We start from the raw sequence: 101,119 nt of genomic DNA on the forward strand, positions 1-101,119 counted from the left end.
CATTGTGTATACTGTCACTTCAAGCCAGGAAGTACCCGAAAGATCATTCTAAATGATAATAACTTTAATGGTGAACACTGATAGGCCACGTGCCAGGCACTCACACACATTGACTCATCAGAGCATCACAACACCCTATGATTATTCCTTCCATTTTACAGATAAGAAAACTGAGGCCTAGAGAAGTGAAGTACCTTACCCCAGGGCTAAGTGGGAAGTGGCTCAAAAGCAAGCCGGTGTTCTAATCCAAGGTGATGAGAAGATCTGCCCCAGATATGTTTGTTTTTGATCTTGTGAGTTAGAAATCTTGTGGGCTCCCAGGCCGGGCGTGGTGGCTCACGCCTGTAATCCCAGCACTTTGAGAGGCCGAGGCAGGTGGATCACGAGGTCAGGAGATCAAGATCATACTGGCTAACACAGTGAAACCTTGTCTCTACTAAAAATACAAAAAAATTAGCCGAGTGTGGTGGCACGTGCCTGTAGTCCCAGCTACTCAGGAGGCTGAGGAAGGAAAATCGCTTGAACCTGGGAGGCAGAGGTTGCAGTGAGCCAAGATCATGCTACTGCACTCCAGCCTGGGCAACAGAGGGAGACTCCATCTCAAAAAAAAAAACAATCTTGCAGGCTCCCCGGACCTCCTGGCCTCTCCACAGAACCAGAACTCCACCCCTTGCGGCCCAGAAACCCAATTGGTTCCCCTAGAAAATAGGTAGACATCCGACTCATGTTAAAAAAAGTTTTATTTAGGAAGCTCCAGGGGCTGGGGTTCGGGCATGGGGTGGGAAAGGAGAGGTGCAGTGTGGATGCCGCCCTCTCTTCCCGCCTAGTGCATTAATACTGGATGGGAGCATCTGACAGAAGTGAGATCAGGCAGGGGTCAGTGTCTGCACCCCACAGCGCATGTTGGCTGGAACAGCAAAGTCTGAAAAGAAGAAATCAAGGTTAAAACTAAGGGGCCTAGGCAGAGCTCCAGGCCCCACTGGAGACCCAGAAATCCTAGGAACCTTTCCTCTTCGGGGAACTAGAGTTTTGGTCCTGAGCCCACTCCTTCCCTCAGACCCAGGAGTCCAGTCCCCCAGCCCCTCCTCCCTCAGACCCAGGAGCCCAGTCCCCCAGCCCCTCCTCCCTCAGACCCAGGAGCCCAGGCCCCCAGCCCCTCCTCCCTCAGACCCTGGAGCCCAGGCCCCCAGCCCCTCCTCCCTCAGACCCAGGAGCCCAGGCCCCCAGCCCCTCCTCCCTCAGACCCAGGAGCCCAGGCCCCCAGCCCCTCCTCCCTCAGACCCAGGAGCCCAGGCCCCCAGCCCCTCCTCCCTCAGACCCAGGAGCCCAGGCCCCCAGCCCCTCCTCCCTCAGACCCAGGAGCCCAGGCCCCCAGCCCCTCCTCCCTCAGACCCTGGAGCCCAGGCCCCCAGCCCCTCCTCCCTCAGACCCAGGAGCCCAGGCCCCCAGCCCCTCCTCCCTCAGACCCTGGAGCCCAGGCCCCCAGCCCCTCCTCCCTCAGACCCAGGAGCCCAGGCCCCCAGCCCCTCCTCCCTCAGACCCTGGAGTCCAGGCCCCCAGCCCCTCCTCCCTCAGATCCGGGAGTCCAGGCTCCCAGTCCCTCCTCTCTCATACCCAGGAGCCCAGGTCCCCAGCTGCTCACCTATCTGCTGAGGTTTAGGCAAGTTCAGGTTGTCCATGATTTTGACAAACTCCTCACAGCTGCGGGTGAGCCGAGGGTTCAGAGTCCTCTCCTCTTCCACGGTGGACACTGTGAACCCTAGTGGCCAAGGGAGGGGAAGGAAAGTCAAGGAGTCCAATGCCTCAGGCCTCTCAGAACTACATTCCCTAGGAGGCTTTGGGTGCCTCTCTGGCAGGGGTTCTTCCCAGAATATTCCTAAAATAGCTTTCCCTCCTCCATGGGAACTATGGCAAATGTAGTTTTCCCCAGTTCTCTAAGCTCCGCAAGTAAAGCCCAGGAAAACCCATGCCCTGCAGAATTCCAGGCATCTGGCAGTCACATAGTTTCTACATCCACACACAGCAGGCTCAAGCACTTTTATCTTTTTTTTTTTTTTTTGAGACAGGGTCTTGCTATATCACCTAGGCTGGAATATAGTGGTATGATCATAGCTCACTGCAGCCTCAACCTCCTGGGCTCAAGCAATCCTCCTACCACAGCCTCTCAAGTAGCTGGCAGCATGCCACCCTGCCTGGCTAATTTTTTGTATTTTGTAGAGGCAGAGTTTTGCCATGTTACTCAGGTTGGTCTCGAACTCACTCCTGGGCTCAAACGAGCCTCCTGCCTCAGCCTCCCAAAGTGCTAGGATTACAGGTGTAAGCCCCCTTGCCCAGCCTCAAACACTTAATTTTTTTTGCCCAGAGAAATTTCTGAGACTGGTAGTCTTCATGCCCTACAAGGATTACAGAGATTTACACTCCCCTTTCAAAGTTATTATTATTATTATTATTATTTTGAGACAGAGCCTCACTCTGTCTCCCAGGCTGGAGTGCAGTGGTGTGATCTTGGCTCACTGCAACCTCCACCTCCCAGGTTCAAGCAATTCTCCTGCCTCAACCTCCCGAACAGCTGGGATTACAGGCATGGGTCTGTAATCCCAGCTCCTCCAGGAAGCCCTCACCATGGTAATCATGAGCAGGGTAGATCAGACAGTCGCCTGGAAGTGTGAAGATCTTTTCATGGACCGAGTGGTACAAGGTCTTGGCACAGCCTGGGGAAGGAAAGATCAGAGGTCAGTGGATCAACAGGATTCTGTCTAACCCCTTCCTTCAAGAAAAGGGTGAGAGGATAAAATCACTATAGCTAAAGCATCTCCTTCATGTCCTGCCAATATCCCTTTGTCTAAGTAGAGAACAGGGAAAGGCATTCTAGGCAGATGGAACAGCATGTACAAAGAATTGAGGAATGGTGAGAAATTCAGCATGGCTGTAAATAGGGTTGGAATGACACCGTGAAGCACCAAAGAGTGTCATTTGTGACCTTGGCTGTCACCCAGGGGATGTCAAGTAAAGGTTCTGAACAAGGAAGGTGGACTAGAAGGTAAGAAACTGAAGACAAAGCCAGGTGCAGTGGCTCATGCCTGTAATCCTAGCACTTTGGGAGGCTGAGGCAGGTGGACTACCTGAGGTCAGGAGTTCAAGACCAGCCTGGCCAACATGGTGAAACCCTGTCTCTACTAAAAATACAAAAATTAGCCAGGTGTGGTGGCGCATGCCTGTAATCCCAGCTATTCAGGAGGCTGAAGCAGGAGAATTGCTTGAACCTGGGAGGTGGAGGTTGCAGTGAGTCAAGATCACACCACTGCACTCCAGCCTGGGAGACAGAGTGAGGCTCTGTCTAAAAAAAAACAACAACAAAATGAAAAAAAGAAAGAAACTGAAGACATGAGGCCCAGGAGGAGAGTGTGATGCCATGGTCCCCACAAGCAGCTCTGAGTCCTAAGTAGGGGGCAAACCTCTCTTCCACCTTGCATTTCAGCCTAAATCCTTCAGCTTCCTGACTGTACTTCGAATGGATAAACGGAAGATTGGGAGCCTTGAAGAGAAAAAGACAGAGACTGAGACGCAGAGATAAGGAGAGAGGGAAGAGGGAGGAAGACGCCTGGGGATGTGGCTTCCCATGACCATCTCATCATGGCTTCTGTCTTTCCCTCTCATCCAGCCTCACTTCTCCCTGCAAGGCAGCTAAATTCCAGGCCTAGTGTTAACCCCACATTGTCACACATGCTCAAAGGATGGCCCAACCCTGAGATTCTGAAACTACACTCCCTTTCCACAGGGAAGCTCCTAAATCTAACTGCCCCTAGCAGCTAGACTCTAAATGGATCATTGCTCCCTGGCAAATAAACCGCTGGCTCTAACAACTTCTTTTTTTCTCTCTCGCTTTTTTTTTTTTTTTTTTTTTGCGACAGAGTCTCGCTCTGTCACCCAGGCTGGAGTGCAGTGGCACAATCTCGGCTCACTGCAACCTCCGCCTCCTGGGTTCAAGCAAATCTCTGCCTCAGCCTCCTGAGTAGCTGGGATTATAGGCACCCACCACCACAGCCAGCTAATTTTTGTATTTTTAGAGACGGGGTTTCTTGAACTCCTGACCTCATGATCCACCTGCCTTGGCCTCCCAAAGTGCTGGGATTACAGGCGTGAGCCACCACACCCAGCCCTTCTTTTTTCTTTTCTTTTTTTTTTTTTTTAAGCTATATTTGTTTCTTAGAGAGGGAGTCTCACTATGTTGCCCAAGCTAGGCTCAAATAGGTAACTAATACACCCCTGAATCTAACTGTCCCCCAATAGCTAAGCCCCTGAATCTAACTCTTCCCATACTCTAGCATGGGGGTCCTCAACCCTGGGTACTGGTCCGTGGTCTGTTAGGAAATGGGCTGTGCAGAAGGTGGTGAGCGACAGGTGACTGAGCAAAACTTCATCTGTATTTACAGCTGCTCCCCATCACTCCCATTACCACCTGAGCTCTGCCTCCTGTCAGATCCACGGCAACATTAGATTCTCATAGGAGCACAAACCCTATTGTGAACTGCACGTGGGAGGGATCTAGGTTATGTTCTCCTTATGAGAATCTAATGCCTGATGATCTGTCACTATCTTCCATCTCTCCCACATGGGACCATCTAGTGTAGGAAAACAAGTTCAGGGCTCCCACTGATTCTACATGATGGTTAGTTACATAATTATTTCATTATCTATTGCAATGTAATAGTAATAAAGTGCACAATAAATGTAACGCATTTGAATCCCCAAAACTATGCCCCGCCATGGTCCATGGAAAAATTAACTTCCACAAAACCAGTCCTTGGTACCAAAAAGGTTGGGGACCACTGCTCTAGCAGGGAAACTCCTTGAATTTAATACTGAAGCCTCCTAAAAGTCTAATGTCCATCCATTCATTCTTGTAACAGATACTTCAACACTTGACACACATGTAACTATATGAAGATCTTGGGCTGGATAAAGGAGCTGGTCACCTTGCTGGAAGTCTGTCCGCCCACACCCACGGATCAACAGGGCATCTCCAGTGAAGGCCATGCTGTGGTCATTCAGGACGAAGGTGACACAGCCTGGGGTGTGGCCAGGGCTGGCCCTGGTCTCCAAGGCCTGGCAGGGGTGGCAGAGTACAGAGAGAGTCACCAAGAATCCTTCAAGATGAAACGGGTCCCCAAAGCCCCACCCTACTCCAAGGTCTTATCTAGATGCATATTTTGGTAAAAATTTAGATTCCCAGGCTCTAATCTTATATTATCAGAGTAAACTCCAAGTGGATTAAATATTTCAATGTGTGAAAAATAAAACCACAAAGCTGTGACACACAACAACAAAAATACAATAACCTCTGGTTGGGAAGGTGATACGGTTTGGCTGTGTCCCCACCCAAATCTCATCTTGAATTATAGGTCCCATAATCCCCATATGTCATGGGAGGTAATTTAATAAAGGGGGCAGGTTTCTCCCATGCTGTCTCGTGATGGTGAATAAGTCTCATGAAATCTGACGGTTTTATAAAGGGCGGTTCCCCTGCACATGCTCTCTTGCCTGCTGCCATGTAAGACATGCCTTTGCTCTCTGCTCCTCCTTCGCCTTCTACCCTGATTGTGAGGCCTCCCCAGCCATGTGGAACTGTGAGTCCATTAAACCTCTTTTTCTTTATAAATGACCCAGTCTCAGGGATGTCTTTATTAGCAGCATGAGAACAGACTAATACAGTAAATTGGTACTAGTAGAGTGAAGTGCTGCTATAAGGAGACGTGAAAATGTGACTTTGGAACTGGGTAACATGCAAAGGTTTGAACAGTTTGGAAGGCTCAGAAGATAAAAGAATGTGGGAAAGTTTGGAACTTCCTAGAGACTTGTTGAATGGCTTTGACCAACATGCTGAGAGTGATATGGACAATGAAGTCCAGGCTGAAATGGTCTTAGATGGAGATGAGGAACTTTTTGGGAACTGGGATAAAGGTCACTTTTGTTATGTGTTAGCAAAGAGACTGGCAGCATTCTGCCCCTGCCCTTGAGATCTGTGGAACTCTGAACTTGAGATAGATGATTTAGGGTACCTAGTAGAAGAAATTTCTCAGCAGGAAAGCATTCAAGAGGTGACCTGAGTGCTGTTAAAAGCATTCATTTCAGTTTTATGTATTCACAAAGATATGGTTTGGAATTGGAGCCTATGTTTAAAAGGGAAACAGAGCATAAATGTTTGGAAAATTTGCAGCCTGACAATGTGATAGAAAAGAAAAACCCATTTTCTGAGGAAAAATTCAAGCCTGCTGCAGAAATTTGCGTAAGTCACTAGGAGCCAAATGTTAATCACCAAGACAATGGGAAAAATGTCTCCAGGGCACGTCAGAGGTTTTCACAGCAGCCTCTCCCACCACAGGCCCAGAGAACTAGGAGAAAAAATGGTTACATGGGCTGGGCCCATGGCCTTGCTGTTTTGTGCAATCTCAGCACTTGGTGCCCTGCATCCCAGCTGGGGCTAAAAGGGGCCAAGTACAGCTCAGGCCATTGCTTCAGAGGGTGCAAGCCCCAAGTCTTGGTGGCTTACACATGGTGCTGGGCCTGCTGGTGAGCAGAAGTCAAGAACAGAGGTTTGGGAACCTCCACCTAGATTTGAGAGGCTGTATGGAAATGCCTGGTCGTCCATGCAGAGGTGTAGCCTTCATAGGGAACCTCTGCTAGGGCAGTGCAAAAGGGAAATGTGGAGTGGGAGCCACCAGAGTCCCCACTGGGGCACTGCCCCTAACGGAGCTGTGAGAAGAGGGCCATCGCCCTCCAGACCCCAGAATGGTCGATCCACCGACAGCTTGCACTATATGCCTGGAAAAGTCACAGATACTCCACATCAGCCCGTGAAAGCAGCCAGGAGGGGGGCTGTACCCTGCAAAGCCAGAGGGGCAGAGCTGCCCAAGACCATGGGAACCCACCTCTTATATCAGCGTGACCTGGATGTAAGACACGGAGTCAAAGAAGATCTTTTTGGAGCTTTAAGATTTGACTGCCCCACTGGATTTAGGACTTGCATGGAGCCTGTAGCCCCTTCATTTTGGCCAATTTCTTCCATTTGGAATGGATGTGTTTACCCAATCTCTGTACCCCATTATATCTAGGAAGTAACTAAACTTGCTTTTGATTTTACAGGCCCATAGGTGGGAGGGACTTGCCTTGTCTCAGATGAGACTTTATTTTGTTGGGTTTTTTTTTTTCAGAGACAGAATCTTGTTGTGTTACCCAGGCTGGGGTGGGGTGGTGCGATCTTGGCTCACTGCAACCTCTGCCTCCCAGATTCAATCAAGTCTTGTGCCTCAGTCTCCTGAGTAGTTGAGACTACAGGCGTGTGCCCCCATGCCTGGCTAAGTTTTGTATTTTTAGTATAGACAGGGTTTTACTATTTTGGCCAGGCTGGTCTTGAACTCGTGACCTCAGGTGATCTGCCTGCCTTGGCCTCCCAAAGTGCTGGGATAACAGGTGAGCCACCATGCCCAGCCTCAGATAAGACTTTGGACTGTGGACTTTTGAGTTAATGCTGAAATGAGTTGAGACTTTGGGGGACTGTTGGGAAGGTATGATTGGTTTTGAAATGTGAGGACATGAGATTTGGGTGGGGACCAAAGTGGACTATGTTTTGGCTGTGTCCCCACCCAAATCTCATCTTGAATTGTAGCTCCCATAATCTCCACGGGTTGTGGGAGGGACCTGGTGGGAGGTAATTAAATCATGGGGGTGGGTTTTTCTCGTGATAGTGAATAAGTCTCACATGATCTGATGATCTTACAAAGGGCAGTTCCCCTGCACACGATCTCTTGCCTGCCGCCATGTAAGCAGTACCTTTGCTCCTTCTTTGCCTTCCACCATGATTGGGAGGCCTCCCAAGCCATGTGGAACTGTGAGCCCATTAAACCCCTTTTTCTTTATAAATGACCCAGTCTTAGGTATGTTTTTGTTTTTGTTTTTGCTTTTTTTGAGACAGAGTCTTGCTCTGTCACCCAGGCTGCAGTGCAGTGGCACAATCTTGGCTCACTGAAACCTCCACCTCCCAGGTTCAAGCGATTCTCCTGCCTCAGCCTCCTGAGTCACTGGGATTTCAGATGTGCACCACCACACCTGGCTAATTTTTGTGTTTTTAGTAGAGATGGAGTTTCACCACGTTGGTCAGGCTAGTCTCAAACTCCTGACTGCGTGATCCGCCCGCCTTGGCCTCCCAAAGTGCTGGGATTACAGGCGTGAGCCACTGCGCCCAGCCTTCAGGTATGTCTTTATTAGCAGCGTGAGAACAGACTAATACAGAAGGGATATTCAAATGCGACATCTAAAGTGATAAATCATTAAGGAAAAGATCAGTCAGAAGTTTCTGAATGGCAGCAACACCATAAACAAAATCTAAAGAGAACCAATATGCAGGGAAAATATATTTGTAACATATACATACCACACAGTGGTCAATAGACTTAATATACAAACAGATCTTACAAATCAATTTTAAAAAGTTAAGCACACTAATATAAAAATGAAATACTCAACAGTCATTAAAAGCAATACTGTTGAAATAAAATTCAGTAATATTTTACACTTTTAAAAATACAAAATAGGCAGTAGTGGCTGGGCACAATGGCTCACACCTGTAATCCCAGCACTTTGGGAGGCCAAGGCGGGCAGATTACCTGAGGTCAGGAGTTCAAGACCACCCCGGGCAATGTGGTGAAACCCCATCTCTACTAAAAATACAAAAATTAGCCAGGCGTGGTGGCGCATGCTTGTAATCCCAGCTACTTGTGAGGCTGAGGCAGGAGAATTGCTTGAATCCGGGAGGCGGAGGAGCCAAGATTGCACCATTGTACTCCAGCCTGGATGACAAGAGTGAAACTCCACCTTAAAAAAAAAAAAGGGCCGGGCGCAGTGGCTCACGCCTGTAATCCCAGCACTTTGGGAGGCCGAGACAGACAGATCACGAGGTCAAGAGATCGAGACCATCCTGGCCAACACGGTGAAACCCCGTCTCTACTAAAAATACAAAACAAATTAGCCGGGCATAGTGGTGGGCACCTGTAGTCCCAGCTATTCGGGAGGCTGAGGCAGGAGAATGGCATGAACTCAGGAGGTGGAGCTTGCAGTGAGCGGAGATCGCGCCACTGCACTCCAGCCTGGGTGACTGAGCAAGAGTCTGTCTCAAAAAAAAGAAAAAAAGATAGTGAAAAAAGTGGCCCTTAGAGTGAGAAATGATATTTACAAACATAAACACTAGTCCTTCCTTATCTGCAGGGGATACCTTCAAGACCCCAGTGGAAAACTGAAACCTGAGATAGTGCAAACCCTATAAATACTATGTTTTGTTTTGTTTGAGACACAGTCTGGCTCTGTCGCCCAGGCTGGAGTGCAATGGCATGATCTCGGCTCACTGCAACCTCCCTCTCCCAGGTTCAAGCGATTCTCCTACCTCAGCCCCTCAAGTAGCTGGGATTACAGGCACCCACCACCATGCCCAGATAATTTTTGTATTTTTTTAGTAGAGATGGGGTTTCACCATGTTGGTCAGGCTCGTCTTGAGCTCCTGACCTGAGGTGATTCACCCACCTCAGGCTCCCCAAATGCTTAGATTACAGGCATGAGCCAGCGTGACTGGCCAATACTATGGTTTTCTTTATCTGATAACCAAGAAGGCTACTAAGTGATTAGTGGGCAGGTAACATACTCCTATACAGCATGGATACACTGGACATAGGGATAATTCATGTCCTGAGTGGGATGGTGTGAGATTTTATCATGCTACTCAGAATGATGTACAATTTAAAACTTACTAATTGTTTATCTCTGGAATTTTCCATTGAATATCTTCAGGCTATGGTTGACCACAGATAACTGAAACCACAGAAAGTGAAACCACAGGTAAAGGAGCTGTACTGGATCCAACAAAGTTCTTGGATCCAGAATATATAAAGATCATCTACAAATCAATAAGAAGGACTCCCTAATAGAAAAATTAGCAAAGACTTGAAAAAAACACTGCAAAAGAGGGTGCCCAGATGGAACAAACACATTAAAAGGTGCCCAACTTCATCTGTCATCAAAGAAATAAAAGTAAAACCACAATAGGACGCCACTACACAACATTAGAATGGCTGGAATGAAAGATTGATTTGAAGCAACTGAAACTGTCATACACCATGGTGGAAGAGTACACAGAAAACTACTGGGCAGTTTCTACTAAAGCTAAATCTACACATACCCTGTGGCTCAAACCTTGGTATACATGTGGTCTTTGACTTAAGATGGTCTGACTTAAGATTTTTTTAAATTTTTTTTTTGTAAACAGAGTCTCACTCTGTCACCCAGGCTGGAGTGCAGTGGTGTGATCTCGGCTCACTGCAACCTCCGCCTCCCGGGTTCAAGCAATTCTCCTGCCTCAGCCTCCCGAGTAGCTGGGATTACAGGCGCCCACCACCATGCCTGGCTAATTTTTGTCTTTTTAGTAGAGATGGAGTTTCACCACGTTGGCCAGGCTGGTCTCAAATTCCTGACCTCAAATGATCTGCCCGCCTTGGTCTCCCAAAGTGCTGGGATTACAGGTGTGAGTCAGCCACCAGGCCTGGTTTTTTGGTTTTTTTTTTCCAGACAGAGTCTCTCTCTGTCGCCCAGGCTGTGTAGCGCATCGCATGATCTCGGCTCACTGCAACCTCGGACTCCTGGGTTGAAGTGATTCTTGTGCCTCAGCCTTCTGCGTAGCTGGGATTACAGGCACACACCACTGGGCCTAGCTAATTTTTGCCCACACTGGCCTCCCAAAGTGTTGGGATTACAGGTGTGATGCACTCGATGACTTACAATTTTTTGACTTTACAATAGTGTGAAAGTGATACATTTTATTTCTTTTTTTCAGTAGAGACGGGCTCTCACTATGTTGACCAGCCTGGTCTTGAACTCCTGGCCTCAAGCAGTCCTCCCATCTCAGCCTCCCAGTGTGCTGGGATTACAGGCGTGAGCCACTGCACCCAGCCAAAAGTGATATGCTTTCAATAGAAATCATATTCCATGCACCCATACAGTCATTCGGTTTTTCACTTTCAATACAGTATTCAATGCATTACATGAGATATTCAACACTCTTGTATAAAATAGGCTTTGTGTTAGATGAGTTTGCCCAACTGTAGGCTAATGTAAATATTCTGAGCACTTTAAGGTAGACTAGACTAACCTATGATGTTTAGTAGGTTAAATGTATTAAATGTGGCCAGGCGCGGTGGCTCACGCCTGTAATCCCAGCACTTTGGGAGGCTGAGGCAGGCGGATCACAAGGTCAGGAGTTCGAGACCAGTCTGGCCAACATAGTGAAACCCCATCTCTACTAAAAATACAAAAAATTAGCCAGGTGTGGTGGTGTGCACCTGTAATCCCAGCTACTCAGGAGGCTGAGGCAGGAGAATCGTGTGAACCCGGGAGGCAGAAGTTGCAGTGAGCCAAGATCATGCCACTTTACTCCAGCCTGGGCAACACAGTGAGACTCCATCTCAGGGGAAAAAAAAAAAAATATATATATATATATATTTTTATATATAGTTATATATTTTGTATATATATTATACGTATATTTTATTTTTATATTTATATATATATAAAAAATGCTTTTTTTTTGAGACAAGGCCTCACACTGTACCCAGGCTGGAGTACAGTGGCACAATCATGGCTCACTGAAGCCTGGAACTCCCAGGCTCAAGCAATCCTCCCACACCAGCCTTTCCAGTAGCTGGGACTATAGGCACACCACCATGCCTGGCTAATTTGTTTTTAATTTTTTGCAGAGACAGGGTCTTGCAATGTTGCCCAGGCTGGTCTCAAATTCCTGGGCTCAAACTATCCTCCCACCGCAACCTCCCAAAGTCCTGGGATTATAGGTGTGAACCACTGTGTCCAGCCTATTATTATTAACTAAAACAAAAATATCTACAACCTACTTCAGTTCATAGGAAAGAAAAGTTTTAGTAGGATAAGTTAAATGACACACCATGAGAAAACAGTTGAACACATCCAGAATGTGGAATATTTTAGAAGACAGCATGTCAGGAAGCTTCAAAAGTTAACACCCTGGAGGCCGAGCACAGTGACTGATGCCTGTAATCCCAGCACTTTGGGAAGCCGAAGCAGGCGGATCACTTGAGGTCAGGAATTTGAGACCAGCCTGGTGAACACGGTGAAACCCCATCGATACTAAAAGTACAAAAATTAACCAGGAGTGGTGGTGCATGTCTGTAATCCCAGCTACTCGGGAGGCTGAGGCAGGAGAATTGCTTGAACCCATGAAGCGGAAGCTGCAGTGAGCCAAGATCGCGCCACTGCACTCCAGCCTGGGTGACAGAGTAAGACTCTGTCTCAAAAAAAAAAAAAAAAAAAATTAGCCAGGTGTACTGGCACACGCCTACAGTCCCAGCTACTGGGGAGGCTGAGGTGGTAGAATCGCTTGAACTTGGGAGGCAAAGGTTACAGTGAGCAGAGATCATGCCACTGCACTCCAGCCTGAGTGACAGAGCAAGACTCCACCTCAAAAAAAAAAAAAAAAAAAAAGTAATATCCTGGAGCAAAAGGATATGAAACTGTTCTAGATCCAAAATTTTTTTTTTTTTTGAGACGGAGTCTTGCTCTGTCACCCAGGCTGGAGTGCAGTGGCCAGATCTCAGCTCACTGCAAGCTCCTCCTCTCGGGTTCACGCCATTCTCCTGCCTCAGCCTCCCGAGTAGCTGGGACTACAGGCACCCGCCACTTCGCCCGGCTAGTTTTTTGTATTTTTTAGTAGAGACGGCGTTTCACCGTGTTAGCCAGGATGGTCTCGATCTCCTGACCTCATGATCCGCCCGTCTCGGCCTCCCAAAGTGCTGGGATTACAGGCTTGAGCCACCGCGCCCGGCCCCAAAAATATTTTTAATAAATAAAAAGTAATAAATAAATATAAATAAATAAAAAATAAAAAGAAAACAAAACAAAAAGCAAAGAAGGAAAAAGAAAACACACACATGAGGCTAAATAGACATAAATGGCCAAACACTAAGCTCAATTGCATCCTGGTTCCTAAAAACAGCTGTAGGCTGGGCACCGCGGCTCACACCTATAATCACGGCACTTTGAATCACCAAAAGGGGAGGATCGTTTGAGCCCAAGAGATTGAGACCAGCCTGGGCAACATGGTGAGATCCTATCTCTACCAAAAAAAGAAAGAAAGAACAAAAAAAGCTGTAAAAATTATTCCTAGGGTAATTGGAGACATCTGAACACAGGTTGAATATTTAATGATGATATAAAGTTACTGCATATTTTGTTAGATGTGACAAACGTTTTGTAAAAGAGTAAGTCTCAAAGTATAGCCTAGGGAACCCTGACAGTCTGCAGATCAAAACTATTTATGGACTTTTCGCCCATTTTCACTCTCATTCCCCAAAAACATTCACGGGGCAGGGGTAGGGGAGTGGTTGTAAAAGTTTCGTGACCTGTACTGACATAATTCCTCTGATGGCTGATGAAATCTGTGCTTGTGTATTTTTTTTTCTTTTGAGACAGAGTCTCGCTCTGTTGCCCAGGCTGGAGTGCAGTGGCGCGATCTCGGCTCACTGCAACCTCCACCTCCTGGGTGTTCAAGTGATTCTCATGCCTCAGCCTCTTGAGTAGCTGGGATTACAGGAGCGTGCCACCATGCCCGGTTAATTTTTGTATTTTTAGTAGAGACGGGGTTTCACCACGTTGGCCAGGCTAATCTCAAACTCCTGACCTCCGCACACCTCGGCTTCCCAAAGTGCTAGGATTACAGGCGTGAGCCACCGCGCCCGGCATGTGCTTGTGTGTTGTTATATTTTGTACTATTATTTCAATGTAGATTTTAAAAAATTCAAAATAAGAAATTGTGGGTGGGGAACACATAACATCTTGACCTAAAGCACCCTTAATTGTCCCTGAAACTTGTCGAGTGATTTCCCCAACAGCCCAGCCTGCCTAACCCCAAATTCTTTCAACGAATTCATTCTTCCCTTCCGTGATGCATCATGTCCGTGACACACCCCCGAGCTTTTCTTTCATCTGTTCCCTGCAGCAGCTAAACCTGAAACTACACTCATCAAAGAAACACAACCCAGAAGGGATCCTGTAAAGCATTCAGCCTGCTGGCCTTGGAGTTCCCACGGCCTACACTGCCCCCTGGTGGCAAGTAAGCACTCAGCTTCTTTTCCATTTGGTTCCCAAGTTCTTTCCCTCCATTATTCAAAACTATAGTAAACCCCTCTTATCTGCCTGGGATAGATTTCAAGACCGGGAGTGGATGCCTAAAACCGCAGATAGTACAGAACCCTACTCACTATGCTTTTTCCTATACATACGCACCTATGATAGAGTTTAATTTATAAATTAGGCACACTAATAAATCAATAATAACTAAAAATAAAACAGAACAATTACAGCAAGGCATGATGGTGCATGTCTGTAGGCCCAGCTACTTGGGAGGCTGAGGCAGGAGGATCATCTTAGCCAGGGTTCAAAATACCAGACTGGACAACATAGCCAGACCCCATCCAAAAAAAAAATAGGTCGGGCACAGAAGCTCAAACCTGTAATCCTAGCACTTTGGGAGGTCAATGCAGGTGGATCACTTGAGGTCAGGAGTTCGAGACCAGCCTGGCCAACATGGTGAAACCCCATCTCCACTAAAAATATTTTAAAAATCAATTAAGCGGGCATGGTGGCGCTCACCTGTAAACCCAGCTACTGCTACTTGGGAGGCTGAGACAAGAGAATCACTTGAACCCAGGAGGCGGAGGTTGCAGTAAACCAAGATTGTGCCACTGTACGCCAACCTAGGAAACAGAATGAGACTCCATCTCAAAAGAAAAAAAGATGGAGTGATGGATGGAGAGGTATACTGTAAAAAAAAAATTTAAGCCTGGTGCAGTGGCTCACTCTAATCCCAGCACTTTGGGAGGCCAAGGAGGGAGGATTGCCTGAGCCCAGGAGGTCGAGGCCAGCCTGGGCAATGTGGCAAAACTCGTCTTTACAAAAAACACAAAAACTAGCCAGGAGTGGTGGTGCACACCTGTTGTTCCAGCTATTTGGAAGGCTGAGGCAGGAGGACTGCTTGAGCCAGGAGGCTGAGGCTGCAGTGAGCTGTGATTGCAACACTGCGCTCCAGCCTGGATAACAAAGTGAGACCCTGTCTCAAAAAAAAAAAAAAAAAAAAAAAAATTCAGCTTTTCTCTATGCTTTAAATTTTTCATAATAAAATGTTGGAAGAAAAATTACTTGTTTCACAATTTTAAAAGGAGGAAGTATTGAAACCCACACTTGAGTCACATAAGAATCAATGGTGGAGCTTTTAAAACATGCCAATTCCTTGTGCCCACCCAGAACAATTAAATCAGACTCTGATTCTAAGGGACCTGGGGGATCAGTGTTTTCAGCAGTACTTCTCTAAGCCAGCGTATTTAACAGGCAAGCCTAACTTTCTGATTTGGCCGCCCTGTGGCAGCTAAGATGTTCACTTCTCATTGTTTATTAAAAAAAAAAACTCAGGCCAGGCGCGGTGGCTCACACCTGTAATTTCAGCACTTTGGGAGGCTGAGGCAGGCAGATCACTTGAGGCCAGCAGCTCTGGCAGTATGGTGAAACCCCGTCTCTAATAAAAACACAAAATTTAGCCAGACATGGTGGCACACGCCTATAATACCAGCTACTGGAGAGGCTGAGGCGGAAGGATCACCTGAACCTGGAAGGTGGAGGTTGCAGTGAGCCGAGATTGCGCCACTGCACTCCAGCCTGGGCGAAAGAGTGAGGCTCTGTCTCAGAAAAGAAAAAAAAAAAAAGAATTGTTCCTGTTTCGGTGATCCACTGCCATGTAGCGTCATCATGTATTAAACAGTCCCTTGCTGTGTGCTTTGTCCCCTGCCCTACACCCCTGCTATCTTTTGTGCACAGGAGCAAGTGTGTCTCTGGGCTTCACACCTAGAAGGGAAATCTCTGGGTTGGAGACCCTGAGGGCAGTCAGCTAATCCTTGAAACAGTCTCAAGAGGAGGGTGCTGTGATAAACCCTGTGTTTTAGCGCAGGGAACTGAGGCTCCCAGAGGGAGGCAGAGGTTGCAGTGAGCCAAGATTGTGCCCCTGCACTCCAGCCTGGGTGACAGAGTGATACTCTGTCTCAAAAAAAAAAAAAAGAAAGAAAACTCATTCTACAATAAAACCACTTAAATTTGTCCCACCTTTTGTGTAAGATGAACAACTAGTTCAAGAAACTGGGATTTTCTATGAAAGTTAAACATTTGTCGACTCAGTGACCCAGCAAGTCACTTGGGGACAATGTTCCCCAAGATATTTGCGGAAGAATCTTCATAGCAGCATTATTCATGGTAGCCAAAAACTGAATAATCAGAGGGAAAACGGGATGTGGTGGCTCATGCCTGTAATTCACTTTGTACTTTGGGAGGCTGAGGCAGGAGGACTGCTTGAGCCTAGGAGCCACCACAACTCGCTCATTTTGTAGGGCAAAAATTATGGCCAGTGGATGAAATTTGGCCTGCCATCTGTTTTTGTAAGTCCTTTGTAGGTTTTTGTAAGTAAGCTAAGAATCATTTTAACTTTTTTTTCACATTGAAAACTATCAAAGTAACATGTAACAACTAGATGAGGCTGGGCACAGTGGGGCTCACACCTGTAATCCCAACACTTTGGGAGGCCAAGGCAGGAAGGTTGCTTGAGGCCAGGAGTTCGAGACCAACCTGAGCAACACAGCAAGACTCAGAGACCATCCTGACTAACACAGTGAAACCCCGTCTCTACTAAAAATACAAAACATGAGCCGGGCGCGGTGGCGGGCGCCTGTAGTCCCAGCTACACGGGAGGCTGAGGCAGGAGAATGGCGTGAACCCAGGAGGCAGAGCTTGCAGTGAGTGGAGATAGTGCCACTGCACTCCAGCCTGGGTGACAGAGCAAGACTCCATCTCAAAAAAAAAAAAAGGAAAAAAAAAAATTTTTTTTAAAGTAGCTGGGCCGCCCAGCGCAGGGGCTCATGCCTGTAATCCCAGCACTTTGGGAGGCCGAGGCAGGCAGATCACGAGATCAGGAGATTGAGACCATCCTGGCTAACACGGTGAAACCCCGTCTCTACCAAAAATACAAAAAATTAGCCGGGTGTGGTGGCGGGCGCCTGTAGTCCCAGCTACTTGGGAGGCTGAGGCAGGAGAATGGTGTGAACCTGGGAGGTGGAGCTTGCAGTCAGCCGAGATCGCAGGACTGCACTCCAGCCTGGGCAACAGAGTGAGATTTCGTCTCAAAAAAAAAAAAAAATTAGCTGGGCATGGTGGCACATGCCCATAGTCCCAACTATTCAGGAGGCTACAGTGGGAGGATCACCTGAGCCCAGGAGTTGGAGGCTGCAATGAGCTATGCTCATGCCAGTGCATACCAGCTTGGGCAACAGAGCAAGAGCTTGTCTCAAAAAAAATTTAAAAAAAAAAAAAAACTATATGAAATCCAAATTTTATTTTTTATTTTTATTTTTTTATTTTGAGATGGAGTTTCGCTCTTGTCACTCATGCTAGAGTGCAATGGCACCATCTGGGCTCACTGCAACCTCCACGGCCCAGCCGAGGTTCAAACGATTCCCCTGCTTCAGCCTCCCGAGTAGCTGGGACTACAGGGACACCCCACCATGCCCGGCTTATTTTGCATTTTTAGTACAGACCAGGTTTCACCATGTTGGTCAGGCTGATCTCAGGTGATCCACCCGCCTCGGCCTGTCAAAGTGCTGGGATTACAGGCGTGAGCCTGGCCTGAAATCCAAATTTAAAGGCCACAAATAAAGTCTTATTGGAACACAGCCATGCCTATTCATTTATGCAGTGTCTATGGCTGCTTTCACACCACAATAAGAGCTGAGTAGCTGTCACAGAGACCCTGCTACCTGTAAAAACTGAAAATATTTACTATCTGGGCCTTCACAGAAAAAGGTAGCCAACCGCTACTACATAGCAATAAGTAGGAAAGAACTCCAAGTATAAACAACATCACGTGTGAAAAAAAGCCAGACACAAAAGAATAAACTGTGTAAGTCCTGTTTATAAGGTCAGAACAAGCAAAATTGGCCTGTGGTTAAATGCATCAGAACAATGGTGCCTTGGCAGGGTGGTCATTGGCCAGAAAGTGAGGCAAGGAAGCCTTCTGGGGTGATAGGCAAGTTCTGTATCGGGATCTGGGTAAATACTCATGCACATGTATAATATGTGGACTCACTTCATTCAATGGATGTTAACAACTAGTGTTTTTGTTTGTTTGTTTGTTTTTTGAGATGGAGTCTCACCTTGTCACCCAGACTGGAGTGCAGTGGTGCGATCTTGGCTCACTGCAAACTCTGCCTCCCGGATTCAAGTGATTCTCCTGCCTCAGCCTCCTGAGTAGCTGGGATTACAGGTGCCCCACCACTATACTGCCTAATTTTTCTATTTTTAGTAGAGACAGGGTTTTGCCATGTTGGCGAGGCTGGTCTCGAACTCCTGACCTCAAGTGATCCACCTGCCTCAGCCTCTCGAAGTGCTGGGATTACAGGCATGAGACATGGTGCCTGGCCTTAATTTTTTTTTTTTTTTTTTTTTTTTTTTTGAGATAGGGTCTTGCTCTGTCACCCAGGCTGGAGTGCAGTAGCGTGATCACATCTCACTGCAACCTCCACCTTCTGGGTTCAAGCAATCTTCCCACCTCAGCCTCCTGAGTGGCTCAGACTCCAGGTATGTGCCACCATGCCCTGCTAACTTTTGTATTGTTTTGTAGAGACAGGGTCTCACCATGTTGCCTAGGCTGGTCTTAAACTCCTGGGCTCAAGCAATCCATCCGCCTTGGCCTCCCAAAGTGCTGAAATTACAGGCGTGAGCCACCACACCCAGGCTAACAATTCATTTTTTAAAAGTAGAAGGAAAAATAAAGGAGAGAAAAATGGATCCCCATCTCCAAAATCTCAGACAAGCCAGGCATGGTGGTTCATGAATCGCTTGCGCTCAGGAGGCAGAGGCTGCAGTGAACTGAGAGCTTACCACTGCACTCCAGCCTGGGTGACAGAGCAAGACTCTGTCTCAAAAAAATAAATAAAAATGTGGCCGGGCGCAGTGGCTCATGCCTGTAATCCCAACACTTTGGGAGGCCAAGGCAGGTGGATCACCTGAGGTAGGGAGTTGGAGACCAGCCTGACCAACATGGAGAAAGCCCGTCTCTACTAAAAATACAAAATTAGCCAGGCATGGTGGTGCATGCCTGTAATCCCAGCTACTCGGGAGGCTGAGGCGGGAGAATCACTTGAACCCAGGAGGCTGAGGTTGCGGTAAACTGAGATAGCACCATTGCACTCCAGCCTGGGCAACAAGAGCAAAACTCCATCTCAAATAAATAAATAAAACAAAAAAAATTAGCTGGGCTTAGTGGCTCATGCCTGTAATCCCAGCTACTTGGGAGGCTGAAACAAGAATCACTTGAACCCGGGAGGTGAAGGTTGCAGTAAACCAAGATCGCACCACTGCACTCTAGCTTGGGCAACAAAGTGAGACCCTGTCTCAAATTAAAAAAAAAAAATTTGCCTAAGGCTGAGGAGGGGAAAGGGAAGGTTAGGGGTGATGGCTAAGGGGTGTGGGGTCTTTTTGGAGTAATGGAAACATTTTCCAATTAATGGTAGTAACGGATGAACAAGTCTGAATATACTAAAAGTCGCTGAATTGTATACTTGAAATAGATAAATCGTATGTTATGTGGGTTATATCAATAAAGCTATTAAGCCTGGGCAACATAGTGAGATCCCAGCTCAACAAAAAATTTAAAAATTAGCCAGGTATGGTGGCAGGTGCCTGTAGTCCCAGCTACTTGGGAGACTGAGGCAGGAGGATCACTGGAGCTCAGACGGTCAAGGCTGCAGTAAGCTATGATCCCACCATTGCACTCCAGCCTGGGTGACAGAGCAAGACCCTTTCTCAAAAACAAACGAACGAACAACAACAAAAAAAGGGTGGGTGCAGTAGCTCATGCCTGTAATCCCAGCACTTCAGGAGGCCAAAGTAGGAGGATCACTTGAGCCCAGTAGTTCAAGACCAGCCTGGGCAACACAGCAAAACCCTGTCTCTACAAGAACATACATAAATTAGTCAGGTGTGGTGGTGCATGCTTGTGGTCCCAGCTGCCAGTGAGGCTAAGGTGGGAGGATCACCTGAGCCTGGGAGGTCGAGGCTGACTGCACTCCAGCCTGGGTGACAGAGACCCAGTCTCAAATTAAAAAAAAAAAAGAAAGAAAGAAAGAAAAAAAAACCTGAAGCTAAATCTACCATAGCTAAACCTTTCAACATTCATTCCAAGAAATGTTTGTTAGCACCTGACTATTATGTACAATGCACATACATGTACAATGCATTTTTGCCTACTTCCAGAAAAAGGCCTGAAATAAAGCTTCTGTAACCATTGTAGCTAAACTCTCTTCCCACGCACAGCCCTCATTTCCTCTAAACACTCTGACTCAAATGAACTGTCCTTATTTAGCAAAACTCTCTAACCTGGAGGCTGTCTTCTGTCAGCTGACATTCTGTCCCCAAAGTCAGTAAAACTTTATTACACATCTTTAGCAATTGATCAGAAAAATGCCCTGCCAGCTGTTTCCCTCCCGCTGAGGGAAACTTCCCTGACCCTCCCGCCGACGCCCCGGTTGCAATTCTGGCCGGAAACCCGCTGGTGCCTGGGGCAAAGAGAGTGAGGAAGGCAGGAACCTTCAGACCTTTCCAGTGTGAGGCAACTAACTGCAGGGCTGAGACTAGGGTGAGGCTGTTGGTGCAAGATTTAAGGGGGCGCTCACTCGCAGGTGCGGACCCTGCACTTACAGGACCCTGAGAGTTAGTGCCTCCTTAAATGTTGCACTTCAGGGTCCTCACAGTCCTAATCCTAGACCTAGGCTCTAGGTTCTAAGCAACCAGATGCTCCTTCCTCAAACGGTTTCCGCAAGACAGGACTGGGTCTCTTTCCTTCTCAGCCCTGCCCTCAGAATTCCAGACCCTAATCAACTTTTATGAAGATGCGTGCCAGGCCAAAGAGCTGTCCCTAAGCTTTAGGAAGGAAACTCCTTAAATGCTGTTGACTTAGGAGTTCCGCCAGTGCTCCACCTGCCCAGAGCCTCTTGCCCCAGTGCCCCCACCTGGGTTTATGGTGCCCCCTCCCAGAAACATGAGCTCAGGGGTCAGAAACCCAGGTCCTGAGGTCCCTCCTCCCCAAGGACTCAGGATCCCAGACCCCCAGTACCCTCTTCCCTTCAGTTTAAGGAGTTCAGGCCACCACCCTCTTGGGGACCCAGCACCCAACTCACGAAGCGCCCGAAGCGGATGGAGTCTCCATCCTCAATGTGCAAGTCAGCCTGGGCCCCACTAAGGCGGGAGATGACAGACTGGCAGCCAGGGAGAAGGGAACGGAGCAGCCCCGAGCCTGTAATGTGGTCCGCGTGGCAGTGGGTATTCACTGGGAGAGAGAGGAGGGACAGGTCCAGGAGGGTACAGAGAGAACCTGGGAGTCCCAGCCCAGATCCTTCTCCCTCAGACTCAGGAGTTCAGGCCCCTGGCTTCCCATTCCACTGACGCTGCAGCCCAGCCCCGCTGGAACCCAAGAGTTTGCTCCCCGAACTGACCAGCATACAGCAGCCGCAGCCCCAGCTCCTTGATCAGTTGGGCATCCCGAGGTGCTGTTTCCAGGACCGGGTCGATCAGAACGGCCTCCCGGGATTCTCTGTCACCCAGTAGGTACGTGTAGGTGCAGCTCACGGGCTCGAACATCTGGGAATGGGGAACCCAGGTGAGAGCGCAGAACCGGACTTCCACCCACCAAGTAGTGCTGACTGACTCTATCCTTTTCCTAAGATCCAGAAGCAGAAACCCCAGCCCCCTCTTTCCCCTGGAGTCGGGAGTCCGGGGCCCCACTACCTTCCTCTATCAGAACAAAACAGTTCCAACTTTCTAACATCCCAAAATCAGGGTCCCCGGCACGTTCGTTCATAGAGGACCCAGGGGTTCAGACCCAAGCCCAGAGGCCCCCAGACCACTCACCTTTAAAGGACCCAAGAGTCCAGCCCTAAACCTCCACCCCGCTTTCCGCAAGATGCAGGCGTGGGTCCCCCGGATCTCTCCCTATTAAGAGACCCCGGAGTTCCGTCCTTGCTGCCGCCTAGCGCCCAGTAGTCCCCTCCTAGGTCCAGCCACCCGCACCTGCCGCAGGAGGATGGGGGCTCCAGACCCGCCATGCTGGCTCAGCTGCCGCCGGGCGACCCTCAATACAGAACCCGCCATCGCGCCCACCGCGGGATCAGCAATGAGCGGAGGCCGAGCGCCTGCGGGAGCCGGGCGCTCCCTCACTGACCCGGGAAGGGCGGGGCGGGGGCGGAGCACGCCTTAAAGGGGCCACAGACGCCTGGGGGCAGAGGCCGGGGGGGGGCCGCGCGGGGCTGGAGCGAGGGCGAGACCGAGGAAGCCAAAGTGCAACGCCGGAAAGCTCTGACACCTAAAGAAAACAGAGAACAGGAGACGCTGAAAGTGCGAGGGACAGACGCTCAGAGACACACAGACATACTCATGTAGGAACAGAAGTAGAAACCCAAGGAGAGGCCCTAGTACACTCATAGCCTCGGGGCCGTTTTTTTTCTTTTCCTTTTTCTTTTTTTTTTTTATTTTGAAACAGAGTCTCGCTCTGTCACGCAGACTTGAGTGCAGTGACTCGATCTCGGCTTATTACAGCCTTAAACTCCCAGGTTCAAGCGATCCTCCAACCTCAGCCTCCTGAGTAGCTGCGACTATGGCACGTTGCCACCACACCCGGCATATATATATATATATACACACACACACACAGACACACACACACATATAGATATACATATACACATATGTATATATATGTGTTTGTGAATATATATATAATTATTTGTTTTTTGCAGAGATGGAGGTCTCACTATGTTGCCCAGGCTGATCTCGAACTCCTGAGCTCAAGCGTTCCTCCCATCTTGTCCTCCCAAAGCGCTGGGATTACCGACCTGAACCACCGCGTCCCGTGGGGCTGTTTTCTAGCGGGTGGTAGGATAGTCATGGTTAGAAAAATATGTTCGGTTCCGGGAGGCAGAGGTTGCAGTGAGCAGAGATGACGGCACTGCACTTTGGAATCACAGCAGTAGTGAGACTAGGAATTCCCACTCTCATCTGGAGGATCTATGTCGCTTTGAGATATCAGAGCAGCCTTAATTTCCAGCCTAGGGGCAGAGCTTTTTTTATTTTTAATTTTTAAATATTTTTGTAGAAACAAGGGTCTTGCTATGTTGCCCAGGCTGGTTTCCAGCTCCTGGCCTCCCAGGTCCTCCCACCTGGGCCTCCCAAAATGCTGGGATTACAGGTATGAACCACTGCGTTATCCTGTCCCGTACAGAGATTCTGAAGAGGGGTTTCCCGCAACAACATTTATCTTAATTTTGGAGTTTCCAGGGCATGGTCCCTGGAGCTATTTTCAGAGCAGCCTCTGTGTTAATACCTTTACACAGAGAAGGCCTGCTTTTCCTTGAGCCTATCAAATTGCTTCATTAAAATTTTATGTGGCTGGCTGGGCACGGTGGCTCACACCTGTAATCCCAGCACTTTGGGAGGCTGAGGCGGGTGGATCACGAGGTCACGAGTTCGAGACTAGCCTGACCAACATGATGAAACCCCGTCTCTACTAAAAATACAAAAATTAGCCGGGCGTGGTGGTGTGCACCTGTAATCCCAGCTACTCAGGAGGCTGAGGCAGGAGAATTGCTTGAACCCAGGAGGTGGAGGCTGCAGTGAGCCGAGATCATGCCACTGCATTCCAGCCTGGTCAACAGAGACAGACTCCATCTCAAAAAAAAAAAAAAAAAAATTATGTGGCTGAGCACATGGAGAGGCACTTTGAGCACTTTGGGAGGCCAAGGAGGGTGGATCACTTGAGGTCAAGAGTTTGAGACAGCCTGGCCAACATGGTGAAACCCCATCTCTACTCAAAAAAAAAAAAAAAAAAGTACAAAAAATTAACTAGGAGTGGTGGGGCACGCCTGTAGATCCAAATACTTGGGAAGCTGAGGCATGAGAATCACTTGAACCCAAGAGGCAGAGGTTGCAGTGATCCAAGATTGCGCCTCTGTAACATAGCAAAACCCTGTCTGGGCAACAGAGCAAGAGTGTCTGAAAAAAAAAATAAATAAATAAGGAAAAGAAGACATCCAGAACCCAGATAGTCTTGAAGCAGGTAGAGAAAAGCTCAGAGCAAATAAGGAAAGAGACCACTACTACTCCTGCTGCCCTCCTCCCCTCACCTTGCCTGGTTCACAAGACAGGAGGAAAGAGAGAAAGAAACAAAAGTAAGATAAATAGCCAGACAACCTTGGCACCACCACCCGGCCCTAGGAGTTAAACAAAGTAATAATAATAACATCAACCCCTGGCCTAAACTACTTGTGTTATCTGTAAATTCCAGACACTGTATTAAAAAAAGCATTGTAAAACTTTGTTCTGTTAGCTGATGCACGTAGGCCCCAGTCACGTTTCCCGCGCTTGCTCAATTTATCACGACCCTTTCACGTGGACCCCTTAAAGCTGTAAGCTTTTTTTTTTTTTTTTGAGACGGAGTCTCGCTCTGTCGCCCAGGCTGGAGTGCAGTGGCGCGATCTCGGCTCACTGCAAGCTCCGCCTCCCGGGTTCACGCCATTCTCCTGCCTCAGGCTCCCGAGTAGCTGGGACTACAGGCGCCCACAACCGCGCCCGGCTAATTTTTTGTATTTTTAGTAAAGACGGGGTTTCACCGTGGTCTCGATTTCCTGACCTTGTGATCCGCCCGCCTCGGCCTCCCAAAGTGCTGGGATTACAGGCGTGAGCCACCGCGCCCGGCCGCTGTAAGCCTTTTAAAAGGTCAAATATTTCTTTTTCAGGGAGCTCGGCTCTTAAGACGCGAGTCTGCCGACGCTCCCGGCCGAATAAAAAACCTCTTCCGGCCGGGCGCGGTGGCTCAAGCCTGTAATCCCAGCACTTTGGGAGGCCGAGGCGGGTGGATCACGAGGTCAGGAGATCGAGACTATCCTGGCTAACACGGTGAAACCCCGTCTCTACTAAAAATACAAAAAACTAGCCGGGCGTGGTGGCGGGCGCCTGTAGTCTCAGCTACTCGGGAGGCTGAGGCGGGAGAATGGCATGAACCCGGGAGGCGGAGCTTGCAGTGAGCCGAGATCACGCCACTGCACTCCAGCCTGGGAGACACAGCGAGACTCTCTCTCAAAAAAAAAAAAAAAAAAACAAAAAAACAAACAAACAAAAAAACCTCTTCCTTCTTTAATCCAGTGTCTGAGGAGTTTGTTTGCGGCTCATCCTGCTACACTAAGAGAATGTTTCTCATTTATTCCAGGCATGAGGTCTCATGCATGTCTGGCTCAAGCTAGACAAAGCTGAGGACCCAGAGGTGACTCAGTCTGGCTGGTTGGGGAGAGAGGTAGGGACAGCAGGTCTGAGACACAGGGAGGTGTAGGGATTTGGGGAGCTCAGGGGAGGGAGGAGCCAGGGAAAGGAACTCCTTACTGAGAAGGTCCCCTAAATAAGACCTTCTCACCCCTGGCACCCTTTCCTGTTGTTTTTGCAGAATTTCTAGACCATTTATCTGTCCTTTGAAGACACACCCTAGATGGGGTTTATAGGCTCAGCTGTGAGATGTTCTAAGAATTAGACTTGGCTTCACCCTTCTCAGCTGTAGGACCTTGGGCACAAAACTTACCTTCTTCTGGGTTCCAATTTTCTTATCTGCAAAATGAGGTTGAAAACAGTTCAACAGCCTGCCATAGTACAGGTGCTCAATGGGAACTGCCCATCATTATTTTGTCACTATCCTTGACTTCCTACCTTTGCCACCTCCACCCACTTCCAGGCCCTGCTGAGTTAACCTGGTTTTCTTTTGTTTGTTTTTGAGATGGAGTCTTGCTCTGTTGCCCAGGCCAGAGTGCGGTGGTGCAATCTCAGCTCACTGCAACCTCTGCCTCCTGGGTTCGAGAGACTCTCCTGCCCCAGCCTCCCAAGTAGCTGGGATTACAGGTGCACGCCACCACACCCAGCTAATTTTTGTATTTTTAGTAGAGATGGGGTTTCGCCATGTTGGCCAGGCTGGTCTGGAACTCCTGACCCCAAGTAATCCACCCACCTCAGCCTACCAAAGTGCTGGGATTACAGAGGTGAGCCACCGTGCCCAGCCAGATTTAACCTATCTTAACCTGGCCACTTTTCCATCAGCACACCCTCTGCCCCATTCAATGGGCAGCAAAGCATAAACGCAAATTGCCCGGACTGCAGGGCCAGGCTGAGGGATTCAAATCCCGGCTCTGCTACTTCCTGGCTGGGATGACCTTCCCCTCCAAACCTCATTTTCCTCCTCTGTACAAGGATGATAGTAGCGTCTCCTCTTAAAACATTGCTATGGGGATTAAATAAGTTAACCACATAAGGACAGCTTCCAGTGTATAATAAGTGCTAGCAATTAATACTGTAATTAATATATAACAATACCCTCACTGGTCTTCTGGCTTCTACTCTGCCTCCTTAAAATCATGGTTCTTGAAAATAGCTGTGGCCCTAGAGGCTGGGCACGGTGGCTCACACCTGTAATCCCAGCACTGTGGGAGGCCGAAGTGGGCGGATCACCTGAGGTCAGGAGTTTGAGACCAGATTGGCCTATGTGGTGAAACCCCATCTTTACTAAAAATACAAAAAAAATTAGCCGGGCATGGTGGTGGGTGCCTGTAATCCCAGCTACTCAGGAGGCTGAAGCAGGAGAATTACTTGAATCTGGGAGGTGGAGGTTGCAGTGAGCCGAGATCTTGCCACTGCACGCCAGCCTGGGCGACAGAGCGAGACTCCATCCAAAAAAAAAAAAAAAAAAAAAAAAGGCAGGCGCAGTGGCTCACGCCTCTAATCCCAGCACTTTGGGAGGCCGAGACAGGTGGGTCACGAGGTCAGGAGATCGAGACCAGCCTGGCCAACATGGTGAAACCCTGTCTCTACTAAAAATACAAACATTAGCTGGGTGTTGTGGTGAGCACCTGTGATCCCAGCTACTTCTGAGGCTGAGGCAGGAGAATCGCTTGAAACCAGGAGGCAGAGGTTGCAGTGAGCCAAGAATGCGTCACTGCACTCCAGCCTGGGGGACAGAGTGAGACTCCATCTCAAAAAAAAAAAAAAAAAGAACGAAGAGTCACTTCAAACTAATATAATGTGTGGAGCTCATTTAGATCTTTTTTTTTTTTTTTTTTGAGACGGAGTCTCGCTCTGTCGCCCAGACTGGAGTGCAGTGGCCGGATCTCAGCTCACTGCAAGCTCCACCTCCCGGGTTTACGCTATTCTCCTGCCTCAGTCTCCCGAGTACCTGGGACTACAGGCGCCAGCCACCTCGCCCGGCTAGTTTTTTGTATTTTTTAGTAGAGACGGGGTTTCACTGTGTTAGCCAGGATGGTCTCGATCTCCTGACCTCGTGATCCGCCCGTCTCGGCCTCCCAAAGTGCTGGGATTACAGGCTTGAGCCACCGCGCCCGGCCTCATTTAGATCTTGAGTCAAGCAAATCAAGTGTAATAAAAAGGTATTTATGAGATATGATGTTTGACATTTAGCTTCAGAATCATTTGGGAAGAGTGGACGGGGGTAAATGAAACAACACTAGTCATGAGTGAATAATTATTTTAAAAAAATTTTTTTAAAGATATGGGGTATTGCTCTGTTGCACAGGCTGGAGTGCAGTAACACAATCATAGCTTATTGCAGACTTGAACTCCTGGGTCAGTCCCACTCCCTATCCCAGTGAAATAGCTAGGACTACAGGCTGCCACTAAGCCAGGCTTTTTTTTGGTTGTTTTTTGTTTTTGTTTGTTTTTTTTTTTAAAGATGGGAAGGTGTCTCGCTATGTTGCCCAGGCTAGGATTTTTGTTTGGGTTTTTGGTTTTTTTGTTTGTTTGTTTGTTTTTGAGACAGAGTCTCACTCCGTTGCCCAGGCTGGAGTGCAGTGGCTTGATCTTGGCTCACTGCAACCTCTGCCTCCCAGGTTCAAGCCATTCTCCTACCTCAGCCTCCAGAGTAGCTGAGATTACAAGCGTGTGCCACCGCGCCCGACTAATTTTTGTATTTTTAGTAGAGACGGGGTTTCACCATGTTGGCCAGGCTAGTCTTGAACTCCTGACCTCAAGTGATCCGTCCACCTCCACCTCCCAAAGTGTTGGGATTACAGGAGTGAGCCACCGCGCCTGGTCCCAGTCTAGTTTAGAACTCCTGGGCTCAAGTGATTCGCCTACCTCTGCCTCCCCGAGTGCTGGGATTACAGGCACGAGATAGGGAGCCCGGCCTAGGCACTTTCTATTCTAAACACTTTCCATTGATTATCGTATTTAATCCTAACAACGCTCCATTTTATAGATGAGGAAACAGGCCTAGAAAGAGAGCTAGAGGCCGGGCGCGGTGGCTCAAGCCTGTAATCCCAGCACTTTGGGAGGCCGAGACGGGCGGATCACTAGGTCAGGAGATCGAGACCATCCTGGCGAACACGGTGAAACCCCGTCTCTACTAAAAAATACAAAAAACTAGCCGGGCGAGGCGGCGGGCGACTGTAGTCCCAGCTACTCGGGAGGCTGAGGCAGGAGAATGGCGTAAACCCGGGGGGCGGAGCTTGCAGTGAGCTGAGATCCGGCCACTGCACTCCAGCCCGGGCGACAGAGCCAGACTCCGTCTCAAAAAAAAAAAAAAAAAAAAAAGAGAGAGCTAGAAAGGGTCACACAGCTAGAAACTGGCACAGCCGGATTCCAAACCAGTTACCCAGGCAATGTGGCTCCAGTCCAAATAACCCCGCCAAACTCCCAGGGATCGCAGACCTTGCCGGTTATCGGACTGGAGACCCACCCGTGCAGAGGACTTTTATGGGCATTTCCTGGTCCTTCCTGCACCAGGCAGGAAGGTGTACCGCCACTGCTCGGGAAGAATGCCGAGCTACATGCCACCCCAGGCCTAGCACCACGAGCATGGGCCAGGGCACCTCGGGACCACCCAGGCTTCCGAGGGGGAAGGTAGATGGGGACGTGGCTGAGAATCTTGAATCACCCAAGAGCGAGGTGTGCTGAGGCGCTATGCAAATAACGTGCCTTTTATTGGGCACTGAACCCGGAGTCCCGCCTCCGCCCTCTCTCGAAGAAATGGTCAGACTTTTTGCAAACGCCTTGAAGGGTGGAATTAGCAGCGAGCTCTTGAAACTGCCTCTGGAGATGGAACCCAGCGGAATTCTCGAAAAGAAGAAGGACATTAAAAAGAGGGGTGCGGCCGGCCGCGGTGGCTCAAGCCTGTAATCCCAGCACTTTGGGAGGCCGAGACGGGCGGATCACGAGGTCAGGAGTTCGAGACCATCCTGGCGAACACGGTGAAACCCCGTCTCTACTAAAAAATACAAAAAACTAGCCGGGCGAGGTGGCGGGCGCCTGTAGTCCCGGCTACTCGGGAGGCTGAGGCAGGAGAATGGCGTAAAAACCCGGGAGGCAGAGCTTGCAGTGAGCTGAGATCCGGCCACTGCACTCCAGCCTGGGCGACACAGCGAGACTCCGTCTCAAAAAAAAAAAAAAAAAAAAAAAGAGGGGTGCATGTATTGATTTCCAAGCGCAGTTTGTCCATGTTAGTATTGCACGTGCTTGACTCCAGTCAGCCACCGTAGGCCCCGCCACCGGCGGTGCACTTTCCGTCGATCCGGTAGCTTCGCGCTTGCTCACGAACTTGCCTGCCTAGCTGGCGCACCCAGCCCCTCCTTCCATTCCGTCTCCCCCTGCGCAGCCTCTGCCAGCCGGCACTGCGCATGCTTTCTGACGCCCACTTTGGTTCAGCGTGGGAGGAGGGGATGGAAATGAGGTTGGGCCGAGCAGCTCGCGCGCGCTCCCTTCCCTGCCCTCCCCCGACGCCGGACGCGCGCCGGGCGGTGCAGCTTCGCTGGTCCGAGGGCAGTGCAGCAGCAGCAGCAGCAGCAGCAGCAGCAGCGGCTGCGGCCGTGGCCGCGGCGGGAGGAGCCCGAAGCTCCGCCCCCGGGGAGGGGCCGTCCTGCAGGTGAGGGGGCAGGGGTTCGGGCGCGGATACTGGCTTGCAGGCTGAATGCCAGAATCACCCCGAGGGAGAACGGTTGTGGTTCGGACGCCTAGATTCTGGAGGGGCTGTGCATTGGTGCCTGAGCCTCGGGAGGGTGCATCGATGCTTGAATGTCTGATTCGGAAGGGTGCATTGACTCCTTTACGCTTGGGACTCTGAGGGAGAAGTCAATTAGGGGTCTCTGGACCGCGACACATGCCAGGTTCCTTACGTATCTTCCTCCAGGTCCCCCCTCTATCCTCCACGGCCCCATCCAAGCCAGGGATGAAATTTAACAGCAAGAAGGACGCAGTTGACGCGGCGTCAATGAACTAAGTCAAAAGCCGGGTAAAGCTAGGTCTTCGACGTGAAGCCTCGCCCACTGTGCTCATAGGCCCCTCCCCTGGGACGGTGATGAAAGACCTGCCCACTCCGCTCGAAGGCCCCCGCCTCCCGGGTCTAGTTTCAGAACAACAGACTTTGGTCCTATTTGTACAGCTCCGCCCATTCCAGGACTGCAGGGTCTGGTGGGGAAGGTCCCGCCCACTCTGCGCACAGGCCCCGCCCGCTCCGCGCTCAGGGCGGTCGCTGAGTTAGTTGTGGAGACCCCGCCCACTCTGCTCAAACACTTCAACCCTGGGTTTAGACAGCGAAAGGACTGCCTCTGGCTTGAATTTGCATAGCCCCGCTCACTGTGCTCTTAGGCTCCGCCCAACCGCTATGCCTGCCCTCGCCTTAGCACCCCATACTTACAGACCTTGCTCCTAAACAGTCTGATCCCTCATTTTAGGCCCTCCAACCCTATCCCCATCAGGCTGGTAATCACCGCCGTCACCCCCAACCCCGCGCCCTGCCCCTAGGTTCCTGTGCCAGCAAGATGCTGGAGCGAGGCGCGGAGTCCGCGGCCGGGGCCACAGATCCTAGTCCCACTGGCAAGGAACCGGTAACCAAAGAAGGTGAGAGTGGCCCCGCCTGTGAGTAGGGAGCACTCTCCAGGAATAGGGGCCAAGATAATCACATTCTGGGGGAATCTCAGGGTGAAAGTTTGAGGGCCCCAGGGTGATGACTATCTGGGATCCCCAAAAATGGCCACGTTCTGGGAAATCCTCCCATTTGGCTCAGAGAGAGCCTCAGTAAGCATTTGCTAGGGCTCAGGAAATTACAGAAGGGACGGGGCAGGGATGACATGCGGGATGTCAGGGTGATCACTGGGAAGACACTAGAAACGGATACATTGGTAGCTTTGAGGAAGCCTTAGGAGCTTTGGGATCCAGGAAAGTAACCCTTTGGAGTCCCTCAGAATGACGCCTGGGGGGAGGGGGAGCAGAAACATGCAATTTGGGGAGTCTCAATATGATGCTTGAGGTGCCCAGGTACACTTGGAGGAGCCCCTCGAATATCAAAGTCGTGGCGGAGCCTGGCCTAGGCCCAGGGCGTTGGCTGCTTCCTGGCGCCCACCAGCCCTCCTGTCCCCCAGCTCCCCACCAGGGCCCACTGCAGAAGCCCAGCCAGTCAGCTCCAGGGCCCACCGCGTCCGCGAGCGCGCCTCCCAGGCCTCGCCGGCGGCCCCCGCCCCAGCGCCCGCACCGCTGTCCCGACTGTGACAAGGCCTTCTCGTACCCGTCCAAGCTGGCCACGCACCGCTTAGCACACGGCGGCGCCCGACCCCACCCATGCCCAGACTGCCCCAAGGCCTTCTCCTACCCCTCCAAGCTGGCAGCCCACCGCCTCACGCACAGCGGCGCCCGCCCGCACCCGTGCCCACAGTGCCCGAAGGCCTTTGGCCACCGCTCCAAGCTGGCGGCTCACCTCTGGACCCACGCACCCACCCGCCCCTACCCGTGCCCCGACTGCCCCAAGTCCTTCTGCTACCCTTCCAAGCTGGCGGCCCACCGCCACACGCACCACGCCACCGATGCCCGCCCCTATCCTTGCCCGCATTGCCCCAAGGCTTTCTCATTTCCCTCCAAGCTGGCTGCCCATCGCCTATGTCACGACCCCCCAACCGCACCCGGCAGCCAGGCGATGGCCCGGCACCGATGCTCCAGCTGCGGCCAGGCCTTTGGCCAGAGACGCTTACTGCTCCTTCATCAACGCAGCCACCACCAGGTGGAGCACAAAGGGGAGAGAGACTGAGCCCTCCCTTGGCTCACTGTCCCCCTCTGCCGCCAGCCCTCGCCAGTAAGAGGTGGGATTTCTAAAACCGACCGTATGAGCTCCCTCTTCCAGATAGCTGGCAGAGGGCAAGGCAAGGGATTGGACATTTATACTGGGCTTGAACTCAGAAGCCCGAGGAACTCTTTGCTCCCCTGCTTTGGGGAGATCTCAAACCATGGACATGGAGCTGTGCTTTGACAGCCCTGGGCTCTGCTTCTCCCCACACACTTACATGGCAAAGGTAAAAAGTCTGCTACTATCGTGGGTTGATGAGGATTGTGGGCAAACAGGCTCTCTTGTTGTTAAAAGTTTAAATTGGTGTCTCCACTTTGGCCATATGACTGTATCTAAGAAACTGAAAATATATGCTTGTCTCAACTCTTCCACTTGTGGAAATTTATTCTATAAACTCATGTATGTGAAAAAAGCATTGTGTATAAGGGTGTTCACCGCAGTGCGACTGTTGTGGCCAAAGACTGGAAGCAACTCAAGTGCCCAAGAACAGAGGACCGACTATTGAATTATAGCCATGGAATGGAATAGGTAGCCGTAGGAAAAAAAAAAAAGTGCTGTATGTACGGATGTGGAAAGATCTCCAAGATACACTTGGTGATAAAAGGGTATACCACTGACCATTTAAAGACATTCAAGGCTGGGCACAGTGGCTCAAGCCTGTAATCCCAGCACTTTGGGAGGCCAAGACGGGCAGATCACGAGGTCAGGAGATCGAGACCATCCTGGCTAACACGGTGAAACCCCGTCTCTACTAAAAAAATACAAAAAAAAAAACAAGCCAGGCGAGGTGGTGGGCGCCTGTAGTCCCAGCTACTCGGGAGGCTGAGGCAGGAGAATGGTGTGAACCCGGGAGGCGGAGCTTGCAGTGAGCTGAGATCCGGGCCACTGCACTCCAGCCTGGGCGACAGAGCGAGACTCCGTCTCGGAAAAAAAAAAAAAAAAAAAAGACATTCAAAAGCCCAAGCTTCAGGTTGGGTGTGGTGGCTCATGCCTATAATCCCAGCACTTTAAGAGGCCAAGGCGGAAGGATAGCTTGAGCCAGAAGTCCAAGAGCAGTCTGGACAACATAGCAAGACCCCATCTCTACCAAAAAAAACAAAAGCTGGGTGTGGTGGCATGTACCTGTAGTCCCAGCTACTTGGGAAGCTGAGGTGGGTGGATCACTTGAGCTGGCAGGTCAAGGCTGCCGTGAGCTGTGATCGTGCGACTGCCTTCCAGTCTGGATGACACAGCAAGACCCATCTCAAAAAGAAAAAGGAAAAAAATCCCAAGGTTCAGAGCCATCCCTGACCCACTTCTTACAAGTTGCCAGGCCTTGGACAAGCTTTCTCACTCCTTCGGACTCAGATGCCTTTGCTGTAAAATGGGTGGGTTATAAGGCATTTGTAAGGGGCAAGCAACACCTCAGGCAAAGTCAGTTCCCCTCTTAGAGCCTGTTTCTCCCATTGTAAAATAAAGATGAGCAAGCTAGCATGGGACTACTCTTCATTCCACAAATATTAAGCACCTCCTGTGTGCTGGGCCCTGCATGGGGTGCTGGGGACACAGCAATGAAGACAGACCTTGTCTAGTGAGGAAAGTGGACACTAATTTTAAAAAGCAGCAGCAGCAGGCCACGCAGAGTGGCTCAGACCTGTAATCACAGCACTTTGGGAGGCCAAGGCAGGTGGATCACTTGAAGTCAGGAGTTCGAAACCAGCTTGGCCAGCATGATGAAACTCCGTCTCTACTAAAAATATAAAAACTAGCTGGGTATGGTGGCGTGCACCTGTAATCCCAGCTACTTGGGGAGGCTGAGGTACAAGAATCGCTTGAACCCGGGAGGCAGAGGTTGCAGTGAGCCAAGGTTGCACCACTGCACTCCAGCCTGGGCGACAGACCCTGCCTCAAAAAAAGAAAAAAACAAAACCAGCAGCAGCCAAGTCATTCATTCATCTATGTATGTATGTATATAGAGATAGGATCTATGTTGCCCAGGCTAGTCTGAACTTCTGGACTCAAGCAGTCCTCCCACTTTGGCCTCCCAAAGTGCTAGGATTACATGTGTGAGCCACCATGCCTGGCCCCAAGTCCATTTAGAAGAACAAGTAGGAGAGCCTTGGCTCCCCACCCCCTCAACCCAGATACAAAAATTATTACAAAGCTGTGCAGTAGTGAAATTGGTGGTGTTGGCTTGAAAACAGGTCAGTGGAAGACAACTGAGAGCTCAGAAACAGACCTGTGCTTATGCTGACATATGACAAACTGGACCTGTAGATCTGGGAGTGGCAACCTTTTCTATAAAGGGCCAAACAGTACAGACGGTACCTGACTTACAATGGTTTGAATCAGGACTTTCCAACTTTATGATGGGTTCATCTGGATATAGCACCATTGTAAGTCAAGGAGCATCTCTTTTTTTTTTTTTTTTTTTTTTTTTTTTTTTGAGACAGGGTCTTGCTCTGTTGCCCAGGCTGGAGTGCAGTGGCACGATCACAGCTCATTGCCCTGAACTCCTGGGCACAAGTGATCCTCCTACCTCAGCCTCAGAAGTAGCTGGGACTACAGGCACACACCACCACACCTGGCTTATTTATTTTTATTTTTGAGACAGTCTTGCTCTGTTGCCCAGGCTGGAGTACAGTGGCATGATCACCACTCATTGCAACCTCTGCCTCCCGGGCTCAAGCAATTCTCCTACCTCAGCCTCCTGAGAAGCTGGGATTTCAGGTGTGCACCACCATGCCCAGTTAATTTTTGTATTTCTAGTAGAGATGGGGTTTCGCCATGTTGGCCAGGCTGGTCTCGAACTCCTGACCTCAAGTGGTCCGCCTGCCTTGGCCTCCCAAAGTGCTGGGATTACAGACATGAGGCACTGCACCCAGGCCCCAGCTAAATTTATTTTTTATTTTTTTGTAGAGATGGGGGTCTCACTATGTTGCCCAGGCTGACCTCAATCTCCTAGCCTCAAGTGATCCTCCTGTCTTGGCCTCCCAATGTCCTGGGATTCCAGGCGTGAGCCACTGAGCCCAGCTGCATCTGTTACATTTTTAAGTTCTGCAGGCCACACAGTGTCTTCCACAACTATTCTACTCTGCCACTGTAGCAGGAAAGCAGCCACACACATTACAATACATAAATGAATGAGCATGGCTATGTTCCAATAAACATTTACCAAAATTCTAAGTAGGCTGGATTTTGCCTATGGGCTGTAGTTTGTTGTGACCTGACATGGATGAGTGGAGGATGGACAGACTAATCAGTAAATAAGGCTAAGAGACATGGGGAAAAATTAAGTTGAATCCCCTGTTGTATAGAAGAATGATCCCCCAAAGATATCCACATTTGAATCCCCAGAACCTGTATGTTAGCTGGCATGTAGCAAAAGGGACACTGCAGATGTGATTGAGATGGGTAAGTTATCCTGATTATTCAGATAGGCCCAATATAATCACAAGGGTCCTTATATGGGAAAGAGGGAAGCAGAAGACAGAGAGAGGTGATCATAAAAGCAAATATTCGAGTGATGGAAGACCCCAAGTCAAGGAATTTTGCCTACAAAAGGCAAGGAAATAAATTCCTCCTTAGAGCCTCCAGAAGGATTGCAACCCTGCTGACACTTGATTTTAGGCCAGTGAGGCTGATTTTGGACCACTGACCTCCAGAACTATAATAAAATTAACTTGTGTAGTCTAACGCCACTAAGCTTATGGCAATTTGTTACAGCAACAATGGGAAACTACTGCAGATCCCTACCTCACACCATATGCAAAAATACGTTTCTGGGAGTTTAAGATCTAAATTTGAAGAGAAAAACTCAAAAACATTTACATGGAAATAAGAATTATCTTAGTAACTCCAGAAGTAGAGACAATATCCTTAAGAGACAAAAGAGTATAAATCATAGATGAAAAGACGGGTAGGCCAAGCGCGGTGGCTCTCACACCTGTAATCCCCCAGCACTTTGGGAGGCCGAGACGGGCAGATCACGAGGTCAGGAGATCGAGACCATCCTGGCTAACACGGTGAAACCCTGTCTCTACTAAAAAAATACAAAAAAAAAAATTAGCCGGGCATGGTGGCGGGTGCCTGTAGTCCCAGCTACTTGGGAGACTGAGGCAGGAGAATGGCATGAACCCGAGGTGGAGCTTGCAGTGAGCTGAGATTGCACCACTGAACACCAGCCTGGGCGACAAAGCAAGACTCCGTCTCAAAAAAAAAAAAAGAAAAGAAAAAAAGTAAAAAGAAAAGATAGGTAAATGTGACCATAAATGAATATAAAGTTATGACTAGGATGGATGAGATGTAGTATTTTAAGAGTGTGTACCTGGCATATCCTATTATACAGTGGAGGTTAGGAAAGGCCTTGTTGAGGATGTAATGTTTGAGCTGAGATCTGAAAGTTGTGGAGGAAGGAGAAAGTAGAAAGTGTCCATAGACTAGATAAAGAACATGTGGTACATATACACCAGGTAATACTATGCAGTCATAAAATGCAATGAGATCACATCCTTTGCAGGGACATGGAAGGAGCTGGAAGCCATTATCCTTAGCAAACTAACGCAGGAACAGAAAACCAAATACTGCATGTTCTCACTTATAAGTGGGAGCGGAATGATGAGAACACATGGACACAGCTGGGCATGGTGCCTCACGCCTCTAATCCCAGCACTTTGGGAGGTGAAGGCGGGCAGATCACCTGAGGTCAGGAGTTCAAAACCAGCCTGGCCAACATGGCAAAACCCCCTCTCTACTAAAAATACGAAAATTAGCCGGGCATGGTGGCAAACGCCTGTAATCCCAGCTACTCGGGAGGCTGAGGCATGAGAATCCCTCGAACCCAAGAGGCAGAGGTTGCAGTGAGCCAAGATCATGCCACTGTACTCCAGCCTAGGTGACAGAGTGAGACTCCATCTCACAAAAAAAAAAGAACACATTGGGGGAACAACACACACTGGGGCCTGTCAGGGGGTGAGGGTGAGGGGCTAGGAAGAGCATCAGGAAGTATAGCTAATGGATGCTGGGCTTAATACCCAGGTGATGGGATGATCTGTGCAGCAAACCACCACGGCATACATTTACCTATGAAACAAAACTGCACATCCTGCACATGTACCTCTGAACTTAAAAGTACGAGAGCCGGGCACGGTGGCTCACGCCTGTAATCCCAGCACTTTGGGAGGCCGAGGCAGGTGGATCACCTGAGGTCGGGAGTTCAAGACCAGCCTGATCAACATGGAGAAACCCCATCTCTACTAAAAATACAAAATTAGCTGGGGTGGTGGCGCATGACTGTAATCCCAGCTACTTGGGAGGCTGAGGCAGGAGAATTGCTTGAACCTGGGAGCCGGAGGTTGTGGTGAGCCAAGATTGCACCACTGCACTCCAGCCTGGGCAAAAAAGTGAAACTCTGTATCAAAAAAATAAATAAAAATAAAAAATAAAAATAAATTAAAAATAAAAGTAGGAGAAAACAAAGTGTCCAGCATAAGGGCTAGGACTGAGCAGGTTGCTGTACTGTACTCTACTCAGGCCTTTCGGGGAAGGTTCTGGGAGGGGTAAGGGGTCTACTCTGTCCTCCTAACCCAGCAGTGCTGCTTGTATCCACGTTTATACAGAGAGCTGTGCTGTATATGTGAGCTGGAGAGTTTCTCCAAAGCAACCACACCAGCAGCAAAGTTTCAAAGACACATACTCATTTGAGAGGGTGTTGATCTGATCCAACCTTACTTTCACAGATGGGGGAAATGAGGCCAGGAAAGATGAGATTTATTGGCAACCAAACCACAGGGCAGTGCCTGAGTCTAGGTGGATCCTGGGTCTCTTGATAGCCTGACACCCACCCAGCTGTTCCTTGAACACATAATGCACGCTCCTGCCTCAGGGCCTTTGAAGTTGCTTTTCCTCTGCCTGGAAGGGCTCTCTCAGATACTCCTTACTTCTCCCAGGTCCCTGTAAGTCCTCCGAGAGGCCATCCCCAATCACCCTATCTAAACTACCAAGACCTTACCATTGCTGTCACTCACGATGCTATGTTTTCCTTGCTCTCACAGCATTTCCCACTGTCCAAGGCTGCATTGCACATGCGCCATCTCTGTCGCCCTGTACCATGTCAGGCCAATGAGACTGGGGACTACTGTCTGTTTTTTTCATACTGTCTTCCCAGTGTCTCCCACATGGTGGCTGTGGTAGGCAGAGTAATAGCCTCCCAAAGATATTCACATCCTGGCTGGGCACAGTGGCTCATGCCTGTAATACAGCACTTTGGATGGCTGAGGCAGGTGGATCACCTGAAGTCAGGAGTTCGAGACCTGCCTGGTCAACATGGTGAAACCTCATCTCTACTAAAAATACAAAAATTAGCTGGGCATGGTGGCAGGCGCCTGGAATCCCAGCTACTCGGGAGGCTAAGGCAGAGAACTGCTTGAACTCAGGAGGCGGAGGCTGCAGTGAGCTGAGAATGTGCCACTGTACTCCAGCCTGGGCGACAGAGAGAGACTCAGCCTCAAAAACAAAAAACAGGGAGATTATCCCAAATGATCCAGGCAGGCTTAATGTAATCACAAAGATCTCTTGTTGCCCAGGCTTAAGTGCAATAACATGATCTTGGCAGACTGCAACCTCTGCCTCCCAAGTTCAAGCGATTCTACTGCCTCAGCCTCCCAAGAAGCTGGGATTACAGGCATTTGCCACCACACCTGACTCATTTTGTATTTTTAGTAGAGATGGGGTTTCTCCATGTTGGTCAGGCTGGTCTCAAACTCCCAACCTTGGGTGATCTGCCTGCCTCCGCCTCCCAAAGTGCTGGGTTTACAGGCGTGAGCTACTGCACCTGGTCTACAATCACAAAGATCTTTACATGTGGAAATACGGAACAGAAGAGTCAAGGTCAGGGTGATGGGATATGAGAAGGACTCAATAGGCCATTGCAGGCCTGGAATATAGAAGGGGAATGGAATGTGGGCGGCTTCTAGAAGCTGGAAAAGACAAGAAAGCAGATTCTCCCCTCAAACCTCCAGAAGGAACGCAGCCCTGCCTACCTTGATTTTTAGCCCAAGGATACCCATTTTGCACTTCAGACCTCCAAACCTATAAGATCATAAATTTCTATTGTTTTAAGCCACTGAGTTTGTGATAATTTGTTACAGCAGTAGTACAAAACTAACATGGTGAGTTATCAGTAGGAGTGTGAATGAGCAAATGAATGAGTAAACGTGAAGTCTAAAGCCACGCTTAGCTGGGCGCGGTGGCTCAACACCTGTAATCCCAGCACTTTAGGAGGCCAAGGCGGGAAGATTGCTTGAGGCCAGGAGTTTGAGGCCAGCCTGGGCAACATAGTGAGAGTCCATCTCTACAAAAAAGAGAAAATTTCTCAGGTGTGGTGGTACACGCCTGTAGTCCCACCTACTCAGGAGGCAGAAGCAGGAAGATCGCTTGGGCCCAGGAGATCGAGGCTGAGTAAGCAGTGAATTGCACCACTGCACTTCAGCCTGGGCAACAGAGCAAAACTTTGTCTCTAATAATAATATAAAACCATCCTCATCAGAAAGAGACAGGAGTGAGACTGGTAACCCTTGGTTGATGAGGCAAAAGTTGGGAAAGGGCTTGGAATGTCCAAGAAAAGGTTACCCAAAGGTCAGATCTCAAACCTACCTCTGACCCTGGCCTCTGTCCTGTTCAAACCCCCTCCTAACCTTCCCACCCTCAGATTAAAGTCCAGGCTCCTCAGCCTGGAGTTCACAGACCTTCAGGCCAGCCCTGTCCAAAAGACCTTTCTAGAGTGATGCAAATGTTCTCTGTGCTGCCCAATACAGTAGCCACTGGCCCAATACAGTAGCCACTGAGCAACTGAAATGCATGGCCACTGTGACTACAGAAGTGAAGTTTACATTTCATTTCATTTCAATTAATTTAAATAGCTACCTGTACCCAGTGGTGATCACACGGGACAGCAGAGCTGCAAGGACTGTGCCTGGCTTTCTAAATCTGCCCCCAAAGCCTCTTCACCAAAGGCAGCAATGTTCTTCTGCCTGCCTCAGGCTGCTTCCCACCTCCTGACCCATGCTGTGGCCTCTGCCTAGAGCACCATCCCATCCTCTGCCCTGATTCCCTCACAATCAGCTCAATTCCCACTTAAACGTGGTGGAGCCTTGAAGGGGGTCCAGGGTTTGAGTGGGTTGCTTAAAATGTCCTTTCCTCCCATTCTACCTCCTAAATTAGGTGATGTAAAACCACGGTGGTGACATTCATTATACAGCTACTTCTGAAAACCCTGGAGGAAAGGCACTATCCCTGGCCTGGGGATGCTGAGGCTTCAGGAGAGAGACTGGTCTCATGGGTACCGAGGCCTCCAGCCACGAAGGGACAGCCAAGACACAGGTGTGGCTCACAGGGCCAGAACAAGTTGAGGGGCAGTGCTGAGAGTCAGATTCCCAGTTCCCTGCCTCTTGCCAGCACAAGGATAAGGAGCCAAGCAGAAGAGACAAATAGTTCCTTCTCTACTAGATCTCTGATGGAGATGCCCAGCATTCTTCCCCAGGTCCCAGGGAGCCTCTTAGCGTTTTGGGAGACTCCTGGGTGAGAATAGGCAGCTGCTCCAAACCAACTCATCTTTATTAAATGCATCTTTTGTGTGTGTGTGTGTGTGTGTGTGTGTGTGTGTGTGTGTGTAGCACATACTTCAGGCCTGTGGCACCACTCCATAGAGCTGGTGAGGAAGTAACTTCTGTTTCTCGTTGCAACTGTAGATCCATCGGGGACGAACAAATGCCAGGGAGGGGTTATCCATCAAGGCCTGCAAGGTGGGGTGGAGTCCATACAGGAATGTGTCATCAAGGGGAGGACGGAGGAGATGCAAAGGTGTGCCAGGGTCTCCTATTCTCTGCCTCTTTGGTGCTCACCTCCTCAAAGCTGGGATCCCATTCCTGTGCCGTGATCACAAACTGAACCCGGTCGCTCATATAGTCCTCGAGTTCCCTGGTGGGAGAGAAGAAAAGAGGTAGAAAGCACATCAGGGAATCAGCACTGACATCCTACTCCCCAGCCACTCTCAATGGCTGTCCTCACACTGTCCCCACCTATTCCCCCTCTAGGCTGCCTGTGGTGACTCCATTCTTCCATGTATCCATCTTGCCATAGCTACAATGACCAGAGCTCCCACAGTGGCTAATCCTCAGGCCAGCCCTTTCAGAAGCAGGGGTAGGGGTAGGGATCCTCACTGTAGAGAAGAGGAAACTGAGGCAAGCAACGTATCCTGGGCTGCCGGCGGTGGGCAAGCTGGCATTCGGATTCCATGGCCTGTGCTCACCTGCTGGGCATGGCCCTTCTCCATCCTTCTGATGGTCTTCTTTCCCACACCCCCACCCCTCCCAGCAGGTCCCTGAGCCCTCCCCTGGACCCATCACCCCTTCCCCACCCCAGTCCCTGGAGATTCACCCATTGAAGGCCGTGACATATCGGATGAGTTTCCGCCGCTCATCACCAGGGAACTCCCCGTAAAGGAAGAAGTGCTTCCCCTGGAAGAAATCTGCAGGAGAGAAGGGGGCTAAGGTAAGCGTGAGGCCCCAAGAGTTCCCAGGACCAGACAGGAGTGACAAGGCTGACCCAGCAGCTGAGGAGAGGGCTGTCCACATGTGGGCAGGGATTGATGGCGGGCAGTGGCCCCTGCCCAGCGGCCCATCAGAGCCTTCTGGGGAGGTAGGCAGGTTGGTTGGTTGGTTTGCTTTAACAGTATAAGATACAATGACTATTATTGCGATTTGTTTCTGACAGACAGGCGGGAGCCACTTATCTCTCTCTCTCTTTCCTTTTTAAGACAAGGGCTCACTCTGTCGCCCAGGCTGGAGTGCAGTGGCGTGATCTTGCCTCACTGCAACCTCTGCCTCCTGGGCTCAAGTGATTCTTCCATCTCAGCCTCCCCAGTAGCTGGGATTGCAGGTGTGTGCCACCACGCCCGGCTAATTTTTAAACTTTTTGTAGATAGATGGGGTATTGACATGTTACTCTTGGGCTCAAGCAATCCTCCCACCTCAGCCTCCTGAGTAGCCAGAACTACAGGTGCACACCACTATGCTCAGCTAATTTTTAAAACTTTTTGTAAAGACGGGTGAGAGGGGCTAGGCGTGGTGGCTCAAGCCTGTAATCCCAGCACTTTGGGAGGCCGAGACGGGCGGATCACGAGGTCAGGAGATCGAGACCATCCTGTCTAACACGGTGAAACCCCGTCTCTACTAAAAAATACAAAAAACTAGCCGGGCGCGGTGGTGGGCGCCTGTAGTTCCAGCTACTCGGGAGGCTGAGGCAGGAGAATGGCGTGAACCCGGGAGGCGGAGCTTGCAGTGAGCTGAGATCCAGCCACTGCACTCCAGCCTGGGTGACAGAGCCAGACTCCGTCTCAAAAAAAAAAAAAAAAAGACGGGTGAGAGGGAGGGGCGGTCTCATCTCACTATGTTGCCAAGGCTGGTCTTGAACTCTTGGACTCAAGCAATCCTCCCACCTCGGCTTCTCAAAGTACGGGGTGAGCCACCATGCCTGGCCTGCCTGGAGCCACTTAATGAGCTTAGTCCAGGCTGGAAACATCAGTATCTGCCACTTCTTCACCTTTGCTCTCCTTTCCAACCAGTGCCTTTCTTGCTCTGACTTTTGGGGTTGCTCCTTTCCATTTTAAGGTGACTCTCTAGGCCATCAATTTGCTGATGCCACTTTAGGGGCTTTGGAGAATCAAAGCATCTTCCTGCCCATCACCCGAGAGAAACTGGCTGGAAACGGCTCTTCTGGAAGTCCGCGAACCACACCTCTGCACAGCCCCTGGCTGCCTTTCCTCTGCTCCCTTCATTCTCAAACAAGCTCTGCCTCCCTGCCCCCCATCCCACAACTCCCTGCAGAGTTTCCCCATTCTCTTTCGTTCTTATTATTTTACACTGGAAATGCACACACACAATGTGTGCAGACAGCATCCATGTCCAGAGTGATGGCTGATGTTAAAGCCAACACTGGTGTGCGCCCACCCAGGGCCTGACAGAGAGCAGTGCCCCTGTCACCTGGTGTGTCCGGCTTCACCCCAGACCAATAGAACGGCACCTGGGCAAGTGAATCACTAGCATGAGGGTGGGACCCTCACCCTGATGTGAAAAAAAGGAGGTCACACCTGGCACATGGCTGCAAGGGGAGTGGTCAGCACAAGAAATCTGGAGGGGAGAAAAAGGCAAGACACAGAGAGGATGCTGAAGGGAAGGGAACAAGCCTAGCAGAACCTGGAGGTGCTGAGGCAGGGAGTGGGTTGAGGAAGGAGAGGGGAGGCAAGACACAGGGACAGCAGTGACCCCAGGGTTGGCCAGGGCAAGTCCCAGTTGAGAACTGAGAAGGGAAAATGCTGCTTCAGGAGGGATGGGGGGATTTCCCACCTGGGAGCTCAGGGACTGGCAGATCAGGTGGCTCCTGGTGTTCCTCATCGTCCGTGTTCTCATCCGTGGAGCCTGCATATGGGTCTTCCCCGTTCTCCTCCTGGCCAGGGGGTGGTCTGTGTTCCTTCTGCTCAGCCACCCTGGAGGTGCCAAGAGGAGTAGAGAGTGGGCATGCAGGGCAGCCTCCCTACACCCAAGGCCAGGGACACCCCAACCCCCAGCCCCAGCCCTACCTCCTCAGCTCATCCTCTGTGTCCCCAGAATCTTCCGCCCCGTTGTCCTGTCCTTCTACAAGTAGAAGCTCAGTCAGTGCAAGGCTGCCTTATCTCCTAGGAAGACTGGCAGCTCTCCCAGCGTGGCACAGACCCAGGCATCTCATGCCCCCGGCCTAAACTGCCCTCCAGATCCAGTCATCTGGGCCCCTACCCCCTCCTCCCTCAGACCCAGGAGTCCAGGCCCCAGGCCCTCCTCCCTCAGACCCAGGAGTCCAGGCCCCAATCCCTCCTCCCTCAGACCCAGGAGTCCAGGACCCAGCCCTTCCTCCCTCAGACCCAGGAGTCCAGGCCCCAGGCCCTCCTCCCTCAGACCCAGGAGTCCAGGACTCAGCCCTTCCTCCCTCAGACACAGGAGTCCAGGCCCCAGCTCCTCCTCCCTCAGAGTCTGACCTGACTGTTCCCCCTCAATGTCTATATCTTCCTGGAGCACTGGTGAGGCTGCTTTGGTCTCTTCAGGGGATGGGGGCTTCTGGGGTAAGCTGGGTCCCGTTGCCTGAGTGGGTTTGGTTTTGGTCTGGGGGCGCTGAGGAGGGAGAGTGGGTGGGTGAGGAGGGCAGGAACAGTGTGGGTGTGATGCAGGGGTACCTGCAAGAGGCAGGAATGGGAAGTTTGGGGTGCCACAGCAGACCCATGTCATCCTCCCACTACACCCTCCCCCACTGGACAGCGGGCATCAGACCTTTCGAGGAAGCTTGGGGGCTTCATCTCCACTGCTGCCGCTGTGGGAGGCCTCATCCTCCTCGCTGCTGGAGCCTGGCCCTGCCATGAGGTACCTAGGGGAGGAATCAGGCCTCAGACAGACAGGCCCGAGGGAAGTGGGGAGGGCATTCAGGAGGCAACAGCCACTGGTGTTTACTAAAGACTCACTCTGGTGGGCTTCATGGTCTTGCTCCCAGCCCATTCCCTCCCAGCTCAGGAAGGCCCCAGTGAACCCAGTTAGCCTAGCCACCTGCCCTGCAGACCTGGGCACCCCCTTTCTTCCCCCTCCCTCTTTTTTTTTTTTTTTTTTAAAGACAGAGTCCCATTCCATCACCAGGCTGAAGTGCAGTGGTCTGATCTCGGCTCACTGCAATCTCCGCCTCCAGGTTTGAGCGACTACCCTGCCTCAGCCTCCCTAGCAGCTGGGATTACAGGTGCACACCACCACGCCTGGCTAACTTTTTGTATTTTAGTAGAGATGGGGTTTCACCATGTTGGCCAGGATGGTCTCGATCTCCTGACCTCGTGATCCGCCCCCCTCGGTCTCTGAAAGTGCTGGGCATGAGCCACCACTCCCAGCCTTTTTTTTTTTTTTTTTTTTGAGACAAGATCTCACTCTGTCACCCAGGATAGAGTGCAGTGGTGTGATCTTGGCTCACTGCAACCTCCACCTCCCGGGGTTCAAGCGATTCTTCTGCCTCAGCCTCCCCAGTAACTGGGTTAACAGGGCATGTGCCACCACGCCTGGCTAATTTTGTGTTTTTTGTTTTGTTTTGTTTAAGTACATACGGGGTTTCACCACGTTGGCCAGGATGGTCTCGAACTCCTGACCTCGAGTGATCCACCCACCTCAGCCTCCCAAAGTGCTGGGATTACAGGCATGAGCCACTGCACCCGGCATTCCCCCCTTCTTGGGGAAGAAATGTCTCAATTCAGAAAGGAACGAAAAATCAGAACTTTCCCCTTTGAGAATCAAAGTCAGTTTCTCATTAGGAAAATACCCACCATTTAAGGGGAAAATCTCAAAGCAAATACGTTTTAAAGACCCCAACACTATAATCATGGTTCCTTAAGCCACTAACATTCCAGGAAAAGAATTTTCCCAGCTCTAACAACAGTAGCAGATTGACACTTACATGGGACTTCCTACATGCCAGGTAGCACATGACAAATACTGAGTCACTGAATCCTGAGGTAGGTGCTATTTTTAGCCCCATTTTACAGATGAGGAAACTAAGGCACAGAGAGATTATTTAATCTGCCCTAAGCCATAGGAAGGTATGCAGAAGCAAATGAATGTATTAGTTCCATTTTTCGGAGACATACGTGTTAAGACCCTTCTGCATTTAATTTGGTTGTTTTAAAGCTAGTGAAATGCTGTTTGGGTAAGTCACACTCATAAAACGGTGCCTTACAGGAGATTCAGAGGATTTAAAATGTAGTCGTTCATTAACAGTCAAAGTCGGCTTATTTATTGAGACAGAGTCTCGCTTTGTCCCCAGGCTGGAGTGCAGTGGCGTGATCTCGACTCACTTCAACCCCCAACTCCCAGGTTCAAGGGATTCTCCCACCTCAGCCTCCAGAGTAGCTGGGGCTACAGGTGTGCGCCACGATGCCCAGCTAATTTTTGTATTTTTTGGTAAAGATGGGGTTTTACCATATTGGCCAGGCTGGTCTCAAACTCCTGACCTCAAGGGATCCACTCGCCTCGGCCTCCCAAAGTGCTGGGATTACAGGCGTGAGCCACCGTACTCAGCCCAATTTTTATTTTTGAGATAAGGTCTTGATTTGCTGCCTAGACTAGAGTGTAGTGGTGCAATTATGGCTCATTGCAGCCTCGACCTCCTGGGCTCAAGTGATCCTACCACCTCAGCCTCCCAAGTAGCTAGGACTACAGGTATGTGCCACCATACCTGGAAAATTTTTTTCATGCTTTGTAGGGATGGGGTCTCACTACGTTGCCCGCATCATATAGTTAATTTTTTTTTTTTTTAATTTTACAAATGAGTACAAGCCAGAATTTTTAAAAATATAAAATGCTTTGTGAATTCTTTTTGTTAAGACCAGTTGCAAATCCAACATTGTCTGTCTTTTTCCCTTTTCTTTCATGCCCTCCTTAAGCTCTCCCAGGTAGATAATAACGCATATCTGGTTCCTTCTGCCCCAAATATAGCACCAGCCCATCCCCTCTTCTGTTCCTGAGGCCCCAGCCTACTCAGGAGTCCCTACCTGCAGCCTCCCCTTGACAGTCCATCCCTCCCAACAGAGCCTGCCCTGCTGCCATCAAACCTTCAGTGATTCCCCTCTGCTCACAGAGGAGGGCCCTGGAGCCGGATGGGCTTCAGAATTTTGAATCTTTCAGATTTCAGAGAGGCAAATGGCTGGCATACAGATTGTTACATAAACTCCCAGTAGGGCCTGGGGGAGCACCCCATGATCAAACCCACTAATGTTTCTGTAGTTAAGACCATGACACACTTAAGGGGATAAAAAAAAAAAAAGTCCGCAAATAGCCTCACATTAGTTCAGGATGACTGCAGCGAAATGAGTTTGTGCTGAACCTAGAAAAGAACTTTCAGCTTCTAGAGATGTTTGGATTCCTGAACAACCGATGAGGGTTCTGTGAAGCTGTATGGAGCCCAGTGTGTAGGCCGGGCTCCAGATGCCCCTTCTGACCTGAGCCTACCCACCTCGCAGCCTCATTATCCCCCAAGGCAGATCATTTCTCAAATACACCAGGTACAGCTAACTTCTGAACACACTCAGGCCACAGAGTACAATCCAGCCTCCCCTCCAATCCACGGGCCTCAGATCTGAGCCTGCTGTGCTCAGTCCAAAGCCTTCTGTGGTTCCTACTGCCCCAGTCCCATTTTTCCTGCCACTTCTTGCCCTACGTAAGCTCAGCCTCACCTACAACTCCTCCAGGCAGCCAACAGGCTGCCCTGACCTTGTCTCCTCTGCCCAGCATGTTCTCTGCCTCTGTTCAGCCTGAAAAATCTCTCCTGGGACCTTGAAGACCCCTCGCTCTCTGCAGGCCACCCCATAGAGCTTCCACTCCACTGTTACAATTCTGATCCCTCATCAAAGTGAGAAGCCTTCAAGGGCAGGGCTCAATGACTGGATCCTCAGCCTTGCACAGTCCAGCCTGGCACCAAGCAGAGGCTTCTGGGACTCATTTCAGTTTTTGAGGGTTTTTTTGTTGAGATGGAGTCTCGCTTTGTCCCCCAGGCTAGAGGGCAGTGGTACGATTTTGGCTCCCGGGTTCAACCGATTCTCCTGCCTTAGCCTTCCAAGTAGCTGGGATTATACGCATGCACCACCACACCCAGCTAATTTTTGTATTTTTAGTAGAGACAGCGTTTCACCATGTTGGCCAGGCTGGTCCTCGAACTCCTGACCTCAAGTGATCCACTTGCCTCAGCTCCCAGAGTGCTGGGATTACAGGCATGAACTACTGCACCGGGCCTCACTTTGAATGAATGAATATGGACCCCAGCACTTGTTCTACCACCCCTGAGTCTTTGCACAAACTACTCCTCCAGACTTTTCTGATAAGCAGGCTTCACAGAGCCCTGTGACCTCCCAGGCAGGTCCTCCTTCCCTCATCTGGAGTACCCCAGCCCCAGCCCCACTCCTCTCAGTAATCTGTTGATTCTGGGCTGGGACCACCTGTGTTTCCGCTGGCAGGCTCTGGTCTGACTCCTCTCCAGATCCCTGGCATTGCCCAGCACAGAATAAGGAGCAGGGTTGGTGTGTGTGTGGCCTCACCTTCGGGAGGGCAGCCGCCGACGCATGCGGTGACAGTCCAGCACCCACTCCTTACGCACGATGCGGCCTCCCAGGCCTAGGACCTGGCTGTACTTGGGGGTGTTGGCAAAGGCACAGCTGGTGGGGGGCAGAAGTGAGGATGTCAGTTAGGTGTGATCTGAGGGGCAAAGAGGAATGAGAGAGACAGGGGAGACAGAGGGAGACAGAAAGAGAGAGAGAGAGAGAGATCGTGAGATCGAGGTGGGAGAAATAAAAAGAGGTTGGAGACCAAGGGAGAGATGCAAAAATCAGAGAGAAGACAAAGGCTACAGAGTGCAAGCGAGAAAGAGAGTGAGAGAGAGAGAAAGCATGCAGCATAGTGGACACAGAGAAAGCACAAGGTGGAGGAGACACAGGAAGCTGAGGGAGAAACTGTAGCGGCACAGACAGTGGGGTGCTAGCCTACATGAGATGCGTGCTGTCCTGGGTCCAGTCTGGCCGGTACTTGGCCCCAAGCTCTAGGGCCTTATCTCGCAGCTCAGAGCGGAATGGGTTCTGGAAGCCACTCAGCACCACTACCACACCCTGAAGGATCTTCCCTAGCTCCTCTGGGCCAGCTCGGGGTCGTCTGGGCTCGGTGCCTTCTCCTCGGGGCTTGCCTGTCACTGCCCCCTGTGCTGGGGCAGGGACTGGGACTGCGGCTGGGGTACGAGTGGGAGCTGGTACTGGAGAAGCCAAAGAGTAGATTCAGTTACCACCACTGGGACTCAACCCCCAGGCCCTCCTCCCTCAGACCCAGCAGTCCAGGCCCCAGCCCCTCCTCCCTCAGACCCAGAAATCCAGGCCCTAGCCCCTCCTCCCTCAGACCCAGGGGTCCAGGTCCCCAGCCCCTCCTTCCTCAGACCCAGGGGTCCAGGCCCCCAGCCCCTCCTTCCTCAGACCCAGGGGTCCAGGCCCCAACCTCTCCTCCCTCAGACCCAGGGGTTCAGGCCCCCCAACCCCTCCTCCCTCAGACCCAGGGGCCCAGGTCCCAGCCCCTCCTCCCTCAGACCCAGGGGTCCAGGCCCCAACCTCTCCTCCCTCAGACCCAGGGGTTCAGGCCCCCCAACCCCTCCTCCCTCAGACCCAGGGGCCCAGGTCCCAGCCCCTCCTCCCTCAGACCCAGGGGTCCAGGCCCCAACCTCTCCTCCCTCAGACCCAGGGGTTCAGGCCCCCAACCCCTCCTCCCTCAGACCCAGGGGCCCAGGCCCCAGTCCCTCCTCCCTCAGATTCAGGAATCCAGGCCCCCAGCCCCTTCCCCTCAGACCCAGGGGTCCAGGCCCCCAGCCCTTTCTCCCTCAGATTCAGGACAGCAGACTCCAGCCCCTCTTCCCCTAAGCCACAGGAGCACAGGCTCCTATGGGAACAAGGGATCTAGTTAGGTTACATTTAGGTCTCTTGGGAACAGATGGCAACAGCTGGGCTGGTGGTTTGCTGGGGGTCTTCTTTTCTTCTTGGTTCAAATCCAACTTCCTCTTCCCTTTGGGAGACTCCTGGGGCTGAGGGGATGGGGATGGGTTGAGGCCTCCAGCTTCTCTCCTCCTCCACCCCACCAAAGTCTGATGATTTCACCTTGGAGGTGCTGCCTATGGCCCTGGAGACTGGAGAGGCTGAGGAGGCAGCACTAGAGGCCTGGAGGGTAGCAGCTGCATAGCTGGGTCCTGCCGGGTCGCTGGCTGTGACTATGAAGGCAGAAAGTGGATTCAGGATGAGAGGGCTGAGCCCCAAGACCCTTTCACTCCCATCTATGGGACACAGAGTACTGTTCCCAAATCCCACCCATGATCCAGGAGTCCCAGCCCCCAGACCCCTCATCCCTCAGGACACAAGAGGCCAGGCCCACCTTCCTCCACCCTGAGACCCCATACAGGACTCCACTACCCTCCTCCCTCAGACCCAGGAATCTGAGCCCCAGCCCCCTCTACCCTCAAACCCACGAGTCTAGGTCTCAACCCTACTCACTCAGGACCCAGGTTGTCCGAGCTCACCTGGGGATGTCTTGTTGATCCGGCTGAAGAAGAGAGCCCCCGGCCTCAAAGAGTTGGCGCTCTCATCCTCCTCCTTCACACGGAACTGGCCGAGCTTGGTCACTGTCACCTTCTAAGGTCCCGCAAGTTCAGTGTTATAGGTGGGCTGCTGGCAGGTGGGGGTGGAGAGGCAGGGAGAAGGCCATGGGGAGCGACGGGTACAGCTTACCTGGGACGGGGCCTCTGCCTCATCTTTGTCTGGGGGGCTATGAAACCGTACAAAACTCAAGCCAAAGGGGGAGTCCTGGGAAAGGAGGGGTGGGAGTCAGGGAGTCTGGCCCAAGGACAGAGGCCAGGCTCAAAGACCCTTTCACTCAGGGAAACCCCTTCCTGGCTCTTTCCCTCTCATGAACACCCATGTTGAAGGAGGGGCCCTGGTGATGGTGATGATGATTATAGGATTTAGCTGTTGTGACTGAGCTCTAACTCTGAGTCTGGCTCCAAGCCCTTTTCACACATTAGCTCTTTGAGCAACTGGCAGAGTCTACTGGGTGTCCCAGCGAATCCACTGCCCTATGCACAAACTCCTGCCTGTGGAATGGGAGGGAGTGCTGCGTGCTACTTCTGGAACACAGAAGTGTTCCATGCTCTCTCCTCCTCTGCCAGCTGGATGCAGGGCCAGAAAATGGGAGAAGCCTGGGTCCCTGCATGACCTCATAAGGAGAAGCCAGCTGACAGGCTAAACACTCCCCAGGACAGTTACCTGGGCAAGAAGCACACCTTTATTGTGTGGCATCATCACATACTCCAGTCTTACTGTTACCACAGCTTTTAGCATTCCCTAACCTACAGCCACCCTATAAGGATCAGGAAATGGAGGCCCAGAAAAGGTAAGCCACTTGCCCAAGATCACAAACCTAAAAAGTGGTATAGCCAGGATGTGAACTCAGTAATCAGACTCCAGACCTCCTGATGTTAACTACTAGGCCCACTCTACTAGGCCACCTCCCTAACAAGTCAGTTCCCCTCCTCCAATTGCCCTCTGAGATGCTACAGTTCACCCTTCCCAGATTCCCTCCAGGAGATGAAACTTCTCATTACAGGAAAGATTCCAAACCCATTTCGGGGAACACAGTGATCCAGTCTCCCCATAATCCCAAGGGACACCAGCTGTCTGCTCCTCCCCGCCCTATTGGCCCTCAATGTTGAGCAGACTCAACATTGGCCCTTATTTCCCTCCTTGCCCAGGACCAAGGACTCTGCACCCTAGGTACCTTGCTGTAGGGCTGGCTACAGACAATTTTGACCCGGTCCCAGCGCTTCTCGGCGGCTGCCCGGACCAGCTTGTCAGGCCCAAACATGCGAACGCGGTTGGGGTTTGAGCCACTGCGGCTCTCAGAAGGGGACATGAAAGATGAGGTGACCAGAAGCACCTGGGGTGGGAGAAACCACAGTGAATGAGAACCAGGGCAGGTTGGCTTAGATGAGAACTTCTAGGGGCTGGGGAAGAGGGCACAGGGCCCATGTAGGGGACTAGGAGCCACTAGAATGTAGCTTGGGCCTCGATGGCCCCAGACCCTTCCTTTGTTTCTGGGCCTTGAGTCAGTCCTGCCCTGACACAGGCCCCAGAGGGATCTTTTTATCCTCCAGATGTGAGCGACCCTTATCTAAATTCTCCCATGGAGTCTTCCATATATCTGGCAATACAGCAGGCTACATGTCCTAAGGAATTTTCCCGGGAGAGAATACTTGGTAAACTGGAACAATATTCAAACACCTTTTGGAAATGTACAGGTGAGTCAGCGGAAAGGCAAGGGGAATTACTAGAGGCTGGAAATGAGAGAACAGAATCCAAAGAGTCAGAGGAGCTGCACTAAGTATTAAGTGATTGTTTCTCAGCTCAACCCTACCCTCTACAACTCATCTCTGTGATCTGGGCCTGCACTTGGTAAACACGTTTCTGCTTCCCTAGCTGATCATGACCAGGCTCTGCCAATAGGGGGAGCGAGAGAGAGAGGCTGCAAGGCTGCAGGAGGGAGGAGGGACCTGCTCCTCCTGCATTTGCAGATCCTGTGAGCATCACCCCTAGTTAAGCTTCAGCTTCTGCAGTGGTTCCTGCCTGCAGCAGCAGATGTATCCAGTTTGCAGTGTCCCAGTACCTCCAGAAACAGCCTCGTTCAGCCCCTCTCAGCAGCCGCTGGGGGAGAAAGCCCTCCTCAAATGATCTGAATTTCAGCTCCTGGGGCCCCACCTCCAAGTTTCCAAACATCTACGTTTTAACAATTCCTGCCCCTCTCTTTTGTTCCCCCAACCCTGGGAGTGGTAGCTACTCCCTGCTGATATGAAGCTTCTCCTTCATATCTTAGTCTTCCAGTAACACCTAGTTACTGGTTCTTTCTACTAAATTCTCTGTTAAAATAACTGGTGTGGTTTTAGTCTCCTGGCAGGACCCTGTCTGACCCGGCAGCACTAATGTTGGTAGTCTGTCATGGTGCTGATCTCAGGTGGCAAAAACTTGATTTTATTTATTATTTTTATTTTTTTAAGAAACAGGGTCTTTCTCTGTCACCCAGGCTAGAGTGCAGTGGTACGATCTTAGCTCACTGCAGCCTCGACCTCCAAGGCTCAAGTGATTCTCCCACCTTGGCCTCTGAGTAGCTGGATCGAGAGATGCACAACACCACACCTGGCTAATTTTTTATTTTTTGTAGAGGCAGGGTCTTGCTATGTTGCCCGGGCTGGTCCTGAACTCCTGGCCTCAAACGATCCTCTCACCTCAGCCTCCCAAAGCTAAGGAATTACACGCATAAGCCACCACACCCAGCTAGAACTTGATCTTTAAGGGTTATGCACTTGGTGGTGAAAGAGAACAAGAGAGAAAACCCAGGCTCCAAGCAAGGGAGAATGGCATCTCAGAGATCCTCACCACATTGCACAGAACTGAGGACTCCCCAAAGGCAATGCCCACACTAGTTAAATGAACAGGAAATGCACCTGTGGAAAGAGTCCCTGGGAGGCCTGTCTTGACCTTAGCTTGGGGGGACACCAAAGAAAAGGTGAAAATTCTTCTCTGGAGAACTCCTCACAAGTCTGTTCTCTCAAGGAATTTAGAGCAGAAATTCATGTTTGCAAACTGCATTGAAAAACTCAAGCTGAGGCCAGGCACGGTGGCTCACGTCTGTAATCCCAGCACTTTGGGAGGCCAAGGAAGGCAGATCACTTGAGATTAGGAGTTCAACATGGTGAAACCCCGTCTCTACTAAAAATACAAAAATTAGCCGGGCATGGTGGCAGGCGCCTGTTGTCTCAGCTACTCAGGAGGCTGAGGCAAGAGAATTGCTTGAACCCAGGAGGCGGAGGTTGCAGTGAGCTGAGATCACACCATTGCACTCAAGCCTGGGTGACAAGAGGCCAGGAGTTCGAGACCAGCCTGGCCAACACGGTGAAACCCCGTCTCTACTAAAAATACAAAAATTAGCTGGATGTGGTGGTGGGCACCTATAATCCCAGCTACTCAGGAGGCTGAGGCACAAGAATTGCTTGAACCCAGGAGGTGGAGGTGATGGTGAGCCAAGATTGCGCCACTGCACTCCAGCCTGGATGACAGAGCAAGACTCTGCCAAAAAATAAAAAACAAAACAAAACAAAAAGACTGGGCATTGTGTGGCTCACGCCTGTAATCCCAGCACTTTGGAAGGCCAAGGTGGGTGGATCACGAGGTCAGGAGATCAAGACCATCCTGGCCAACATGGTGAAACCCCGTCTCCACCAAAAATACAAAAAATTAGCTGGGCGTGGTGGCACGTGCCTGTAGTCCCAGCTACTTGGGAGGCTGAGGCAGGAGAATCACTTGAACCTGGGAGGTGGAGGTTGCAGTGAGCCAAGACTGCACCACTGCACTGCAGGCTGGTGACAGAGCGAGACTCCATGTCAAAAAAAAAAAAAGATGAATGCAGCCACTTTTGGTTGGGTATATTTTGTTACTGACTTAGTCACTTAGTCTCTTTTTTAACTGACATGCTGTGAAATTTATAAAACTGAACAATAAAGCCTTTTGCTGAGAAAAACAGAACATAACCATAGCTCTTTTTGTGCGCAGCTGATTGTGCAAAGGAAACAAGAAAGACAATTATACAGAAGGGAAGCTTTCTCCCTGACCTTGACTATACTTATTTAGAAAAGGCCTGATTTGGAGCTGACAGGGAAGCTGCATTTTCAGTGACTAAAAGGAGTAAGGCAAGCTGTGGTTGGCAGCTGCTATCCACATGAACCGAGATTTCCTCTGAGGGTTAGACCACTGGCTTCCTTGGCTTTAGGGCCTTGCAACTTGGGCTGAACCATGCTACCAGCTTCCCTGGTTCTCCAGCTTACAGACAGTCTATCATGGGACTTTGCAGCCTCCATAATCATGTGACCCAACTCTCGTAATCTCTTCTATCTATATCTATATCTATAAACTATTGCTTCTATCTCTCTGCAGCACCTTGACTAATACAACTACCCATTCCATCTTACTAGAAAGACAGCGAAGGTAAATAAACATTCACGTACCAGATATGATAAAATTTTAGCTAAAAATGTACTTATTCTGTCTTTATCATTATAAAGTAGAATTCTGGCCAGGTACAGTTGTCCATGCCTGTAATCCCAGCACTTTGGGAGGCCAAGCCGGGCAGATTGCTTCAGCCTGGGAGTTTGAGACCAGCCTGGGCAACATGGCAAAACCCCGTCTCCACTAAAAATACAAAAATTAGCCAGGTACGGTGGCAGGTGCCTGTAGTCCCAGCTACTCAGGAGGCTGAGGTGGGAGGATAACCTGAGCCTGGGGAGGCTGAGGCTACAGTGAGCCATGATCATGCCACTGGACTCCAGCCTGGGTGACAGAGTGAGACCCTGACTTAAAAAAAATAAGAAATAATAAAGTAGAATTTTGGCCGGGCGCGGTGGCTCAAACCTGTAATCCCAGCACTTTGGGAGGCCAAGGCGGGTGGATCACGAGGTCAGGAGATCGAGACCATCCCTGGCTAACATGGTGAAACCCCGTCTCTACTAAAAATACAAAAAACTAGCCGGGCGTGGTGGCGGGCGCCTGTAGTCCCAGCTACTCGGAGGCTGAGGCAGGAGAATGGCGTGAACCCAGGAGGCGGAGCTGGCAGTGAGCCGAGATCGCGCCACTACACCCCAGCCTGGGCGACACAGCGAGACTCCGTCTCAAAAAAAAAAAAAGTAGAATTTTGATCTAAATCCATTTGCCAAAAGAACACATAACCTTTTTTTTTTTTTGCGACCGTCTCAGTTTGTCATCCAGGCTGAAGTGCAGTGGCATGCTCATAGCTCACTGCAGCCTCCACCTCCAGGGGTCAAGGGACCCTCCCACCTTAGCCTTCTGAGTAGCTGGGATTACTAGTATGCACCACCATGCCTGGCTAATGTTTTTATTTTTGGGACAGACAGGGTCTTGCCTTGATGCCCAGACTGGTCTCGAACTCCTGATTTCAAGTGATCCTCCTGCTTTGGCCTCCCAAAGCACTGGGATAACAGGCATGAGCCACTGCACCCGGTCAGAAGCTTCATTTGTTAAGATGTACCTTGTAGAGCAGAAAAAGCACTTGATAAGATTCAATACGCATTCATGAAAAAAAAAGCTCTCAACAAACCAGAAATAGAAAAGAATTTTCTCAACCTAACAAAGGACATCTATAAAAAACAAACAACCTATAGCTAACACCATATTTAATGGTGAAGGACTCAACGCCTTCCCCCTAAGATCAGGAACAAAGCAAGGATATCCACTTCCACCACTTCTATTCAACATTGCACTAGTCAGTGTGACAAGGTGAGAAAAAGAAAAAAGAAAACTATCTTTTTTCACAGATGACGTGATTGTCTATGCAGAAAATCCCAAGAGATCTAGACAAACTACAAGGTTTAGTAAGTGAAGGTCACAAGATGAGAAGTCAATATACAAAATCAACTGTATATTACACATCATTTCTGTGGTATTCTGGCCAAAGTGTGCAACCTAAATTAATCACAAGGAAACATCATATATTTTGTACAGTAAGTGATATCTGACAAAATCACTGACCTCTACTCTTCAAAAACATCAAAGGCACACACCCAAAGTCACAGGAGCATTCATTCCTTCCGTTCTCCCTCCCTCCCTCCTTCCCTTTTATTTTTTTTTTGAGATGCAGTTTCACTCTTGTCCCCCAGGCTGGAGTGCAATGGTGCGATCTCGGTTCACTGCAACCTCTGCCTACCAGGTACAAACGATTCTCCATCTCAGCCTCCCAAGTAGCTCGGATTACAGGCCTGTGCCACCATGCCTGGCTTTTTTTTTTTTTTTTGTATTTAGTAGAGATGGGATTTCTCCATGTTAGTCAGGCTGGTCGTGAACTGCTGACCTCAGGTGATCCACCCACCCCGGCCTCCCAAAGTGCTGGGATTACAGGCGTGCGCCACCCACGCCCAGCTTCTTTCTTTCTTTCTGTGACAGCGTTTTGACGTTGTTACCCAGGCTGGTCTCAAACTCCTGAGGTCAAGTGATCCACCCGCAGTGGCCTCCCAAAGTGCTAGGATTACAGGCATGAGCCAGAACACCAGGCCTTCTTTTTATTTTTTAATAGAGACCGGGTCTCAGTATGTTGCCCAGGCTGGTCCCTAACTCCTGGGCTCAAGTGACCCTCCTACCTCGGCTTCTTAAAGTTCTCGGATTACAGGCGTGAGCGACTGTGCCTGGCCATCACAGGAACTCTTTTTAATGAATGGAAACCAAGGAGATGTGACAAATCAACGCAATGCATGATTCTGCATTTTCATTTGCTGTAAATAACATTATCGGGGCAATGAAGAAAATGTGAAGAAAGTCTGAGATCAGATGATATAGCACTGTATCAATGTTAATTTCCTAACTTTGTAATTGCAATGTAGTCAAGTAAGAAATGTCTCAGCTTTTAGGAAATACTCACTGGAGTATTCAGGGATAAAGGGGCATCATGCACATAATTTATGCTCAGTGCAGAAAAAAAATATGTACATATTTGTTACCTTTGGGGAATATGAATGAAGAGTATATGGAGGCCGAGGCAGGCAGACTGCTTGAGCTTAGGAATTTGAGACAAGCCTGGGCCACGTGGCAAAACCCCATCTCTATAAAAATACAAAAATCAGCTGGGCATGGTGGTGCAAGCCTGTAGTCCCAACTACTTGAGGGGCTGTGGCAGGAAAATCACTTGAACCTGGGAGGCTGCAGTGAGCTGAGATCATGCCACTGCACTCCAGCCTGGGTGACAAAGTGAGATCTCGTTTCAAAAAACAAAAGAGTAGGCCAGATACATACAGTGGCTCACATGTGTAATCCTAGCACTTTGGGAGACTGCAGCAGGTGGATCACTTGACCTCAGGAGTTCAAGACCAGCCTGGGCAACATAGTGAAACCCCATTTCTACAAAATATATTTAAAAATTAGCTGGGCATGGTGACTCCCACTAGCTACTTGGGGGGCTGAGGCGAGAGGATCACTTGAGCCCAGGAGGCAGAGGTTGCAGTGGGCTGAGATCATCCCACTGTACTCCAACCTGAGCAACAGAGTGAGACCCCCATCTCAAATAAATAAATAAACAAACAAACAAATAAAATGAAATATATGGTTTAAAAAAGAGACAGTTTGGCATTGGCATAAAGAAAAATACACATATCAATGGAACAGAGAAGAGAGTATAGAAATAAACTCACACATATTGTCAATTAATTCTCAACAAGGAGTCAAAATGATTCAATGAGAAAAGGGAAGTCTTTTTTTTTTTTAAAGTATTTTCAGTCAGGGCAGTGGCTCAGGCCTGTAATCCCAGTACTTTGGGATGCCAAGGTGGGAGGATCACTTCAAGCTCAGGAGTTCAAGACCAGCCAGGCAATGTAGGGAAACCCCATCTCTACAAAAATTTTTTTTTTGTTTTGAGATGGAGTCTCGTTCTGTCACCCAGGCTGGAGTGCAGTGGCGTGATCTCGGCTCACTGCAAGCTCCGCCTCCCGGGTTCACGCCATTCTCCTGCCTCAGCCTCCCCAGTAGCTGGGACTACAGGCGCCCACCACCACGCCTGGCTAATTTTTTGTATTTTCAGTAGAGACAGGGTTTCACTGTGTTAGCCAGGATGGTCTCGATCTCCTGACCTTGTGATCCGCCCGCCTTGGCCTTCCAAAGTGCTGGGATTACAGGCGTGAGCCACCACGCCTGGCCAAATTTTTTAAAAAAATTAGCCGGTCGGCCGGGCGCGGTGGCTCAAGCCTGTAATCCCAGCACTTTGGGAGGCCGAGACGGGCGGATCACAAGGTCAGGAGATCGAGACCATCCTGGCTAACACGGTGAAACCCCGTCTCTACTAAAAAAAATACAAAAAACTAGCCGGGCGAGGTGGTGGGCGCCTGTAGTCCCAGCTACTTGGCAGGCTGAGGCAGGAGAATGGCGTAAACCCGGGAGGCGGAGCTTGCAGTGAGCTGAGATCCGGCCACTGCACTCCAGCCTGGGCCACAGAGCGAGACTCCGTCTCAACAAAAAAAAAAAAAAAAAAAAAAAAATTAGCCAGGCATGGTGGCTCACACCTATAGTCTCAGCTACTCAGGAGGCTGGGGCTGGAGAATCCCTTGAGCCTGGGAAATGGAGGTTGCAGTGAGCCAAGATCATGTCACTGTACTCCAGCCTGAGCAACAGAGTGAGACTCTTTCTCAAAATAAATAAAATAAATCAGCATTGTCAACAAACATATAAAAAAGATACAGAAAAGGGCCAAGCATAAGGGTCTTTATAAGAAAGGAAGGCTGGGTGTAGTGGCTCATGCCTATAATCCCAGCACTTTGGGAGGCTCGGGTGGGTGGATCACTTGAGCCCAGGAGTTTGAGACCAGCCTGGGCAACACAGTGAAACCCTGTCTCTACAGAAAATAACAAAAGTTAGCCAGGAGTGGTGGTGTGCACCTGTAGCCCCGGCTACTTGGGAGGCTGAGATGGGAGAATCACTTGAACCTTGGAGGCAGAAGTTGCATTGAGCTGAGATCATGCCACTGTACTCCAGCCTGGGCAACGGAAATGAAATCCTGTCTCAAAAATAAAAAAAGTAAAAGAAAGATGGGCGCAGTGGCTCACGCCTGTAATCCCAGCACTTTAGGAGGCTAAGGAGGGCAGATCAGGAGGTCAGGAGTTTGAGACCAGCCTGGCCAATATGGTGAAACCCCGTCTCTACTAAAAATACAAAAAAAAAAGTTAGCAGGGCATGGTGACAGGCACCTGTAGTCCCAGCAACTCAGGAGGCTGAGGTAGAAGAATCACTTGAACCCGGGAGGCAGAGGTTGCAGTAAGTCGAGATTGCGCCACTGCACTCACTCCAGACTGGGCGACAGAGTGAGACTCTGTCTCAAAAAAAAAAAAAAAAAAGAAAAAAAAAAAAGAAGGCAAGAGAGTCAGAGTTGGAGAAGTGACAATGGAAATGGAAGCAGGCATTAGAGGGACAGGAGTGCCGGCTTTGATGAAGGAAGGGCCACAAGCTGAGGAGGGCAGATGGACTCTAGAAGCTGAAATAGGCAAGGAAATGGATTCTCCCCTAGAGCCTCCAGAAGGAACACGGCTCTGCCCACACCTCGATTTTAGCCCAGTAAGAGTGATTTTAGACTTCTGACCTCCAGAATAGTCAGATAATACATTTGTGTCACTTTAAGCCATGATCCAAACTTGCTCTCTTCCCTGATGTGCAGTTTACCGTCCCGTGTCTGCCTTCTGTCTCCTCCGTACACTGGTGATCCTCCAGAGGGCAGCAATCAGGTGTGACTCACATCTGCCCCATGTCTTCCCAGCCCCAGCCCCTGCCCCTGGGGGAGACGGTGATGCGGGCATGAGGGGCAGAGGTCAGTATGGGATCCATCTCATAGCCCTGCTTACCTCATAGTCTTGCTCCCCAGCGCCTCCAGCTGAACTGCCCACCAGCACCTCCACGAAAGCTGAGCCATCATTCCCAATGTCCACACTGTGTATCTGCTCCTCCTTCTCCAACTGTGGGCAGAGAGAGAAGCCACTGTCAGTGCCTGCTCTGCCCCTGGGCTCACTGTGGGACCTCAGGATGAATTTCCTTTGGATCACCATGTCCCTGTAACGTCAACTCTGTGAGGGAGCACACCAGGGTTGACTGGTGCCATGAGTCCCCTCCACGCAGCATAGGGTATGGCATGGAGCAGGAATTGACAAAACAGTCACTGAATGAATGCACACACCCCCACCCCACACATACCTGCTTCCCTGACCTCTCCAGACTCCACCACGTCAGCCTATCACACGCCACCATGGAGCTCTCCTTGGTAAGCACTTGTCAGAGTTATAACTTTATTCAAATCATCATGCAGACAAACAGCACATGTCAACCCTCACCCACAATTGCAGAGGACTCCAGGAAACCTCCCTGAGAGCAGGGGCTTTGTCCAATCTTGCCTACCACTAGTTCCTGGGTTTGAATCCCAGCTCTGCTGCACACTAGCTGTATGACCATGCCAGTTAACCTTTTGGAGCCTCAGTTTTCTCACCTGTAAAATGGGAATGACCACCATATCTAGGATCATGCACATAAATAATGGCCACAGGGCATGGTGAGGAGTAGGCAATTAACCACTGTCAGTCAGGAGGTATTATTAGTCAGTGCTTGACAACTCTTTGTTGAAAGAAGAAAAGAGCTACCTATAGGAGGCCTCATCTCAAAGGATCTGCCATTCCGGTCTGACAGATGAAGATGCAGAAAGCCATGTGGGCCATGTGGGCATGGGAGGCAGTTAGGTTGAGGCAAGTGTCCTACCTTCCAGTTTGGGGCTCTTTTATTAGGATCCTAGAATGACACATTATTGTAACTCTCAAAGGTACCTAGGCCAGGTGCAGTGGCTCAAGCCTGTAATTTCAGTACTGTGGGAGGCCAAGGCAGTGGATCACTTGAGGCCAGCCTGGCCAACATGGCAAAACCCTTCTCTACTAAAAATATAAAAATTAGCCGGGCATGGTGACGCCTGCCTGTAGTCCCAGTTCTTCAAGAGGCTGAGGCATGAGAATCTCTTGAACCTGGGAGGCAGAGGTTGCAGTAAGCAGAGATCGTGCCACTGCACTCCAGCCTGGTTGACAGAGCGAGACTCTGTCTCAAAAAAAAAAAAAAAACAAAAAAAAAACAAGGTACTTAGTCCACCACCCTACACTGCCCTCTCCTCCCACCTGTGATGATGACAGATGCTCCAATCTGCTCTGTTGCCTCCCTGTCAGATCATCTAGACATCACCTGCACACTGCTATCAACAGGAACACCATCGTATGGGAGGAAGGAGCCTGGACTTGGGGTGAGGTAGGCCTGGGCTCAAATACAGCAATGCCATTTCCAACCTATACAACCTTGGGTGACCTAGTCAACGTCTCTGTGAGGCAGTTTCCTCACGTGCAAAAAGGGAAGAGGGTCATAACAACCCTCCTTCCTTGGCCAGGCACAGTGGCCCACATCTGTATAAGCAGCACTTTGGAAGGCTGAGGTGGGAGGATCACTTGAGGCCGAGAGTTCAAGACCAGCCTGGGCAACATAGCCAGACCTTGTCTCTACAAAAAATACAAAAATTAGCCAGGCATGGTGGCATATACCTGTGGTCCCAGCTACTCAGGAGGCTGAGGCGGGAGGATCACTTGAGCCAGGGAAGGTCAAGGCTGCAGTGAGTCGTGCTCGTATCACTGTACTCTGGGCGACAGAGTGATGAGACCTTGTCTCCAAAAAAAAAACTTACCCTCCCTCTGAAGTAAGTTGAGATGACACACAGAGTTAACAACTATAACCACAACTGCGGCCAACATCCGAGTGCACTCAGTGCTCCTGGTATGCCAGACTCTTGCTAATAATACATGTATCTACTCTCCTGCAACGGCTCTGCCAGGCAGTTGCTATAATTATCTCCATCTTACACATGAGCAAACGGAGGCAGGAAGTGATTATGTAACTTCACAGCTGGTGGGTGGCAAAGCCGGACCGGAACCCAGAAAGGCTGGCGACAGTCCATGCGTGCTCCTCCATCACACCACTAGCGTGCTGGAGAAGGAAGATGGTGCTGGAGGAAGGGCCTGCCTAAGGCTGAGGCCGGCAGACCTCCTGCTGACTCCCCTGCCTCCACCGCCACTCCCAGCCCTGGGCCCTGGGCAGTGTACAGTGCTGCCTGGGCTCATGAGAAGTCCCAGTCTGGGCCGGGTGCGGTGGCTCACACTTGTAATCCCAGCACTTTGGGAGGCTGAGACAGGTGAATCCCTTGAGGTCAGGAGTTTGAGACTAGCCTGGCCAACATGGTGAAACCCCGTCTCTACTAAAAATACAAAAATTTAAATTAGCAGGGCATGGTGGTGAGCGCCTGTAATCCCAGCTACTGGGGAGGCTGAGGCAAGAGAATCACTTGAACCCGGGAGGCGGAGGTTGCAGTGAGCCGAGATTGTGCCACTGCACTCCAGCTTGGGCAATGGAGCGACACTCTGTCTCAAAACAAAACAAAACAACAACAACAACAACAAAAAGAAAAAGAAAAAAAAAAAAAACAAGAAGTCCCAGTCTGACTGCTTAGCCTCTGGCCAGGCTTTGTGACTCTTCACCAGCCACAACAGCCTCCCTTCTGTGCCAAGAACAGTCTGGCTCCTTCCCACCTCAGGGCCTCTGCACCTGCCAATCCCCCTGTTTGGACCACTTTTCTCTCAAACATACCCATAGCTGGGTAAAAGTTTACCTTCTGTGCTTCAGGTGCCCACTCAGATGTCACTTCAGACCATAAGTAGCCTACCTCGCCCCCTACCCGGTGCCACTCTCTATCTCCCTACCCGACTTTACTTTTCTTCATGTTTACTGCCTGGTGTTACACAGTTACATCTTTTTTGTTTGTATTTGTCTAGCATCTGTCTCTCCCGCTAGACTTTTAAGCTCCACGAGAGCAAGGACAATGTCTGAGTTGCTCCCTCCTGTGTCCCCAAGGCCAAGAACAGTGTCTGGTCCTTCCCAGCTCTGCTGATTTCCTGCTGTGTGATCCTGGAGCAAATGGTTTCACTTCACCCCTTGTGCCTCAGTTTCTGAACCTGTGAAATGGGGACAGTAAGAACGCCTACCTCATAAAGTTGTTGATAACATTCAAATTCATACCAAGAATGAGAAATAACATACCAAGTGCCTGGAATACTGCCTGGCACAGAGCAAACACTATATAAATGTCAGCTGTGAATATCATTAACACAGCAGGCCTCTAGTGCATTCCCAATGGATGGACAGACAGACGCAGAAGAGGCCCCCAGCGACCGTTTGCAGAAGTTACTACTCAAGAGTTACTAAGCTGTAACTCTGGCTCTGTCCTCCCTTACCAGGTGGCCCTGTTGAACCCCTTCTCTGATGCTTGCTTGGGTGTCCCATCTGTCACAAGTGGATCATAATGGCTAACATTTTCAGATTCTCACCATGTCCAAGTGCTTGGTGTATGAGTTTCCTGTTACTGTTGTACAAATTAGCAGAAACTTCGTGGCTAAAAACAACACAAATTTGGCCAGGCGCAGTGGCTCACGCCTGTAATCCCAAAACTTTGGGAGACCGAGGCGGGCGGATCACCTGAGGTCGGGAGTGCGAGACCAGTCTGACCAACATGCAGAAACTCCGTCTCTATTAAAAATACAAAATTAGCCAGGCGTGGTGGCCCATGCCTGTAATCCCAGCTACTCGGGAGGCTGAGGCAGGAGAACTGCTTAAAACTGGGGGGTGGAGGTTGCAGTGAGCTGAGATCGCACCACTGTATTCCAGCCTGGGTAAGAGGAGCGAAACTCCATCCCCCCCTCAAAAAAAAAACCCCATAAATTTGTTATCTTATAGATCTGGAGGTCAAAAGTCTGAAACTGGGCCTTACAGAGCTAAAATCTAGATGCGGCAGGGCTGCATTCCTTCCTTCCGAGAGCACTAGAGGAGAATATGTCTCCTTGCATGTTCAGCTTCTCGAGGCCACCTGCCTTCCTTGGCTCACAGTCCCTTCCTCGTCTTCAAAGCCGCTGAAAGCGCTGGCATCACTCCAGGCTCTGCTTGCATCTTCACAGCTCTGGTTCCAGCACTCTTGCCTCCCTCTTTCCCTTATAAGGCTTCCGGGGGTTACATGAGGTCCACCGGATAACCCAGGGCACTCTCCCCATCTCAAGATCCTTAATTTAATCAAACCCACAAAGCTCCTTTGGTCATTAAAATATTTCCAGGTTCTGGGGACGAGGACATGAACATCTTTTGAGCGCCACCGTTCTGTCCACCACACTTGGCTAAGCATGCACCAGGCATCACTGAAGCCTCAAAACCACTTTAAGTAGAAGGGTCTGTTATGACTCCAGTTTCACAGATGGGGAAACTGAGGCTCAGACAGGTTAAATCAATAGCTTACATGGCACACAAGCTAATAACTAGCAGAGTACTTCGGACCCAACTGCCTGACTGCAAAGCACTGCCCAATACCACCACTGTTCTCAACTCCTTTCCTTCCATCCCTGAGTCAAACTCAACATCTTTACCTCTCCCACAATATTAAGCACAGCTCCTAAATCTGGTAGGATGGAGATGCTTGTATTTTAAATGAATGATTCCTACTGCATATATAACTATTTTTACTTTAAACATGCACAGGCACTCCCTGACATTTCTTCTTCATATATAAAAAAAACTCCTGGCTAGGAGCAGTGGCTCACGCCTATAATCCCAGCACTGTGGGAGGTGGAGGTGGGAGAATCACTTGAGGCCACGAGTTCAAGACCAGCCTGGCCAACATAGCAAAACCCTGTCTCTACCAAAAATACAAAAAGTTAGCTGGCTGTGGTGACACACACCTTGATAGTCGCAGCTACTCAGGAGGCATGAGAATTACTTGAACCTGGGAGGTGGAGGTTGCAGTGAGTTGAGATGAGCCACTATACACCAGCCTGGGCAGGTGACAGAGTGAGACTCTGTCTCAAGAGAAAAAACAACAGGCTGGGCACGGAGGCTCACACCTGTAATCTCAGCACTTTGGGAAGCCAAGGCAGGCAGATCACTTGAGGCCAGGAGTTCGAGACCAGCATGACCAATATGGTAAAACTCTTTTTCTACTAAAAATATAAAAATTCTCCAGGCATGGCCGGGTACAGTGGTTCACGCCTGTAATCCCAGCACTTTGGGAGGCTGAGGCGGATGGATCACCTGAGGTCAGGAGTTCGAGACCAGACTGGCCAACATGGAGAAATCTCGTCTCTACTAAAAATACAAAAAGTAGCTGGACGTAGTGGTGCACACCTGTAGTCCCAGCTACTTGGGAGGCTGAGGCAGGAGAATCTCTTAAACCCAGGAGGTGGAGTTGCAGTGAGCCGAGATTGCACCATTGCACTCCAGCCTGGCCAACAAGTGAAACTCCGTCTCAAAAAATAAAAAAATAAAAAAATAAAAATTAGTCAGGCGTGGTGGTGTGCACCTGCAATCCCAGCTACTCAGGAGGCTGGGTGACACAGCGAGACTCCGTCTCAAAAAAAAAAAGTAAAAAAATACTTTTAAAAATTCTGATAAAAATGTTTATACATAGAGGCTGTGGGTGGTGGCTCATGCCTGTAATCCCAACACTTTGGGAGGCCGAGGCAGGTGGCTCACTTGAGCCAGGAGTTCAAGACCAACCTGGGCAACACGGTGAAACCCTGTCTCTACTAAAAACAGAAAAATTAGTTGGGCATGGTGGCATGCGCGTATAGTCCCAGTTGGAGGCTGAGGCAGAAGAATCACTTGAACCTGGAAGGCAGAAGTTGCAGCGAGCCGAGATCATGCCACTGCACTCCAGCCTGGGCGACAGAGCAGACTCCATCAGAAAAAAAAAAAAAAAAAAAAAAGTGGCTGGGCACAGTGGCTCACGCCTGTAATCCCAGCACTCTGGGAGGCCGAAGAGGGTGGATCATGAGGTCAGGAGTTCAAGACCAGCCTGGCCAAGATGGTGAAACCCCTTCTCTATTAAAAATACAAAAATTAGCCAGGCATGGTGGCGGGTGCCTGTAATCCCAGCTACTTGGGAGAGTGAGGCAGAAGAATTGCTTGAACACAGGAAGTGGAGGTTGCAGTGAGCCGAGATTGCACCACTGCACTCCAGCCTGGGCAACAGAGCAAGACTCAATCTCGAAAAAAAAAAAAAAAGTTTATATACACACGGAAACAACCCAATAAATGTCTATCAATTGATGAATGGATAAACATTGTACAATATATTTATGGAATATCATTCAGCTATTAAAAAACAATGAAGTTGGCCGGGCGCGGTGGCTCAAGCCTGTAATCCCAGCACTTTGGGAGGCCGAGACGGGCGGATCACGAGGTCGGGAGATCGAGACCATCCTGGCTAACATGGTGAAACCCCGTCTCTACTAAAAAAATACAAAAAACTAGCCGGGCGAGGTGGCGGGCGCCTGTAGTCCCAGCTACTGGGGAGGCTGAGGCAGGAGAATGGCGGGAACCCGGGAGGTGGAGCTTGCAGTGAGCTGAGATCCGGCCACTGCACTCCAGCCTGGGCGGCAGAGCGGGACTCCATCTCAAAAAAAAAAAAAAAAAACAATGAAGTTGTGATATATGCCACAACATGGATGAACCTCAGAAACATTATGCAAAGTGTAACAAGGTTAAGTGTAAAAGACCACATATACATTTATAAGTCCAGAATAAGCAAATCCAGAGAAGCAGAAAGTAGATCAGTGGTTGCCAAGGGCAACAATGGGGAGAGAATAAGAAGTGACTGCTAATGGTTATGTGGTTTCTTTTTGGAGTGATGAAAATATTCTGAATTAGAGAATGGAGATGGTTGAAGAACATTGTCAATAAGCTGGAAAAAAAAAAAAACCCTGAAATGTGCACTTTATTAATTTATTTATTTTTGCTTTTTGTTGAGACAGAGTCTCGCTCTGTTGCCTAGGCTGGAGTGCAGCAGTGCGATCTCAGCTCACTGCAACCTCTGCCTTCCGGTTCAAGGGATTCTCTTGCCTCAGCCTCCCGAATAGCTGGGACTACAGGCACGCACCACCACCCCCGGCTACTTTTTGTATTTTCAGTAGAGACGGAGTTTCATCATGTTGGCCAGGCTGGTCTTGAACCCCTGACCTCAAGCAATCCACCTGTCTCAGCCTCCCAAAGTGCTGGGATTATACAGGTGTGAGCCACCACATCTGGCTGAAATGTGCACTTTAAATGGTTAAAACAGTAAATTTTATGTGAATTTTATCTCAAAATAAGAGATGAGTGCTCAGTATGTATCAGCTGTGAGGATAAGGACACAAGATGATTATCATCTGTGGCCTGGGTTCGTGTGCATGCACCTTTCTCAGGGAGACACGGTTCATGATATGAACTGTTCCTGAAACAAACATGGCACAGGAGGGCAAAGTTCCTGAGAGATATATTGCTAAAAAATTGTTCCACGTTGATGAAATGCAATCTTTTTTTTTTTTTTTTTTTTGAGACAGAGTCTTGCTTTGTCACCCAGGCTAGAGTACAGTGGCACGATCTCGGCTCTCTGCAACCTCCACCTCCTGGGTTCAAACAATTCTCCTGCCTCAGCCTCCCGAGTAGCTGGGATTACAGGCGCCCGTCACCGGACCTGTCTAACTTTTACATTTTTAGTAGAGACAGGGTTCCACCATCTTGGCCAGGTTGGTCTTGAACTCCTGACCTTGTGATCCACCCGCCTCAGCCTTCCAAAGTGCTGAGATTACAGGCGTGAGCCACTGCACCCAGCCAATAAATGCAATCTTATGCATCATTTAAAAGGATGAGGTAGGCCGCACACGGTGGCTGACACCTGTAATCCCAGCACTTTGGGAGGCCAAGGCAGGAGGATCACTTGAGGTCAGGAAGTCAAGACCAGCCTGGCCAACACAGGGAAACCTCATCTCTACCAAAAATACAAAAAGTAGCCAAGCCTGGTGGCATGTGCACCACTGCACTCCAGCCTGGGCGACAGAGCAAGATTCTGTCTCAAAATAAATGAATGAATGAATGAATGAATGAATGAATGAATGAATGAATGAGGTAGAAATTTATGCAGTGTGCATCTCCAAAATACACTGTTACTTGAAAAACACACACAAGGGAACAGTGTATATACCATGCATTTTTTAAAACGGGATGGAGGGGGTAGGTATATATGCTTGTATGTGTACAGAATGACCCAGGAAGACCACCCAAAAAAACTGCTAATGCTGGTTGCATCAGGAGAGAAGAATGAGGGAGCAGGAGTTGGAAAGGAAGCAGGGAGGGATGGAAATGGTGAGGGGAGATTTTCTTTTTAGTGTATACCCTTTTGCCCCTTTTGAATTTCGCACTATATGCATATAATACCCATTCAGAAAGCAAATATAATAAAATCACAATGGCCAGGTCTTGTGGTTCTCTCTGTAATCCCTGTAATCCCAGCTATGCAGGAAGCTGCCTTAAAAAAGCTCAAAAAAAAAAAAAAAACAAACAAATTAGTTGGGTGTGGTGGTGTGCACCTATAGTCCTAGCTACTCAGGAGGCCAAGTTGGGGGATCACTTGAGATCAACAGTTCAAGACCAGCCTTGGCAACATAGTGAGACTCCATTTAAAAAAAAAAAAAATCGGCCGGGCGCGGTGGCTCAAGCCTGTAATCCCAGCACTTTGGGAGGCCGAGACGGGCGGATCACGAGGTCAGGAGATCGAGACCATCCTGGCTAACACGGTGAAACCCCCTCTCTATTAAGAAATACAAAAAAGGCCGGGCGCGGTGGCTCAAGCCTGTAATCCCAGCACTTTGGGAGGCCGAGACAGGCGGATCACGAGGTCAGGAGATCGAGACCATCCTGGCTAACACGGTGAAACCCCGTCTCTACTAAAAAAATACAAAAAACTAGCCGGGCGAGGTGGCGGGCGCCTGTAGTCCCAGCTACTCGGGAGGCTGAGGCAGGAGAATGGCGTCAACCCGGGAGGCGGAGCTTGCAGTGAGCTGAGATCCGGCCACTGCGCTCCAGCCTGGGCGACAGAGCCAGACTCCGTCTCAAAAAAAAAAAAAAAAAAAAAAAAAGAAATACAAAAAACTAGCCGGGCGAGGTGGCGGGCGCCTGTAGTCCCAGCTACTCGGGAGGCTGAGGCCGGAGAATGGCGTAAACCCGGGAGGCGGAGCTTGCAGTGAGCTGAGATCCGGCCACTGCACTCCAGCCTGGGTGACAGAGCGAGACTCCGTCTCAAAAAAAAAAAAAAAAAAAAAAAAGAAAAAAAAAATCAAATATAAATAAATAAAACCACAATGTTATCTCAATACAACCGAATACTATACAGAAATGACAATAGGCCAGGCGCAGTGGCTCATGTCTGTAATCCCAAGGATTTAAGAAGCTGAGGCAGGAGGAATGCTTGAGCCCAGGAGTTCAAGACCAGCCTAGACAATACAGTGAGACCCCATCTCTGCAAAAAAAGACAAAAATTAGCCTGGTGAAGTGGCACATGCCTGTCGTCCCAGCTATTCAGGAGGCTAAGGTGGGAGGACCACTTGAGCCCGGGAGGTTGAGCCTGCAGTGAGCTGAGATGGTGACACTGCACTCCAGCCTAGGTGACAGAGTGAGCCCCTATCTCAAAAAAAAAAAAAAAAAAAAGACAACAGGAGTTGGGCACGGTGGCTCATGCCTGTAATCCCAGCGCTTTGGGAGGCTGAGGCAGGTGGATCACCAGAGGTCAGGAGTTCGAGACCAGCCTGACCAACATGGTGAACACCTGTCTCTACTAAACACAAAAAATTAGCCGGGCGTGGTGCTGCATGCCTGTAATCCCAGCTACTTGGGAGGCTGAGGCAAGATAATCACTTGAACCTGGGAGGCGGAGGTTGCAGTGAGCTGAGATTGTGCCATTGCACTCCAGCCAGGACAACAAGAGTGAAACTCCATCTCAGAAAGAGAAAAAACAAACAAACAAACAAACAAAAATCACAATAAACCATCTGCAGCTACACTCAACGACATAGATGAAATGAACAAACATAACAAGGGAACCCAGACAAGAAAAGTTTATACCACACGATTCCATTTTGTATGCAATTCAAAATCAGGCAAAATGAATCCATGCTGTTAACAATCAGGACAGTGGTCACCCTTGCAGGGGTACTGACAGGAAGAACCTGAGGGAACTGCTGGGGGCTAGGCATGTTCTGTGGCTCTGCGCTGCATCTGGGTGTGGAGTAGACAGGGCTGCAGTTTGCGAAGAGTCACTGAGCTCTATGCTTACTTACACCTTCACTTCACTCTATGTATGTTACACGTCAAAAAACAGTAAAAACAAATTTAAAACACCACACTGGCAAACTGAATGACTAGAAAACCAATGACAATCAAAAATGACCATAGGCCCTACTGCTGATGAACATTTCTTCTAAAAATGACATACCTCCAGTGACACACAGGAGTTATATCTGGGTCTTATCCAAGCCACCCCTCCAGCCCAGGAGTAGTTAGCAAAGAGGTTGGCATTTCCCTCTGGGAGCAGGTGATGAGCTGGCAACAGAGCCTTCTGTGGCTACTGCAAACAATCAGGTGTGTGCGGCTGTCATAAGCAGATGGCTAAGCCCCATGTGGTAAGATCCAGATGTTGCGTAATAATGATTAGAGGAGAAAATGCAGGGTAGTAGAAGAACCCACAGATGTGGCCAGGTGCAATGGCTCATGCCTGTAATGCCACCACTTTGGGAGGCCAAGGCAGGAGGACTGCTTGAGCCCACGAGTCCGAGACCAGCCTGGGCAACACAGTGAGATCCCATCTCTACGAAAAATTTTTTAAATTAGCTGGGCCTGGTGGCACGCACCTGTAGTCCCAGCTATTCATGAGGCTGAGGTTGGAGGATTGCCTGAGCCCAGGAGGTTGAGGCTACAGTGAGCCATGACTTTGCAACTGCACTCCAACCTGGGCAAGAGAGTGAGACCTGTCTCAAAACATAACAAAACAACCCAGAGATAAGGCTGCTGCCTTGGTGGCCAGAAATTTCTGCCTTATCAGTTACGTCAAAATAATCAAAATTAGCATTTGATGAATCCAGAGTAACCCCATATATTAGTCATTGACAGATGCAAGCAGTCATTCTAAAGAGTCTCTGACGTGGAATAAGTTAACAAAATAACTGTTGCAATGCTGGTCTCCCACTCCTGTGTGTGGCCCCTGCAGTTGATGGTCAACATGGAGCCAGCAGGATCCTGTGAAGGACTAAGGCAGATCCTGTACCTCCTGTGCTCGGAGCCCTCCAGTGGCTCCTATCTCACCCGGAGTAAAAGCTCAAGTCTTTTCAATGGCTTTCCAGGCCTTAAGTGGTTTTTTAGGGGCTCCCAGTCCCACCATGTTACCTCATCTCCTACCTCTCTCCCCCTGGCTGACTCCACCCCAGCCATACTGGCCTCTTTGCTGTCACAAGCCAGCTTCAGAGTCTTTTCCCTAGATATATACATAGCTCATGTTGCTCAAATGTCCCCTTTCCAGGGAGGCCTTCCCGGATACTATCATTGAAATAAAAATCCTTGCCATGCTCCAGCTCCAGCTGGGGCACTCTCATTCCCCTTCCTTAAGTTCCTCCATAGCACTCATCATCCAACATATGTTTTACTGACTCATTTGTCAGTCTTTCCCTACTAATGTGAAAGCTCCACAAGACTGAATTTCTTTTGTTTTTAAGAGACAGCATCTCGCTCTGTTGCCCAGGCTGGAGTGCAGTGGTGCCACCATAGCTCACTACAGCCTTGATCTTCCAGGCTCAAGTGATCCTCTCGCCTCAGCCTCCGGAGTAGCTGGGACCACAGGCATGGGCCACCACGCTTGATAAATTTTTGTATTTTTAGTAGAGATGAGGTTTCCCTGTGTTGCCCAAGCTGATCTCGAACTGCTGGGCTCAATGACCCTTCACCTTGGCCTCCCAAAGTGCTGGGATTATAGGCGTGAGCTGCTGTGCCCCACTGAGAGTGAATATTTGTCTTCTGCTGTGTACTGCTATATTAAAACAGTGCTTGGCCTACAGAAAGCACTTAATAAATACTTGACTAAATAAATGAGTGAATGAACAAATAAATCCACCATCTACCCCCGAGTGTATAGGTTCTTTCCCTGCACTGACAACTTCCACATTCTGTCTCCAGCTCCACATGTGATCCCTAACTGCCTCCTGGATGCCACCCCTTGACTATCCCAAAGTCACATCAAACCTGGACATCCCAACTGAAACACATCACCTTCCCAAGCTGCTCCCTCTGGGGTCTACCATGTTGGTGACAGCTGCAATACTCCCTCAGTCTCTCCCAGGCCAGGGACACATTCTGTCTCTTCTGCCTCCAGTCACGCTGTTTCCACAGCAACTGGGGTAACAGAATGAAATGTGATTTCGCTGGACTCACCTGATCATAAGAGAGCCCAGCGGAATCATCACCCAGTAAGTAATAAAAACACGAATCCCTCCCTCTACACAAACACCTACTTGTTGACAGAGCACTTGTACAGACATTATGTCACCGAATTTTCACAACTCCGGCTTGGATGTCATTATTCCCAGACATGAGAAAACAGGTTAGAGAAATGAAACAATTTGCTTGAGGTCACCGAGTAAGAGGAAGAGCTGGGGGCTTGCATCTAGGTCCTAAGACTAAAACTGTCAGCAACCTGTTTTAGTACAGCAACCTGTACCTATCACAGTTTAAAAGACTGAGGTCGGGTACAGTGGCTCACGCCTGTAATCTCAACATTTTGGGAGGCCAAGGTGGGTGGATCACTTAAATTAGCATTTGGTGCTAATTTGCCTTGAACTCCCGAGGTCAGGAGTTCAAGACCAGCCTAGCCAACATGGCGAAACCCAGTCTCTACTATAAATACAAAAATTAGCCAGGCATGGTGGCACATGCCTGTAAATTCCAGCTACTCAGAAGGCTGAGGCATGAGAATCACTTGAACCTGGGAAGTGGAGGCCATTAGTTGACAGGTGCTAAACATTGACATCAATTGGGATGGACTAGATGATGTTACAGTAACAAAGGAGTCCCTAATCTCAGTGGTTTGAAACCACAAAGTTGTATTAACTTACACTGTAATAATGCTGTGTAACAAATCATCCTAAAACTGAGACTTTTTTTTTTTTTTTTTTTTTGAGACAGAGTCTCACTCTGTCTCCCAGGCTGGAGTGCAGTGAAACCATCACAGTTCACTGCAGCCTCAACCTTATGGGCTCAATTGATCCTCCCCACTCAGCCTCCCTAGTAGCTGGGACTACAGGCATGCGCCACCACGCCCAGCTATTTCTCGTATTTTTTTGTAGAGATAGGGTTTCCCCATGTTACCCAGGCTGGACTCAAACTCCTGGGTTCAAGCGATCCACCCACCTCGACCTCCCAACATGAAAACTGAGACTTACACCAACAAGCATTCTTCTAAGAGTTCATGGGATGGCTGCTTTGGCTGCAGTTTGGAAGGATTCAGGTCTCTTCCATGAGATTTCAGTTTTCTGGGATTAGCAGTAACCTGACAAATGTTCTCATGGCAGATCATGGGAGCACAAAACCCAAGTGCATTTAAGGCCCTTGCTGAAGTTAGATGTGCTGAAATTCCATTAAGTAAATCATATGGTCAAACCCATCAATGGAGCAGGGAAATATACTCCCCCTCCAGCGGGAGGGAGAGGAGTGGATATTTGCTGAATGACTGCCCATTCTCAAAAGGTTAATTTTTCCTTCACCCTAGCACTATCCAGAGGGTGTTCTGCTCCTTATAGTCATAAACCAGCCCCCAGGCCAGGAACGATGGCTCACACCTGTCATCCCAGCACTTTGGGAGGCTGAAGCAGGAGAACTGCTTGAGTCCAGGAGTTTGAGACCAGCCTGGAAACATGGTAGAAACCCTGTCTCTAAAAAAAAAAAAAAAAAAAAAACTAGCCAGGCATGTTGGCGCACACCTGCAGTACCAGCTACTCAGGAGGCTGAGGCAGGAGGATCGCTTGAGCCCAGGAGGTAGAGGCTGCAGTGAACCAAGCCAAGATCATGCCACTGCACTATAGCCTGGGAACAGAGTGAGACTCTGTCTCAATAGATAAATAAAAGACTGACTGTCAGGCAAGTTGTATAACTTATTTGGGCCTCAGTTTCCTCATCTGTAAAAGTGGGGATAACAGAGCTTGCCTCTTGGGGTTTATGAGGACTCAATGAGCTAATCTATGTGAGGTGTGTAGAGCAGTGACTGGCAGGTAATGTTGAATAATGTTAGCTCTCATTACTATTCTTTTATTTTTTATATTTTGGGGGTCTCGCTGTGGTGCCCAGGCTGGAGTGCAGTGGCGCAATCTCAGCTCACTACTGCCTCCATCTCCTGGGCTCAAGCAATTCTCTCACCTCAGACTCCCCAGTAGCTGGGATTACAGGTGCACACCACCATGCTCAGCTAATTTATAAAATTTTGGTAGAGATGACATCTCACTATATTGCCCAGGCTGGTCTCAAACTCCTGGGCTCATGCGATCCTCCAGCTTCGGCCTCCCAAAGTGCTGGGATTACAGGTGTGAACCACCACACCTGGCCTATTATTCTTTAAAAAATATATATATATATATATTTATTTTAATAAAAATAGAGACAGGGTCTTGATATGTTGCCCAGGCTGGTCTGGAACTCCTGAGCTCAAGCAATCCTCCCATCTCAGCCTCTGAAAGTGCTGGGATTACAGGCATGAGCCACAGCATCCAGCCAGTTTCCCCTTCTTTAAAGTGGAGTTGATTGGCTTAGATGACCTTCCTGGACACCTTCCAGCCCCGAGCCCACTGGCTGCAGGAGGCAGGGTACATGGCAATGATTCATTTTGTTCCAGCTGAGGAAAGTGAAACCCAGAAAGTAGAAGCCACCAGCCCAGGACCACACACTGATTCCTATGGTCATCCTGGACCTCATCCTTGGGTCTCCTTTGCTCTCTGCTGAGGGGCACAGGGATTATGCCGCCCATTTTCCAAGTAAGGAAGCTGAGGCCCAGCAAAGAAAGTGACTCAACCCATTGCCAGTTGGTTCAGGAGCAGAATCTGGTACCCCGGACTCCAGACTCCTAGTGAGGAGGAGGTGGGGTAGCAGGATCACCTGTAGAACCACAGAGATGGTCTTCTCGCCTGCCTTGGCTGCCCGCCATTTTCGGTAAGTGTCTGCCTTGAGAAGATTTTCTGCACAGTGGGTCTGGAAACAACAGTGGGAGAGGAGAATTAGAGCACAGAAATGACAGCTAGGCCTCCAGCTCTCAGTTGATTCCTTCGAGTCCTCCCAAGGCCTCTACGATCCTCCAGACTTAAGCTCTCCCGTTAATCCCCCCACACTCTGCCTGGAGTTTCCCTTACAACACTTTCCCGTGGAAGTTCACCTATGGGCTCTCCAAGAAAGCTTTCCTTATTCCTCCTTTTCTCTCCGGAAGTTCGTTCCCTAGACGCCGGAACGTCCCTAATTCAACATCTCTCCACAATTCACTTTTAGTCTCCTGGAAATCCCCCCATGACTCTCCTTAGACTTCCAAGAAGAACCCCAAGAGTTCTTTTAAGAGTTGTCCTCATTAATTCCCTCACGTCTTCCAACCTCCCCCATGCAGGTCCCTCACCGAGTCCTGGCTGCTGCAGGACACGACATGGCGGAGGCGGATCTCCGGCATGTCAACGTCGTGGGCTTCGCCTGGCCAGAAGGATGAGGTAGGGTCTGGGGTCCGAGAGGCACGGAGGGTGGGAGGGGGTGGGGTGCGCCCTGCGCGGGCTGAAGTGCGCAAGCGCGCGAGGCTTGGGCCTTTCAAACCCCGGCGCGCCCGCGCTGGCGTCGACACTGCGCAAGCCCAGTCGCGCCTCTCCACAGCGGGAAGAGCGCTGCGTTCCTTAGCAACGAGCGTTTCCTCCAGCCCCGCCTCCCTCTGCCACACACCCCCGCTCTAGCCCCGCCTCCCGATGACGTCCGCACCTTGCTTTCTAGGCGCCTAGCAACAGAAGCGACCTCCGGGATTGGTGTCTAGAAGAAATTCGCCATTCTCATTGGACGATGCAGTCACCGCTCACACTGGAGCCTAGAAAGCAAATCTTTTTGCTGTATTATTATTATTTATTTTATTATTTTTTAAAATTTTTTGTTGAGACAGGGTCTTGCTCTCTCACCCAGGATGGAGTGCAGTGGCAGGATCTCGGCTTTCTGCAACCTCTGTCTCCTGGGGCCAAGGGATCCCCCCACTTCAGCCTCCTAAGTAGCTGGGATTACAGGCACTCGCCACCACATTCGGCTGATTTTTGTATTTTTTGTGGAAACACGGGGTGAGGGGGCGGCGGGTCTTGCTATCTTGCCCAGACTGGTCTCGAACTCCTGAGCTCAAGCGATCCACCTGCCTCGGCCTCTCAAAGTGCTGGAACTACAGGCGTGAGCCACCGCACTGGGCTAGGACAGCAAATCTGAGTGAATTTTCGTAGTTTCCTAGGAAACCTGGATTCTACGCAACAGGATGTCCTCAAACGGCTCAGGAGGCTGCACTCTTCACTCTGTCCCCCTGCCCCACCCCACCCCCACACACACACATACACATACACACACGCGCGCGCGCGAAAAAAAAAAATATCACATCTGTCTCAGCCTGACGCCTGAGGCCAAAAGAGAAGGGTTCAGCGTCCTAAATATAACGCAAAGTATGTGCCCAACCCCCACCCCCCCATACACACACCCCTATCCTGGAGTTTGTCCAAAAAAGCCTCAGTTTCCCAATATGTAGACTGTGGGCATCTGTCTTTTACTACGCCCGCCTATGGCTGCCGACAGGCATCCCCTCTGTTCATTCGGTCCCTTGGAGAGCCAAGGGTGCAGCCCAGGGTGGGGTCGCAGCTGGAGACAGCCCAAACATACAAGGAGTGTGAGCCAAGCACATGAAGAGAAGGGAAGGGAGACAAGGCACCCCGCACCCACAGGACCAGCCTGGACATGCTGGGTGCTCCCAGGTGGGGCCCTATCCACACTGGGTGCTTCCTTGGGAGGAGAAGGAAAGAGAGAGAAGGAGAGGGCATCCCAGTTCTTGCAGCCACTGGGAATCAAGTGACCCAACTCTGTCTTGGTCTTCAAGCAAAAAACAAACAAAAATGGGCTGTGGGAAGGTGAGAAAACAGGGTAGTGACTTTCTGGGTTCTAATGGAAGAGGGGGCTGGAAGCCCAGACTCCTGGGGTATCCATGGAGGTGGGGGGCTGGGCACAAGATGCCCAGGTCACTTTGGATTCTGGTTCCGCCTTCCCAACCCGGAGGCCACAGAGGACTGCCCTGGGTTCTGACCTCAGCTATTTCTCCCCGCAGGGTGAATGTGGGTACGGACCCGCCCCTCCTCAGCTTCCTATAAAAGCTGGGGACCAGGTACTGCCGATACACACACCATGAGGCCCTCCAGGAGACAAGGGACCCTTCTGCTGGCCTTCGTGCTGCTCTGCACCCTCCTGGGTCTTGGTAAGTGACAAGGGACCTGGACTCTCTCTGGAACCTCAGGAAGAGAGAGGTCCCAGACAGGGAGAGAGAAAGAGAGAGAGAGCCTTCAGCAAGTCCTCAAGGTGAATGGGCAGACATTCTGGAAATTCAGATTTATGGAAGAGGTCAAGGGTAAAGGAAGAGAAAGCCTGGCGGTCCCAGAGAATAAAAGCTTCTGTGATTGGGTCCCTGAGAGAGGGGCTTGGTGGGCTCTGAATCCTCCATCCTCCAGGAAGGATCCCAAATACATCTCAATTCTAGGAAATCAGATGACAGCATGGCTGGAAAGGGAAATCTTTAAAAATATAATTTTTTAAAAGAGGGAGAAAGTCTGGTATGGTGTCTCATGCCTGTAACCCCAGCATTTTAAGAGGCCGAGGCGGGTGGATCACTTGAGGTCAGGAGTTCGAGACCAGCCTGGCCAACATGGTGAAACCCTGTCTTTACTAAAAATACAAAAAAAAGTTAGCTGAGTGTGGTGGTGGGTGCCTGTAATCCTAGCTACTTGGGAGGCTGAGGTGGGAGGATTGCTTGAGCCCAGGAGGCAAAGGTTGCAGTGAGCCAAGATCGCACCACTGCACACCCCAGTCTGGGTGACAGAGCAAAACTCCATCTCAAAAAAATAAATTAATATAATATATATTTTTTAAAGAGGGAAAGAGATTTCTTTTCTCCTTAGACTAAGAAATTCAGGCCCCAGTCCCCTCCTCCCCTGCACACAGGAGTCCAGGCAAGCCTCACTTTCTCCAGGACCCAGGTATCTGGGCCCCTAGATTTCCCCTCCCTCAGGACCAAGAAGTTCAAGTCCTCTGCCTTCCTGGTCCTCACTCTCCCTCCTTGACCTGGGATGCAGTCCTCAGCCTCAGGGCCCCCTGCCTGAGCTCCCGCTGTCTACAAGACCTACGTGGTACCTTCAAGGAGGAGAATCCCACATTCAGGAACCAGCTGGACCTGAAGTTTCACAAAAGTCCATGGAAACCTCCACCACAACCCCTCCCTGCCCCTGAGCTTTCTCAGAGGACCCTGGCATCCAAAATCCCCAGCCACGTAATTAGGCAAACAGGCTTCATGGTGGAGTCGCTTCCCGTCCCTGGAAGCAGCTTTGCTGGCATCACCACTGCTTCTTCGTCCTACTCTGGACAGTTCCTTGGGCAGCGGTCAACATCCTGACCGTGAAAAACCAGGGAGCTGCTGGTCCCTCCTCTCTCAGGACACAGAAGTCCTAAGTCAAAGTTGTGGTCCGAAGACCACACCACCCATGACTACAGCCTCGCCTTCTGTCTACACTGCAGGGTGCCCACTACGCTGCGAAATATGTAAGGCGCCCGGGAGCAGGTGCCATGGCCAAATGAGGACCTGCAGCAGCGACAAGGACACATGTGTGCTCCTGGTGGGGAAGGCTACTTCAAGTAAGACGATGTGGCCTGGGACCTGGTGGGGAGATGGGGTGTACCTTCAGGGTGGAAGAGACTACCATGCTGAGGGGGGATCATCATGGTTCTCAAGATGGGGGAGCGTGGGAAGAAATCAGTGGAGAGCAGGAAAGAGGGAAAGACCATCATGAGATGGAGGGAAGAGAAATAAATGGTGTGATGGAAATCATTATTGTCACGGGATTCTGAAAATGAGACTGTCCTAAAGAGAAGGAAAACGGGGGGAGGGGTGAGAGTTAATAGACTTTCTTAGGCAGAAGAGGGGTAAGGAAAGACATTGTGTGGGGGGGGGGGCAGATAAATAGTAAGAGGGGAAGAATCTAACTGGCAGGAGGTGGAAATGGTGGGGAGTGGATAGAGAAGGAAGAGGCTGGGCTGGGGTGGGAGAGTGTTAAAAGGAAGAGGTCATTCCTGGCAGCAGAGGGAGGAGAGATGATGTTGGAGTGTTGGAGTAGTGGGAGAGACAGAAAAGGGACCACCCCAAACAGGAGAGGGACGATAACCTTGAAGTATGGAACAAACCATTTTTTTTTCTTTTTTGAGACGGAGTCTCGCTCTGTCACCCAGGATGAAGTGCAGTGGCACGATCTCTGCTCACTGCAACCTCCACTTCCCGGGTTCAAGCAGTTCTCCTGCCTCAGCCTCCCAAGCAGCTGGAATTACAGGTGCGTGCCACCACGCCTGGCTAATTTTTGTTTTTAGTAGAGACGGGGTTTCGCCATGTTGGCCAGGCTGGTCTCCAACTCCTGACCTCAAGTGATCCTCCCGCCTCGGCCTCCCAAAGTGCTGGGATTACAGGCTGAGCCACCGTGCCTGGCTGAGCAAATCATCTTAAAGAGGAGAAGTAGAGACAGGGAGGGGGAGATGTGGATGAGCAAAATAAAAGGGAGGCCAGGCACGGTGGTTCACGCCTGTAATCCCAACACTTTGGGAGGTTGCGATGGGAGGATCGCTTAAGCCCAGGAGTTTGAGATCAGCCAGGACAACAAAAAGAGATCCCATCTCTAAAGAAAAAAAAAAAAGAAAAGAAAAAAATTAGTTGTGCAGGGTGGCACATGCCTGTAGTCCCAGCCACTTGGGAGGCTGAGACAGGAGGATCACTTGAGCTTGGGAGATCGAGGCTGCAGTAAGTTAAGTGCACACCACTGCGCTCCAGCCTGGGTGACAGAGGGAAACCTGTCTCAGAAAATAAAATGGAAGAGAGAAGAAGGCCGGGCGCGGTGGCTCAAGCCTGTAATCCCAGCACTTTGGGAGGCCGAGACGGGTGGATCACGAGGTCAGGAGATCGAGACCATCCTGGCTAACACGGTGAAACCCCGTCTCTACTAAAAAAAAAAAAAAAAAAAAAAAAGAGAAGATGGGCATGAGTTAAATGAAAGAGACCACCCCAGACCTGAAAAAGGATGGAGGAGAAAGGGAACAATGGAAGAGACCAGTGGGGAACAGGGATGTTTATACAAAGCTGAAAGAGACTTTTAGTCACAGGAGGAGAGATGGTGAGGCCTGGTGAGGGAATGAAGGTGACTTCGGATGCAGGGAGAAACCACTGGTCGGGAGGGGCTGTGAAAGGAAAGTGAGATAGAAGATCACCCAGCCAGCGTTGGTGGGTTAGGGAAGAACCTGAAAGGCTTGAAGAGACCCCCACATCCCGACATAGAAGAGGAAACGCACCCTGGGGAAGGGAGGAGAGGGAGCTGGGGGACCCCTCGATGGGGTGAAGGGGGAACCAGTGAATTGGGTAGGAAGAGACCACCACATGGTGGGGAGGGGGAAGGCCCGGGAGGCTGGAAGAACCCACCTTAAACATAGACCTGAAAATAGCTAAGAGGGGCAGCAAGAGACCCTTGATGGGAGGTCTGAGGAGTGACCATGGCAGGATCTAAGAGAGGAGGATGCCTGTTGCTGGGACTGGGGTTCATTGAAAGAGACTACAGGGTGGGCGGGGGAGTGGCGGGGAGTTATGGAGGCTGGAAGAGACCATTTCAGGAAGGCATGGGGGTGGCCATAGGCGGCCTGAAATAGAGCAATCCTGGTAGGACAGGGAGAGATGGGTGGCCGTGGGTGGGGTGGGGTGGAAGGGACCACATCCGGCAGGCTGAGGTTGGCAATGGGGAGTTGGAAGAGACCACCGAAGGGCGACTAGGGGCTATGGCAGCGGGAGGGAGGGCTACCTAAGAAACCACTCCAGGCCATGCATCAGACAGATTAGGCCGCATGGCTCTAGGGGGCTTGAAAGAGACCACCCTGGCCGGGAGGGAGCAATGGCTCCCGCCTGTAATCCCAGCACTTTGGGAGGCCCAGGTGGGGGGATCACCTGAGGTCAGGAGTTCGAGACCAGCCTGGCCAACATGGTGAAACCCCGTCTCTGCTAAAAATACAAAAAAATAGCTGGGCATGGTGGCGGTCGCCTGTGATCGCAGCTACTCGGGAGGTGGAGGTTGCAGTGAGCGAGATCTCTCCATTGCACTCCAGCCTGGGCGACTCCGTCTAAAAAAGAGAAAAAAAAAGAAAGAAAAACAAGAAAGAGACCACCCCAGGAAGTTGTGGGGTTGGGGAGGCCTAGGGTTAGGTGAGACTTTGAGGCAGGGGTTGAGGCCAGGGAGTGGTCAGCCAGCACCGTCCCGCCTGTCCCCATCCCACAGACGGCAAGGAGTGGGTGCACACCTACAAGGGCTGCATGAGGTCCCAGGACTGCTACTCCGGCGTTGTATCCACCACCATGGGCCCCAAGGACTACATGGTAACCAGATCCTTCTGCTGCCAGAGCGACGGCTGCAACAGTGCCTTTTTGTCCGGTAAGAGCCCGTGGTGTGTGATGTGTGCTCTGGGTCTCTACTGACCCTTGCTGTAGCTACTTGCCGGCTCTGAGCCTGTTTCCTTACCTGTAAAATGCAGTGTCTGTTAGCAACCCTGGTGTTCCCTGGGGTTGTTGGGAGGTTGGGGGAACGGTTTAAACATCCCTAATTCACCTTACACTTCATCCTCATCCTCAGTTCCCTTGACCAATCGTACTGAGAATGGCCTGATGTGCCCCGCCTGCACTGCAACCTTCAGGGACAAATGCATGGGGCCCATGACCCGCTGTACTGGCCAGGAAAACCGCTGCGTCTCCTTATCTGGACACGTGCAGGCTGGTGAGTGGTGCCTGGATCTCTCGAGAAGGAAACAGAACTAGAGGCCCAAACTTCTAGGTTCCATGAGAGGAGAGGATTCCAGAGAAGTGGGTGAGGATGTGTTCTGGGATTATGAGGAAGAAGGGGCTGAGGTCCCTGATTCCAGTCTGAAATCTCCCTTTCAGGTATCTTCAAACCCAGATTTGCCATGCGGGGCTGTGCTACAGAGAGTATGTGCTTCGCCAAGCCTGGTGCTGAACTGCCCACAGGCACCCATGTCCTCTTCCTCCACCATACAGAGTGCACTCACTCCCCCTGGAAAGCTATCTGAACCGAGGAAGATATACGTGGTGTGAAGTCCCCATTTGTCCTCAGCCTGTAACTCCCCGTGTGCCTATAAAAAAGTTAATAGAGCAAGCCTGAGTCCTTGTGGTGTGATGTATCTTGAGGAGATAGAATGCAGGAAATAAAGGGTCTCAATCCTCATTTCAAATCCTCTCCTTTTGAGGAAGAGAGGGAAGGCCCTGCCTTCTTTCTTTCTTTTTTTTTTTTTTCAGACAGGGTCTCACTCTGTCACCCAGGCTGGAGTGCAGTGGTGCATTCAAGGCTCACTGCGGCCTCAACCTCCCGGGCTCAAGTGATTCTCCCACCTCAGCCTCCCTAGTAGCTGGGACTACAGGCATGCACCACCATGCCCGGTGATTCTCCCACCTTGTTCTCCCTAGTAGCTGGGACTACAAGCGTGCACCACCACGCCCTGCTAATTTTTTATTTTTTGTAGCAACAGGGTTTCACTATGTTTCCCAGGCTGGTCTTGAACTCCTGGGCTCAAGCGATCCTTGGCCTCCCAAAGTGCTGGGAGGACAAGGTGTGAGTCACCATTCCTGGCGGCCCTGCCTTTTATGAAGGGGTTACTCTTTGCCAGGTCCCTGTGCTGTGTTTTCCATGCTATACCTCATTTCATGATCATAACAACTCTGTGAGGTTGATATTATTAACCCCACTCTACAGATGAACAAACTGAGGCATAGATTGTGGGTGTCATTTGCTTGGGTCAAACAACTAGGGAGGATCAGAACCTTGATTTGAACCCAAGTCTGGTATACTTCAGAGTCCATGATCATCTCTCTCAATTAACTGCTTCCTCTTTTTGCCTCAATGTTCATGTCTGCAAAACGTAGATATTAATAGTTATAACCTCAAGGTTGTTGTAAGAGTCAAATGAAAGACAATTTAAAAAGCACCTAGTGCAATGCCTAGCACCTTTAAGACCATGTGGATTCTAAAGACAATGTATGCCTGAGTAAACAGTAATCATCATAATAGCTGCCACTTACTGAGTGGCCATTAGTTGACAGGTGCTAAACATTGACATCAATTGGGACAGACTAGATGATGTTACAGTAACAAAACAAGTCCCTGATCTCAGTGGTTTAAAACAACAAAGTTGGCCGGGCGCGGTGGCTCAAGCCTGTAATCCCAGCACTTTGGGAGGCCGAGACGGGCGGATCACTAGGTCAGGAGATCGAGACCATCCTGGCTAACACGGTGAAACCCCGTCTCTACTAAAAAATACAAAAAACTAGCCGGGCGAGGTGGTGGGCGCCTGTAGTCCCAGCTACTCAGGAGGCTGAGACAGGAGAATGGCGGGAACCCGGGAGGCGGAGCTTGCAGTGAGCTGAGATCCGGCCACTGCACTCCAGCCTGGGCGACAGAGCGAGACTCCGTCTCAAAAAAATAAATAAATAAATAAAAATAAAACAACAAAGTTGTATTAACTAACACTGTAGTAATGCTGTATAACAAATCATCCTAAAACTGAGACTTTTTTTTTTTTTTTTGAGAGAGAGTCTCACTCTGTCTCCCAGGCTGGAGTGCAGTGAAACCATCACAGTTTACCGCAGCCTCAACCTCATGGGCTCAATGGATCCTCCCCACTCAGCCTCCCTAGTAGCAGTGACTACAGGCATGCGCCACCACGCCCAGCTATTTCCTGTGGGTTTTTTTTTTTTTTTTTTTTTTTGTAGAGACAGGGTTTCCCCATGTTACCCAGGCTGGTCGCAGACTCCTGGGTTCAAATGATCCACCCACCTAGGCCTCCCAACATGAAAACTGAGACTTATACCAACAAGCATTCTTCTAAGGGTTTGTGGGATGGCTGCTTTGGTTCCAGTTTGGGAGGATTCAGGTCTCTTCCATGAGATTCCACAATTTTCTGGGATCAGCAGCTCCCTGGCAAATGTTCTCATGGCACATCACAGGAGCACAAAAGCCAAGGGCATTTAAGGCCCTTGCTAAGGTTAGGTCTACTAAAATTCCATTAAGTAAATCAAATGGTCAAACCCATCAGTGGAGCAGGGAAATATACTCCCCCTCCAGTGGAAGGGAGAGGAGTGGATATTTGCTGAATGACTGCCCATTCTCAAAAGGTTAACTTTTCCTTCACCCTAGCACTATCCAGAGGGTGTTCTGCTCATCATAGTCATAAATCAGCCACTGGCAGGGTGTGGTGGCTCACACCTGTCATCCCAGCACTTTGGGAGGCCGAGGCAGGAGGACCACTTGAGCCCAGGAGTTTGAGACCCATCTGGGCAAAAATACAAAAAAAAAAAAAAATAGCCAGGCGTGGTGGTGCACACCTGTAGTCCCAGCTACCTGGGAGGCTGAGGCGGGAGGATTGCTTGAGTCTGGAAGGTGGAGGCAGCAGTGAGCTGAGATCTTGCCACTGCACTCCAGCCTAGCTGACAGAGACCCTGTCTTAAATAAATAAATAAATAAATAAATAAATAAATAAATAAAGCATCCACCAATTTGAACGTGGCCAATTTCTGTGTCACGGGAAGTTTACCATGGGTAATCACACGCTGTGATCCAGAAGTGACTTAATACAAGTCACTGGATGGAGTTAGTCACATGGCCCACCTGGCCACATGGGGACCAGGAAGTGAGATCCTGCCCCAAGGTCAGAAGGCAGAGGACTGGACATGTTTCATTAACAGCGCAAATGACCACCATGACCCCTTAGAAGCTGTTTTTCATTTTATTTTCACTACTTTATGTGATAGGCACTATTATTCGCATCCCTGTTTTCAGGAGACATCAGAGGCTCAGAGGGCTGTCACATTGGAGGTCCCACAGCCTAAAAAGTGGCAGAGTTTAAGATTTTAATCACTGAGTCATGTTGTTGGGCAGAAAGAGACCACATCACACACAGAGAGAACAAGTCTGTTATTAGTTGCTTTTGCTACATAACAAACCACTCCAAAATTTAGTGGTTTAGAACAATCACCTATTTAGTTGATGATTCTCTGGGTCGCCACTTGGTCTGGGATCAGCTGGGCAGTTGTTTCGCTGGTCTCAGCAGGGTTCAGCTGCCTATCAGCTAGGGAGCTCTGTTCCAGAGGTCAGTTGGCTATGGGTGGCGGGGATCAAGGATGACTGGGCCATGTGTCTCTTTTCTCTTTATTACCCAGCAGGTTAGTCCAGGTCTTTTCTTTTTCTTTTCTTCTTTTTATTTTTTTAGACATTGTCTTGCTCTGTCACCCAGGCTGGAGTGCAGTGGAGCCATCGTAGCTCACTTCAGCCTTGACTGGGCTCAAACAATCTGCTTGCCTCAGCCTCCCCGATGTAGTTGGGACCACAGGCACACACCACCACATCTGGCTAATTTTGTTGTAGTTGCTTTTTTGTAGAGATGGGGGTCTTGCCATGTTGCCCAGGCTGGTCTCGATCTCCTGGGCTCATGAAATTCTTCCCTTTGCCTCCCTAAGTGCTGGGATTATGGGTATAAGCCACCATGCTCAGCCTGCCTGGGGGTTGGATGTGGCAGTGGTGGTAGGGATACCAAGGGGAGCAAAAGAGGAAGTTCCAGTGCATAAGCACTTTTTTTTTTTTTTTTTTGAGATGAAGTCTCGCTCTGTTGCCCAGGCTGGAGTACAGTGGCGCAGTCTCACCTCACTGCAACTTCCACCTTCCAGGTTCAAGCTATTTTCCTGCCTCAGCCTCCCGAGTAGCTGGGACTACAGGTGTGCACCACCACACCCGGCTAATTTTTTGCATTTTTAGTAAAGACAGGGTTTCACTGTGTTAGCCAGGATGGTCTTGATCTCCTGACCTTATGATCCGCCCGCCTCGGCCTCCCAAAGTGCTGGGATTACAGGTGTGAGCCACCGCACCCGGCTGCTTAAGTACTTTTCAAGCCTCTGCTTGTATCATGTTTACTATTGTTCTAGTGGCTGAAGCAAACCACATAGTCAAGTCTAAAAGGAGAGCAACAATCCAAGGGCATGGCTACAGAAAGGCTGGCCCAATTGGGGTCATTAATGGGTACAGCTGGCTCCAGAGCTAAGGCGCTTTACCATCATAAGCTCCCAATGTTTAAACAGTAAGTCTGCCTGCACTCCTTCCAAGGTGGCAAAACTCAGATACTGATAAATTCTCTTGATCACAGCCCAGTCTTTTCCCAGCAGATTCCCCACCATCCCTCCTATGCCCAGATGCTGGAGTCTAGGTTTCCAGTCCAGTTAAAATCTCAAGGATCTTTCTTTTCCCTCAAACTCCAAAAGAACAGACACGCAATAGGATTTCTATTCATTTTTATTCATTCCTCCAAAGAGCACCATAGGCCAACCACACCCTTGATGTGTCCTTCATGGCTCCCCACTGCAGTGGACACAAATCCCTCCATCATTGTTCAGGAATTTATGGAACTCTGCTGTAGTGAAGAGGTTGTCTCGTCCACTCACCCAAGTTTTCCATGCCTGTTCTGCTTCTGATGGCAGTGCCAAAATTCATCATACATTTCCTTGAATTCCTGCCTCCAAGGGTCTTCCAGCCCTGTGGTGCCATGCAGACACACTCCAATGGAGGCCAGTGATCTGTCTACAAGGGAGTCTTAGTCTTTTCTGCTTGGATGCTCCCAGAGACAGATGCCTACTTATGTCTTCACAAAGACTAAAATTCAATCCCATCAAAAGTCATGATTTAAAAGGCAACCACCCCCAAAAGAAGTCATAACACTCAAGCATGTCAATATATACAACGATGTAAACACAACCAATCTACAACTATATCAACACAACCAGCACTCCTCTATGGGCACAGACACACACACACAAAATTGTCTTGCTTTCTCAGATATGATCTCTGGCATGACTCCTGCTGGCATGAGGGCAGAGGAAATTGAGAGCAGCAAAGCATATAGCAGTGATGTCAGACAGGACCAAATCAGAGACAGGGTCAAAGTGGCAGAAAAATGAGGAGCACACTCCGAGCAAAGGCATGGGGGTGAGACAAAGGCGCCCGGACTAGAGCCATCTTGGTGCTGCCCAGGGGTGGGTGGCACTCATGTCTGAGCTCCCTGTGTCAGGCTTTTCAGGAAACGGTGCACTGTTATGTGTGTGTATGCATGCATATACATACACACGCTGAATTCTCACCATAACCATGTGAGGTAGATGCCATTTGTGGAGTGACTTGCCCAAGTCAGTAGAAGGACTATCTGCCCCTAGAGCTAGACTGATAGAATTTTCTATGTTGATAGAAGTATTCTATACCTGCACTGTCCAATACTGTAGCCACTAACCACATGTGGCTACTCTGTATTAACACCGTACTACTGCCAATGAAACGTAGAATTTTAAGTTTTATTTACTTTTAATTGAACAGCTGAGGCCAGGTGTGGTCGCCCATGCCTGTAATACCAGCACTTTGGAAGGCTGAGGTGGGAGGATCACTTGAGGCTGGGGGTTCAAAACCAGATTGGTGGCAGGCGTGGTGGCTTATGTATGTAATCCTAGCACTTCAGGAGGCTGAGGTGGGCGGATCGACTGAGGTCAGGAGTTCAAGATGAGCATGGCCAATGTGGTGAAACCCTGTCTCTAAGAAAAATATCAAAATTAGCCGGGCATGGTGGCACACACCTGTAGTCCCAGCTACTCAGGAGGCTGATGCAAGAGAATCAGTTGAACCTGGGAGGCAGAGGTTGCAGTGAGCCAAGGTCATGCCCACTGCACTCCAGCCTGGGTGACAAAGTGAGACTCTGTCTCAACCCGCATCTCTACTTAAAACATTGACACTCGGCCGGGCACGGTGGCTCACGCCTGTAATCCCAGCACTTTGGGAGGCCAAGGCGGGCGGATCACGAGGTCAGGAGATCGAGACCATCCTGGCTAACATGGTGAAACCCCGTCTCTACTAAAAATACAAAAAATTAGCCAGGCATGGTGGCGGGTGCCTATAGTCCCAGCTACTCGGGAGGCTGAGGCAGGAGAATGGCATGAACCCGGGAGGCGGAGCTTGCAGTGAGCCGAGATCGCACCACTGCACTCCAGCCTGGGCGACAGTGAGACTTCATCTCAAAAAAAAAAAAAAAAAAAATTGACACCCATCTCAGTTTTTGGAAAACTATTATATAATTGGAACAACTTGGATATGTAAATCTACTTCTCCAACTATGAATTTTATGAAATTGAAAAACAGGTCAAGCATTTTGGATGAAAATGTATCATGGTAATTGAGATTTGGTGTAAGTGTAAAATATACACCAGATTTTGAAGACAGCATAAAAGAATGTAACATAACTCATTTAAATACCGATGATGCCAGGCGCAGTGGCTCACGCCTGTAATCCTAGTACTTTGGGAGGCCGAGGTGGGCGGATCACCTGAGGTCAGGAGTTTGAGACTAGCCCGGCCAACATGGCAAAATCCCATCTCTAACCAAAAATACAAAAATTAGCGGGCATGGTGGCGGGTGCCTGTAATCCCAGCTACTCGGGAGGCTGAGGCAGGAGAATCACTTGAACCCGGAAGGTGGAGGTTGCAGTGCACTGAGATTGTGCCACTGCACTCCAGCCTGGGCAACAGAGCGAAGCACCATCTCAAACAAACAAAACAAAACAAAAAACGACGATATGTTGAAAGCTATTTTAGATACATTGGGTTAAGTAAAACATGTTAAAATGAATTTAACCTGTTTCCTTTTACTACTCTAATGTGGCTATTAGAAAACTTGGCTGTAATCTGAGCACTTTAGGAGGCTGAGGTGGGCAGATAACTTGAGGCCATGAGTTCAAGACCAGTTTAGCCAATGTGCTGAAACCCCATCTCTACCAAAAATACAAAAATTAGGCTGGGTGTGGTGGCTCATGCCTATAATCCCAGCACTTTGGGAGGATGAGGCCAATGGATCACCTGAGGTCAGGAGTTCAAGACCAGCCTGTCCAACACAGTGAAACCCCATCTCTACTAAAAATACAAAAATTAGCTGGGCGTGATGGTGCGTGCCTGTCATCCCAGCTACTTGGGAGGCTGAGATTGCAGTGAGCCAAGATCGCACCACTGCACTCCAGCCTGGGTGACAGAGCAAGACCTTGTCTCCAAAAAATAAATAAATAAAATAAAAATATAAAAATTAGCTGGGCGTGATGGCTCACACCTGTAATCCCAGGACTTTGGGAGGCCGAGGCGGGTGGCCTGAGGTCGGTAGTTCGAGACCAGCCTGACCAACATGGTGAAACCTCGTCTCTACTAAAAATACAAAAATTAGCCAGGCGTGGTGGCGTATGCCTGTAATCCCAGCTACTCAGAAGGCTGAGGCAAGAGAATCACTTGAACCTGGGAGGCGGAGGCTGCAGTGAGCCGAGATATTGCCACTGCACTCCAGCCTGGGTGACACAGTGAAGCTCCATCTGAAAAAAAAAAAAAAAAAAGAAAAGAAAAGAAAAGAAAACTTAAAATGACATATATGTGGCTTGCATTTTGCTTCTACTGGACAGTGCTGCCCTGAAGCTCTCCCATTCCATCACGTGGCTGACATGCCTGATTGCAGGGCTTAGACACTAATATGAGGGGGTAAAGAGATGTAGTGGATATTACAGATATGTATGAATATTCTTCCCCTAAAGCTGAAAGAGCTTTCATGGAAATGCCTGGAGCCATTCAGTAGAGAACCAAGTGCTCTTCCCCATGGTAGATAACTCAACTTTGATGGGACAAATTGTGTCAGCAGTGGGGGAGACAGTGGTACCATCCCTTGAGTATCTCCCCTTGGATCAGTCACCCTTGTCTTCAGCTTCTAAGAGAGACAGGACCTCAAAGCTCTTGAAGGTTCTTGTCCAGCCCTTTCATTTCACAGATGGGAAAATAAGGCACTGTCCAAGTAACACACAGTGACAGTGGCAAAGTTGCGCTTGCTTCCCAGGCCCCTGACCTCAGACAAGCGTGTTCTCTCCAATTAAATGCTTGTTTCTCCTTATCTTGCTCCATTTTCCTATCTTGTGGCAAGAGATCAACAATCGAAATTCCAATCCTAGTTCTGACACTGATCAATGAAATAAACATGTAGGCTGGGTGTGGTGGCTCACACCTGCAATTCCATCAAGGCAGGAGGATCACTTGAGGCCAGGAGTTCAACACTAGTGTGGGCTACAAAGCTAGAACCCGTCTCTACAAAAAATTTGGTGCTGTGTACCTACAGTCCCAGCTACTCTGTAGGCAGAGGTGGGAGGATCATTTGAGCCCAGGAGTTGGAGGTGACACTGAGCCACGATCATCCCACTGTATTCCAGCCTAGGCAACAGAGCAAGACCCTGTCTCTAAAATAATAATAATAATAATAATAATAATAATAATAGTAAAAAATATTTACGAAGCACCTATTGTATCAGTCACCTATTGTTCTAGATACTGGGGGAACAACAGAGAACAGGACAGGCAATGGGTCAAAAGCCAATAAATAGGTAAATAAATAAGATCATTTTTGACAGTAATAATTGCTACAAGGAAACTCAACTGGCCGAAATGAATGGGGGGATGTGAGTTACTTCAGATAGGGTGGTCAGGGAGGCGAAGGCCTCCCTGAGGGGATATGTGAGCTGAGATCTGACTGAGCGAGTCACAGGAAGGTTTGAGAGTAGAACAGGAAGTTGTGAGTAGAGCCTTGAAGGAAAGAGAACAGCAGGTGCAAGGGTCCCCAGGCAGGACTCAAGGTGGCCACTCAGGCATCAGAAAGAAAGTCAGGTGGGCATGATGGCTCACACGTGTAATCCCAGCACTTTGGGAGGCTGAGGTGGGTAGATCACCTGAGGTCAGGAGTTTGAGACCAGCCTGGCCAACAGGGTGAAACCCCTTCTCTACTCAACTACAAAAATTAGCCAGGTGTGGTGGCACATGCCTGTCATCTCAGATACTCGGGAGGCTGAGGCAGGAGAATCGCTTGAAGCTGGGAGCAGGAGATTGAAGTGAGCGGTGATCACATCCCTGTACTCCAGGCTGTGTGACAGGGCGAGACTCCATCTCAAAAAAATAAAAAATAAAAAAAGGAAGGAAAGCCTATCAGGCTGGACAGGAGTGGGAAGGGGCAGTGAATGAGAATAAGCAAGGGCCAGACCCTCAGGGCCTCAAGCCTGCCCTCTCTGGACTTTGCTCTTTCTGTCTACAACAAAAGGGATTCTATCGCTTGGATTCTCAGATCCTCCTTTTCTGTTTTTGACACTGAAGAATTCTGTAACCTGCAGCTTTTCCCCTACATGTGGCTAGCAGCCTAGAACATTCCAGGCACTGTGGTTTCTGCCTTTGCTTCATTCACTCCTGGCATATTCCCATGGTCTCAAATGCCTGGCCACCCATTTGGTGGGCCCCTGGCTCAGCGCAGTACCCTCTATGTACATCAGAAAGCAGAGTCTCTTGGGGATACCTAAGGTGTCCATACAGAAGTGTTTGGACCAATGCAGCAGTACAGCTGTTCTTCCAAAAAGGAAGTTGCACAAAACACCAAGGCCAAAAAAAGAGAGAAACAGACTCTTTTCCTGAAGAAGAGAGACAGAGAAACAGACTCCCCAGAGATCATCTGAATTGCTCAGCACCTAGAAGATGAAGGCAGTCATATCCCTTCCCAGTCACACTCACAGAGGCAGTTGCCGGGATCCCAATACAAGGTTTGGAGGAGCTGTCTCTGAGGTATTCCTTCCTGCCCTTCCACACCCAGAAGGCCTCATTCCTGGTCCCTGGCTACTTCTAGAGCCCACCATGCCCAGACCTCTTACCCACCTCACCTCATTTTTGTGGGACCACCCTCCCTACATACTTTTGGCGGGCAATTATAGAAACCCATCCACTCCCCAGGAGAGATCAAGAAGTCTCCAGCTTTCTCCCACAAGCCCCCTGATCCGTCCTCCAGATGCAGACCTCCCCTTACCCATGAATTAGGAACCAAGGTCCACAGCCATCTTAGGACCCTAGAGTCTGAGACCCCGGAGGCCTCCGCCACCCCATCAAGACTCAAAGCCCACTGCTCCTTGGGGACCTGTGTGCAGGCTTTCTCCCCCAGAGAAATGTAGACCCTGTTTCCCTCTGAGGCTCTGAAGCCCAAGAGTTCCAGCTCCCTGGGGCGCTCAGGTCTCCCTCCCCTATACTGGAGTTTAGGTACCAGTCATGGACACCTCCCCACCAATTAGGAAACAGGACTTCTCCCCTCCCCTGGAGGACTAAACATCCAGTAACTCCAGTTTCTACTCCCTAGGAGACAAAGACATAGTCCCTGCTAGACTCTGGGCCACCAACTTCCTTCAGGACAGAAGGGTCTGGATGTCATGCACCATGGTTCCCAAAGAAATCAGGATTCCTGGCAGGGCACGGTGGCTCACGCCTGTAATCCTAGCACTTTGGGAGGCCCAGGCGGGTGGATCGCCTGAGGTCAGGAATTCAAGGGCAGCCTGGCCAACAGGCTACTAAAAATACAAAAATTAGCCAGGCTTGGTGGCAGGCACCTGTAAATCCAGCTACTCCGGACGCTGAGGCAGGAGAATCGCTTGAACCTGGGAGAGAGAGGTTGCAGTGAGCCGAGATCGCGCCATTGCACTCCAGCCTGGGCAACAAGAGACTTCGTTTCAAAAAAAAAAAAAAAAAAGGAAAAAAAAAAAAGAAATTAGGATTCCTGTCCCCCAGACTCTCTGAATCCAGGTGATGAGAAGTCACACATCCCTGCTAGAAATCAGAGTCCACATCCCTTTCAAGCACCCAGGATTAACCCCAGGCATCCCCTGCCACAGTCTGGACCCTCAAGCCCCCTCCCACCTCTCACTGGGCAGACTCAGGGGGTGCCAGTACAGCCTCAGCATCAGCCCGCATCTCATCCAGAGCCTGCAGCAGTACGCCGTGAGCCGCTCGGTAGCCCAGGCCACCTGTCGCCGCTGCGCCACCCGCAGGCCACAGGAAGGAGAGAGCACCCAGTGCTGCGCCCCCAGCAGTGCCCTCGCCTGCCCAGGCGCCCAGCCTTGCTTCGACCTCGGCGCGCGTCACCGGGCCTGGGAAATGAGCGCGCGCTGCCAGCTCCCCAGGAGCCAGGCCCAGGGCACGCTCACGTCGAGCCAGTGCCGCGGGTTCCAGTCCCAGGCCCCGTCGCCACTCCGCCAGCTGACCCCGCAGAAGTGCCACGTCGCATGCCCAGCCCAGCCCTGGGAGTGGTGCCGCCGCCGCTGCCAGACTAGCCAGCAGAGCTGGCCTCCACGCCCCGGCCCGCAACGCCGCAGCCTTGGTTCGGGCAGCGCTGGGAGATGCTGGTGGCAGTGCCAGCAGCAGCGCCCCTGCCTGGGCTGGGGGGAGCGCTTGCCGCAGCCATTCGCATAGCCCTGGGAGTCCACCAGGCCGTAGGGGGAACACTGGCGGCGGTGCCTCCTCCAACACCTCCCACGTCTCGTCCTCCGGGCTTAACACGGCGGCCCGCTCTGAGTCGCCACCACCTGATTTCTTCATGCCGACAACCTGCTGCAAACCCTCGCTGCCAGCTTTCTCAGGACCTTCCCCGCTGCCTGCTTTCTGCGATCCAGCGCTACATTTCTCCCTTCCCTTACTGAGTGCATTCTCCAATCCCCCTCCGCCTGCGTTCTTTAAGCTCTCGCCGTTGGGTTTCTCCATCTTTCCTTCTCCCAAATACTCCGGATCCTCGCCCTCGCCGTCTGTGCGCACGCAGACAAGAGGCGCATCTGGTAGCACCAAGGCCTGGACCTGGGCCCAGTCCTTCTCAGTGGGGGCCCCAGGGGTGACGAGGATGAGGGCGTCGTAGTGCGTTGGGTGAGAGGCTGCGGCCGCGGTGGTGGCAGTGCCCGTGGGACCCAGAAGCACAGTCCAGAGCACCACATTCGGGCGCTCTGGGGCCGGGAAGGGAGTGGGCCCCGTGGGCGCCGAAGCAGGCGCAGCACCTGGGTCGCCAGGATCCAATCCAAGCAGCATGTCCACCACAAGGCCCACGTCAGCCTTGCCGGCCACGGCCAGGTCTAGCCGTGCGCTGCCCAGGCGCTCCAGGCCTGAGCGCACCCACGACAGCGCAGCCTCCAGGCCGCCGGTCTCAAAGGCCTCACGCACAGCCTCCAGCTCTGCTGCACCCAGCACCTCGAAGCCATCCTGGGCCGGGGGCAGGAGCCTGTGGGGACAAGAAGGGTCAGGGTCAAAGGCAGAAGAGGGGCTGGGTGACATGGACTGGGCTATGAATGACAAGGGCGGAGCTTTCCTAAGGATCCCAGAATGGGGCAGGGATAGGAAAGGGAAGGGCCAGACTGACGGCAAGGCAAACAGAAACCAGATGGGGAGGGGCCATGATGATATGGGCGGGGCTTCAAGCAATAATGGAGTCTTGATTATTGAACAGGTGGACTTAAGGTCAGGTTTCCCACTCTAGCCTAAAATGGGGATTGGGCTAAGACTTCCATGGAATACAGTATTTGGGGGCGGGGCTTTTCCAAGGGTCGGCTGTGCTGGGTGGGACAAAACTCAGAGAGGGTGGGGCCTAGAACAAAGAATCGCAACTGTATTGTGGCCTAAACACAAGTCCAGCACTATTTGAGACAGACAAGGTCGCCAAGGCACTCTTTTCAGAGGCTGGGCCTAAGAAGGGTCAGTGAGGGGAGAAATTTCATCTACTAGTTCTTACCAAGGGGGAGTGGCTAAGGTGACTCCCCACCAGGTGAGGCTAAGGAAAAAAGATGATAGTGTACTAGGACAAGGGACTGTCCCTCTCTGAGCCTCATTTTAAAGTCTGTAAAATGAGGAGGCTGGCAGGTGGTAGAGCAAATTCAGGAGGTAGCCAGCAAGTGGGCACAGAAACGAGAGGGAGCTGGAGAAAGGAGGTGGATGAGGATGCCCCAAGATCCTCATTGCTGGTGTGGCTTTAGGTCACTTGAAAACCAAACTGATGGTGGGGAGGGCTCAAGGATTAGAGTTTTCAGGTAAAATCTTCCAGGGGGCTGGGCAAAGTGCCTCACGCCTATAATCCCAGCACTTTGGGAGGCCAGGGAGGGCGGATCACCTTGCTTGGGGCAGGGCCTAGAAAAAGGAGCCTCAGGGCCCCAGCAGATAAAGTGTTAAGATTTTCCCTTTTAATCCTAGGGCTTTGGGAAGCCTGGGTGGGGGCATGGCTTGAGGCCAAGAATTTAAGACCAGCCTGGGGAAACAGTGAGATCCTGTTTTGCAGCCTGTCCTATTAGCTACTCTGGAGGCTGAGGCAGGAGGATCATTTGAGTCCAGGAGGTGGAGGCCCTCAGTGAGCTAGGATAGCAGCACTGCACTCCAGCCTGGGCGATAGAGTGAGACCCTGTCTCAAAAAAAAAAAAGGCCGGGTGTGGTGGTTCACGCCTGTAATCCTAGCACTTTGGGAAGCTGAGGCGGGATTATTGCTTAAGGCCAGGAGTTCAAATTCAACCTAGTCAACGTAGCGAGACCCTGTCCCTTGGGAAAAAAATAATAATAATAGAGCTAAGCTCTTTGCCCCAAACTCACTGGGGAAGGGATCTCATGGATCTCAAATAGGACCTAGGTGTGCAGGGTCTCAACTAAGGGACCAAGCCAGAAAGCACTCACCTCCGCAGCGCTTCTGCCTGGCTCTGCAGCGCCGCCCGGAGGCGCTCTAGCTCCTCGCAGCCGTCGCTGCTGCCGCAGTTCGCCGGTAGCACAAACAGATCCGCAGCTCCCAACCCCGCGCTGTTCAGCAGAGCTGCTGTCTGATCACGGGCCTGGGCCGCAGTCTGTGAATCCCCAGGACGGAGGTTCCGCACAGCCAGTAGCGGGGTCCCTCGGGCCAGGGCGGCCCGCGCTGCCTCTCCCAGGGCTGCAGCCAAGGGTTCCCCGTTCCCCTCGGGTCCGGGCAGCACCAGTACCAGCACGTTGGCTTCAGCCGCCCAGGGCCCCGGCGTTGCAGGTGGGCAGCTCAGCTCGCCTAGAAAAAGGCCTGGGCCCGCAGCTCTTAGGCTGGGAACCCCGGAGTCCGGCCGTCCCTCGGGGGCCTCGAGCGTCTCCACATCCTTGTCGCACAGCGCCGCGATCAGCGCGGACTTCCCCAAGCCAGGAGGCCCCAGGAACAAGGCGGTCACGTCACCCTGCGGCGGAGGCATGGCTGGAAAGCAACGGGTGGAGAAGACCTGGGTCAGGGAGCACCTAGCCTTTTCCTTTCCTAGCCGCCCCACTCGGAACAAAGGCCTCAGTCCTCCCCCCGGTCCCCTTCGGTTCTTGAGTGTCTCTCTCCAGGACCTAAAAAATCCAGAGCCCAGACCCTATTCCCCAGGGATTCCAGGCGCCCTGTCTGTCCGCCCTCTTTCTAGAGGAAAACGTTTCCCTTTCTGCTTCAAAAACTCTGAAATCAGGCGCGGTGGCTCATGCCTGTAATCCCAGTGCTTTGGGAGGCCGAGGCGGGAGGATCGCTTGAGGCCAGGAATTCGAGACCAGCCTGGCCAACATGTGGGACTCTCTGGTAGAGTCTCCGTCTCCACAAAAAATAAAATTTAGCCGGGCCATGGTGGCGTGCGCCGGTAGCCCCAGCTACCCGGAAGGCTGCGGCGGTAGGATCGCTTGAGCCCAGGAGTTGCAGGCTGCAGTGGGCAGTGATCACACCACCGCACTCCAGCCCAGGCGACAGAGCAAGACACTCTCTCAAAAATAAATAAATAAAAATAAAACCTCAGAAATCTGGCTTCCAGTCCCTCCTCCCTCGGACGCATTGTTATTTTTATCCTTCCCCTTCCCCCTTCCACATCACAAACCGAGCAAAAAGCCGACCCACGGGATGAGCGCAGTCGGTGGCGGTGGGTCAGCAACTGAGAAGCCCGACCCCTCGGCCGCAGCGGACGGAGGCCGAAGAGGCCAGGGCGCGGTGATTTAAAGATGCCGGGACGCGTCCCAGTAGCTTTAACCTGACGTCACTCCCTCTTCCAAGGGGGTGTGTCTTGGAAGCGCTACCGCAGAGACCTAGCCCTTCGCAGCGCCTGCGCAGAACGGCCGAAGTGCTCACGCCCCTGTTCGGCGGCCTCGGGGCCTCGAACAATGAAGGAGTCAACGCGCCTGCGCGCCACGAGCACCTACCCAGACTTGCGCAAAAAGCTTCGGTACCTACGCCGCGGGAGGGTGAACGTCATCATAACGCACCATAGTGCAGAGAAGGACCCCTCCCGTTATTTTGAGGACCGGACTGGTGCGACTATACTATTGCCGGATGCCAAATCCGGGATCTCGGCTCCGAGAGGCTCATCTGGCAAAAGGGCGCGGAAACCACGGGGGCCCTGAGACTGAGTGGGCTATCCCACTTCTCTCTGGGTGGCGGGGCTGTAGCTAGCGACTGACAGGCGCAGCGAAAGGCAGCCCTCTGCTGTACGGAGGAAAACTGAGGCCTGGGAGCAGGAACCTGTAGGCAGCGCTTGAGGGTAGCGGGATAGCAGCTGCTAGTGCGCGTGGGAGGCGGGGGCTCTGGGCGGAACAAAAATCACAGGATGTCAGAGGATGTTTCCCGGGAAGAACTGGAATAAAGGGTGGGTATCACTACCTGCCCCAAGACACTTGAGACTGGGATGACGCTGGTGTCAAAGATCAAGACTCCCACGCTGAGTTCAGGGAGTTAGTTTGATGCAGCAGGTCATAGGTCACACCAGTGAAAAGACTCTTGAGTCCCAAACCCAGGAAGTCTTTTGGGAGGTTTGAAGCTTCTCTTAGCAAGAACTCCATCAATTAGAGTTCAAGGAGATAGTATGTCGTAAGGGTCAAAAGCAGGCAAGGAGAGCCTATGGCGATGTCAAAGGTCATAGACTTAGGGTGCCCTCTAAGACTGGTAACAGATGAACAGCTTCACTCATGCACGCTCCTCTCCTGACTAGAAGGGTCCCAGCACCATGGAGGACCCGAACTCTGAAGAGAACATGAAGCAGCAGGATTCACCCAAGGAGAGAAGTCCCCAGAGCCCAGGAGGCAACATCTGTGAGTACACATGGCTGGCTGGCTAGAGGAGGGCGGGGTGCAGGAGCTGATGCTAAGAAGATCTCTGTGGCACTTCAGTGTCCAAGGCGCCACAGAGTTTTGCCTGTTGAGAAGGGGCTGTAATGGTCCCTGAGCTGCCCTAGCAGGAAGTGCATCTCCTCACACCGGCTTATGTGGCCAGAGTACTCACCCTCCTCTGGCCACATAAGCAGGATTGCAACGCTTATGCATTCAGAGGGATAGGGTGGCTTCCAAGAGAGGCTTGGGTTGGAGACGTGGCTGGGAATGGTTCTATTGGGAGAAAAGCCCCAAGATTCTGGTCCCACCTGTGTCCTAGACTTTCAGTGTAACTTGAGCCTTGGTTTCCCTGACTGTCAAAAGAGGGTGGCACTATCCACCTCACAGGGTGGTTATGGGATTAACTGCAGCAAAGGGGAAAGCCAGGGCTTAATGATGGTAGCCAGTTTGCCATGTAATAGCAACACCTCCTGCTGTTTTATTATGAGCTAGGTGTATTTATTCTCATATTATGAACGATTTTAACATTCATTATCTCATTCAGTCCTTCTAATAATAGGCCTTTTAAACTGGGAACTGAGGCAGAGAGAGGTATTTGTAACAAGAGCTGTAGTCTCAATGCCCTTGAGCCTGAGATTACCGGAAACACACGTGCAGTTGAACACGTTGGGTTTATTTCTCGCTGCAATGAAGAACACACACCATGGGGGAACTGTGGGGTGTCTCACTAAGAGTGGTAAAAACGACATAGGATTTGGGCTTGTGGGTGGTGATTTTGGGGAATGTGCGAGCAAAATTGTTTTGCTGTGGATTGGATGCTACCAGGAAGCAGGGGCAATTCTATGATTGGCTATTGTAATAAATCTTATCCAGAAGGAGGAAGGAAGAAGGCAAGGCTCAAGCTCTGACTGATAAAGTAGCAGCAGACATTCACATGAGCCAGGATAGGAGGATGTTTGGTCATTTTTCTGCTTGGACAGCATTCATATTTTGTCTGTGCTCAGACATTATTATGATGTAGTCTTGTCTTGATTCATTCTAGTCACAGCATGACCTTGTCTGTCCTTGATATTTTGTGAAAATTTATGTTCAACAGAACACCAAGGTCTAGCTGTGAGTACCAGGCCATATCCTGGATGTCGGGCTGGATTTCTCTGTTATCATTAGTCATAATTGCAAATGACTGTACAGCAATTCATTTATTCCTTCCAACAGTCCTATGGAGTAGATACTGTTATTAGCCCATTTTCCAGATAAGGAAACTGGTGTAATTGCCTAGGAAGTGGTGGAGCTGAGATTCAATCCCAGGCAGTCTGGCTCCAAAGGCTGTGCTGTAATCACCATACCCCTCTGTTGGGCAGGCTGACTCTCTGGGTTCCAACCCTGACTCCACCATTTCCTTTCCTAGCCTCATTGACTATGGGCAACTTGCCTAACCTCTTTGAATCTCAGTTTGCTCATCCATAAAATAGGTCCAAGAACAGTTCTCCTGTTTGGTTGTCCAGCATTAGCATAGAACCGAGCACATAGCACACTCAATGTTAATTGTTGGTATGATTCTGGGGTTCAGGAGAGGTCCTGGAGACTCCTGCCGGCCTCCCCTGACCTCTCCGCACATCTCTCAGGCCACCTGGGGGCCCCGAAGTGCACCCGCTGCCTCATCACCTTCGCAGATTCCAAGTTCCAGGAGCGTCACATGAAGCGGGAGCACCCAGCGGACTTCGTGGCCCAGAAGCTGCAGGGGGTCCTCTTCATCTGCTTCACCTGCGCCCGCTCCTTCCCCTCCTCCAAAGCCTTAATCACCCACCAGCGCAGCCACGGTCCAGCCGCCAAGCCCACCCCACTGGTTGCAACCACTACTGCCCAGCCCACCTTCCCTTGTCCTGACTGTGGCAAGACCTTTGGGCAGGCTGCTTCTCTGAGGCGGCACCGCCAGATGCATGAGGCCCGTGCCCCTCCTGGCACCTTCGCCTGTACAGAGTGCGGTCAGGACTTTGCTCAGGAAGCAGGGCTGCATCAACACTACATTCGGCATGCCCGAGGGGAGCTCTGAGTGCAGCTTAAGCGTCTCCGTGGTGACAGGTGGCTCTGTGGCCAGTAGGACTCACCCATGATACGGGGTGCAGGAATTCCGGGGGCCCTGAGGGATTTGCTTCCCTCCCCTGGGAAGGCAGAGGGCTCCTAATAAAGAAGACCCAGAAGATTCTCATTTAGAGCTTCAGTCTTTGGAGGACACAGGGCCTTCGTGAGACAGTGAAATCAGACGATAACGAGATCTTTCGTTAAAAAAAAAAATGGGAATGGAGTGCGGGAGAGAAATGGTTTGTGTCTCCCTTATTCCCAGTTAAACACCTAGCTGCAGACTGTGTCATCACCCTTCATTCTTCCC

General features: G+C 50.4%; 6 protein-coding genes across 16 annotated transcripts in view; 3 read left to right on the top strand and 3 right to left on the bottom strand.

The window, feature by feature from the left end:
• Positions 1-722: 722 nt before the first annotated feature.
• LOC105463857 (ETHE1 persulfide dioxygenase) lies at positions 723-22,386 on the bottom strand. Of its 2 annotated transcripts, none has more exons than XM_011711266.3 (7): positions 22,231-22,386; positions 21,657-21,801; positions 21,342-21,490; positions 4,977-5,106; positions 2,622-2,711; positions 1,643-1,759; positions 723-922 (listed from the first exon to the last, which is right to left on the bottom strand). In XM_011711266.3, exons 1-7 carry the CDS (start codon positions 22,309-22,311, stop codon positions 867-869), a joined length of 768 nt encoding a protein of 255 aa, XP_011709568.1. In that variant the 5' UTR covers positions 22,312-22,386; the 3' UTR covers positions 723-866. The 2 variants fall into 2 exon arrangements, with proteins under 2 accessions (XP_011709568.1, XP_011709569.1); XM_011711267.2 differs by lacking the exon at positions 22,231-22,386 and adding an exon at positions 22,072-22,224.
• Positions 22,387-28,841: 6,455 nt separating this feature from the next.
• Positions 28,842-32,679, top strand: LOC105463851 (zinc finger protein 575). 4 transcript variants are annotated; one of them, XM_011711259.3, is made up of 4 exons: positions 28,842-30,121; positions 30,386-30,487; positions 31,000-31,095; positions 31,617-32,679. In XM_011711259.3, exons 3-4 carry the CDS (start codon positions 31,017-31,019, stop codon positions 32,273-32,275), a joined length of 738 nt encoding a protein of 245 aa, XP_011709561.1. In that variant the 5' UTR covers positions 28,842-30,121; positions 30,386-30,487; positions 31,000-31,016; the 3' UTR covers positions 32,276-32,679. The 4 variants fall into 4 exon arrangements, with proteins under 4 accessions (XP_011709561.1, XP_070943112.1, XP_011709558.1 ...); XM_071087011.1 differs by having other exon boundaries at positions 30,386-31,095; XM_071087012.1 differs by lacking the exon at positions 28,842-30,121 and having other exon boundaries at positions 30,137-30,487.
• Positions 32,680-40,885: 8,206 nt separating this feature from the next.
• LOC105463850 (X-ray repair cross complementing 1) lies at positions 40,886-76,215 on the bottom strand. Of its 2 annotated transcripts, XM_011711255.3 has the most exons (17): positions 76,060-76,215; positions 75,555-75,647; positions 60,350-60,460; positions 51,694-51,852; positions 50,649-50,723; positions 50,441-50,552; positions 50,025-50,134; positions 49,840-49,951; positions 48,880-49,138; positions 48,435-48,551; positions 44,647-44,740; positions 44,358-44,490; positions 43,926-43,980; positions 43,693-43,832; positions 41,726-41,816; positions 41,191-41,266; positions 40,886-41,084 (listed from the first exon to the last, which is right to left on the bottom strand). In XM_011711255.3, the coding sequence occupies exons 1-17, from the start codon at positions 76,108-76,110 to the stop codon at positions 40,971-40,973; spliced, it is 1,902 nt and encodes a 633-aa protein (XP_011709557.2). In that variant the 5' UTR covers positions 76,111-76,215; the 3' UTR covers positions 40,886-40,970. The 2 variants fall into 2 exon arrangements, with proteins under 2 accessions (XP_011709557.2, XP_070943111.1); XM_071087010.1 differs by lacking the exons at positions 75,555-75,647; positions 76,060-76,215 and adding an exon at positions 55,882-56,007 and having other exon boundaries at positions 60,350-60,406.
• Positions 76,216-76,897: 682 nt separating this feature from the next.
• Positions 76,898-82,897, top strand: PINLY (phospholipase A2 inhibitor and LY6/PLAUR domain containing). Of its 2 annotated transcripts, none has more exons than XM_011711252.3 (6): positions 76,898-77,575; positions 77,770-77,916; positions 79,227-79,343; positions 82,010-82,162; positions 82,361-82,501; positions 82,666-82,897. In XM_011711252.3, the coding sequence occupies exons 2-6, from the start codon at positions 77,775-77,777 to the stop codon at positions 82,809-82,811; spliced, it is 699 nt and encodes a 232-aa protein (XP_011709554.2). In that variant the 5' UTR covers positions 76,898-77,575; positions 77,770-77,774; the 3' UTR covers positions 82,812-82,897. The 2 variants fall into 2 exon arrangements, with proteins under 2 accessions (XP_011709554.2, XP_011709555.2); XM_011711253.3 differs by having other exon boundaries at positions 76,898-77,116.
• A 6,950-nt stretch (positions 82,898-89,847) lies between these two features.
• LOC105463848 (immunity related GTPase Q) lies at positions 89,848-97,772 on the bottom strand. 3 transcript variants are annotated; one of them, XM_011711249.3, is made up of 3 exons: positions 97,529-97,772; positions 96,334-96,865; positions 89,848-94,900 (listed from the first exon to the last, which is right to left on the bottom strand). In XM_011711249.3, the coding sequence occupies exons 2-3, from the start codon at positions 96,861-96,863 to the stop codon at positions 93,559-93,561; spliced, it is 1,872 nt and encodes a 623-aa protein (XP_011709551.2). In that variant the 5' UTR covers positions 96,864-96,865; positions 97,529-97,772; the 3' UTR covers positions 89,848-93,558. The 3 variants fall into 3 exon arrangements, with proteins under 3 accessions (XP_011709551.2, XP_011709550.2, XP_011709552.2); XM_011711248.3 differs by having other exon boundaries at positions 97,509-97,772; XM_011711250.3 differs by lacking the exon at positions 97,529-97,772 and adding an exon at positions 97,426-97,485.
• A 136-nt stretch (positions 97,773-97,908) lies between these two features.
• Positions 97,909-101,119, top strand: part of LOC105463847 (zinc finger protein 576) — a 4,806-nt gene continuing 1,595 nt past the window's right edge. Inside the window, exons 1-3 of one of the 3 annotated variants that reach the window (XM_011711246.3) lie at positions 97,909-98,270; positions 98,613-98,712; positions 100,356-101,119. The exon at positions 100,356-101,119 is cut by the window's right edge and continues 1,595 nt beyond it. In XM_011711246.3, coding sequence (XP_011709548.1) covers positions 98,628-98,712; positions 100,356-100,783 — 513 coding nt within the window. In that variant the 5' untranslated portion in view covers positions 97,909-98,270; positions 98,613-98,627 and the 3' untranslated portion in view covers positions 100,784-101,119. The remainder of the gene's footprint in view (positions 98,271-98,612; positions 98,713-100,355) is intronic. The other 2 variants (XM_011711247.3, XM_071087014.1) reach the window with 2 other exon arrangements.

This window comes from Macaca nemestrina, chromosome 20 (genome assembly GCF_043159975.1).
Source record: "Macaca nemestrina isolate mMacNem1 chromosome 20, mMacNem.hap1, whole genome shotgun sequence".
NCBI classification, from domain to species: domain Eukaryota; kingdom Metazoa; phylum Chordata; class Mammalia; order Primates; family Cercopithecidae; genus Macaca; species Macaca nemestrina.

Coding starts and splice junctions, on each gene's coding strand:
- LOC105463857 (XM_011711266.3), bottom strand. CDS start 22,311: ATGGCGGGTTCTGTATTGAGGGTCGCCCGGCGGCAGCTGAGCCAGCAT. Junction 21,491..21,656: donor GCTGCGGCTGCTGTATGCTG/GTCAGTTCGGGG, acceptor TCTCTCTCCCAG/TGAATACCCACTGCCACGCG. Junction 1,760..2,621: donor CCCTGCTCATGATTACCATG/GTGAGGGCTTCC, acceptor CTTGGCCACTAG/GGTTCACAGTGTCCACCGTG.
- LOC105463851 (XM_011711256.3), top strand. CDS start 31,493: ATGATGCTTGAGGTGCCCAGGTACACTTGGAGGAGCCCCTCGAATATC.
- LOC105463850 (XM_011711255.3), bottom strand. CDS start 76,110: ATGCCGGAGATCCGCCTCCGCCATGTCGTGTCCTGCAGCAGCCAGGAC. Junction 41,817..43,692: donor GCCAGTCCCTGAGCTCCCAG/GTGGGAAATCCC, acceptor TCTCTCCTGCAG/ATTTCTTCCAGGGGAAGCAC. Junction 41,085..41,190: donor GGGATCCCAGCTTTGAGGAG/GTGAGCACCAAA, acceptor CCCACCTTGCAG/GCCTTGATGGATAACCCCTC.
- PINLY (XM_011711252.3), top strand. CDS start 77,775: ATGTGGGTACGGACCCGCCCCTCCTCAGCTTCCTATAAAAGCTGGGGA. Junction 79,344..82,009: donor GGTGGGGAAGGCTACTTCAA/GTAAGACGATGT, acceptor CCCATCCCACAG/ACGGCAAGGAGTGGGTGCAC. Junction 82,502..82,665: donor ATCTGGACACGTGCAGGCTG/GTGAGTGGTGCC, acceptor TCTCCCTTTCAG/GTATCTTCAAACCCAGATTT.
- LOC105463848 (XM_011711249.3), bottom strand. CDS start 96,863: ATGCCTCCGCCGCAGGGTGACGTGACCGCCTTGTTCCTGGGGCCTCCT. Junction 94,901..96,333: donor CAGGCAGAAGCGCTGCGGAG/GTGAGTGCTTTC, acceptor TTGTCCCCACAG/GCTCCTGCCCCCGGCCCAGG.